Source organism: Dreissena polymorpha, chromosome 15 (genome assembly GCF_020536995.1).
Source record: "Dreissena polymorpha isolate Duluth1 chromosome 15, UMN_Dpol_1.0, whole genome shotgun sequence".
Taxonomy (NCBI): domain Eukaryota; kingdom Metazoa; phylum Mollusca; class Bivalvia; order Myida; family Dreissenidae; genus Dreissena; species Dreissena polymorpha.
This window is the reverse complement of record NC_068369.1, coordinates 37,614,588-37,746,601: the sequence shown is the minus strand read 5'-3', so window position 1 is coordinate 37,746,601 and position 132,014 is coordinate 37,614,588. Positions and strand designations below refer to the sequence as shown.

The following is a 132,014-nucleotide window of genomic DNA, read 5'->3' as shown; positions in this document are numbered from 1 at the left end:
TTAAACACAACTATATGGTATTATAGTAACGTGTTTTTTGTCTGTGAAAAAAATGTTTATGGTATGGAGGTTAGCTAATGCGTGATCAATATAAACTGTTTTATACGAACGTAATTCACGTGCGTCCTTGCGACCGAAATAATAATGTAAGTTGTTGCGTCAAGCTTCCAACTCACATAAAAAAGTTGTGTTTCAGTTTTATGTAAACATAATAAATAATTGAATCTACAAATATGTGATTGAGACAAAATTGAACTGCAGCAAACGGTTGGGAATCATTCGCATAACTGAAACATAATTATTTACAATTATCATCTATTGTGCCTGTATGTGCGAACACAAATGCAATTTCTGTTGAATCTTTTGGGGATAACTCATGTCGCACCCAGCCACTGGGCACTGAAATGGGTTATTTCCCGTGTGGAGTCTCTCGTGAACTGCGCACGTGTACTTGCTGATAAATTTCTTGGAGCAGTAGCCGCACTTGAAACTACCGTCGTCCCTGTGGCAGCGTTAGTGTTGTGTCAAGGAAGACCTCTTAGAGAACTTTTGATCGAACATTGTGCACGAGAATGGCGTCGCTCCCATATGGACATTCATGTGATCTTTCAGGCGGCTGTTGGTGGAGAGCTCCTTCCGGCAGACGTCACAAATATTGCCGTCGTGGAAACGCTGGTGTATGATGAAGAAACATTGAGACACCGCCTTGTCACAGAGACTGCAGTGGATCATCTCGTTCAAGCGAACGTGGCGCGAGACGAAGTCATGCGCGACGAGCAGCGACTTCCGGAGATTGCATGTGTCGCCTTTCACACAGTGTAAAGTGTGGTGGTTCTTAGCGTCGATATCGTCCAATCAGAAGGCGTTGACACCAGAACACATCACCTACCGGAAGTTCCATCCGGCTACTCTAAGAACCGCTGTATTTAATTCAGGATATGGGGAGAGCGCACTGGTCACCACTGTGTGACGGGAATATCCGGATGGACTCGGCTTGGTATCTCGCGATATGGTGTCGATGGAAAACGGAAGAAATCGACTTGCGGTTTCTGCATTACGTTTGATGCAAAAACCGTCCTCAATAATAGAAGAGTTGTCACTGTTGTCAGAAACATGTCGCTTCATCAGCGTCTGAAGCATCAAGCGTCTCGCTCCGGAGATCTTCCGACTGAACGAAGCGCTCGCACGTGTGGCTCTCGTACTTGCTGAGGCTAAGATTTAGTGGAGAGTCGCCTCTAGGTAGCCTCAGTTTATAGCTGGCGCTCAACAAAAGATGTGACATTAACGCTTCCATCTGAAGATTAAAAATATGCATCAATGAACTAAAATTATACGCAGCGTAAGACGTCGGAATTTTATTATTTTGTAATCACGGAAATTTATTGCGACTAAACATCTGAAGATTCGTGCTCGCATAACTTTTGAATATTTAAATCTTGATTGATAATCTGATTTTTTTTTTCATGAAACTTGAATTTGCAATTGTGTTTATGCTCATTTGACTATAGCACTTTTAATTACTATAAAATTCAAAAACAAATATTAACGAAATGAAATAACGTATCTACCTTGATTGTAGGTCTCTTTTGCTAGATGACTTAAAATGATATAGATTAAACTAATATTTAAGAATAAGTATAATTGTTATTTTTTCGCAAATACTTATTCAATTTGCCTGATTGTACTTATCCAATCACAAATGATGATTATCACAACGCAATTACGGGTATATATACCCTCGATTAGTAGCCCGAGAATGACTGGCGTTTGTGATCAAAACCAACTGAGTTGTTGCTTTCACTTTTAACGTGTGAAGCGCCTATAGAAGCTCGCTCCTCGTAAAGCTTTGATGGCGGTCGATGTTTGCACAAGGTGTGATACTGGATGCCAATTTTCGTAAACAGTTGTTGCAATTAATGATTATCATCGCCACCGCCATTATCACCGTTAACTTTTTATCAGCTATAGCAACATTGCTTTTTCTATTAAAATCAATAGTCATTTTATTCGTTTGAATAAAAGGTTTTCATTATATATAGAAATTTTAGCGATGTATTACTAAATAATATTGATGCTATCCATATATTGTAATATATGTTGCAGGAATACATCATTGCAATGTACTGTTGATTTCTTCTTTTAAATATCGTTGTTTTTTATCTGTTCTAATACCGAATCTTACCCTATTTCAGTACTGAGATTCCTAACTTTAACGCATTTTACATGACAAATATAATCGACATAGATGACACATATAACCGACATAGATGACACATATAATCGACATAGATGACACATATAACTGACGTATATTACACATATAACCGATATCAATGACACATATAACCGAGATATATGACACATATAATCGATATCGATGACATATATAACAGACATAAATGACACATATAACCGACGTATATGTCACATATAACCGACAAATATGACACATATAACCGACATAAATGAGACATATAACCAACATAGATGACACATTTAACCGACATAGATGACACATAACCGACATAGATAACATATATAACCGACATAGATGACACATATATCGACATAGATGACACATACAATTGACATATATGACACATTTAAACGACATAGATGATACATTTAAACGACATAGATGACATATAACCGACATAGATGACACATATAACCGACATAGATTACATATATTACAGACATAAATGACACATAAAACCGACATATATGACACATATAAACGACAGATATGACACATACAACCAACATAGATAACACATATAACCGACATAGATGACACATTGAACCGAAAAATCAATGTCAAGTTTTTTTTTTTTTTTGCAAACTGCTAATTTGCTAATATATCTTAAAATAATAAGTCACATTTATACAGTCATTTAAAATTGTATTATTTTCATATATTTTGAACAAACCCAATATAATATTTTGTAACCATTAATGTTTGAACCTCTATCAAAATGAATAGACACTCATTAAAGATGGTAGAATGATTCTCTTGTGGTGAGATATGGTAAAGATGGCGATGTGGTGAGATATGGTACAGGGTATACGGACAAAAACCAGATACAGATGGCGATGTTTATCTGTGTTTGGCCGGTTAAGAAGAATTTGTATTCAAACTGAAGGAAAAGATTAAAAAATAATTATGTTTCGTATTTTAATACACCATTCACACAATGACTCGTTTTGGTTTGTATTCGTTTACGTTAAGAAATCAACTTTTAGGCGCTAAATTACGTACGAAAACGATTATTGTATTATTATTTTATTAAATCAACTAAACGATTATGACATGGTTAATAAAGTAGTCATGGCGATATCGAAGATAATGATGGAAGTAAGATTGCTTAAGTTGGGGGAGGAAATTCCATAGTCTTACATGAGTAAGATGGCAATATAAATAATCATCATAATAACGTTAATAGCATTGTGATGACCAAATAAATATTAGCAGCAATACAATTTAACATATGATCTAATCACGATATGAACTGTTTAAGATATAAACTGTATAATATGTGATGTTGTTTTGATTAAAGTATTGAAAGTCACAATAATGCACTAAAAAGTGTACTTTGTTAAATTGATCTCATTGTATATGCTATATACGTGGGTGAAAAATAAAAGTTCAGTTCAAACACGATATAAAGAAAATTGTTTGTTACAATTCTTAAACACTTATAAAACATCTATTCATTTTAATGGGACTCAGATTTGACACCTTGCGCAAACATTGGCTGCCATGAAAGCTAAATACAGTGTAGGTTTCATTAAGCGCTTCACATCTTAAAAATGAATGCGACAACTCAGTTGGCTTTGATCACAAAAGCCAGTCATTTTAGGTTTAGTGATCGAAGTATATATACCCGTATTTGCATTGTGATTATCATCAATCGTAATTTGATAGCTGCAATCAGGCAAATTGACGTAATTGATACCACCAACAACAATTTAATTAATTTGAAAAATATTAATCATTGAAAGAGAGCCATAAAATTAAGGTAGATACGTAAACTTTATCTCGCATATACATCATGTTTTATAATTGTATTTTTATTATCCACGTCAATTATGATACAAAAGTATTAAGTGTTATGATATTAGAGTATCATGCAAACATACAACATCATATTGTTTTGGTGTACATGTAAGTTCCATATTGAGATATGAAAAGGTATTACTGATTACAAAATTGATTAAAGTATTCTGATTTCGTACGCTGCTTATGATGGCCGTTCTTTAATGCATATTGCTTATCTTCAGATGGAAGCGTTGATGTCACACCTGCTGTTGAGCGCCAGCTACAAACTGAGGCTACATAGAGGCGACTCTCCACTAAACATTAGCCCCAGAAATTACGAGTGCAACACGTGCAAGCGCTTCGTTCAGTCTGCAGATCTCCGGAGCGAGACGCTTGATGCTTCAGACGACGATGGGGCAACCGGTTGTGACAGCAGTGACATCATTGAGGACATTGTTTGCATCATACGTAACACGGAAACCACGCCTCGCTTGCAACCGTTTTCTATTGACACAATAATGCGAGTTACCAGGCCGAGTCCATCCGGATATTCACTACCCGCAGTAGTGACCAGTGCCTTCTACCCAAATCCGGAATTTACATATAGCGGTTCCCAACGTAGCCGGATGAAACTTCCGGCAGGTGATGTGTTCTGGTGTCATGTGTGCAACTCCTTCTGTATGGACGTCTCAACGCTTCTTCATCATCAAGCATAAGCGTCTCCACGACGGCCATATTGGTGACGTCTGCCGGGAAGAGTTCTCCACCATCAGCCGCCTGAATCATCACATGAATTTCCACCTTGGAGCGACGCCATTCTCGTGCACCATATGCGACCGGAAGTTCTCCAAGAGGTCCTCTCTGACACAACACAACCGCTACCACAGGGACCACGGTAGTTTCAAGTGCGGCTATTGCTCCAAGAAGTTCAACAGCAAGTACACATGCACCGTTCACGAGAGACTTCACACTGGAGACAACCCATTTCAGTGCCCAATGGCTGGGTGCAACAAGAGTTATCCCCAGAAGATCCAACTGAAACTGCATTTATTTTCGCACAGACTGGAAAAATAGATGATTATTTTTATAATTATGTTTCCATTATGCGAACCCTGATCTCAAATCTCAAATCTATTTGCTGCTGCTCAATTTGGTCTCAATAACACGTTGAAGATACAAGTATTAATGATGTTCAAATACAACTGAAACACAACTTTGTTTATGTTAGTTGGAAACTTAACGCAACAACTTACGTGATCATTTCGGTCGCACGAGCGCACGTGAAATACGTTGGTATAAAACAATTTCATATTGATCACGCATATACGTACCTCCATACCATAAACATCTTTTTGCCACAGATGAAAAACATGTAACTATTTTGCCATATAGATGTGGTTACTTAAAGTACAGATAACGTTACACATTTTTTAAAGTTAAACAGTAAAAGATAAATATATTTTGCAGGCGGAAACTATGATATATTAAGAGATAAGAGTTATTTCGATATACGATGTCTTATAAACCAATGTTTTTACGTTATGTCTGTGTGTAATTATCGTTCCTCGAAACCTAATACATACGCATGTTTTTCATATTTAAGTAGTAAATGTTGAAGTATTTCTCATTCTAAAATTAGGAAACAAAACACTAAGTAATACACATTGCATTAATTAAATGAAACCCACATGCGATGTTGAAACAAACATACGATTTAAATTCGACTTGCACACTGTGGCGATAGGTCGTGATAGGATTTTCTTGATATGTCAAACAATCTTTATGCGACAATATCGTAAAACACACACAATTTTCAACATCACTAATGTATTTAACAGCTTAAGATACATTAAATATGGAATGTTATCCTCGAGATTTCGTGCATGTTTTTGTTATACAAACGTCTTTGGATCACTTGCGCATCCATGCTAAGTGGTAGTATATTCTGAATATACAATATGCGAACAAGAATCAAGTGCCTTTCCGATATATTGTATACGTGTATTTTGCAAACCTGTATTTTATTTTTTGAAATCTTTGACAGATTTTCACACAGGGAGTGATATTCTTTCATTTATAATCACACATTTTATCTAAAAACCAACTCCTTTATATAAAATAATGTAAGGCTTAATTTGGAATTCGAACAGTTATTCTTTAAAGATAAGCAATTAGCAGCTTTGTTATGGCGAATGCAGAGCTCCAGATAAGGATTTAGTCTAAAGGGTATTTCACCCCCCTGATACTATTGTTAAAGCGTATTTTACCGCTTTGTTTCAGCCATAAAGGGTATTTATGAATATTTAGGGGTATTTTCCATTTCCATAGCAAACTGAAAAGTAAATGGCGTGTTTAATCTAGAAATATTATTATTTGTTGTTTATATTATTTAATGCAAACAGAATGGATTTAAAGTGACGATATGAACAGACTTTCTTTTAAATTATTCCCGCAGGAGCCACTGGTCACTTTTTTGATTCACAAACATGATGGGCCGCCATTTTCATTACAAGCTTATTTGATCGACTTACTTTTGATTCAAAGGTTAACTTACACAAAAAACTCAACTGGATTATTGGTAAAACCGGTTATGCACTTTAATCGATTTAAAATACGTACCAAGATTTGTATTGAGTTTTGTTACGTACTGGGCCGATTTTTAATGCGTTTTTTTTATTTGTTCAATGCGTAAATACGCAGATACGCCTCTTATCTGGAGCTCTGGGCGAATGAATAAGAATGTAATATAAAGAAGTGAAACTCCAGCTGCTGGAGCAGTATTGAATTTTCATTAAAAACAATTAGTTGGTCCTTTATTTAAGGCAAGTGACCGATTGCCCAAACAGTACAAAACAGCACAGTACAGCACAATACAAACCAACATAAACACAAAATATGAATAAAGCTGGGGTCACCGCCTTGGAACGGTCAATGCAAAGCATTGGGGGTTTAAACCTGGTTATAGAGCGCTCAACCTCACACTTGGCCCAGCAATATTCATAATACATTTAAGTGTAAATAAAATTTAACGTCATAGCATTGTAACTCAAATTAAACAATAATAAAAGGGAATTAAAACGCATTCAATTTAATTACTATTTAATTACTCAATTGCATTGAAGATACAAGAGTAACAGAATTACAACTTTTTGACGAACGATCAAATAAAACTATTAACAATTGTCAACTACATTCCTTCTTTATAGAAAAGATTTGAGAATATAGAATCATAGAGTTAATATCTCAAATAATCATCGCGCAAATACAGGAAGAAGCAGCAATAATGGGTGTAAAAATTCCATATTACATAGCTTGGTTAAGCACTAAATCAACTTTCAAGTTACGGATGCTTAAAAAGATGATACATATTTATTCAAACGGTCCAAGAATAAACTTGTTTCAAGAGAGAAATGCATTGTTTAGTAATCAGCAGACGAGTACCCAGGCGTATAAGGCGTCAACTCGTTCTTATTCCCTGTTTTATCAAACCTTAGTAAGCAAAGAAGCTTCAGACCGCACTGACAACGCAAGTAACATGCATACATACGTAAATGTAAACTAAAGCCTTGTGTGATAATTTTATTTCAAAAGCTATGTGGATTGGTTATACTTGCACCGGAATGCCTTAACCGAACATCGGTACCCTGGTCAAAATGCTTTCTGATTTTTATTATTTATTGCTCTATGTACATAAATGAAAAATACGAATGGCAGAGAAATACACAAAACAATTAGCAGAGAAGAAAAAAAATCGTAAACCGTTTCGGATCGACATTACTCACGAAATTATTGATAGTAACCTGACACTTAACGCACATGTATTTAGTCCAGTTTCCCAAAACGAGGTTCAAATTTGAAATTCTTAATTGACTGCAGTGGTGACCATCGGGCGTCGGCAGAGTCGTGTGCTGAAGTCCAAAAATCATCGGCTTCCGTTGAACGACTATGTTCTCAATCTGTAAATGTGTGTGACAGATGGCCTATAATGAAACTCAAACGACGAACAAAAATATAATCTACTTAGTATCTGAATTATTCGTATATAACAGAAGACAATGTTTATTTGTACATAAAGGTTACCAGCCGATTAGAACACATATTTTTTAAACTAACAAAATAGTTTTCATTCACAATAGCGCAAAATTAACAAACACAATTATGTTTACATAAATATAACAAATGTGTTACATTATCTTTTGTAATAAATTAATTGGTGTATTGAATAAGATTTTTAATGGAATATATTGTTTTTCATGACTGTCGGTTTTTATCGCAAAATTTACTTTAAAGCATCTGAAATTTAGCAATTGTTTAACAAAATAAAACTTTGAAAAATATTTAAACATATTTATATCTGTCTGGGCTAAGTAATTAATTGAAAAACCTATATCTTTTACCTCGACTCAGGGTCATTGCATGTAAAGTTTTCATACTGCACGTCAATCACGTGATCAACACACCCGCCAAACAATCGTTACCGTTATGTACAGCGAGAGCAGACCAACCCAATATCATTGAAAAGCGAAGAATTGTTATCCCATCCATGAATTTTTCTAGCTTGCATCACTACATAATAACGTCGAACGAGTATCCAACAATTGCAACCATTTCCACATAGCTTGCCCGTACTGTCGACACATCGTTGCCATTTAATGGATTTAATCCGCCAATCCCGTTAATGTATGAAAATAGAATAAGTCAAAACAAATACTCGCTGTTAGCTAACACATGAAAACACTCATACGCCAACTAATCGTAGATTTAATTAGCCCATATGAACGTGTTCTTGAGAGCAATGCCAGTAGTGCGTTCAGTTACAGCGAACGTTCGCCAATGATCGTTCGTTTCTGATTCGATCTTAGGTGGCACACTACAGTTTTTTTAGTCTCGGCCAGTCTCGTACACAAGCAGGAGCAAACCAATGTCTGAAAACTGGTCACCTCGCAAATCTGAAAATAAACCAAGCACATTTCCAGAATGGTTGAGGCTGTGCCTTCTGAAAAATCAGTAACATTCAAATCAAATGAGTTGGGGCAAAATGTTTTAGTATTGATTATCTCAAATCAAAACATCAGAATTCTGTGTGTTTCCGAGCCTTTTAAGCCAGTTTAAACAACAAACTGCCACTTTCCTGCAGAAGCAAGGTGCCTGGAAACCATGTTTTTACATTGGTAACTTACCAAGTACTAAACAGCAATGGAGAAAATTGGGGGTCAAAGGATTAGATTTTTTGTAATAGTTCAATGTCCGTACCCCCTTTCAAATTTCCAACAGAAATACTGGCCGGAGCCAGCATTACACCTGTTTTCGAATTGCATTAATTCTACTTCCTGTATGCAGCTATAGTTACAGTACCAATGTTTTGGTAACTTACAAACATCCAAGAAAAATCACCACAACTCAAACCTGACATTCATTATTATTTAGACACTCAAAATGGTGCTTACTTGAGCAGTGTTCTCTTTATTTAGAAATTTGACCGGGGCCAATTCGCATTGGTGGCTAAAAAGTGTGGTGTGCAGCCTTATTGAACGATAAGTTCGGCGCGAACTTTTCAAGATGGCGGCTCCCAGAAAATTGATTGCGATTTTGATGGCGAAAATCGCTAATAACACAGAAAGTACGTAACTAACAGATATTTCAAAAATAATAAAACCTATAATAATTTGATTATAATTATAAGTGGTGTGGATGCGATAGTGTTATTTTTCATTAGCGATCGAAATTTAGTGTAAGAGGTGCATTGAATCAGTTATAAAACAAAGCCCTAAAATAGCGCAATACATTACAATCTTCAAATGTAGTTGTAATTTTCTTTTAGATTGAATGAATTTTCGTTTCGTCTACATTTAATGAAAATATTAATAAATTTTAGCATTCAAATAGAAAAAAAAACACCTGCATATTTTGTTAAGAAATCAAATTTTAGGCGCTAAATTACGTACGAAAACGATTATTGTATTATTATTTTATTAAATCAACTAAACGATTATGACATGGTTAATAAAGTAGTCATGGCGATATCGAAGATGATGATGGAAGTAAGATTGCTTAAGTTGGGGGAGGAAATTCCATAGTCTTATATTAGGAGGATGGCAATATAAATAATCGTCATAATAACGTTAATAGCATTGTGATGACCAAATAAATATTAGCAGCAATACAATTTAACATATGATCTAATCACGATATGAACTGTTTAAGATATAAACTGTTTAATATGTGATGTTGTTTTCGTTAAATTATTGAAAGTCACAATATTGCACTAAAAATTGTACTTTGTTAAATTGATCTCATTGTATATGCTATATACGTGGGTGAAAAATAAAAGTTCTGTTCAAACACGATATTAAAAAAATTGTTTGTTACAATTATTAAACACTTATAAAACATCTATTCATTTTAATGGGACTCAGATTTGACACCTTGCGCAAACATTGGCTGCCATGAAAGCTCAATACAGTGTAGGTGTCATTAAGCGCTTCACACCTTAAAAATGAATGCGACAACTCAGTTGGCTTTGATCACAAAAGCCAGTCATTTTAGGTTTAGTGATCGAAGTATATATACCCGTATTTGCATTGTGATTATCATCAATCGTAATTTGATAGCTGCAATCAGGCAAATTGACGTAATTGATACCACCAACAACAATTTAATTAATTTGAAAAATATTAATCATTGAAAGAGAGCCATAAAATTAAGGTAGATACGTAAACTTTATCTCGCATATACATCATGTTTTATAATTGTATTTTTATTATCCACGTCAATTATGATACAAAAGTATTAAGTGTTATGATATTAGAGTATCATGCAAACATACAACATCATATTGTTTTGGTGTACATGTAAGTTCCATATTGAGATATGAAAAGGTATTACTGATTACAAAATTGATTAAAGTATTCTGTTAACGTACGCTGCTTATGATGGCCGTTCTTTAATGCATATTGTTTATCTTCAGATGGAAGCGTTGATGTCACACCTGCTGTTGACCGCCAGCTACAAACTGAGGCTACATAGAGGCGATTCTCCACTAAACATTAGCCTCAGAAATTACGAGAGAAACACGTGCAAGCGCTTCGTTCAGTCTGCAGATCTCCGGAGCGAGACGCTTGATGCTTCAGACGACGATGAGGCAACCGGTTGTGACAGCAGTGACATCATTGAGGACAGTGTTTGCATCATACGTAAGACGGAAACCACGCCTCGCTTGCAACCGTTTTCTATTGACACAATAATGCGAGATACCAGGCCGAGTCCATCCGGATATTCACTACCCGCAGTAGTGACCAATGCCTTCTACCCAAATCCGGAATTTACATAAAGCGGTTCCCAACGTAGCCGGATGAAACTTCCGGCAGGTGATGTGTTCTGGTGTCATGTGTGCAACTCCCTCTGTATGGACGATATGGACGCTAAGAATCACCAAACTTAACACTGTGCACAGAGTGACACGTGCAATCTCCGGAAGTCGCTGCTCGCCGCGCATGGCTGCGTCAAGCGTCACGTCCGCTTAAACGAGAAGATCCACTGCAGCCTCTGTGACAAGGCGATGTCTCAATGCTTCTTCATCAAGCATAAGCGTCTCCACGACGGCCATATTGGTGACGTCTGCCGGGAAGAGTTCTCCACCATCAGCCGCCTGAATGATCACATGAATTTCCACCTTGGAGCGACGCCATTCTCGTGCACCATATGCGACCGGAAGTTATCCAAGAGGTCCTCCCTGACACAACACTACCGCTACCACAGGGACCACGGTAATTTCAAGTGCGGCTATTGCTCCAAGAAGTTCAATAGCAAGTACACATGCACCGTTCACGAGTGACTTTACACTGGAGACAACCCATTTCAGTGCCCAGTTGCTGGGTGCAACAAGAGTTATCCCCAGAAGATCCAACTAAAACTGCATTAATTTTCGCACAGACTGCCAAAATAGATGATTATTTTTATAATTATGTTTCCATTATGCGAATCCTGATCTCACAACGATTTGCTGCTGCTCAATTTGGTCTCAATGACATGTTTGAAGATACAAATATTAATGATGTTCAAATACAACTTAAACACAACTTTGTTTATGTTAGTTGGAAACTGAACGCAACAACTTACGTTATCATTTCGGTCGCACGAGCGCACGTGAAATACGTTGGTTTAAAACAGTTTCATATTGATCACGCATGTACTTACCTTCATACCATAAACATCTTTTTGTCACAGATGAAAAACATGTAACTATTATGCCATATAGATGTGGTTACTTAACGTACAGATAACGTTACACATTTTTAAAAGTTAAACAGTAAAAGATAAATATATTTTGCAGGCGGAAACTATGATTTTTTAAGAGATAAGAGTTATTTCGATATACGATGTCTTATAAACCAATGTTTTTACGTTATGTCTGTGTGTAATTATCGTTCCTCGAAACCTAATACATACGCATGTTTTTCATATTTAAGTAGGAAATGTTGAAGTATTTCTCATTCTAAAATTAGGAAACAAAACACTAAGTAATACACATTGCATTAATTAAATGAAACCCACATGCGATGTTGAAACAAACATACGAATTAAATTCGACTTGCACACTGTGGCGATAGGTCGTGATAGGATTTTCTTGATATGTCAAACAATCTTTATACGACAATATCGTAAAACACACACAATTTTCAACATCACTAATGTATTTAACAGCTTACGATAAATTAAATATGGAATATTATCCTCGAGATTTCGTGCATTTTTTGTTATACAAACATCTTTGGATCACTTGCGCATCCATGCTAAGTGGTAGTATATTCTGAATATACAATATGCGAAAAAGAATCAAGTGCCTTTCCGATATATTGTATACGTGTATTTTGCAAACCTGTATGTATTTTATTTTTTGAAATCTTTGAAAAAAAAATTTCACACAGGGAGTGATATTCTTTCATTTATAATCACACATTTTATCTAAAAACCAACTCCTTTATATAAAATAATGTAAGGCTAAATTTGGAATTTGAACAGTTATTCTTTAAAAATAAGCAATTTGCAGCTTTGTTATGGCGAATGCAGAGCTCCAGATAAGGATTTAGTCTAAAGGGTATTTCACCCCCTGATACTATTGTTAAAGCGTATTTTACTCTTTTGTTTAAGCCATAAAGGGTATTTATGAATATTTAGGGGTAATTTCCATTTCCATAGCAAACTGAAAAGTAAATGTCGTGTTCAATCTAGAAATGTTATTATTTGTTATTTATATTATTAAATTCAAACAGAATGGATTTATAGTGACGATATGAACAGACTTTCTTTAAAAATATTCCCGCAGGAGCCACTGGTCACTTTTTTGATCCACAAACATGATTGGTCGCCATTTTCATTACAAGCTTATTTTGATCATTGTGTACACACCGGTCTTTCGTCACCATCTATGTATAGAATGTATTTTGATCGACTTACTTTTGATTCAAAGGTTAACTTACACAAAAAACTCAACTGGATTATTGGTAAAACCGGTTATGCACTTTAATCGATTTAAAATACGTACCAAGATTTGTATTGCGTTTTGTTACGTACTGGGCCGATTTTCAATGCGTAAATACGCAGATACGCCTCTTATCTGGAGCTCTGGGCGAATGAATAAGAATGTAAGCACTAAATCAACTTTCAAGTTACGGGTGCTAAAACAGATGATACATATTTATTCAAACGGTCCAAGAATAAACTTGTTTCAAGAGAGAAATGCATTGTTTAGAAATCAGCAGGCGAGTACCCAGGCGTATAAGGCGTCAACTCGTTCTTATTCCCTGTTTTATCAAACCTTATAATAGTAAGCAAAGAAGCTTCAGACCGCACTGACAACGCAAGTAACATGTATACATACGTAAATGTAAACTAAAGCCCTGTGTGATAATTTTATTTCAAAAGCTATGTGGATTGGTTATACTTGCACCGGAATGGCTTAACCGAACATCGGTACCCTGGTCAAAATGCATTCTGATTTTTGTTATTTATTGCTCTATGTACATAAATGAAAAATACGAATGGCAGAGAAATACTCAAAACAATCAGCAGAGAAGAGAAAATCGTAAACCGTTTCGGATCGACATTACTCACGAAATTATTGATAGTAACCTGACACTTAACGCACATGTATTTAGACCAGTTTCCCAGAACGAGGTTCAAATTTGAAATTCTTAATTGACTGCAGTGGTGACCATCGGGCGTCGGCAGAGTCGTGTGCTGAAGTCCAAAAATCATCGGCTTCCGTTGAACGACTATGTTCTCAATCTGTAAATGTGTGTGACAGATGGCCTGTAATGAAACTCAAACGACGAACAAAAATATAATCTATCTGAACTATTCGTATATAACAGAAGACAATCTTTATTTGTATATAAAGGTTACCAGCCGATTAGAACACATATTTTTTAAACTAACAAAATAGTTTTCATTCCCAATAACGCAAAATTAACATACACAATTATGTTTACATTAATATAACAAATGTGTTACATTATCTTTTGTAATAAATTAATTGGTGTATTGAGATTTTTAATGGAATATATTGTTTTTCACGACTGTCGGTTTTTATCGCAAAATTTACTTTAAAGCATCAGAAATTTAGTAATTGTTTAACAAAATAAAACTTTGAAAAATATTTAAACATATTTATATCTGTCTGGGCTAAGTAATTAATTGAAAAACCTATATCTTTTACCTCGATTCAGGGTCATTGCATGTAAAGTTTTCATACTGCACGTCAATCACGTGATCAACACACCCGCCAAACAATCGTTACCGTTATGTACAGCGACAGCAGACCAACCCAATATCATTGAAAAGCGAAGAATTGTTATCCCATCCATGAATTTTTCTAGCTTGCATCATTACATAATAACGTCGAACGAGTATCCAACAATTGCAACCATTTCCACATAGCTTGCCCGTACTGTCGACACATCGTTGCCATTTAATGGATTTAATCCGCCAATCCCGTTAATGTATGAAAATAGAATACGTCAATACAAATACTCGCTGTTAGCTAACACATGAAAACACTCATACGCCAACTAATCGTAGATTTAATTAGCCCGTATGAACGTGTTCTTGAGAGCAATGCCAGTATTGCGTTCAGTTACAGCGAACGTTCGCCAATGATCGTTCGTTTCCGATTCGATCGTAGGTGGCACACTACAGTTCTTTTCGTCTCGGCCAGTCTCGTACACAAGCAGGAGCAAACCAATGTCTGAAAACTGGTCACCTCGCAAATCTGAAAATAAACCAAGCACATTTCCAGAATGGTTGAGGCTGTGCCTTCTGAAAATTCAGTAACATTCAAATCAAATGAGTTGGGGCAAAATGTTTTAGTATTGATTATCTCAAATCAAAACATCAGAATTCTGTGTGTTTCCGAGCCTTTTAAGCCAGTTTAAACAACAAACAGCCGCCACTTTCCTGCAGAAGCAAGGTGCCTGGAAACCATGTTTTTACATTGGTAACTTACCAAGTACTAAACAGCAATGGAGAAAATTGGGGGTCAAAGGATTAGATTTTTTGTAATAGTTCAATGTCCGTACGCCCTTTCAAATTTCCAACAGAAATACTGACCGGAGCCAGCATTACACCTGTTTTCGAATTGCATTAATTCTACTTCCTGTATGCAGCTATAGTTACAGTAACAATGTTTTGGTAACTTACAAACATCCAATAAAAATCACCACAACTTAAACCCGACATTCATTATTATTTAGACACTCAAAATGGTGCTTACTTGAGCAATGTTCTCTTTATTTAGAAATTTGAAGCAATTCGCATTGGTGGCTAAAAAGTGTGGTGTGCAGCCTTATTGAACGATAAGTTCGGCGCGAACTTTTCAAGATGGCGGCTCCCAGAAAATTGATTGCGATTTTTTTTGGCGAAAATCGCTAATAACACAGAAAGTACGTAAATTACAAAATTATTTCAAAAATAATAAAACCTATAATAATTTGATTATAATTATAAGTGGGGTGGATGCGATAGTGTTATTTTTCATTAGCGATCGAATTTTAGTGTAAGAGGTGCATTGAATCAGTTATAAAACAAAGCCCTAAAATAGCGCAATACATTACAATCTTCAAATGTAGTTGTAATTTTCTTTTACATTGAATGAATTTTCGTTTCGTTTATATTTAATGAAAATATTAATAAATTTTAGCATTCAAATGGAAAAAAACATCTGCATATTTTGCGAATTGAACTGTCTTTGAATGCACCAGGTACGTGTATTAGCACGTGTATATTGAAAACTCTTTTGTAGTGATAATGAGCGGTACAAATCGGTCATTTTATTATACCATAAATTTATACATTTATTTTTCCCAAGTATTTTATATCCATATTTTTAAACGCGATTGCTTGTTTTCACGATAATGTGTCGAACACTGCAAAAACGCACGATCTTACACGTTATTATATCGGAGTTTGCATTTGGAGATACCCGTTAAATACGATAATTGTTTAGCAGTAAATTTCTACAATCTTTTTAATGTATTGTCATTATAAAACACTTAAGTGTTATGTTTAAACTGGCTAATATATATACTCCTGTTAATCCATTTCGGACAAATGTACGCCTATTTTTAGCATAGGTGCGTTTACGCACCTATGCTTATGGTATATACCACATTTCAAAAATCCACATCGAATGGTTACCCATTATGAAGCCTTACCTGATCAAAAATCAGACGAAATATCTATTTAATTTAGTATATGGTCATTCTTACAAAAAAAAATTGAAAACGTTTTTCTAACGTTTTCTTCCAAGAATATTGCTGACACCGTTTTTAGTGAATTTTTCTAAGACCGTTTAATGTCAAAAAATCTTCTTATAACCTAAAACAAATTTCGTTCGTAAAACAATTCTATCTGCACTATAAATCTCAATCTCCTACGCAGTGGCCTCCCTTATACTAGAAGTTACTGACCGGGCGAAGCAAGGGAAGTAACTGCTTTGAGGAGTTTCTATAAAAATCTGCATTCAGAAATCTGTATTCAGAACTCAATCTGTTGTGCACGTCTGCATCTAACGCTTACCACAAGTTTTACGACAAATTCTTGACGCAGACGAATAGGGTAGCGTCTATTTTCATTTGTGAAAAGATACAGATCTGTCCGTGCTTAAATTTTGAAAGGCTTGGGTAATTATTTTTCATAAGCGTTTCAAACACTGATGTAAATGGAAAGATTATCTATTTAAATAGTCGGTAATTGTTTGAAATTATTGATTTGAGAAATTCGCGGATGGCGATATCGAACTACATTATACCACGTGACGCCATTCTTCCCTGTATCTTGCACCTATGCTTTTAACGCCATCGGCGCTCTCGTTTAAATATGTTCAAATGTTTTATTAAAGCAACTGTTAAGTTTTTGGCTTAATATGCCAAGCGAATACACGGAGGTATCATAAATTGTGTTTAATGACCAGACACATGTTTTTAATGACCCCATACTGAGTCATACAAATATAGGTCCCTGGGTTTATGAGACCCTGTTTTCTTAGTAATTGTCTGGACAGTATCCGATCATATCGAGATTATCGGTTTGTGATGAACAAAGAGGCAATTAAACAATGGGTGGTTAAAAATGCTGAAATAAAGAGTGTCAAAATTGGTGTGAACAATTAACTAAAAACATTTACATGAGGATTTAGTTAATCTGTAACAAGGTAAGTTTTTACGGACATATTGGTTCAAATAGTTTCTTTATGTTTATTACATAAAATCATTCAATTTGTTGTTTGTTTTCGTCCTTACTTGTGTTCATTCATTGGGTTCTATTTAATCTGAAAGAATTTCAATTTCTGAGTATTTTGTTGTTCTTAAAAAGGGTCGCGAATATGATTGAAATCTTATTACGATGCGGATAATCAAACGCAAACAATAGCAGAATGGCCGCAGTGTTGACGGCCAAAATTTGAGGATGCTCAAACGTGACGTCATTATCGGAATCCCCAAAACCTCCTATACACTTTGTTTATTGTTCAATTCATTTTATGTACTACAAACAAGGGAAAAAAATTGAAATCACACTGAACAAATACAACATATTTATTTGTCCGCCATCTTGGTTTCACTAGCGAACTATAGTGAACTACCTCCCGAAAGGGTTCGCTTCGGTTCGCGAACGTTCGCGGCGAACCGAGCGTTCAATAGCGGACGATCGCGACCGTTCGCGAACTATAGCGAACGTTCGCTGTAACTGAACGCACTACCGATTAAACTCTCATTCGGCCTGGTTATGTAGATTCTGTCACCTGGATGCACCTCTTTCTCCATCTGTCCGTCTAAGATCCACTCACTTGGATTTTCTCAGAAGTCTTCTCAATACACAGCTCTTTCGCAAGGTCATGGAGTATACACAAATTTACGGAATTTTTATTTATGACATTCAATTGATACAATATTTTAGTAAGAGCGTGCTCTGATAAGATTAACGCTATATTGCAAATTATCGTGTTTTTCTGTTTGGTTTGTAGTTTAACTTCTTGTTGCATATTAGTATTAAAGATATGCGTGTGGGTTTTCGAGTACTTTGTACGTGGTAGTTTTCTGACATAGAAACAGTAACACCCCTGATAAAAGTATAAGCATTCTGATTTGTGACGGTAACACCCTCCCCAACATTCAAGTAAATATACTTTGACCTGGTAACGGTTATACAACTGTTTTGTAGAGTTGTGTTACGCAGGGCCGGATTAAGCAGGGCCGTTTAGTTCGCTTTGATTTACTATGCTATCAATTTTTGTTCTGTGTTGTATATCCATTCAGAACAATTACTTGTTCTGTTTATTATACGACTTGCACGTATGGTCATGACAACATCTTGACCGTTTAGTTCGCTTTGATTTACTATGCTATCAATTTTTGTTCTGTGGTGTATATCCATTCAGAACAATTACTTTCTCTGTTTATTATACGACTTGCACGTATGGTCATGACATCTTGACCGTTTAGTTCGCTTTGATTTACTATGCTATCTGGATGCACCAGTAGATGCCTCTAAAGATATGTAACACAACATTGCTTTTCTGTGTTATCGGGCCTCTGATGTATACTGTGAAACCATTTATTTTCGTCAGCACAAAATTTCGTCTTTAAAAAAAAAAAGACTATTTTGTCAGCACTTAAATTCGTCCATTTCTGGTTTTGAAAAAAAGCATCGGGTTTTGTTTGTAATGTTTGTAATACATGTAATACGCGGCTGCGAAAAAAATCGCGCTGGGGAAAGAGGGGTGACACTTGGTAGTCACTTGCAGGAGGTGTGCCTTGTTTAGCATATGCCAATTAACAAGTCTGTTATTTCAGGTGATAGCAACTGTCCCTTATTATTTTATGGCATTGACACGTTCTTTGTTATGATTAGCGGATAAGTGGGACTGAATAACCGTTAATGAGTGTTTTAAACAACGAAGCTAATTGCCAATTAGTCTTTTTCCATTAGAATCACGGACAACCAAACACAAATCAATATGTTCTTTATTTATTTGTAATAAAAGTAATTAACTACGTACTTCGTGTGGATTATAAAATGTCCCGTCGGTACCAATATTAAGTAATCTCACCGAAGCAGTGCCTGAAGTACAAAAAGTAAGTACGTTTTACGTTTATATTATATTAAATGGCGATCGTGGTTACACATTAAAATCAAGAGGGCGACAATGCGATAGTGTGATAGTACGATGGCGACAATGCGATAATACGCTGGCGACAATGCGATAGTACGACGGCGACAATGCGCCAACGCGATAGTACGATGTTGATAGTACGATGGCGACAATGCGACAATGCGATAGTACGATGGCGACAATGCGGTAGTCATATCGTACTGTCGCCATCGTATCATCGCATTGTCGCCATCGTACTATCGCATTGTCGCCATCGTACTATCGCGTTGTCGTACTGTTGTCATCGTATTATCGCATTGTCGCCACCGTACTATCGCGCTCTCGCCATCGTATTGTCGAACTGTCGTCAACGTATTATCGCACTATCGCATTTTCTCCCTCTGGATTTTAATGTGTAACCACGATGGCACTAACGGTATTCCGTACCACCCCGACGTGTTACGTGTTATGTGTCATTGTTCAAATGTGATGACTTTACCATAAAACCCATACTATTGTGTCCATGTTTAACTATATTGTGTGTTGTTTATTAAAGTTTGCTTCAGAAGTATGAAGTTTTACAAAGTCACATGATATTGAACGCATTCACTAACAATATTGCAAACGATTATTAATGGTTATAGTAAAAACGTGAAATGTTACTATTGATGATTGATTAGGAAGATATCCATTGTATGTGTACAGATTTGATAAAGGGGCCTTTTCATGTTTTGGTTAATTGACAAAATTAAAAAAAATGTGTTTCAGATTTGCAAATTTTGGTTGTAGTTATGATATATGCGATGAAACAATTATACTGAAAATTTACCATGCTCAAAAATAGCCACAATATGCATATTTTGACGATTTAAAAAAAAATCGAAAATTATAAAGCTTTGCAACGCGAAACGATTTATTTATTGCCACGGAGGTGTGTACGGAATCCCAGCTCGTATACAAAACGGTATGACAAGATATCGAAAAGAAAACAGTTTTTGCGAAAACAGTAAAATTTTCCGAAAACAGTGTTTTAATATATGAAAACATTTTATAACACATAACACATACTAGTAACACATGGTTTATTGTAATGCAAGGCCTCTTGCCCAAAATACAATTGTTCAATAATCTTCCATTGTGGTGACAAAAGAGATATGTGAATTAGTAATATATAATTAACGAGCAGAACATGTAACACAAAGACATAAGCATACAATGCATATAGCATATAATATCATAACATTGACAAGTTAGTATTTCAAGTTAAATGTTTCATAATAAGAGTACTTATAACGTCATGAAACACTTTTATATTAAGCATCAATCAAAAACTATTTTCGAGTAGTAAACGCTTCGTGCATACATTTTGCAATAGCAATTACACTGTTTCTGTCAAATTCCGACATCATTTTATAAAACAGATTTAAAGTTATATAATGGTTTCCAATAATGTCCATTAACTATTAATGTATTATCTCATCATTTAATGGGCACACTAAAACAAAATGGAATTCGTCTTCAATTACATAAACAGTTCGTTTTAAACAGAAGTAACAATATCTATATTCTCTATCTTTATTCATATAAAGGCCCTTTTCAATTTGTAGTACGTGGCCTGAACAACGAACATTCGATACCGTCCTTTTTAAAGTATAAGGTAAATCCGTGTTTAGATATCTATCGGTATTCAGGAGAGTTTTTTAAATATTTATAATGTAGCACTTTGGGGGATGTATTGATAACATCCTGCAGCTTTTGGAGAACGCATTCTTTATATCTTCTTTTATAGAGTTCCGTGAAAGCATTGACGTTTCCAATATCACCGGCTATCCAAGCCAACCGGAAGCCATTTTCAAACAGAAGTTGTTTAACTCCGGTAGCCCACGTTGGCTTGCCGTCGTTGTCTAAGTTACGTAGCATCAAGTAACAATTTTTCGGATACCTTTGGTCTTCCATCCGAGTCAGCTTTGTCCAATACTTAACACAGAGCGACATATTCTTTACATTTAATGTATGCTGTCCACATTCACTCAGAGCGAGAGAGTTTCGTACATTTTGATTTAAACAAGCCACGTATTTACACAACCGGGTGTGTACACGCTCTATAGTTTCATTGAAACGGCACCCCATATCTCTGTGGAGTAGCATAAAATTGGCGTCACCATTGCGTCAAAAAGTTTAAAAGCATCCTTCGGTTGGAAGTAACCAAATCGTTTTTGAAATCTGTAAATGTTATCCACCTTCTTCGAAGCCTGTAGACTTAATATTTCTGGAGTTTTGGTCCATGATAAGGTTGGCATGAAATAGGCTCCCAGATATTTATAAATCTGCACAACTTCAATTTATTCACCGTTTTCTAACCACTTTTTATAGGACCTAAGCGGGCCTCCGTTGCGAAACACCATTATTTTTCCACATTTATTTTCATCCCGGTTAGGGAGCAGAATTGTTCAATACAGTTTATTTGTCTGTGTACGTTTTGTTTTGTATCGGCCATGCTGGCTATATCGTCAGCAAATAGAAAGGCATATATGTCATCTGTAATATCTTTAATAAAGACTCCATTTTCGCATTCAGCTTCAGAAAGTCTGCTAGAACATTGATAAACAGTAAAAAATCAGAGGCGAGCTGACAAAGCCCCGATACGTTCCGATCGAGCAATTAAAGAATCTGGTTAAGCCATTTTTTCCTTTAACACACGACCTTAAGTTGTTATTTAATAATAGTTTATGCTTAATTTGCTTTAGCCACCTCACACTCCCGGCACCACCAACCAGGCTGGTTATTCACTGATTGCCTTGCTGTACACGTATTTCGACTTTTTGAACCCGCAGTTTTGAATATCGTGATAAAGTCATTCAGCTTTTCAATGGTATTCGATGTGTTGACTGTATTGATGAACGCTTCATATAATCTCTCAAAATTATTTACAAATCCATCTTTACCCTACTGACGCCATGTATATTTTAATTTAAACCGGAATATTGATAAATTTTGTAAATAAACTTTTTTTCTGATGGATTAAAACCACAGCTTAAACACAATATTGCTCATGATCACACGTAAACTTCTTTCTTAAAGCGAATGGAAATTAGGTAACAAACTGAGCCCGTAAGGGCGGGCGCAATTGAAATACCGCAGAAATAGCGATACCGAGAGAATACAGATGCCGACTATAATGTTTTCCAAATCCTTTTTACAAGCGTTTACTGATTATGAGGATAATAATAACAATAAGATCACAAATAGATTGAAGCAAATAAATTCGAAAGAAATCAGGATTCATGCAATACATTTTGGCGGGTTATATTTACGAAAATTGTGTTTGGAAAAAGTCATACCCATATGCGGTAAACCAGTCTGGGAATTTAACTTATTCCCTACAGGCCGAGAAACAGAAAACAGGACGCATAACAGACTAGTGCACAAAATCGTTTTTGGCGGTGAAAACATATTAAATGCATGAACAAAGAGAACAAATCGCCACAAAACAATGACTTTTCTGTCGTATTTTTCTTGAGATATGCATGTACGCGTGATATAGCATTTGTCGAAGTGTCTATGTTGCTCAAGCAAGTGGTCTAGGATTTTGAATCGCGAAAATAGATGACTCGGGCATATACAAATTGAGTTTTATAGGTATGTCTATATGTATGTCAAAAAAGTGATAAGCGTCGGCCTTTTGCCGGTAAAAGTAATGGTAGAAGATAGAAGTTGGACGTAGTGTTATGAACTGGTTAACATGGCAAGATATAATGGAAAAATATTTATCTTATATTGCAACTGAACATCTAATATTAACTTATTTACTTACAAGACATACGATTAGAAGAATTTGATGTAGGGGGAGGAACATATTGATACTGATTTTTCGAAAACGAAATTAATTTACGCATATTATCCCCTCAGCAAATTTAAAATGTATAAAGTTGCATCATGATATTATATGTGCTTTTCAAGATAATTCTTTTTTTGTAGATGTATAGTCGGACAGATGCGTGAACAACGGAATGGGATTTTAGAGACACACGTCCTCATATAACTTAATGATTACATTATACCATATTTCTAATCATATCTTGTGTAGTTTTTAAGTAATACTATATAAAGTGCTATTGTGTTTTCATTATTAGTAACAGATACTTACCTTTCACCTTTTGTGATTTTTATTTTATTTACAGATACCTGACATTTTAGATGTTGAGAAAACCGAACGATCAATCATGTTTCCAACATAGTTTTGTCCAAGAATCCTCAGGACTGTCGGAAAAATTGCAGGATTAGGTTTTTCTCTATATATCTCACTTTATGCGGACAGAGAGTCAGACACGTGAATCAACAAATACCTGGATGTGTTCATAAATTTTCATTATAATATGTTATGTTATGTCGAGTTATTATAATATTTTGGTTCATGAGGACAATTAGACAGACGGACGGATGAACACAGGAAGTAAATAGCAGACAGACATACCTGGATGTGTATATCAAGTTTTATGATAATATACGCGTACATTTTGTATGTTATGTATTTTTAAGCTTTAACAATAAGTTTTTGCTCATAGATGCGGCAGAAAGACCGATTCTTTAAGGTAAACTAAAAATACAACTTTGGAATTCCATACTTTTATGTATATCCACTACCAATGCCAAACATAGCACCATGCATTCAATAAATAATGCATTTCAAGGCATATGTAGCGTAAATCATGTCATAAAAAGCATAAACGTGTAAAAGATATAATGCGCTAATACAATAGCACCATGTCTATTTGTGCGAGCACAAATGAAGTTTCAGTTGGATCTTCTGTGGATAACTCTTGTCGCACTCTGCCACCGGGCACTGAAATGGGTTATCTCCCGTGTGGAGTCTCTCGTGAACTGCGCGTGCGTACTTGCTGTTAAACTTCTTGGAGCAGTAGCCGCACTTAAAACTTCTATGATCCCTGTGGTAGCGGTTGTGTTGTGTCAGGGAAGATCTCTTGGCGAACTTCCGGTCGCACATGGTGCATGAAAACGGCATCGCTCCCATGTGGACGTTCATGTGATCCTTCAAGCGGCTGTTGGTGGAGAACTCCTTCCGGCAGACGTCACATATATGGCCGTCGTGGAGACGCTGGTGTTTGATGAAGAAGCATTGAGACACCGCCTTGTCACAGAGGCTGCAGTGGATCTTCTCCTCGTTCAAGCGAGTGTGGCGCGAGACGAAGCCATGCGCGACGAGCAGCGACTTCCGGAGATTGCATGTGTCGCCTTGCACACAGTGTAAAGTATGGTGGTTCTTAGCGTCGATATCGTCCAAACAGAAGGCGTTGCACACATGACACCAGAACACATTACCCTCCGAAAGTTCCATCCGGCTTCTCTGAGAACCGCTGTATGTAATTTCAGGATATGGGGAGAGCGCACTGGTCACCACTGCGTGACGGGAATATCCGGTTGAACTCGGCTTGGTATCTCGCAATATGGCGTCAATTGAAAATGGAAGCAAGCGAGGCGATGTCTCTGCATTACGTGTGATGCAAATACCGTCCTCATTGATAGAAGAGTTGGCACTGTTGTCAGAACATGTCGCCCCATCGGCGTCTGAAGCATCAAACGTCTCGCTCCGGAGATCTTCAGACTGAACAAAGCGCTCGCACGTGTGGCTCTCGTACTTGCTGAGGCTAAGATTTAGTGGAGAGTCGCCATACGGCAGCCCCAGTTTGTAGCTGGCGCTCAACAGAAGGTGTGAAATCAACGCTTCCATCTGAAGATTACAAATATGCCTTAATAAACTAAACTGATAAGGCAGCGTAAGACGACAAAATTGAATTATTTTGTAATCAATGAAATCGTTTGTGAGAAAAAAATCTGAAGATTCGTTCAACTATTGCATGTTTCAAATCTTGATTGATAATCTAAATATTGTTTACATAACACTTGAATTTTCAATTACACTTATACTAATTAGCCTATAGCAATTTTAATTACTATACAATTAAAAAACAAATATTAACAGAAATTAAATAACGTACCTACCTTGATTTAAGGTCTCTCTTTGCTAGATGACGTCGAACGATATAGATTAAACTAATATTGAAGAAGTCAAATAATAATTATTTTTTCGCAAATTTTTCTTCAATTTGCCTGATCTTACTTATCAAATCACAAAGGATGATTATCACAACGCATTTACGGCTAAATATACTCTCGATTAGTAGCCCGAGAATGGCTGGCTTTTGTGATCAAAGCCAACTGAGTTGCTGCTTTCACTTTCAAAGTGTGAAAGGCTTATAGAAGCTCGCTCTTCGTTAAGCTTTGTTGGCGGTCGATGTTTGCGCAAGGTGTGATACTGAATGCCAATTTTCGTAAATAGTTGTTGCAATTAATTTTTATCATCGCCACCGCAATTATCACCGTTATCTTTATATCAACTGTAGCAACATAGCTTTTTCTATTAAATTCAATAGTAATTTTATTCGTTTTGTATCAATAATGGATTTTCATTATATATAGGAATTTTAGCGACATATTACTGAATTATATTTATGCTATTGATATGTTGTAATATATGTTACGGGAATACACCATTGTAATGTATTGCTTATTTCTTCTTGTAAAAGTCGTTGTTTATTATCTGTTACTAATACGGAATCGTACCTCATTTCAGTACTGAGATTCCTTACTTTAACGCATTTTAGATGAACAATATAACCGACATAGATGACACATATAACCGACATAGGTTACACATATAAACGACATAGATGACACATATAACCTACATAAATGAAACCTATAACCGACATATATGACACATATAACTGACGTATATTACACATATAACCGATATCTATGAAACATATAACCGACATCGTTGACAAATATAACCGACATAGATGATACATATAACCGACATAAATGAAACCTATAACCGACATAGATGACACATATAACTGACGTATTATACACATATAACCGATATCTATGACACATATAACCGACATCGTTGACAAATAGAACCAACATAGATGACACATATAACCAACATAGATGACACATATAACAGGCATAGATGACACATACAACCAACATAGATGACAAATATAACCGACTTAGATGACAAATATAACCGATATAGGTGGCACATATAACTGACATAGATGACAGATATAACCGACATATATGACATATACAACCGTCATAAATGGCACAAATAATCGACATATATGACACATATAAACGACATAGGTAACACTTTGAACCGAAAAATCAATGTCAAGTGGGTTTATTTTTTTGTCAACTGCCAATTTACTAATGTTCAAATAATAAGTCACATACATACAATGAGCTAAAATTATATTATTTTCATATATTTAAAACAAAACCAATATTATATAGTGTAACAATCAATGTTTGAATTTCAATCAAAATGAATAGGCACACATTAAAGGTGGTAGAATGATTCTCTTGTGGTGAGATATGGTACAGATTATACGGAAAAAACCTGATACATATGGCAATGTTCCTCTGTGATTTTTCCAGATTTTTTTATTTAAACTGGAAAAAAATAATAATTATGTTTCGTATTTGTATACACCATTTACACAATGACTCGTTTTTGTTTATATTCGTTTACGTAAAGAAATAAACTTTTTGGCGCTAAACTACATGTACGTACGAAAGCGATTATTGTGTTACTAATTTATTAAATCAACTCAACGATGATGACATGGTTAATAAAGTAGTCATGGCGATACCGAAGATGATGATGGAAGTAAAATGCTTAAGTTGGGGGAGGATATGCCATAGTCATACACGAGTAGGATGGCAGCAAAAATAATGATCATCATAACATTAATAACATTAAGATAACGAATTAAATATAAGTAGCAATATTATTAAATATATGATCTAATCACGATATTTACTGTATAAGATATAAACTGAATAATATGTTTTGTTGCTGTTAAATTATCGGAAGTCACAATATTGCACTTATAATTGTACTTTGTTACATTGCCCTTACTGTATATGTAATTTATCTGGGTTAAAATAAAAATTCTGTTCTGTTTGAAACACGATATTAAGCAAACCTTTGTTTGTAACATATATAAAACACTTATAAAACATCTATTCACTTTAATGGGACTCGGATTTCACACTTTGCGCAAACATTGACCGCCATCAAAGCTAAATACAGTGTATGTTTCAATAAGCGCTTCACACCTTAAAAGTGAAAGTGAGAACTCAGTTGGCTTTGATCACAAAAGCCAGTCGTTCTCGGGTACTGATCGAGGTATATATACCCGTAATTGCGTTGTGATAATCATCAATCGTAATTGGATAGCTGCAGTAAGACAAATTGACGTATTTGATACCACCAACAACAATTATAATAATTAAAAAAAAAACAATCTTTGAAAGAGAGCCGTACAATTAAGGTAGATACGTTAACTTTATCTCGCATATACATCATGTTTTATAGGATTTATTTCCAAATACATCGGGGCAGAAATGCCCATGAGTACACAAAAGTATACAAAAGATGTTCTACACATATCAAAGTCAAGGTCATAATAAAAACATGCATATTGTTACACAATGTTATGAAGTACAATATATTCTCTATGAAAATACAAAGGCATATGAACAAGTGAAATGTTTTACAATCCAATAATAAAACATTTGTTATATAATACGTAGTACAGAATAATACATGTACTGAGGAAAATATAACATAATGTAGATGTTTATTCAGGAAAAGAGGCAATATGCCTCATGTAACACATGTTTTATAATTCTTTCTTTAATATCCGTATCAATTATGATACACAAGTGTTATGATTTTAGAGTATCATACAAACATACAACATTGTTTGTTGTTTTGGTGTACATTAAGTTCCATATTGAGAAATGAAAAGGTATTACTGTTTACAAAATTGTAAAGTATTCTGTTAACGTACGCTGCTTATGATCATAATGGTTGTTCTTTAATGCATATTTTTTATCTTCAGATGGAAGCTTTGATGTCACACCTTCTGTTGAGCGCCAGCTACAAACTGAGGCTGCCTCATGGCGACTCTCCACTAAATCTTAGCCTCAGCAAGTACGAGAGCCACACGTGCGAGCGCTTCGTTCAGTCTGAAGATCTCCGCAGCGAGACACTAGATGCTTTGGACGCCGATGAGGCGACAGGTTCTGACAGCGGTGACATCTCTCCTCTCATTGAGGACCGTATTTACGCTAAGCGTAATGCAGAAACCGCGCGTCGCTTGCTTCCGTTTACCATTGACGCCATATTGCGAGATACCAAGCCGAGTCCAAACGGATATTCCCGTCATGCAGTGGTGACTAGTGCGCTCTCTCCAAATTTTGAACTTGCATACAGCGGTTGTCAGAATAGCCGGATGGCACTTCCGGTAGGTGATGTGTTCTGGTGTCATGTGTGCAATGCCTTCTGTTTGGACGATATCGACGCTAAGAACCACCATACTTTACACTGTGTGAAGGGCGACACGTGCAATCTCCGGAAGTCGCTGTTCGCCATTCACGGCTGCGTCTCGCGTCACGCTCGCTTGCACGAGGAGAAGATCCACTGCAGTCTATGTGACAAAGCGGTGTCTCAATGCTTCTTCATCAAACATCAGCGTCTCCACGACGGCCATATTTGTGACGTCTGCCGAAAGGAGTTCTCCACCAAGAGCCGCCTGAATGATCACATGAACGTCCACTTGGGAGCGATGTCGTTCTCGTGCACCATATGCGACCGAAAGTTCTCCAAGAGGTCTTCTCTGACACAACACTACCGCTACCATAGGGATCATAGAAGTTTTAAGTGCGGCTATTGCTCCAAGAAGTTTAACAGCAAGTACGCATGCGCAGTTCACGAGAGACTCCACACGGGAGATAACCCATTTCAGTGCCCGGTGGCAGGGTGCGACAAGAGTTATCCCCAGAAAGTCCAACTGAAACTTCATTTGTGCTCGCATTAATAGATATGGTCTTATTGTTGAGCGGCATTGTATCATATACATAGTTCAGCTATTTATAACATCCTTTTTGTTTGATCTTTATGCTTTACGCTACATATGCTTTGAAATGCATTGTTTGTTTGAATATATTATTTTAATTTAAGCTTTGCTAGTGGATACCTATAAAAGTAGGAAATTCTTAAGTTTTTTTTTAATTTGACCTTAAAGAATCGGTCATTGTGCTGCATTTATGGGCATTATTTAAACTAAAAAGTACATTAACTACGTGTATATTGTCATAATACTTAATATACACATTCAGCCATAGGGTCACTGTATGTCTGTCTGTCAATCACTTCATCTGTTCATCCGTCCGTCCGTCTGTTTGTCCATAACGAAATATTCTAATAACCCGAAATACGTAACATATTATAATGAAAATGTATATACGCATGCAGAAATGTGTTGGTTCATAGTCCGACTTTGTACATGTATACTTATAAAAAGCAATGTGGGAATTATGCAAGCTCTATCGGTTTTCACCAGATGTCAAAGTATCTGTAAATAAAATATATATAATTTAGCACAGTTCAATGGTCAGATATCTGTAAATAAAAATAGATAAAAAAAGATACGATAATAACTCAATAACTTCATGATATATTACAACTAAGATATTATAGACAATTTATTATAGCCGTTTATCTGTCTTTCCTTCCCATCCTCAACCCTATCGCCCATTTGGCCGTCTATCCTTTAGGAATAAAGAAATATCTTATCAAACACACCTAATACGATAATGAAGTTTGTATACAAATTTAAAATGTTGAGAAGGTATACACATAATCCTTAATGTCTGCACATTTCAAATGTCAAGTGATTGTATTTCAAAATAGCTTTACCCACAACAAATGCAATTTTCTAAATGTTCATTAGATATCATCATCAAACTTGTTATTCGCGTAGAAATCGATGTGCATACACATGTGTAGGAATGTAATGTTAATAAGTGTTCCTAAGCGATGGTTACTTTATATTGTAATTTAATTCAATATGATCGGCGTCAAATATTCGCTTACGATTTCAGAATGTAGATGGTTTTAGCAATAAAATCAATGGGTCACTTGGACTTTGATTTGAGTATACATCGTCAAAGACTGATGTATCTCCCGCTTATGAAGTACGGATTTCAAAGATATTTGAAAACGTTTCGATAGGGATTCATGGTTTGTTATTTTTTCAAACTTTCTCATGATTCATTTAAATTAATTTCATTTATTCAGAAAAAATGTGTTAATACTCCGTTAAATGGCTCTATCTTATCTTAACTCATACTCATAAAAGCATGTTGAGGCAGGTTTTGGTAAACAAAGAATTGCGTTAGCGCGGTTTATGACAACGGATTTTGGGCGGGGAATAAAATAAGGGTACAGTCTAAATTAACCGGGTACGTTTAAGTATATTTTCCATAACCGGTGTACATTTAAATATACTTAAGCGTACCCCGGGTAAATTTAAGTAGTACCCGAGCCGACAATTACCAATCGAGCGGTATAAAGGTACTTGAAATGAATCTTATCAAGGTGCATGTCTTTTTAACTTTGAACGTTGACCTTTTGATCCTTATATAGAAAGCCTTTTTCTTATACAGCTCGATTGGTCATTGTCGGCTTGGATACTACTTACATGTACCCCAATGCTCTTAAGTATACTTACATGTACCCCGGGTACGGTAAATATACTTAAGCGTACCCGGTCGATATTAGACTGTACCCGAGTTGTTTTCCAGACCAAAATCCGATGTCGTAAAACGCGCTACCGATTACCGTAAAACGATATTGTTTATCGTTAACAAACTTTTCTTTATAAAAAAAAACTGCATCAACATGCTTTTTGAGTATGAGTTTCGATAATATAGAGGCCATTTAACAGAAAATTTGACATACATGTGAACATAATTAATTAAAAAAATAGCCGACAGCAACCGATTTAGCGTTAAAATTCACGGGTGCGTTTTAGTACATGTATATTTACCGTACCCTGGGTACATGTAAGTATACTTAAGAGTACCCGGGGTACATGTAAGTAGTACCCGAGCCGACAATGACCAATCGAGCCATTATGCATGTATGTTACCATCTACCAAGATCATACGTTAGAGCGAATCCTAAATATCGCGTTAAGTCTATGGAACAACCATTCTACCGACCGACGGTTTTATATATGTATCTCGGAAAAGCAACCATTGGAAAAACCCACTTATCCGCTAGTACAAATTAAAACTGACCCAGTTTTTGTAATCCTTTCAAAATCGCACATCGTGTCAACCGTTATTGTTTTATATTAAGCTATAATTAGTTAATAAAATGGGCCAACGTTGTTTGTACCGAGGGTTTCGTGGGTTTTTCTAAACTCGTGCGAATTCCGGGATCTGTCTATAGGTAAGATAGTTTAGTGTAACCGCTGTACACAATGGTTTAGTTTTTAATTGGGAGAGAGACTGGTTCCCCATTCAGCTGCGATCGCCATTTTGATCGCTGTGATAGGTTACAATACACTAAATACTTTTGGTGTTCAATGCTATACCCTCTAAAAACAAAATCTTCATTTATTTGAAAACACAATTCTCTGTACGGGCACTTGCCATGACTTTATTTTTGAATATTTCTGTGTTCATGTGGTAGGGAAAACATTGTTGTATACTACAAATTCCCTGTTTTGCTTTTAGGTTGGAGACTACATAAGACTTTGACAGTTGGCGGGAAACCATCATCAACTGGAGAGATGCCGGTAAAAAGATGGCCATAAAACAGTGACCGCTGATTCGCATTGAGTTCTTTCTTACATATTGGATGACCTATGTTTTTTATTGCTTAAATCATTGCGGCTTGGAATGCTCTTTAAGAAAAGGTATGGTTATGGGGGTGTCTACGCGCAAAAGTTTGACTTTATTTTTTGTTAAAGTTATTGCTTTTACATTGAATTTGTGCAGGAAATCTTTTGGTATGTTGTGACCTAAACTAACTTATGATAAAAATGAAATATCATCTGCAAGTGCAAAATATGACTGGGAAAGCTGATTTTTGGTCATCTCTTAGCAAAAGGGAAGAAAATAAGTGCATTAAATGCATGAATTCAGATTATTTGACCTGGAATAGTTGTTTTTCAAGTTGACCCCCCACCCTTATATAGTGGAATAAGGGCTAAATTGCTTTCCGACTTAAATTCAACCGCATATTGGTTGACCGTGTCGCGTAAATGTGTTACATGAAGTTAGAATTCAACGCCAGGGACTCCGTGATCGAGTAACGCAACTAAAGCTTTTGCGAAAAGCATGAACATTCAAACAGAGCCCCATTTCACCGACATGGAATGGCGGGCATTTTTACAGTATTGACAGTGCAGCAGATGCTTAACTGAGCCAGCCTTCATATTTAGTACAATCATGAATTTAGCAAGCTTTATCACTTCATATAATTCATAAAAGTACACTTAAAATACATAAATGCATGTTTTTGTTTCATTTTTTTATCTTTTTCTATTGGGTATTTTGACTTTTTCAGGTAGAGGAATGTCTGCGACTAAGTCAAGGGCCACTGGATAAGGGTTGTTGATGGCAAAACAGGTAATAATATCATTTTGTTATCATGTACACAAGCAAATAAGCATATGTATGATGCTTTAGGTGTGAAAGACTGTCATAATCAGGTTTGTGGTCACTCACACCCTTGCCGTCATGTAATTCTCCTCGCAGTTTGTATTGATAGTTCCGCGTCCTGACATGTAAAGCTCGTGCTTTGTTGGCAGCTGAAGTTGGCACTTAACAGGTTTATCCTTGTTTCTGAGCATGTATGCAGTACAGCTGAGTTGATTTGCTACTTGTAACCCTACAATTAGCTTGTTTTTGGTATTGTTTTCTCACAATATGCTTATATTCATGGTTCCGGCTTAAAAGGGTGTCGCGCCTTACTTAAACATAGGATTGTTATAGCATGTGTCCCCTTCATCATTTACCTTAGAGGGACTTTTTTGACAAAATTTGGCACTTTCAGCAACATGTTTTAATTTTTATTTGGTACATGCTTCTCTCATTCAGTGATTTAATGACAGTATTGTCCATATTCCTTTTTCTTTGCATAGAAAGGTGACATGAATCATTGATATTTGTTGTGTTGAGAATTCTGCAGGAAGCTGTGTCCCCAAAAGAAGTTCTAGAAACCCCTTTCAGGACACTGCCTTGATCTGAACTGCCTTTCTACCCCTGTTACTACATGGAACATCATTGCTAAGCTTATAATGCTTGCCTACATATGTGTATTTTGTTCAATTTAACTTTTCCTCCCCCCCCCCCCCCGACAAATGAGCATTGTATTCTTTCCCTTGGTTACAAACCCCCATTTGGACCAGATTGCCACCATAAAAATAGCCTAAAGTACTCATTTTGTGTCAAAAATATGAAAATTTGTATTGTCTTGAACCTCTAAATGAGAGCTGGCAATGCATATTGACCATCTGCTGCAGTTAAAAGGCACCCATGACATAATATGCTAGAATATTTCATTGGCGGCTGGTAAATAAATGGGCACCGATCGACAAGGCGCTTTCAAAATTTTACACTTTTATTGGTGTGAAATAACAAGTTATTGGGAGCATATTGATTTCTACACTTGAAAGTATCTTTGATCTCTCATTTTGAGTAATAAGTTTATTGTCTTGGATGAAATTGGATTGTTTTTGCTTTGAAATTGGCATTTTTGGGATGATTAAAAAAAAACACACAAATAAGACATTATCAAAATTGCTTAGAGTGAAAATATCTAACAAATTCATTCTTTCCCCACCACACATTAGCCCCACTTGCATGTCTATTTGGTTTGTTTTGGTATTTTATTGCAGATATTGAACACAACAGCTTTAAATCTTTAAGGGGCAGTTAAGCTTTAACAGGCCTAATATCGCCTTCTTCGGACTGAAAACACCCGCGTGTGAAAATATGATACAGAATGGCCAAATGGACAGCTAATCCAGCCAAACTTAATATATTGGTGCAATATGGATGGGAAGATAATAATATGAAAGAAAAACACATTTCAGTCAAAATAAATTTCTCTTATAGGTTACAATACACTAAATACTTTTGGTGTTCAATGCTATACCCTCTAAAAACAAAATCTTCATTTATTTGAAAACACAATTCTCTGTACGGGCACTTGCCATGACTTTATTTTTGAATATTTCTGTGTTCATGTGGTAGGGAAAACATTGTTGTATACTACAAATTCCCTGTTTTGCTTTTAGGTTGGAGACTACATAAGACTTTGACAGTTGGCGGGAAACCATCATCAACTGGAGAGATGCCGGTAAAAAGATGGCCATAAAACAGTGACCGCTGATTCGCATTGAGTTCTTTCTTACATATTGGATGACCTATGTTTTTTATTGCTTAAATCATTGCGGCTTGGAATGCTCTTTAAGAAAAGGTATGGTTATGGGGGTGTCTACGCGCAAAAGTTTGACTTTATTTTTTGTTAAAGTTATTGCTTTTACATTGAATTTGTGCAGGAAATCTTTTGGTATGTTGTGACCTGATACGCATCTTCTGGCCAGACTTATCGTCAAGTTTTTTTAAGTAAGTTACTCATGCAATTCACATAGGCCTAAGGTAATTTAATTTGTCAATTCTTGATATATCATATCTGGAGAAATTTCCAAATTCAAAACGAATGCACGCACGTTCATCATCTGATAACGCCTTCGGTATGACTAAAATACGAAAACAGTACATTTTACCGTTTTCGTGTATCAAAAAAAGAAAATGAATATGGATTTTTTAAATATAAATTTTATTAAAAAGTTTTAACATATATGTTGAAATATCTTTAAACTACTATTCTTTTTTAAACCACGCATAGGAAAAGCGATGTTTTAGTCTTAATATTCACTGTTTTCATATAATAATACACTGTTTTCGGGCGTACATTTAAGTCATTTTACTGTTTTCGTATATCAAAAAAAGAAAATGAATGTGGATTTTTTTAATTAAAATCATAGTTTAACGCCACTATCACGATGTAAAGGTGGGAAATCTAACTGTTTTCGGTACATGTTACTGTTTTCGGTATTATGTCCTCGTATTATATAATTCTTTCATTTAAAACAGTAATAACATGCTTGTCATAGAAAAGTAATAATTAATATAAAGCATCATTTTGCGTACTGTTGTAAGCATTCATCAAAATCATAGTTTAACGCAAAATCATAGTTTAACGCCACTATCACGCTGTAAAGTTGGGAATTCTAACTGTTTTCGGTACATTTTACTGTTTTCGCGAAAACAGTACTGTTTTCTTATTTAAGTCATACCCTAACGCCTTTGCTTTTCCTGCATTATTCGTGCTTTGCCTTTAATTTATATAGACTAGTAAACACAGGGGCATGTATTCATTTAGAAAGGTGCCACAGAGCAATTTAATAACGGTCTGAGTTTATTGAGTGCATTAGAAACAAAACTGTGAATTGAAAGATACCAGTGAATGACTATTATAAATTAAATAGATTGCAATTAAAGTATTCATTATATTCACAAAACCAGCATGTTTGTACTTGTAGTTGCAATAATTCAACTATCAGCTTTATAACCCAATGGGTTGCTGATAGTTGCAATGCGCTCTCTCTTGGCCATGGGTGCAAAATGTTATCAACAATGCAAGGGTTAAGGAACACTGAAACTGCAAGAACTTATACAACTTTACCTATCTAAACCACAAACTCATCCAACTGGTACCATTAAGGCATGAAATAATTGATTTTATTGACTTGACTTGAATTTTGTTTTGTACGCTGTATCCGCCATATTGGAAAATTTACCCAATATTGGTAAGGTTGCAGTACACCGATATTTTGCACATTGGGTTATGTGCTCCAGTCGATAACGATGTGGTATTCGATACAGAATACACTGTTTCAAATTTAAACATAAACATGTCAGCGAGAAAAGTGTGTTGAAACATCGTCGTGTTTTTATAGGGTGCATGCAAAGGATGACATCCGTAGGTTGCCATTCAGGTAAATTTAACATGTTTATGAAGTTTATTCATTATTTCTCCCAATTTGTCTCGAACGACGTCTGTTTAGTGAAGCGCACGGATTCGCTGCACTGAACTGCACCCATGTTTATGAAGGGTGCATATGGACTGCCAGAGCCGCCATAGCAAAAATTATCAAAGGCTCTGGGAGTCCGTTTATATGGACTAGCATGTTTGCAGAGGCTGTCAGACTATTCACCCCCTAGTCCATATAAACGGACTCCCAGAACCTTTGATAATTTTTGCTATGGCGGCTCTGGGAGTCCATATGCACTCCTTCATACACATCCGTGCGCTTCACTAAACAGAGTTACAGATGTCGTTCGAGGCAAATTGAGGAAAATAACCTGAATGGAAACCTACGGATGTTATCCTTTGCATGCATCCAATAAAAACATGACGATGTTTCAACACACATTTCTCGCTGACATTGTTATGTTTAAATTTGAAACACTGTATTCTGTATCGAATACCACATAATTATCGACTTTTTGGCTCCAACACATAACGCGACGTACAAAATATTTGTGTAATGCGACCTGACCTATGTTGGGTCAATTTTCCAATATGGCGGATACAGCATACAAAACAAAACCTTAGTCAATACAAATCAATTATTTCTTGCTTTAATGGTACCATTTGGATGAGTTTGTGGTTTAGATAGGTAAATTTTAATAAGCTCTTGCAGTTTCAGTGTTCATAAACCTTTGAATTGTTGATAACATTTTGCACCCATGGACAAGAGAGAGCGCATTGCAACTCTCAGCCCAAGCTGAGAGTTGAATTATTGCAACTAATTCACCCACAAGACAATTGGGTGGCAGACGTACCTCCCCCCAAGACGTTTCCTCCACAGACATTTACCCCCAAAATTATATGAAAATGTATAGAAGTAGTATTTCGTAATAATGCCGGGAAATGTGACAAAAAATGACTATCAATTAGTATTATTAAAATTTAGTGCATTTTATGTGTCTTAATAATTAATGATTAAAGAAAAAAATATTAGTTGAGTCCTGACTGATTAAAATCTATATTAATTAACAAATTTTACCAATTTAATAGATCTAGTTATAATTGTTTTTATAAGTGCCTGAATTTTTTCTTTCATTGATTGAGATCATTGAAAAAATGAGTAAAAGCACAGCTTTGATGTTCTTTGATGGTCATTTTAAGTGGAATAGTATGTTACAAATTGAACAATTTGTATTAATAAATTGAGTAGAAGCACACCTTTGATGTTCTTTGATAGTCATTTTAAATGGAATGGTATGCTACAAATTAATGAAAGAAAACTTTCAGGCACTTATAAAAACAATTATAATTAGATCTTATTGATGCTTTAAGGTTGATGTTTAAAGATTTATGGTTATTTGTACTTGACAACTTTATTTTCATTATTCTAAGAAATACCCAAACAATCAGTATTATGGAATACAAATTAAATTTCATTTCATATTCTTATAATTATAAAGTTAGAGGGAACTTGAAATGTTTGCTGAAAGGATCTAGCATGTTTTAGGCCAAATCTGTACACTTAATTGGGACATTTTCAAAATGGATGAAAATCTGAAGAAAAATAGCATAACTATTATATGTATTTCATTTGAGGTATTTTTGTGGCCCATTAGTATGTTTATATCTGATGGGATATCAGAGGCATAAGGAATCTACATAATGATGCAGTGTGTCATAGATCTGTATTTCCCATAAAAAACATATATTTCACAAATTGTAGATACATTTTACCTCAGTTTTCAATATATTTTACATAGTTGTATATATTTGACCTTGGTTTCATAATTTACCTTGTTTTATATAATAAAGATCTATTTGACATTTAGGCTTCATTATTTTTGAAATCACCCTAATTGTAATATGTTTAGTGATGCAGACTATTTACTATTACTATTTACCATCCCAATTTAAAAATTAATTTAATCTGTAGCCAAAATAAGTGACATCATTTTAATGTTTTCGCTAATATTATGTAACAACACTCACCTACCATTATACAATATATCAGGCACTTATGGTGCCATATGCAAGCGTTGATTAGATTAGCAATTGTATTACACAAGATAACAGCTATTTTATTAGGGGTACTTATGGTGGAATATACAGGCCCTTTAATCAGCATTCGTGACATTAGGTTACATCTTTAAAGGGGGATAAGATGAGATTAGCACAATATCATGCACAAAACATTTTTAATAGTTTATCACTGTATTAATTCAGTGATTCATTTTGAAATCTACATCAATGAGTCCCTGGGACTGGCATATTTTGAAACAATGGGTCCCAGATTGTTTCTTTGTAAATTTGTTACAAATAATCTACTTAACATGATACGCCTTAGCCACTGGGCTCTTTAATGCAATTTTACAGCTGAAAACAGAAATAGGTTTATAGCAAGTAAAATCTTTATTTGTTTTACTTTAAATAACAAACAGTGAAACATCTTAATTAAACAGAGAACTTACAACATCTTTAACAATTTGGACTGACTAGTGCTTTAATAAAGGCAGTGGCTAGTCGTACGGCCCCGTACAGCTAAACAAGAGGCTAGCCATACGGCCCCGTACGGCTAGACAATAGGCTAGCCGTACGGCTCTGTAGGTATAGCCTTTCCTATGGAGATTGTCTATCCGTATGGCTTATAAAGTATAGAATTGTCATTCAGTGCTGTTAATCAGTAATACTTTTGTTTAAGCTCATACAAGATTAAAGCGAGATTATACGATTTTTTATATGTGTTAAATTGTAATAAATTGATAAAATATGTTACAATAACACAAAATAGGCAAGACAAAGTATACATTGAAGCAGGGTTGGCATATTGACGGGTCAATTGAGTATTGACCGGGCCGGCGGTCAATACCTGGTTAAAACCGATCAATACTGGTCATTTTTGGTCAATATTGGTCATTATTGGTCAATACTGGTCGATTGAAAATTGTTGAATTTAAACATCACAAAGGAAGACTTTAAGCTATTCTATGTTAAATCAATCATTCTTCTGTATTTGATTAACTTCTTTGAGTTTTTTATATCTTATAAAGTATTATTACTATTGTAGTTACCCTTAGTATTTCACGGCTCTAGGAGAAGAACCCCCCCCCCCCCCAAGATTTTTCACTGGGCGGAGAACTGCCCCCTCACTGTTTTTTTATAGGGCAGAGAACTGACCCCCTGCTGATTAATAAGGGGCGGATAACTGCCCCCCTGTCAGAATTGATGACCCGGAGAAGTGCCCCCTAATTAAAGAAATTTCGCAGCGATATATAAAGCGAGTATTATAATGACAATAACGCCAGTAACTTTCTTGCTATTATGTCTGGAAATTGAGTGAAATTTCAAAAGTAATATAAAATTGTACAAGTAATAAAAGTTATAAAACGGCAAAAAAATACCTGCCTCGGCATGGATGTTGCCATCTTGATAATCACGTGATTTTCGTCTATGTGAACAAAGAAAAACAAATCACTTTTTGCTAATAAAAAGTTTTCGCGGCTGAATTATTTGATATTTTCCCCGTAATTAAAACAAACAATTAGCATGCAATTTAATCCATCCTTATGCAAGCTGAAAACAATAATTTATTTGTTTGTTTTCACCAATTACGGATTTCGACGATTCAATATAATAAACCCGTATGTGGCTTTATTCAAAGCTAACAAGTTCTTAACAATTAAGGTCGGTCCGGTCTACCAATTAAAAGATTAAAAGATCGCGGTGTTTATCATTAACGGTAACAAGTTCTCTGCCTGCCTAATTAGCTGCTAATTAAAGCCACTGTTACCGATTTTCTTTGTTTGGCATGTCGACATGATCTGCTCAAAATGCAAACTGTTGCCGTAATATGTATAAAATGCAATAGACTGTCGATTATCACTATAACTATTGCATAATTTATGGAGTTCATAAGAAGTCAGAGAGGCACTGCAAAGCTTTGTTATGAAGGGTTCACGTACACGAAGAAAAAGGAGACGAAGTCCACGATGCGATGGGAATGTTCCCAGCGTCGAAGCGAGAATTGCAAGGGAACCGCCACTACGGACAATCCAGTAAGTTAATTATTAATAATTATAAATAAATATTATTAGTATAAAATAATTTAATAACTTAATGAATCAGAAACGACCAATGTATTTATTAGAATATTAAAGAATATTAAATTTACTGCATTAAGGCATTTACTGAAATTTAACTCATTTAAGTCTGGTGACGGATTTAGTAGTACATTGCAAAACCAAGTATGTTTTATTTTCATTTGATGTTTTCTTTATAGCCAACACGGGTGATTACATCAACAGATCACGGCCACGTCAACGACAAATTCTACGTGGAGGCGTTGAAGGTGCGAGAAGAAATCACAGCCGCGGTGATCTCGAATTGGGGCCAGCCTCATAGGATCCTGGCTGACAAGCTGGTACATCATCCAGTGGAGGTAATTTGAATAAATGATACACAAGCGAGCTATACTGACATATCATTTTCATTTCTGTGTATAACATAATTATATAAATACTATGAGGAACACAAATATTCGTGCTGTTATTATTTTCTATTTTATTTCCAGGTCTTAGTAAAACATACTTAATATATTAACTATGACTAATTAATTTGCCGCCACAAGTGTAAATACACAAATATTCGTGCCGTTATTATTGTCTATTTTTTTCCAGGTCTGAGTAAAACAAACTTATATATTAACTATGAGGAATTAATTTGCCGCCACAAGTGTAAATACACAAATATTCGCGCGGTTATTATTGTCTATTTTTAACGGTAACGGTTATACAACTGTTTTGTAGAGTTGTGTTACGCAGGGCCGGATTAAGCAGGGCCGTTTAGTTCGCTTTGATTTACTATGCTATCAATTTTTGTTCTGTGTTGTATATCCATTCAGAACAATTACTTGTTCTGTTTATTATACGACTTGCACGTATGGTCATGACAACATCTTGACCGTTTAGTTCGCTTTGATTTACTATGCTATCAATTTTTGTTCTGTGGTGTATATCCATTCAGAACAATTACTTTCTCTGTTTATTATACGACTTGCACGTATGGTCATGACATCTTGACCGTTTAGTTCGCTTTGATTTACTATGCTATCTGGATGCACCAGTAGATGCCTCTAAAGATATGTAACACAACATTGCTTTTCTGTGTTATCGGGCCTCTGATGTATACTGTGAAACCATTTATTTTCGTCAGCACAAAATTTCGTCTTTAAAAAAAAAAAGACTATTTTGTCAGCACTTAAATTCGTCCATTTCTGGTTTTGAAAAAAAGCATCGGGTTTTGTTTGTAATGTTTGTAATACATGTAATACGCGGCTGCGAAAAAAATCGCGCTGGGGAAAGAGGGGTGACACTTGGTAGTCACTTGCAGGAGGTGTGCCTTGTTTAGCATATGCCAATTAACAAGTCTGTTATTTCAGGTGATAGCAACTGTCCCTTATTATTTTATGGCATTGACACGTTCTTTGTTATGATTAGCGGATAAGTGGGACTGAATAACCGTTAATGAGTGTTTTAAACAACGAAGCTAATTGCCAATTAGTCTTTTTCCATTAGAATCACGGACAACCAAACACAAATCAATATGTTCTTTATTTATTTGTAATAAAAGTAATTAACTACGTACTTCGTGTGGATTATAAAATGTCCCGTCGGTACCAATATTAAGTAATCTCACCGAAGCAGTGCCTGAAGTACAAAAAGTAAGTACGTTTTACGTTTATATTATATTAAATGGCGATCGTGGTTACACATTAAAATCAAGAGGGCGACAATGCGATAGTGTGATAGTACGATGGCGACAATGCGATAATACGCTGGCGACAATGCGATAGTACGACGGCGACAATGCGCCAACGCGATAGTACGATGTTGATAGTACGATGGCGACAATGCGACAATGCGATAGTACGATGGCGACAATGCGGTAGTCATATCGTACTGTCGCCATCGTATCATCGCATTGTCGCCATCGTACTATCGCATTGTCGCCATCGTACTATCGCGTTGTCGTACTGTTGTCATCGTATTATCGCATTGTCGCCACCGTACTATCGCGCTCTCGCCATCGTATTGTCGAACTGTCGTCAACGTATTATCGCACTATCGCATTTTCTCCCTCTGGATTTTAATGTGTAACCACGATGGCACTAACGGTATTCCGTACCACCCCGACGTGTTACGTGTTATGTGTCATTGTTCAAATGTGATGACTTTACCATAAAACCCATACTATTGTGTCCATGTTTAACTATATTGTGTGTTGTTTATTAAAGTTTGCTTCAGAAGTATGAAGTTTTACAAAGTCACATGATATTGAACGCATTCACTAACAATATTGCAAACGATTATTAATGGTTATAGTAAAAACGTGAAATGTTACTATTGATGATTGATTAGGAAGATATCCATTGTATGTGTACAGATTTGATAAAGGGGCCTTTTCATGTTTTGGTTAATTGACAAAATTAAAAAAAATGTGTTTCAGATTTGCAAATTTTGGTTGTAGTTATGATATATGCGATGAAACAATTATACTGAAAATTTACCATGCTCAAAAATAGCCACAATATGCATATTTTGACGATTTAAAAAAAAATCGAAAATTATAAAGCTTTGCAACGCGAAACGATTTATTTATTGCCACGGAGGTGTGTACGGAATCCCAGCTCGTATACAAAACGGTATGACAAGATATCGAAAAGAAAACAGTTTTTGCGAAAACAGTAAAATTTTCCGAAAACAGTGTTTTAATATATGAAAACATTTTATAACACATAACACATACTAGTAACACATGGTTTATTGTAATGCAAGGCCTCTTGCCCAAAATACAATTGTTCAATAATCTTCCATTGTGGTGACAAAAGAGATATGTGAATTAGTAATATATAATTAACGAGCAGAACATGTAACACAAAGACATAAGCATACAATGCATATAGCATATAATATCATAACATTGACAAGTTAGTATTTCAAGTTAAATGTTTCATAATAAGAGTACTTATAACGTCATGAAACACTTTTATATTAAGCATCAATCAAAAACTATTTTCGAGTAGTAAACGCTTCGTGCATACATTTTGCAATAGCAATTACACTGTTTCTGTCAAATTCCGACATCATTTTATAAAACAGATTTAAAGTTATATAATGGTTTCCAATAATGTCCATTAACTATTAATGTATTATCTCATCATTTAATGGGCACACTAAAACAAAATGGAATTCGTCTTCAATTACATAAACAGTTCGTTTTAAACAGAAGTAACAATATCTATATTCTCTATCTTTATTCATATAAAGGCCCTTTTCAATTTGTAGTACGTGGCCTGAACAACGAACATTCGATACCGTCCTTTTTAAAGTATAAGGTAAATCCGTGTTTAGATATCTATCGGTATTCAGGAGAGTTTTTTAAATATTTATAATGTAGCACTTTGGGGGATGTATTGATAACATCCTGCAGCTTTTGGAGAACGCATTCTTTATATCTTCTTTTATAGAGTTCCGTGAAAGCATTGACGTTTCCAATATCACCGGCTATCCAAGCCAACCGGAAGCCATTTTCAAACAGAAGTTGTTTAACTCCGGTAGCCCACGTTGGCTTGCCGTCGTTGTCTAAGTTACGTAGCATCAAGTAACAATTTTTCGGATACCTTTGGTCTTCCATCCGAGTCAGCTTTGTCCAATACTTAACACAGAGCGACATATTCTTTACATTTAATGTATGCTGTCCACATTCACTCAGAGCGAGAGAGTTTCGTACATTTTGATTTAAACAAGCCACGTATTTACACAACCGGGTGTGTACACGCTCTATAGTTTCATTGAAACGGCACCCCATATCTCTGTGGAGTAGCATAAAATTGGCGTCACCATTGCGTCAAAAAGTTTAAAAGCATCCTTCGGTTGGAAGTAACCAAATCGTTTTTGAAATCTGTAAATGTTATCCACCTTCTTCGAAGCCTGTAGACTTAATATTTCTGGAGTTTTGGTCCATGATAAGGTTGGCATGAAATAGGCTCCCAGATATTTATAAATCTGCACAACTTCAATTTATTCACCGTTTTCTAACCACTTTTTATAGGACCTAAGCGGGCCTCCGTTGCGAAACACCATTATTTTTCCACATTTATTTTCATCCCGGTTAGGGAGCAGAATTGTTCAATACAGTTTATTTGTCTGTGTACGTTTTGTTTTGTATCGGCCATGCTGGCTATATCGTCAGCAAATAGAAAGGCATATATGTCATCTGTAATATCTTTAATAAAGACTCCATTTTCGCATTCAGCTTCAGAAAGTCTGCTAGAACATTGATAAACAGTAAAAAATCAGAGGCGAGCTGACAAAGCCCCGATACGTTCCGATCGAGCAATTAAAGAATCTGGTTAAGCCATTTTTTCCTTTAACACACGACCTTAAGTTGTTATTTAATAATAGTTTATGCTTAATTTGCTTTAGCCACCTCACACTCCCGGCACCACCAACCAGGCTGGTTATTCACTGATTGCCTTGCTGTACACGTATTTCGACTTTTTGAACCCGCAGTTTTGAATATCGTGATAAAGTCATTCAGCTTTTCAATGGTATTCGATGTGTTGACTGTATTGATGAACGCTTCATATAATCTCTCAAAATTATTTACAAATCCATCTTTACCCTACTGACGCCATGTATATTTTAATTTAAACCGGAATATTGATAAATTTTGTAAATAAACTTTTTTTCTGATGGATTAAAACCACAGCTTAAACACAATATTGCTCATGATCACACGTAAACTCCTTTCTTAAAGCGAATGGAAATTAGGTAACAAACTGAGCCCGTAAGGGCGGGCGCAATTGAAATACCGCAGAAATAGCGATACCGAGAGAATACAGATGCCGACTATAATGTTTTCCAAATCCTTTTTACAAGCGTTTACTGATTATGAGGATAATAATAACAATAAGATCACAAATAGATTGAAGCAAATAAATTCGAAAGAAATCAGGATTCATGCAATACATTTTGGCGGGTTATATTTACGAAAATTGTGTTTGGAAAAAGTCATACCCATATGCGGTAAACCAGTCTGGGAATTTAACTTATTCCCTACAGGCCGAGAAACAGAAAACAGGACGCATAACAGACTAGTGCACAAAATCGTTTTTGGCGGTGAAAACATATTAAATGCATGAACAAAGAGAACAAATCGCCACAAAACAATGACTTTTCTGTCGTATTTTTCTTGAGATATGCATGTACGCGTGATATAGCATTTGTCGAAGTGTCTATGTTGCTCAAGCAAGTGGTCTAGGATTTTGAATCGCGAAAATAGATGACTCGGGCATATACAAATTGAGTTTTATAGGTATGTCTATATGTATGTCAAAAAAGTGATAAGCGTCGGCCTTTTGCCGGTAAAAGTAATGGTAGAAGATAGAAGTTGGACGTAGTGTTATGAACTGGTTAACATGGCAAGATATAATGGAAAAATATTTATCTTATATTGCAACTGAACATCTAATATTAACTTATTTACTTACAAGACATACGATTAGAAGAATTTGATGTAGGGGGAGGAACATATTGATACTGATTTTTCGAAAACGAAATTAATTTACGCATATTATCCCCTCAGCAAATTTAAAATGTATAAAGTTGCATCATGATATTATATGTGCTTTTCAAGATAATTCTTTTTTTGTAGATGTATAGTCGGACAGATGCGTGAACAACGGAATGGGATTTTAGAGACACACGTCCTCATATAACTTAATGATTACATTATACCATATTTCTAATCATATCTTGTGTAGTTTTTAAGTAATACTATATAAAGTGCTATTGTGTTTTCATTATTAGTAACAGATACTTACCTTTCACCTTTTGTGATTTTTATTTTATTTACAGATACCTGACATTTTAGATGTTGAGAAAACCGAACGATCAATCATGTTTCCAACATAGTTTTGTCCAAGAATCCTCAGGACTGTCGGAAAAATTGCAGGATTAGGTTTTTCTCTATATATCTCACTTTATGCGGACAGAGAGTCAGACACGTGAATCAACAAATACCTGGATGTGTTCATAAATTTTCATTATAATATGTTATGTTATGTCGAGTTATTATAATATTTTGGTTCATGAGGACAATTAGACAGACGGACGGATGAACACAGGAAGTAAATAGCAGACAGACATACCTGGATGTGTATATCAAGTTTTATGATAATATACGCGTACATTTTGTATGTTATGTATTTTTAAGCTTTAACAATAAGTTTTTGCTCATAGATGCGGCAGAAAGACCGATTCTTTAAGGTAAACTAAAAATACAACTTTGGAATTCCATACTTTTATGTATATCCACTACCAATGCCAAACATAGCACCATGCATTCAATAAATAATGCATTTCAAGGCATATGTAGCGTAAATCATGTCATAAAAAGCATAAACGTGTAAAAGATATAATGCGCTAATACAATAGCACCATGTCTATTTGTGCGAGCACAAATGAAGTTTCAGTTGGATCTTCTGTGGATAACTCTTGTCGCACTCTGCCACCGGGCACTGAAATGGGTTATCTCCCGTGTGGAGTCTCTCGTGAACTGCGCGTGCGTACTTGCTGTTAAACTTCTTGGAGCAGTAGCCGCACTTAAAACTTCTATGATCCCTGTGGTAGCGGTTGTGTTGTGTCAGGGAAGATCTCTTGGCGAACTTCCGGTCGCACATGGTGCATGAAAACGGCATCGCTCCCATGTGGACGTTCATGTGATCCTTCAAGCGGCTGTTGGTGGAGAACTCCTTCCGGCAGACGTCACATATATGGCCGTCGTGGAGACGCTGGTGTTTGATGAAGAAGCATTGAGACACCGCCTTGTCACAGAGGCTGCAGTGGATCTTCTCCTCGTTCAAGCGAGTGTGGCGCGAGACGAAGCCATGCGCGACGAGCAGCGACTTCCGGAGATTGCATGTGTCGCCTTGCACACAGTGTAAAGTATGGTGGTTCTTAGCGTCGATATCGTCCAAACAGAAGGCGTTGCACACATGACACCAGAACACATTACCCTCCGAAAGTTCCATCCGGCTTCTCTGAGAACCGCTGTATGTAATTTCAGGATATGGGGAGAGCGCACTGGTCACCACTGCGTGACGGGAATATCCGGTTGAACTCGGCTTGGTATCTCGCAATATGGCGTCAATTGAAAATGGAAGCAAGCGAGGCGATGTCTCTGCATTACGTGTGATGCAAATACCGTCCTCATTGATAGAAGAGTTGGCACTGTTGTCAGAACATGTCGCCCCATCGGCGTCTGAAGCATCAAACGTCTCGCTCCGGAGATCTTCAGACTGAACAAAGCGCTCGCACGTGTGGCTCTCGTACTTGCTGAGGCTAAGATTTAGTGGAGAGTCGCCATACGGCAGCCCCAGTTTGTAGCTGGCGCTCAACAGAAGGTGTGAAATCAACGCTTCCATCTGAAGATTACAAATATGCCTTAATAAACTAAACTGATAAGGCAGCGTAAGACGACAAAATTGAATTATTTTGTAATCAATGAAATCGTTTGTGAGAAAAAAATCTGAAGATTCGTTCAACTATTGCATGTTTCAAATCTTGATTGATAATCTAAATATTGTTTACATAACACTTGAATTTTCAATTACACTTATACTAATTAGCCTATAGCAATTTTAATTACTATACAATTAAAAAACAAATATTAACAGAAATTAAATAACGTACCTACCTTGATTTAAGGTCTCTCTTTGCTAGATGACGTCGAACGATATAGATTAAACTAATATTGAAGAAGTCAAATAATAATTATTTTTTCGCAAATTTTTCTTCAATTTGCCTGATCTTACTTATCAAATCACAAAGGATGATTATCACAACGCATTTACGGCTAAATATACTCTCGATTAGTAGCCCGAGAATGGCTGGCTTTTGTGATCAAAGCCAACTGAGTTGCTGCTTTCACTTTCAAAGTGTGAAAGGCTTATAGAAGCTCGCTCTTCGTTAAGCTTTGTTGGCGGTCGATGTTTGCGCAAGGTGTGATACTGAATGCCAATTTTCGTAAATAGTTGTTGCAATTAATTTTTATCATCGCCACCGCAATTATCACCGTTATCTTTATATCAACTGTAGCAACATAGCTTTTTCTATTAAATTCAATAGTAATTTTATTCGTTTTGTATCAATAATGGATTTTCATTATATATAGGAATTTTAGCGACATATTACTGAATTATATTTATGCTATTGATATGTTGTAATATATGTTACGGGAATACACCATTGTAATGTATTGCTTATTTCTTCTTGTAAAAGTCGTTGTTTATTATCTGTTACTAATACGGAATCGTACCTCATTTCAGTACTGAGATTCCTTACTTTAACGCATTTTAGATGAACAATATAACCGACATAGATGACACATATAACCGACATAGGTTACACATATAAACGACATAGATGACACATATAACCTACATAAATGAAACCTATAACCGACATATATGACACATATAACTGACGTATATTACACATATAACCGATATCTATGAAACATATAACCGACATCGTTGACAAATATAACCGACATAGATGATACATATAACCGACATAAATGAAACCTATAACCGACATAGATGACACATATAACTGACGTATTATACACATATAACCGATATCTATGACACATATAACCGACATCGTTGACAAATAGAACCAACATAGATGACACATATAACCAACATAGATGACACATATAACAGGCATAGATGACACATACAACCAACATAGATGACAAATATAACCGACTTAGATGACAAATATAACCGATATAGGTGGCACATATAACTGACATAGATGACAGATATAACCGACATATATGACATATACAACCGTCATAAATGGCACAAATAATCGACATATATGACACATATAAACGACATAGGTAACACTTTGAACCGAAAAATCAATGTCAAGTGGGTTTATTTTTTTGTCAACTGCCAATTTACTAATGTTCAAATAATAAGTCACATACATACAATGAGCTAAAATTATATTATTTTCATATATTTAAAACAAAACCAATATTATATAGTGTAACAATCAATGTTTGAATTTCAATCAAAATGAATAGGCACACATTAAAGGTGGTAGAATGATTCTCTTGTGGTGAGATATGGTACAGATTATACGGAAAAAACCTGATACATATGGCAATGTTCCTCTGTGATTTTTCCAGATTTTTTTATTTAAACTGGAAAAAAATAATAATTATGTTTCGTATTTGTATACACCATTTACACAATGACTCGTTTTTGTTTATATTCGTTTACGTAAAGAAATAAACTTTTTGGCGCTAAACTACATGTACGTACGAAAGCGATTATTGTGTTACTAATTTATTAAATCAACTCAACGATGATGACATGGTTAATAAAGTAGTCATGGCGATACCGAAGATGATGACACTAGATGCTTTGGACGCCGATGAGGCGACAGGTTCTGACAGCGGTGACATCTCTCCTCTCATTGAGGACCGTATTTACGCTAAGCGTAATGCAGAAACCGCGCGTCGCTTGCTTCCGTTTACCATTGACGCCATATTGCGAGATACCAAGCCGAGTCCAAACGGATATTCCCGTCATGCAGTGGTGACTAGTGCGCTCTCTCCAAATTTTGAACTTGCATACAGCGGTTGTCAGAATAGCCGGATGGCACTTCCGGTAGGTGATGTGTTCTGGTGTCATGTGTGCAATGCCTTCTGTTTGGACGATATCGACGCTAAGAACCACCATACTTTACACTGTGTGAAGGGCGACACGTGCAATCTCCGGAAGTCGCTGTTCGCCATTCACGGCTGCGTCTCGCGTCACGCTCGCTTGCACGAGGAGAAGATCCACTGCAGTCTATGTGACAAAGCGGTGTCTCAATGCTTCTTCATCAAACATCAGCGTCTCCACGACGGCCATATTTGTGACGTCTGCCGAAAGGAGTTCTCCACCAAGAGCCGCCTGAATGATCACATGAACGTCCACTTGGGAGCGATGTCGTTCTCGTGCACCATATGCGACCGAAAGTTCTCCAAGAGGTCTTCTCTGACACAACACTACCGCTACCATAGGGATCATAGAAGTTTTAAGTGCGGCTATTGCTCCAAGAAGTTTAACAGCAAGTACGCATGCGCAGTTCACGAGAGACTCCACACGGGAGATAACCCATTTCAGTGCCCGGTGGCAGGGTGCGACAAGAGTTATCCCCAGAAAGTCCAACTGAAACTTCATTTGTGCTCGCATTAATAGATATGGTCTTATTGTTGAGCGGCATTGTATCATATACATAGTTCAGCTATTTATAACATCCTTTTTGTTTGATCTTTATGCTTTACGCTACATATGCTTTGAAATGCATTGTTTGTTTGAATATATTATTTTAATTTAAGCTTTGCTAGTGGATACCTATAAAAGTAGGAAATTCTTAAGTTTTTTTTTAATTTGACCTTAAAGAATCGGTCATTGTGCTGCATTTATGGGCATTATTTAAACTAAAAAGTACATTAACTACGTGTATATTGTCATAATACTTAATATACACATTCAGCCATAGGGTCACTGTATGTCTGTCTGTCAATCACTTCATCTGTTCATCCGTCCGTCCGTCTGTTTGTCCATAACGAAATATTCTAATAACCCGAAATACGTAACATATTATAATGAAAATGTATATACGCATGCAGAAATGTGTTGGTTCATAGTCCGACTTTGTACATGTATACTTATAAAAAGCAATGTGGGAATTATGCAAGCTCTATCGGTTTTCACCAGATGTCAAAGTATCTGTAAATAAAATATATATAATTTAGCACAGTTCAATGGTCAGATATCTGTAAATAAAAATAGATAAAAAAAGATACGATAATAACTCAATAACTTCATGATATATTACAACTAAGATATTATAGACAATTTATTATAGCCGTTTATCTGTCTTTCCTTCCCATCCTCAACCCTATCGCCCATTTGGCCGTCTATCCTTTAGGAATAAAGAAATATCTTATCAAACACACCTAATACGATAATGAAGTTTGTATACAAATTTAAAATGTTGAGAAGGTATACACATAATCCTTAATGTCTGCACATTTCAAATGTCAAGTGATTGTATTTCAAAATAGCTTTACCCACAACAAATGCAATTTTCTAAATGTTCATTAGATATCATCATCAAACTTGTTATTCGCGTAGAAATCGATGTGCATACACATGTGTAGGAATGTAATGTTAATAAGTGTTCCTAAGCGATGGTTACTTTATATTGTAATTTAATTCAATATGATCGGCGTCAAATATTCGCTTACGATTTCAGAATGTAGATGGTTTTAGCAATAAAATCAATGGGTCACTTGGACTTTGATTTGAGTATACATCGTCAAAGACTGATGTATCTCCCGCTTATGAAGTACGGATTTCAAAGATATTTGAAAACGTTTCGATAGGGATTCATGGTTTGTTATTTTTTCAAACTTTCTCATGATTCATTTAAATTAATTTCATTTATTCAGAAAAAATGTGTTAATACTCCGTTAAATGGCTCTATCTTATCTTAACTCATACTCATAAAAGCATGTTGAGGCAGGTTTTGGTAAACAAAGAATTGCGTTAGCGCGGTTTATGACAACGGATTTTGGGCGGGGAATAAAATAAGGGTACAGTCTAAATTAACCGGGTACGTTTAAGTATATTTTCCATAACCGGTGTACATTTAAATATACTTAAGCGTACCCCGGGTAAATTTAAGTAGTACCCGAGCCGACAATTACCAATCGAGCGGTATAAAGGTACTTGAAATGAATCTTATCAAGGTGCATGTCTTTTTAACTTTGAACGTTGACCTTTTGATCCTTATATAGAAAGCCTTTTCTTATACAGCTCGATTGGTCATTGTCGGCTTGGATACTACTTACATGTACCCCAATGCTCTTAAGTATACTTACATGTACCCCGGGTACGGTAAATATACTTAAGCGTACCCGGTCGATATTAGACTGTACCCGAGTTGTTTTCCAGACCAAAATCCGATGTCGTAAAACGCGCTACCGATTACCGTAAAACGATATTGTTTATCGTTAACAAACTTTTCTTTATAAAAAAAAACTGCATCAACATGCTTTTTGAGTATGAGTTTCGATAATATAGAGGCCATTTAACAGAAAATTTGACATACATGTGAACATAATTAATTAAAAAAATAGCCGACAGCAACCGATTTAGCGTTAAAATTCACGGGTGCGTTTTAGTACATGTATATTTACCGTACCCTGGGTACATGTAAGTATACTTAAGAGTACCCGGGGTACATGTAAGTAGTACCCGAGCCGACAATGACCAATCGAGCCATTATGCATGTATGTTACCATCTACCAAGATCATACGTTAGAGCGAATCCTAAATATCGCGTTAAGTCTATGGAACAACCATTCTACCGACCGACGGTTTTATATATGTATCTCGGAAAAGCAACCATTGGAAAAACCCACTTATCCGCTAGTACAAATTAAAACTGACCCAGTTTTTGTAATCCTTTCAAAATCGCACATCGTGTCAACCGTTATTGTTTTATATTAAGCTATAATTAGTTAATAAAATGGGCCAACGTTGTTTGTACCGAGGGTTTCGTGGGTTTTTCTAAACTCGTGCGAATTCCGGGATCTGTCTATAGGTAAGATAGTTTAGTGTAACCGCTGTACACAATGGTTTAGTTTTTAATTGGGAGAGAGACTGGTTCCCCATTCAGCTGCGATCGCCATTTTGATCGCTGTGATACGCATCTTCTGGCCAGACTTATCGTCAAGTTTTTTTAAGTAAGTTACTCATGCAATTCACATAGGCCTAAGGTAATTTAATTTGTCAATTCTTGATATATCATATCTGGAGAAATTTCCAAATTCAAAACGAATGCACGCACGTTCATCATCTGATAACGCCTTCGGTATGACTAAAATACGAAAACAGTACATTTTACCGTTTTCGTGTATCAAAAAAAGAAAATGAATATGGATTTTTTAAATATAAATTTTATTAAAAAGTTTTAACATATATGTTGAAATATCTTTAAACTACTATTCTTTTTTAAACCACGCATAGGAAAAGCGATGTTTTAGTCTTAATATTCACTGTTTTCATATAATAATACACTGTTTTCGGGCGTACATTTAAGTCATTTTACTGTTTTCGTATATCAAAAAAAGAAAATGAATGTGGATTTTTTTAATTAAAATCATAGTTTAACGCCACTATCACGATGTAAAGGTGGGAAATCTAACTGTTTTCGGTACATGTTACTGTTTTCGGTATTATGTCCTCGTATTATATAATTCTTTCATTTAAAACAGTAATAACATGCTTGTCATAGAAAAGTAATAATTAATATAAAGCATCATTTTGCGTACTGTTGTAAGCATTCATCAAAATCATAGTTTAACGCAAAATCATAGTTTAACGCCACTATCACGCTGTAAAGTTGGGAATTCTAACTGTTTTCGGTACATTTTACTGTTTTCGCGAAAACAGTACTGTTTTCTTATTTAAGTCATACCCTAACGCCTTTGCTTTTCCTGCATTATTCGTGCTTTGCCTTTAATTTATATAGACTAGTAAACACAGGGGCATGTATTCATTTAGAAAGGTGCCACAGAGCAATTTAATAACGGTCTGAGTTTATTGAGTGCATTAGAAACAAAACTGTGAATTGAAAGATACCAGTGAATGACTATTATAAATTAAATAGATTGCAATTAAAGTATTCATTATATTCACAAAACCAGCATGTTTGTACTTGTAGTTGCAATAATTCAACTATCAGCTTTATAACCCAATGGGTTGCTGATAGTTGCAATGCGCTCTCTCTTGGCCATGGGTGCAAAATGTTATCAACAATGCAAGGGTTAAGGAACACTGAAACTGCAAGAACTTATACAACTTTACCTATCTAAACCACAAACTCATCCAACTGGTACCATTAAGGCATGAAATAATTGATTTTATTGACTTGACTTGAATTTTGTTTTGTACGCTGTATCCGCCATATTGGAAAATTTACCCAATATTGGTAAGGTTGCAGTACACCGATATTTTGCACATTGGGTTATGTGCTCCAGTCGATAACGATGTGGTATTCGATACAGAATACACTGTTTCAAATTTAAACATAAACATGTCAGCGAGAAAAGTGTGTTGAAACATCGTCGTGTTTTTATAGGGTGCATGCAAAGGATGACATCCGTAGGTTGCCATTCAGGTAAATTTAACATGTTTATGAAGTTTATTCATTATTTCTCCCAATTTGTCTCGAACGACGTCTGTTTAGTGAAGCGCACGGATTCGCTGCACTGAACTGCACCCATGTTTATGAAGGGTGCATATGGACTGCCAGAGCCGCCATAGCAAAAATTATCAAAGGCTCTGGGAGTCCGTTTATATGGACTAGCATGTTTGCAGAGGCTGTCAGACTATTCACCCCCTAGTCCATATAAACGGACTCCCAGAACCTTTGATAATTTTTGCTATGGCGGCTCTGGGAGTCCATATGCACTCCTTCATACACATCCGTGCGCTTCACTAAACAGAGTTACAGATGTCGTTCGAGGCAAATTGAGGAAAATAACCTGAATGGAAACCTACGGATGTTATCCTTTGCATGCATCCAATAAAAACATGACGATGTTTCAACACACATTTCTCGCTGACATTGTTATGTTTAAATTTGAAACACTGTATTCTGTATCGAATACCACATAATTATCGACTTTTTGGCTCCAACACATAACGCGACGTACAAAATATTTGTGTAATGCGACCTGACCTATGTTGGGTCAATTTTCCAATATGGCGGATACAGCATACAAAACAAAACCTTAGTCAATACAAATCAATTATTTCTTGCTTTAATGGTACCATTTGGATGAGTTTGTGGTTTAGATAGGTAAATTTTAATAAGCTCTTGCAGTTTCAGTGTTCATAAACCTTTGAATTGTTGATAACATTTTGCACCCATGGACAAGAGAGAGCGCATTGCAACTCTCAGCCCAAGCTGAGAGTTGAATTATTGCAACTAATTCACCCACAAGACAATTGGGTGGCAGACGTACCTCCCCCCCAAGACGTTTCCTCCACAGACATTTACCCCCAAAATTATATGAAAATGTATAGAAGTAGTATTTCGTAATAATGCCGGGAAATGTGACAAAAAATGACTATCAATTAGTATTATTAAAATTTAGTGCATTTTATGTGTCTTAATAATTAATGATTAAAGAAAAAAATATTAGTTGAGTCCTGACTGATTAAAATCTATATTAATTAACAAATTTTACCAATTTAATAGATCTAGTTATAATTGTTTTTATAAGTGCCTGAATTTTTTCTTTCATTGATTGAGATCATTGAAAAAATGAGTAAAAGCACAGCTTTGATGTTCTTTGATGGTCATTTTAAGTGGAATAGTATGTTACAAATTGAACAATTTGTATTAATAAATTGAGTAGAAGCACACCTTTGATGTTCTTTGATAGTCATTTTAAATGGAATGGTATGCTACAAATTAATGAAAGAAAACTTTCAGGCACTTATAAAAACAATTATAATTAGATCTTATTGATGCTTTAAGGTTGATGTTTAAAGATTTATGGTTATTTGTACTTGACAACTTTATTTTCATTATTCTAAGAAATACCCAAACAATCAGTATTATGGAATACAAATTAAATTTCATTTCATATTCTTATAATTATAAAGTTAGAGGGAACTTGAAATGTTTGCTGAAAGGATCTAGCATGTTTTAGGCCAAATCTGTACACTTAATTGGGACATTTTCAAAATGGATGAAAATCTGAAGAAAAATAGCATAACTATTATATGTATTTCATTTGAGGTATTTTTGTGGCCCATTAGTATGTTTATATCTGATGGGATATCAGAGGCATAAGGAATCTACATAATGATGCAGTGTGTCATAGATCTGTATTTCCCATAAAAAACATATATTTCACAAATTGTAGATACATTTTACCTCAGTTTTCAATATATTTTACATAGTTGTATATATTTGACCTTGGTTTCATAATTTACCTTGTTTTATATAATAAAGATCTATTTGACATTTAGGCTTCATTATTTTTGAAATCACCCTAATTGTAATATGTTTAGTGATGCAGACTATTTACTATTACTATTTACCATCCCAATTTAAAAATTAATTTAATCTGTAGCCAAAATAAGTGACATCATTTTAATGTTTTCGCTAATATTATGTAACAACACTCACCTACCATTATACAATATATCAGGCACTTATGGTGCCATATGCAAGCGTTGATTAGATTAGCAATTGTATTACACAAGATAACAGCTATTTTATTAGGGGTACTTATGGTGGAATATACAGGCCCTTTAATCAGCATTCGTGACATTAGGTTACATCTTTAAAGGGGGATAAGATGAGATTAGCACAATATCATGCACAAAACATTTTTAATAGTTTATCACTGTATTAATTCAGTGATTCATTTTGAAATCTACATCAATGAGTCCCTGGGACTGGCATATTTTGAAACAATGGGTCCCAGATTGTTTCTTTGTAAATTTGTTACAAATAATCTACTTAACATGATACGCCTTAGCCACTGGGCTCTTTAATGCAATTTTACAGCTGAAAACAGAAATAGGTTTATAGCAAGTAAAATCTTTATTTGTTTTACTTTAAATAACAAACAGTGAAACATCTTAATTAAACAGAGAACTTACAACATCTTTAACAATTTGGACTGACTAGTGCTTTAATAAAGGCAGTGGCTAGTCGTACGGCCCCGTACAGCTAAACAAGAGGCTAGCCATACGGCCCCGTACGGCTAGACAATAGGCTAGCCGTACGGCTCTGTAGGTATAGCCTTTCCTATGGAGATTGTCTATCCGTATGGCTTATAAAGTATAGAATTGTCATTCAGTGCTGTTAATCAGTAATACTTTTGTTTAAGCTCATACAAGATTAAAGCGAGATTATACGATTTTTTATATGTGTTAAATTGTAATAAATTGATAAAATATGTTACAATAACACAAAATAGGCAAGACAAAGTATACATTGAAGCAGGGTTGGCATATTGACGGGTCAATTGAGTATTGACCGGGCCGGCGGTCAATACCTGGTTAAAACCGATCAATACTGGTCATTTTTGGTCAATATTGGTCATTATTGGTCAATACTGGTCGATTGAAAATTGTTGAATTTAAACATCACAAAGGAAGACTTTAAGCTATTCTATGTTAAATCAATCATTCTTCTGTATTTGATTAACTTCTTTGAGTTTTTTATATCTTATAAAGTATTATTACTATTGTAGTTACCCTTAGTATTTCACGGCTCTAGGAGAAGAACCCCCCCCCCCCCAAGATTTTTCACTGGGCGGAGAACTGCCCCCTCACTGTTTTTTTATAGGGCAGAGAACTGACCCCCTGCTGATTAATAAGGGGCGGATAACTGCCCCCCTGTCAGAATTGATGACCCGGAGAAGTGCCCCCTAATTAAAGAAATTTCGCAGCGATATATAAAGCGAGTATTATAATGACAATAACGCCAGTAACTTTCTTGCTATTATGTCTGGAAATTGAGTGAAATTTCAAAAGTAATATAAAATTGTACAAGTAATAAAAGTTATAAAACGGCAAAAAAATACCTGCCTCGGCATGGATGTTGCCATCTTGATAATCACGTGATTTTCGTCTATGTGAACAAAGAAAAACAAATCACTTTTTGCTAATAAAAAGTTTTCGCGGCTGAATTATTTGATATTTTCCCCGTAATTAAAACAAACAATTAGCATGCAATTTAATCCATCCTTATGCAAGCTGAAAACAATAATTTATTTGTTTGTTTTCACCAATTACGGATTTCGACGATTCAATATAATAAACCCGTATGTGGCTTTATTCAAAGCTAACAAGTTCTTAACAATTAAGGTCGGTCCGGTCTACCAATTAAAAGATTAAAAGATCGCGGTGTTTATCATTAACGGTAACAAGTTCTCTGCCTGCCTAATTAGCTGCTAATTAAAGCCACTGTTACCGATTTTCTTTGTTTGGCATGTCGACATGATCTGCTCAAAATGCAAACTGTTGCCGTAATATGTATAAAATGCAATAGACTGTCGATTATCACTATAACTATTGCATAATTTATGGAGTTCATAAGAAGTCAGAGAGGCACTGCAAAGCTTTGTTATGAAGGGTTCACGTACACGAAGAAAAAGGAGACGAAGTCCACGATGCGATGGGAATGTTCCCAGCGTCGAAGCGAGAATTGCAAGGGAACCGCCACTACGGACAATCCAGTAAGTTAATTATTAATAATTATAAATAAATATTATTAGTATAAAATAATTTAATAACTTAATGAATCAGAAACGACCAATGTATTTATTAGAATATTAAAGAATATTAAATTTACTGCATTAAGGCATTTACTGAAATTTAACTCATTTAAGTCTGGTGACGGATTTAGTAGTACATTGCAAAACCAAGTATGTTTTATTTTCATTTGATGTTTTCTTTATAGCCAACACGGGTGATTACATCAACAGATCACGGCCACGTCAACGACAAATTCTACGTGGAGGCGTTGAAGGTGCGAGAAGAAATCACAGCCGCGGTGATCTCGAATTGGGGCCAGCCTCATAGGATCCTGGCTGACAAGCTGGTACATCATCCAGTGGAGGTAATTTGAATAAATGATACACAAGCGAGCTATACTGACATATCATTTTCATTTCTGTGTATAACATAATTATATAAATACTATGAGGAACACAAATATTCGTGCTGTTATTATTTTCTATTTTATTTCCAGGTCTTAGTAAAACATACTTAATATATTAACTATGACTAATTAATTTGCCGCCACAAGTGTAAATACACAAATATTCGTGCCGTTATTATTGTCTATTTTTTTCCAGGTCTGAGTAAAACAAACTTATATATTAACTATGAGGAATTAATTTGCCGCCACAAGTGTAAATACACAAATATTCGCGCGGTTATTATTGTCTATTTTTTTTCAAGGTCTGAGTAAAACATACTTATAAAATACATTTCTACTTTATTTCCAGGTCCGAGTAGCAGCGGGTATTACAGAGAACATCAAAAGAAATATGCGTGCTAAGAAGGCAGGGCAGACACCGAAGAACCCTGAGCAACTCGAGGACATACCAATTCCATTCCCGGAGGCCTACTGGACCAAACTGATCTACGATAACGAGTCCACGCCTAGTAGGATGCTGGTGTTTGCCTCTTAGGCTGGGTTGGGACTTTTTGAGTCGGCGACAACGTGGTTCATGGACGGAACATTCTCTACCGGTAAATACTGTGTAAAATGCAAGCATGATTTGGTCTCACGTACAGACTTTCAACAAAACACATTTTTTAAAGCCTGCTTTAATTCGTACGATTATGTTTAATCTAAAACAATATAACACCTTCTCCGAATATACGTTCTCAGTATTACATTTTTCTTTCTCATTTCAGCTCCACATGTGTTCGACCAAGTTTTCAGCTTGCGTGTGCCCTTGGAGAGACGTCGGGGACAGTAACATATGCCTTGCTGCCATCCAAGGAGCAAGCTATGTACGAGGAGTGCTTGACAGCTGTACTGGATGCTTGTCTGACTAGAGACATCCGTCCAACTCCGTCCAAGGTCGTGTGCGACTTCTAGGTGGCCATCCACAATGCAGTTCGTCAGGTTATGGCACACGATATACAGATACAGGTAAGCTTCATTAAGATGCATTAAAAATAATTAAGTAAACGCGTAAATGTAAATACCAGAAAAGAAAACTAACGACAAAAGAAATGTAATTTTTACAATAATCAAACAGATTTTACGTACAATTGACCTTATTTGTAAATGTGTTTTTGTTTATTTTCAGGGCTGCTTCTACCATCTTACGCAGAGTACCTGGTGTCGTATACAGGGGGACGGCCTGCAGGTCCTATACAGGGAGGACGACTAGATAAGACAGTTCTGCAGAAGACTCGACGGTCTGGCGTTGCTACCGACGGAGAAGGTGCTAGAAAGCATGGCCATCTTAAAGGACACGGCACCTGCAGCGCTGACTGGGATCGTCGACTACTTCGACACTACCTATGTGAGCGGCGAATTTCGGTAAGATAATGTCTTCTAATAGCTATAGCGGTATATTTAAAGCCTTACACAAATTGAAAAACACAACTCAGTTTCTATATATTTTCCCTCCTTATTTTGTTCGATGCATTGGCAATAACTTACTATGTACTTAATTTTAACTTGTATGTTGTTTGTGTTCTATGCAGGTCGCTAAGTGTGAAATTACTGATATGCAAACGCAATGGCAATAACTTACTATGTACTTAATTTTAACTTATATGTTGTTTGTGTTCTATGCAGGTCGCTAAGTGTGAAATTACTGATATACAAACGCAATGGCAATAACTTACTACGTACTTTATTTTAACTTATATGTTGTTTTTGTTATATGCAGGTCCGTGAGAACAGCTGACGGCATGATGCGCTTCAGAAGAACACCACCCCATTTCCAGCTAGATATCTGGAACGCACACGCTGCAACAGTCAGTGGAGAAGCAAGGACCAACAACCTGTGCGAGGCTTGGAACAATGCGTTCCAAGTTTTGGTTGGGCACCAGCATCCTTCTCTGTGGACTGTAGTTGGCTGCTTCATGAAAGACGCCGCTATGGTGGAGACTGAGGTGTATCGAGTGCGCAACGGTGAGCCTTCAATTAAGCCAAAGAATAAGTCAACAGAGCGATACCAGCGGCGTCTGAAGACTTTGTGCGAGCAGGTGGCGAGTGGTGAGAAGAGTGTGAGTCAGTTTTTGAACGTTGTCGGCGGAATTGTGCGATTGAAGTAGTGTTTGAGTGTCTTGTTTATGTAAGAATGCATATATGTTTGAATGTATGTATGATTGTAACTGTGAATGTATATATGTATGAATGTATGTATGTATGAATGTATGTATGTATGTATGAATGTATGTTTTGAACCGGAACGTTTATGTAAGCATGTATATATTTTTTAATGTATGTCTGAATGTATGTATGTATGATTGTAACTGTGAATGTATGTATGCATGTAATGTGTGTATTTATGTATGTTATTTTGTATGTCACATGAATTAACTAAACAACATAAATAAATTGATTATAAATTTGACTTCACTTCACTTTTTTCTTCAAGTCAGCTAAATTATTGCCTTTGCTTTGCCTATTAATTTTAATACTTTTTTATACGTAAACTTTTCCATGGGTCAATACTATCTTTATAATGTAAATTAATTCCGATCAGAGCTACAGATAAGCTTTTTGGGATATTGGGTAATACCCTTCAAAATAGGAATGAATTGGGTAATGGAAAACGTGATTGGGTATGCAAAAGTATGATGCCCGCTCATATAAAAATAATTGGGTATTTTTACCAAAACAAACAAGTGAATTGGGTATTTGCAATAAAACGTGAATATAGCTTCTCAAAACCGTACCTACATAAAGTCACTGGTCACTGTTATGTATGCAATCGCAGTATAGGTTGTTCCATCTTTCTGCTATCAGATTCAACAATCTGAAGACAAGGGAATTTCTCAACCCACTCATCGAATGTGTTTCTACTTGTTTTTGTTCCAATAATATGGGCCAGTTCTTTTGTTTTAGAAACCCAACACACCCCATATATGGGGGTTGGAACGGTAGTGTGGTAGTATAATATAGTGTATTTTGACTGAAAATGCCCCAAACAAAATTCATTAAAGTCATCAACTATGCCCTTTGCAATTGTTTCATATTTAGATTGATTTACCAGGACAAAGGAATCTAAATGTTTTTGTAATTTTTTGCGCAACTTTTCGTCTGCCTCGAGACGCCATTTTGTTTGACTCGCATTTGTTATCATATAAACGATTGGTAAATACGTTACCAGATAAAAACAAGCGCTTGTCGATTTAGACTCGATTCGAAACGGCCAAAACAAAACGAAATTTTAAATTACGCATATAAGGCGGCTCGAATTGGGGATCGGCGATTTGTTGTGCGTACCGGTACGCACAGATTTTGAAAAAAATTGCGTATCTACCTATTTTGTATTGCGTATTTACGCAAATACGCAGCTTATCTGTAGCTCTGATTCCGATGTAACTTTTCCTCCATAAGTACTGAGTTGCACGTCTATATTTAGTTGCCACACATGGCCAGTATTAACACGCACGCGTTTCCTGTGTGAATCTCGACTATGTTTCGCGCTCTTATTAAAACACGACTTTTACATGGCATTCATGTATAGTGAGTAGTGCAGATGCGTACCAAGGGCCTTAAATAGTATTATCACATGCCTCTAGACAATTTGTGTTATTCAAGTTGATATATGGTAATATTCTTGTACTGAAATTAAATTGTTACCGGATAAAATGTGTATGGCGATAACGTCAAATTACCCGTAAGTATTGTTTTCACTACGTAACTAATAACTAATATGACACTGGGGGGGCAGTTCTCCGCCTATACAGATTTGAGGGGGGGGCCAGATATCCGCCTACTAAATTCTGACAAGGGGGCAGTTCTCCGCCCCTACCGATTTGATGGGGGGGCACCTCTCCGCCACCTTTTAAATAAGGGGGCAGTTCTCCGGGGGGCAGTTCTCCGGGGGGCGCTTCTCCGGATACTGTCTTTCACTGATCTATTGTTATATCTATTTGATAAAAAAGATGGACAAACTGAACTGCTGTGTTTTCTAGGGTCATAAATCTTGCCCCTAAGCCTTAATTGGTAATAAAATGTATGCAGTGTTATGTCTCTGATATTGACAATGAAGCAAATCTGCCCTTAGGCTATTTCATTTCACTCACACAAAAGGAGATAACCAGGTTTTTTTATCTGATTTTGGGGAAAGGGCCTGGCCTTTTTTGAGAGGAAAAAAATCGCGCGAAATGTCGGATTTGGGGGAAAAAATACCCGAAACGCCAGATTTGGGGGAAAATAAGGAAAGTTTTAAATAATCAATTTAACATATTTTGCTGTTTTTAAAACAAATTCAAGGTAACAGATAATGTAATTATGCAATGTGTTATATTTTCTACACTGGACTGGATCAGGTTAACTTATGTATTTAAAGTTTTTTTAGGGGAAAAAATGAAGTCTGGGGGAAAATTTACCTGCTGAGGGAAACAAAAATCAGAGGGGAAAGGGCCGTTTTTCGAAGGGTCCCAAAGAAGGAAAAAAATCCCTGATAACTTGCTATTAATTTAATAGTTACTTCTAACTTGTCTCCTTTCTGTATTAAGAGGGTTTTTTCCTTTTATATTTTAAAGTTCAATTGGTCTTCAAATGAATAAGCAATAAAAGTTCTTGATTTTGCCAACAAATAATGTTTTCCAATTGTGGGTCTACTCTAGACTCTTCGTTTCAATTATTTTTTTCTTTTAATAATTATTTCTTATAATGTTTTTTTATTTTTATATCAATGGAAAATAACATATTTTTTCATTATTTTGTTAAAGATATCTAGGCAAGAATTCATGACAAGTAAGGTTTGTGTAAAAAATGTGCCATTTAAGGCCCTATTATCAGTTTTGGATGCCTCAACCTGTATAGGTGAGAAGACATGCAGTGAGAAGACTGTGGGGACAGTGGGCATGAGGAACAACTTATACACAGTAATTGACAGGTTCTTGTTGAATCAAGCACAAAATTATCTAACATTCATAATTCATTAGAATTGAAAAAAGTTCAATCGACTAGAAAAATACAATTGACCAACTTTTACTAACTTGCAAAATTTTGAGAGATTTGCCTACAAATTGCATGAACAGGTATAACATAGTTGGGTATTAATAGCTTAAGACATTATTGGCAACTTGTCTGTTTAATTTATATTATCAATATTGTTTAATTAAGCATGGAATAATAATCGAAATTGGGGGTAAAGTTCAACGAACCAGTATTGACTAGTAATGACCACTTTGGGAGTATTGACCGGGGCGGTTTTAACCGATAAAAAACGCTGGTTAAAACCGGGGGCAGTCGATTGGTGCCAACCCTGTATGAAGACGAATTTCATAATATGCAGCAAAGACAAATTGACGCCCCGATCTGTTTGTGTCGAAGATATTTCGTACATATTTTCCAACAATAACTGAAGCATTCGTCTTTTTAGTAAGTGTTCGTGTGCCATATGAATAGATATCGTTGAGAGAATTTAAAATGAACTGTTAAACTAAATTTAGATTCACAGCGTACATGCATGATTTACATGCTGGCGAATTTGACTGTACAGACATTTTCAATTTCAGAATTAAATATCTGGCTTATTTCGCATATTTCGACACATATATTGTTTTGCACATGTCGGTCCGTCGGTCGGTCCGTCCACCAGATGGTTTCCGAATAATAATTCAAGAACGCTAAGGCCCAGGATCATGAAACTTCATAGGTACATTGATCATGACTGGCAGATGACCAATATTCATTTTCAGGTCACTAGGTCAAAGGCCAAGGTCACAGTGACTTGAAATAGTAAAATGGTTTCCGGATGATAACTCAAGAATGCTTAGGCCTAGGATCATGAAACTTCATAGGTACATTGATCATGACTGGCAGATGACCCCTATTGATTTTCAGGTCACTAGGTCAAAGGTCAAGGTCACAGTGACTCGAAATAATAAAATGGTTTCCGGATGATAACTCAAGAATGCTTAGGCCTAGGATCATGAAACTTCATAGGTACATTGATCATTACTGGTAGATGACCCCTATTGATTTTCAGGTCACTAGGTCACAGGTCAAGGTCACAGTGGCTCGAAACAGTATAAAAATGGTTTCCGGATGATAACCCAAGAATGCTTATGCCTAGGATCATGAAACTTCATAGGAACAATGATCATGACTGGCAGATGACCCCTATTGATTTTCAGGTCAAAGGTCAAGGTCACAGTGACTCCAAACAGTAAAATGGTTTCCGAATGATAACTCAAGAATGCTTACGTCTAGGATCAGGAAACTTCATAGGTACATAGGCTTCCTGAAAAGGCCGGGCCGCCAGTCTTGTCCGGCAAAATTCTTTATGGTCAGGCAAAGTTTTTAATATCGCCGGCCAAAAAAAAATATTACCAAAAAGTCTAATACTTGTCAAAGGAACGAAAACACCCCATTAGAATTACTCTTTTCGTGAATTTTGAGCCTTATTGTCATTAAAAACACTAACACGTTACTAGTTCTTAAGAGTGCTCTCTCTTTGTTGTTTTTCCAAAAGTGTCAATATCATTGGTCCCACATATTACATGTACCATCTATCCAATTACAAAGGTTGTAACAAAACACTACACATGAAAAACACGTCATTGCTAAAGTTCTCCCATGCACATCGCCAGCCAGGGCCCTCAATCTGTCAAATTCACAGCCAAAATTCGACCGCATTCTCCCACCAGAAAAGTATACTTATTTCCCCTTTTTGGGGGAAAAATTCCCCCTAAATTTTTTTTATTTTTTTTTACTAGATAGATGTGTCTCATGATTATTATATCTCAATTCTATTTAAATTTAATTTTTTCAAACCTACTTAATTATGAAAAAAGCAATGATTATAGTGCAAACATGTAAAAATGTAATAATTAGAGAGTAAGTAAAAAATCCCCCAAAAAGGGAAACGCCGCGAAAATTCCCCCTGCTATGGGTAGCGACCCGCTTCCCCTAAAATGGATTGAGGCCAGCTTTTGTGGTCATCAAATCAGATAGTGAATCGGAATCAAATATTGTCGAGTCTTTGTCTGAGAATGCAACCATGCAGCAGTCTCATTTTACCATGGACAATGACATTGCAAAACTGTGTGACGAAGACTCTGATTGTGAATCTGATGATGGCCTTTTTTTTCAGGATTCAGAAGGCAACACCAATCCTGTTATGTTATTTTATTTTGAGTCTGACTAGAATTTAAAGCTGTTGTCAATCATACACTGTAATCACTAGAACACGCAAGTGTTTTGTTTTTCTTTACCAAGTGTTCTTATACACAGGCCACGCATTGCAATAAATATGAGTTAAAGTTAACTTTATTCTTAAGTTATAAACTGATGCTGTTCGGTCAGTTGAATTTTTGTCTGGACAGGCTAACTTTTCCATCAGCCTGTCCGGTTGACAGGCACTTTTTGGGACTTTTCAGGAAGCTTGGGTACATTGATCATGACTGGCAGATGACCCCTATTCATTTTCAGGTCACTAAGTAAAAGGTCAAGGTCACAGTGACTCGAAACAGTAAAATGGTTTCCGGATGATAACTCAAGAATAATTAGGCCTAGGATCATGAAACTTCATAGGTACATTGATCATGACTGGCAGATGACCCCTATTGATTTTCAGGTCACTAGGTCAAAGGTCACAGTGACAAAAAAACATATTCACACAATGGCTGCCACTACAACTGACAGCCCATATTGGGGGCATGCATGTTTTACAAACAGCCCTTGTATTTAAAAATGTTTTCACAATGAATACAACTAATTTCAGTGTGTAAATTAAGATAAAATAAAATTTGTCTAAAGGGCATAGCGGGGGGCCGAGCAATTTAGCTTTGGCACTGCACCATGATATCATTATCTTGAAAAGTCTTTGACCGAAGATTATGCAGCTTAATCTTTGGTATGAGGGTAATTTGGGATGAGATGTGTCAGTCATTTTCAATATCACAAGGAAGTAACAAGAAGTTAAACTAATCTGTTTGAGTACCATTTGTACCCTTAATAAGAATCTGTGAAGAATACGTTCACTCATTATTAAACAATATCTGAATATTGGACACTTATTGGATATATAATAATATTACAATGTACCCACAGAGAATGCTTGCAAGCATTTAAACCTTTCCCACTTAGATTTTTTACACATTTGTAGTCCCTCAGGAAGATGAATTTAATTAAAGACCTTTCTTACTAGATTCAAGTTTTAAAGGCTTCATTTCAAATCCTAAGATACTGATGAGCAGCAAACAGCATAAAACCTGAACAGACTGCAAGTTACTAGCAGGCTGTTGTGATTTTAAGCTGTTTTCACATACAACATGTCGCCATTTTCATTTTGCTTCTGAGAGGGAAAGGGTTAATCCTGTCTCTAGCCAGTAAGGTTAACCACATTATGACGATACTTCTCTAGCCAGTAAGGTTAACCACATAATTACGATACTTCTCTAGCCTGTAAGGTTAACCACATTATGACGATACTTCTCTAGCCAGTAAGGTTAACCACATAATGACAATACTTCTCTAGCCAGTAAGGTTAACCACATGATGACGATACTTCTTTAGCCAGTAAGGTTAACCACATAATGACTAGCCAGTAAGGTTAACCACATAATGACTAGCCAGTAGGGTTAACCACATAATGACGAGCCAATAAGGTTAACCACATAATGACTAGCCAGTTATGTTAACCACGTAATGACTAGCCAGTAAGGTTAACCACATAATGATGAGCCAGTAAGGTTAACCACGTAATGACTAGCCAGTAAGGTTAACCACATAATGACGATACTTTCCGAATTAAGGAAATTATTGCTGCATATTGGCGTCCAAAAACTAAATCACTAAATGAAGGGCATATGGTGCTTTGCCAATTTAAAAATAGAGAATATTACGTGAGTGTCTGATAGAGATCAAAGTTTATCATGCGAGGCTGAGAAACATGTAGTGCGAGGCTTGCCGAGGCTTGATTTCTATCTTACACTCACATAATATTCTATTTATCCCATTATTGTGTGGTTGTTTATCATTTAAAAAGTGTAAAATACTTAAAAATTCAAAGAAACAGCGTTGGTTTCCCAAGTTGACTGCGAAGTGTTTGTGTACTTCAAACATCATCATATGCTATGACATCAAATTGAAACATAAATTGTTCTAAAAATAGAGATAGGAAAACTATGGTCTTAAAATATCAATGGGTTAAATACGTATCTAAGTGGTAAAGGGCTAAATACGTATCTAAGTGGTAAAGGGTTAAATACGTACATGTGTATCTAAGTGGTAAAGGGTTAAATATGTATCTAAGTGGTAAAGGGTTAAATATTTATCTGAGTGGTGAAGGGTTAAAACAAATGAGCCACAATAGTAAGTACATTTTAATACTACATAAAGAAAATCAAGCGGTTATAAGCCTCATAAATGCCTGTCATTGCCAAAGTTTGGCTTCATGAAAACTAAAACTTTGAGACTGTTATGTAGTTTTTGTCATCATACATGTACCTAGGCTACTGAGGAGTCCTGCAATCAAAACTATATTTTGTTCACACATAACTTTTACAGTTGCAGTATAATTACATGGTCGTATGATAATGACAATTGTATTAGAACAAAAAGTAAATAGTGCATGCCTACCATACCTACCCTATTAATCACTCCCGCAGGCCTTTCTATATCCTTATGGCCTGAATTTTGCTGGGTTAAAATGTGAAAAAAACCTTGTTATAATTTTATTGTGGAGCTCATTATGCACACATTTGATATATAATTATGCCCCCCTTCAAAGAATAGGGGGTATATTGCTTTGCTCATGTCGGTCTGTCGGTCGGTCTGTCGGTCGGTCCGTCCACCAGGTGGTTGTCAGACGATAACTCAAGAACGCTTGGGCCTAGGATCATGAAACTTCATAGGTACATTGATCATGACTCGCAGATGACCCCTATTGATTTTGAGGTCACTAGGTCAAAGGTCAAGGTCACGGTGACCCGAAATAGTGAAATGGTTTTTGAATGATAACTCAAGAACGCATACGCCTAGGATCATGAAACTTAATGGGTAGATTGATCATGACTTGCAGATGACCCCTATTGATTTTGAGGTCACTAGGTCAAAGGTCAAGGTCACGGTGACCCGAAATAGTAAAATGGTTTCCGGATGATAACTCAAGAATGCATACGCCTAGGATCATGAAACTTCATGGGTAGATTGATCATAACTCGCAGATGACCCCTATTGATTTTGAGGTCACTAGGTCAAAGGTCAAGGTCACGGTGACCAAAAATAGTAAAATGGTTTTCGGATGATAACTCGAGAACGCATACGCCTAGGATCATGAAACTTTATAGGTAGATTGATCATGACTTGCAGATGACCCCTATTGATTTTGAGGTCACAAGGTCAAGGTCACGGTGACCCGAAATAGTAAAATGATTTTTGGATGATAACTCAAGAACGCTTTTGCCTAGGATCATGACACTTCATAGGTACATTGATCATGACTCGCAGATGACCCCTATAGATTTTAAGGTCACTAGGTCAAAGGTCAAGGTCACAGTGACAAAAATCGTATTCACACAATGGCTGCCACTACAACGGACAGCCCATATGGGGGGCATGCATGTTTTACAAACAGCCCTTGTTGTATTGAGCATATGAGCAAAATAAAGCATAAATTATTAAATAATTGGGCATGCATTGTTCGACACTAACTTATCTGAGCAAGGAGTCCTTTGGACTCCTAACTTCTAAAATTTAGGAGTCCGAACTAACTTCTGGGAGTCCAAAAATAACAATAGTCTCAGATTGTTGCAGAAACTAACAAAACTGCAACTTTGTTCATACATGCAGCACAATGAACAAGTCATGGTCATTTTTCGTCATTGTAATCTAACCATTTATGTTGGTCTTCCAGAACATTTGAAAAGATCGTTCTCGCTTACTTTCATAAGCCTTTTTTTGTCAGACAAATCGGCGCTGTCGCTTACCTTTTTCTTTCTTTCTGGAGGCGTATAGCCCACCAGAAAACGATCCATATTTGTTGTTGATGTAAACAATTATTGACAAAACCTTGAGTATATCTTACGGCCCTAATACATTTTGTAAGCACTGTATCGTGAGTTCTTAGTATTACGAGAATTTTGGCGAAAGCTTGTTTACTGTAGCAGAAATATCCGAGAGAAAAACGGCAACGATCGGGTTGATTCGTTGCATGTTCTAGAAGTTCCCCTACTACTACATGCACAAAATGCGACAGGGAACCAAATACATTATTTCAGATTGTTTTGATTTGTCGACGAGTTCGAGACGAATAATAAGTCTCATACATATTTTTCGGATACGCAACAGTTCGGACATTCTTATTTCATGAAACAACTAATTAAATCGAGGTATTTTTAACCAGGTTTTCCGAAGGAAAAAACTGGTTATTAGATTGGCGAATGCGGGCGGGCTGGCTGGCTGGCTGGCTGGCGGGCTGGCTGGCTGGCGGGCTGGCGGAATAAGCTTGTCCGGGCAATAACTATGTCGTTCATTGTCAGATTTTAAAATCATTTGGCACATTTGTTCACCATCATTGGACGGTGTGTCGCGCGAAATAATTACGTCGATATCTCCAAGGTCAGTGCCTTCCCCAGGAATTTGTTCAGGCGCCCCGGGGCCGACCGGGGGTGGGTTCTGGAGGGGTATCCCCTCCCGACGTTGATTTTTTTTTTATTTAACGTGTCAATTCACGTTCTGTGGTGCGTTATAACTCAAAGAAAAACAGCGTCAAAGGACGTCATTTGGTGCGCTATGACTCTTCAAAAAAATCCCCCAGTCATTTAAAAATATATTTTTTTATATTGTTTAATTGTTTTAAAACTTTTCCGCACAGATAGTAAAATCCCGACTCGAACGATTCCCCAATACATACGTTTCAACCCGACTCTATTACTGAATACTTACTATTTTTCAAGTTTCTATTTATTTCCCGATAATCCCGTTTATTCCGTTTTTATCAATCTCTTTCTGGTAAATATTTACGATAAAAGCTTTCAGTTATTTCTTTAACACAAACCTTGCCATTTTTTAAGTGACTTTTTATAGATTTGATGAAATATTGCCTCTGAATATGCGTCAATCCCCTGACCTGTTGTGTGCTTGTTAAAACGCTCAATACACGCCATTTGTATGCAATAGACGCGACGTTGTACATGCTGCATAATTTTCGCGCTCTTTTTAATTGAGAAAAAGATTCGACACAAAATAAATTTGCACTGCTAATTTGAAGCAAAAATATTTAACGTTGCGGTAAAATTTACATTCGGAAGTGTGTTTCGGATTAAAAACGCGTTAACATCGACTTACGGTAATGGGTTTCGGATTTCAAATTTAATTATTCCCATTTGAGATTTCAACAAATATTAACCGTTGCGTTATAAATTCAACGATAATTTGTTTACACACTTTACGAGTCGAATAGATGTTTTGACGGAATTATGCATGAAATTCACGTTGTCCACGAGGATCACGGCCGGTTGCCATCATCAGTCTTCTAACTATCGATTATCGGACGAAACATTTACAAGTGTGCGTAATTAATTCAACGAAAATTTGTTTAAGCGCATTACGTGTCGAATAAATGTCAGAAAAACGAGGTGAATCAGTTCTATAAATGGACATGTTGAAATATACATGTACTGGAATTAAATAATTTGTTACCACATAATTGTAACCGGGAGTCATTTGCACAACTTACTCGCTATAATAATTAATTGTTTACCACTTGCAATTAATTTCTCGTATTAATTATGAGTCATAGGTAACACTTGTTTACAGTAAAAAGGTGTGCTGATGATGCCCGAAACCGTCTTTAATGTTCTGTACTGTATTAATTACCGGTTTTATATTACTCAAATGGTACAACTTCTTGCTAATCAAGCTGCGATAAACTCTTACTTACGTCAATCAAAAATAATGGTCGATAATTAACCCCGCCCTCATAAGCATTCGCGTAACCGATTGGACGATGAACTTCACAGTTTGACGACTGGAAAGTTACCAGATACATCCTTGTCAGCATTTAAATGACCGTGTAATGTGGCTAGAATAGTCGATACGCGCGTCATGCTATTCTCTTATCAGTGGATTATCCATTACCCCATGTGGTGTTTATGGCGATTACTTGTGAAAGTAGGTATCGAGTGCTCTTTTAAAACAGGGAATATTGATACACTGATAGGGAAACCTTGATTTTTTTGGACAATCTCCACTTTCTTTTACTGAAGAATACACTGATCGGAAAATTTCAAGCGCCCCGGGGACTCCGATTTCGAAATTCAAGCGCCCCGGCAAGGGGCGCTTAAATGGCCCGGGGAAGACCCTGAAGGTCAAGGTCACACTTTGAGTTCAAAGGTCAAAAATGGCCATAAATGAGCTTGTCCGAGCCATAACTATGTCGTTCATCGTCAGATTTTAAAATCATTTGGCACATTTGTTCACCATCATTGGACGGTGTGTCGCGCGAAATAATTACGTCGATATCTCCAAGGTCAAGGTCACACTTTGAGTTCAAAGGTCAAAAATGGCCATAAATGAGCTTGTCCTGGCCATAACTATGTCATTCATTGTGAGATTTTAAAATCATTTGGCACATTTGTTCACCATCATGGGACGGTGTGTCCCACGAAAGAATCGCGTCAATATCTCCAATGTCAAGGTCGCCACGACTAAAAATAGATTAAAAAAAAAAAATTACAAAGGGGGTTAATTTTTTTTGGTCATTTCAAAAGTTCAGTTTGAGTTTTCTCCCTTTATCAGATTTTTTTTTCACAATGAAAACCTGGTTTTGTGACAATTTTGTCCCTTGTTTATAATGCAAACATGATTTTGAAGGAGTCCGACGGACTACCTTGACTCAAAAACAAGGAGTCCCACCCTTATTTTTAGGAGTCTCGGACTCCCGTTAGTGTCGAACACTGGGCATGGATATTTAAACTTTGTGTAACATTTTCGAAAATGGGGTGAAGGCATTATAAGGGTGTGGGAATTAATTGGGTAGTATAACACAGTTACTGGCCACATTGACATCTACGTGTATTTACAAGAATACCTGCTAAAAATTGAATGTACAGTCAATCTTGTGCTTGCGACCACTTGAATCAAGAGACTTTTGTCTTATGCGACCACATTAAATCCCGCCCGAGCGTTTTTACTATATTTTCATATTGTATTAAGCGACTTTTGTCTTACGCGACCAGCGACCGCCGATTTAAGTGTATTTTGATGCCCGAGTCTTGAATTAAGCAACCGCTTTAAGGAAAAAGTGGTAAATCTGTTGACCGTTCAGGGACAAATCAGTGTTGATTGTTTATCTACATGTAAGCTGATAACATGAACGATTACGTCTTTGTCTTGATTTCACACCAGCCATTTCCTTTGTCTCGATGACCGATTCTGACAGGTGTTAATGCTGACTGCGTATCAATTATTGGTGTCGAATAATACAGTGAGGTATTGCCAACAGTCTACGGGTTAAAGAGTTTACTATATGGGACGTTAAGTGACAAATTTGATCGCCGATTTTAATGCAGAAACAATGCACCGATGCTACAAACATTTTCACAGTGTTCTCGAGAGGTGTAAAAAATTAACTATTAATCAGTAACATGTAGCGAAATCTGTTAAAAATGTAATTGTTATTATGCTAATTAGTTTGTGTTAGCAAATTTCAGGCGTGTTTATTTAGTTTTAAATCAAGGCGTTTTATTTATTTCACTATGTACCATAATCGAGTCAGATATATATAAGCTTACATGCAGAAATTAAAATGTCAAAACGGAAAGTATTAACGTTAAATGAGAACATTTGGGTATTGGAAGTGTCGAAGAGTAAAAGTGCACGTACATTTAATCGCGAATGAGTTTGGAGTTTGAAAAACCCATTCTTCGTGCAAACCGTTAACGTTGTATTTAGAATAAGAAAGAACAAATACAACTGAATTTAAGTAAAAAATTGTTTTATTCATTTTATTAGCTCATCTATTTTTTGAAAAAAAATTATGAGCTATTGTCATCACCTTGGCGTCGGCGTCGGCGTCGGCGTCGGCGTTGGCGTTGGCGTTGGCGTTGGCGTCGGCGTCCGGTTAAGTTTTGCGTTTAGGTCCACTTTTCTCAGAAAGTATCAATGCTATTGCATTCAAACTTGGTACACTTACTTACTATCATGAGGGGACTAGGCAGGCAAAGTTAGTTAACTCTGGCGTGCATTTTGACAGAATTATGTGCCCTTTTTATACTTAAAAAATTGAAAATTTTGGTTAAGTTTTGCGTTTAGTTCCACTTTTCTCAGTAAGTATCAATGCTATTGCATTCAAACTTGGTACACTTACTTACTATCATGAGGGGACTGGGCAGGCAAAGTTAGATAACTCTGGCATGCATTTTGACAGAATTATGTGCCCTTTTTATACTTAGAAAATTGACAATTTTGGTTAAGTTTTGTGTTTAGGTCCATTTTATTCCTTAAGCATCAAAGCTATTGCTTTCATACTTGCAACACTTACTAACTATCATAAGGGGACTGTGCAGGCAAAGTAATGTAACTCTGACTGGCATTTTGACAGAATTATGTGCCCTTTTTATACTTAGAAAATTGAAAATTTGATTAAGTTTTGTGTTTAGGTCCACTTTATTCCTACAGTATCAAAGCTATTGCTTTCATACTTGCAAGATTTATGAACTATCATAAGGGGACGGTGCAGGCAAAGTTATGTAACTCTGACTGGCATTTGGACGGAATTATGGGCCCTTTATACTTAGAAAATTGAAAATTTGGTTAAGATTTATGTTTTGGTCACTTTACCCCTAAAGTATCATAGATATTGCTTTCATACTTGGAACACTCACAAACTATCATAAGGGTACAGTAAAAGGACAAGTTGCATAACTCTGGTTGTCATTGTTACGGAATTATGGCCTTTTTTTGACTTAGTAACTTTTAATATATGGTTAAATTTTGTGTTTCGATCCACTCGAAGTATCAAGGCTATTGCTTTCAAACTTCAAATACTTACATGCTATCATGAGGTTACTGTACCTGGCAACTTGAATTTTACTTTGACCTTTGAATGACCTTGACTCTCAAGGTCAAATTATTAAATTTTGCTAAAATTGCCATAACTTCTTTATTTATGATTAGATTTGATTGATACTTTGATGAAACTACTCTTACCTGACATACCACAATAGACTTCACCCAAACCATCCCCCGTGCCCTCCCCCCCCTCCCCCCCTCCCCCCCCCCCCTAATTTTTTTTTTTTTTTTTTTTATAAGATCATCTCACAAATGACCACCACACCCTCACACTATACCCCCCCCCCCACCCCCCACCCCCCCCCCACCCCAAATTTTTTTTTTGATTTTTTTTTTTTTTTTTTTTTTTTTTTTAAGATCATCTCACAAATTATCACCACACCCTCACACTATACCCCCCCCCCCCCGATTTTTTTATTATTTTTTTTTTTTTCGCTTTTTTGGAAGATAATGTAATAAATGTCCACAACCCCACACTATACACCCCTCTTCACTCCACTCCTCCCTCCTTTGTGATTGAAAATGAGAGTCCCTTCACCTTTAAAAAGAAAATAGATGAGCGGTCTGCACCCGCAAGGCGGTGCTCTTGTTTATATTTAGATTCATTTGATTACAAAGGCAGAGATCGCTGTGTCAAAAGGAGATAATCCGATATCTGGATTTAAAATCAAAGGTCCCCATTCATCACAAATGGCCTTTTTTTTAAATTTAAAGGCCATTTTATTAAGAGACCACTTTTGTTTACTCCCTTTAGTGGTCTCTAAATACAAGATTGACTGTATATTGTTCTTCAATTTCAGCGTTACCCTGACCCAACCCATATCAGTATCCAGAGAGACAAGTTTACCTGCATCAGGTACAACAGGGGTGACTGGCAACAGTTCTGTAAGTGATGCTGAGATGGATGAAATACTGCAAAAACTTGGACAAAAGGTTCTGCCTGCTGTCAAGGAAGGAACCTTTGCCATCAGGACAAATGGAGATACTGTGATACTAACAGATTGTCCAAGTTTGGTCATGAGTGGATCCCTGGGTGTTGCAACTGTGATGAAATCACAACGTGGGGTAACTAAAGTTCAGTCGTCATCATCAGAGGGAACCAATGAAACAGGGGACAGGAAAACAGATATTGTGTTTGTGAAAGAAAACAATTATGAGAGTGCTATTAAAGAAATGGGACTTCCTATGGACAATTATGAGAGTTTTAAATCTGAGCAAATTTCAGAGTTTAGTCCTCAAGAAAATGCTTATCAAAATAATAGTGCAAACAGCAGTGAAAGTGAAAGAAACAGTCATGGTCAAAATAGTGCTCTGATATGTTGTGAGAATGACAGCCCAAGGAAAAGTCAGTATGAATGTCAAAATTATACTGATAAGGATGATGTAATTGGCCAAATAGTTGAAAGTAAACGTGAACCTGAAAGTGAATGTAATGATTCAAAGTGCAATACCAAAAAAACATCAACCAGCACTAGAAAAATAAGTCATGCAGATAAAAATACTAAAACGCATTGTGAGTGTGAAAAAGGCAACCAATCGGTGCATAAGTGTTTTTATACGTGCGGAACTTGCATGAAACGGTTTGGCACGATTTGCAAGCTTCATGTCCATTTGGCGAGCCACTCTTTAGGGAGCTCCTACCGCTTTGACCACGTCAATTTGACAGGTTATCCAAAATTCGAAACCTTCAACAGCTTTGCCCAGACCGGTCCTGAACTTCTTGCCGATTACTCTTTCAGCGTTGAGTTCACTGCTGTTGAATGTCAGACTGATTTAACGATGGTTGATGGACGCCCTGATGAAGTCGTAGAAATAATGGAAGTGAATGAAGACAAAGTTAGTGAGAGACTTGAACAAATACATAGAAAGGGCAAAGAGGTTAATGGTTTAGAGAATGAAAGTGGCAGAAAGAGTGAGGAGTGTTCCAGCTTTGTAAAGGTGCTGATGTTTGGAAAAGAAGGGCCAGAAAATGTGAAACTAAAGCGGAAACGAAAGCAACCGAACCTTTGTACAAGTATAAATGGTTGCCAGCCTTCCGAAATAAAAGTTGAATTAACACGTGTCAACAGTGATCCAATGGCAGCTGAAGCAAGCATGGTGATTGATCCAACAGTCAATGAAGATACCGGTTACAAAGAAATGGATAACAATGTGGAGGAGGACATTGAAATTGATGCTAAAAAATCTGAAGCCAAGGAGTATGGACTTGTTACTGATTCAAACCCAGAAGGCTTTTGCTATTTGGGAGGGTTTGATAAAAAGTTTGTCATGCATAAACCTAATCTAGGTAATTCTTGCAAAAACACTGGGATAAAGAGAAAACATCGGACAAAAGAACAGAAAGAGTCAAAAGAGAACTCGAGGAAGAGACATTTATGTAAAAATAAGGTAAAAAAGACAAATGCAGAAATTATAATGCCGGTATTAAGTAAAGAGCCAATCAAACGAGTGTTTTGTAAAATTTGCAATAAAAACATCTGGGAGACGAAAATGGCCAGGCATCAACTTCAACATCAAGGTATGGGTTCAAAATTTAATAGTTCTATTTCTATCATAGCGACATTACACTGGTTTGAATGAATGAATGTTTGCTTCAGCAAGGGAAACTGTCTTCCAAAGTCTGATTATATCAAATACAATTTGCATGTACATTAAAAGGAAAATTATTGAGATACAGAACTCTAGTACATACAGATGCAGCGTATTAAATTAGAGGGTATTTCATACTGATCTTATTAAAAAAATTAGTTACTCTGGAAACTCCACTGGATGCAAGCACTTAATTGTTTGTCTATTGTTACGTTAAGCGCCAGCAGTAGACGTGATGTGTGAGAAGTGTGGAAAGACGTGCACCAGTCGCCAGCAACTGAACAAGCACCTGCTGACACACCGAGACACCAAACAATACAAATGCTCCTTCTGCCCCGCTCAGTTCAGTGCAAAGAAGGATTACACAGTGCATATTGCCAACCATAAAGGTGTGGTGATAATTTTGATTTCTTTGTTATTGCCCTGTTATATTAACTGTCTGAAGACCTATTAAAAATAGCAATGGTGTCAGTGATTGTTTATGCCCCAGGTAGGGTGGCATATAGCAGTTGATTCTGTTGAACTGTCAGTCCGTCTGTCAGTCTGTGCGTCCGTCCGAAAACTTTAACATTAACTTTTGCAATATTAAAGATAGCAACTTGATATTTTTGCATTCATGTGTACATGTATCTCATGGAGTTGCACAATTTGAGTGGTGAAAGGTCAAGGTCATTCTTCAAGGTCAAAGGTCAAAAACAAAATCCAAGGGAAGTAACAAGCTTTAAAGGGAGATTATTTTCTATTTTATATCATTTGGCAGGTACATATCATTTTCACAAGGGAAGTAATACTTTTTAAAGGGATGTTATAATTTTTTATTTTTTTTTAATTCAAAGCGGCGCAGTAGGGGGCATTGTGTTTCTGACAAACACATCTCTTGTTTTGCCCAATATTACAGCCTCTTACAGACTGTTTCTCAATTGCAAAAAGTAAAAACATGCTGTTTCCCAATGGCAAACAGTAATTTTTTTTCCCCAAATCTAACCGAAATTTCAGAAAAATTATGCTAATATTTTCCAACGAACTCAATAATTGGTTGATTGAGTTTATTATACTGCAATGTAATTCCCAAGCACTTTAAATATACATTTTAGAAAGCAGTTAAACATGCACTTATAAACAATTGGTATGCTGTTATTAGTCCCCTACTGGTGAAACTTGAGGGGACTTATGGTTTTTCGCTCAGTGTGTCAGTCTGTCACACTTTTCTGGATCCTGCGATAACTTTAAAAGTTCTTCATATTTTTTCATGAAACTTGAAACATGGGCAGATGGCAATATGGAGATTATGCAGTTCTTTTCATTTTGTTCCTACGTCAAGAGTTCTGGTTGCTATGGCAACAAATAGACTAGAAAAAGCAACAAATAGACTAGAAATATTGCTGCAAATGGATGAATCCTGCGATAACTTAAAAAGTTCTTCATATTTTTTCATTAAACTTGACACATGGATAGATGGCAATATGGAGATTTTGTTTCTATGTCAAGATTTCTGGTTGCTATGGCAACAAATAGACTAGAAATATTGCTGAAAATGGTGGAGTTTCACCGTTAGGGGACTTTTATTGCTTGGCAATAGTCTTGTTTATAATCATATTAATAATGTTTAATTTTTCAAAATTTCATGGTCTGTCAAACTTTTTTCCCAATCAGAAAGGCATAAAATATGAAGGGAAAAATCACTGGGTGTGCATGAATGTTTTTTCCACTGGAATAGGAAAAGAATATTTTAAAATTTACAAAACTGTAGTTTTCATTTATAAAGCTCATCTCAGCACCAAGTGCTCATGGTGAGTTATTGTGGTCAGTCTGTGTCAAGAGTCCGTTGTACATGTACATGTATGTTGCCAGTTGTATGTCATAACCTTTTAGCTTGTTACCACTCTAGACACCCTATTTTTCATCCAATCTTCATAAAACTTGGTAAGAATGTTTTTCTTGGCTATATTTAGGCCGAGTTATTGACTTTATTTAGGCCGAGTTAAAATCTTGGTCACATGAATTCAAAAACTAGGTACAGTGTACATGTAACCAGGTAAAATCTTGGGCAAACTTTGATACCTCTCTAGAAGCCACATTGATGACTGAAGAAACTTCGTCAGAATGTTGATTTTGGTAATATTTGCATGAGTTAGAATGTGGGTCACATGCGTCAATAAAATATTTATTTTTAAATGTTTATCACACCTCTACGTCCTCGATTTAAAAGAAATAATAAAAAAAAAATACTAAAAAACTGCAGCTTTAGCGGGAAAGAATATGACTTTTGTCTTTTGACATGTTAATAATGACGTTGTGAGAAAGCACTTTTAATATTTGTAAAAAAGTTTTTTTGTGCCCCCGGATCGAAAGATCGGGGGCATATTGTTTTTGGCCTGTCTCGGCTGTCTGTCATGCATTCATTGTGTGTGTCCCAAAACTTTAACCTTGGTTAAAGTTTGGTCATAACTTTTTGAATATTGAAGATAGCAACTTGATATTTGGCATGCATGTGTATCTCATGAAGCTGCACATTTCGAGTGGTGAAAGGTCAAGGTCATCCTTCAAGGTCAAAAGTAAAAAAATACAATCCAAGGGAAGTAATAAGCTTTTAAATTGAGATAATTTCTAAACCTGCCAAATGAAATATTGAAATTTTATTTCAAAGCAGTTCAATAGGGGGCATTGTGCTTCTGACAAACACATCTCTTGTTGCTTTTTGTGTTGCATTTTGTGTTTAAAATATATTACATCTTGGTATCAAATTGTTTGTTTTGCTGAATCTGATTCGGTTTTACTAAGAATGGTTACTTTATAGTTGATTCCCAGTAATATGACCATCCTCCACACATGACTGATATAAGAGTCTGCCGCGCTTGACAGCTATATTTCAGCATTGCAGAAATAAAGGAAAATATATTCCACAGTGGTTTATTTCGACAATGCACGTCTGATGATGGGATAAAAAGAGTTGTTCTCTTGCAAAAAGACTACGAACATAAATAATTTTAGTCCGAATAACTATGCACTCTTCCTGGGAAATTACACTTATGGTAAAGGTGAAGACTGATGATGAATGTTCATGGGTGGTCTTTAATGTATTTCAAACTTTTATAGGCGATCGTCCGCATGTCTGCAACGTCTGTGACAAGCGGTTCCTGACCAACAAGTCTCTGCTGCAGCATCAGGAGAATATTCACATGGGTCTCACTAAGTTCCAGTGTGAGCACTGCGAGCGCAGGTTCTTCAAGGTACAAATACACAACTGTTCTCTTCAATATTATGTGTCAACTTATGTATCATATTGGCATCTTTTTATGCCTCCGGTAGGGTGAAAAATATTATTTGTCCGTCCGCCTATCTTACCGACATTTCGATTAATAATGTTTTTCCCAAAACACTTACGGATATTTATCTGATTTTTTGTGTTTGAGGCTGCCTGAATGACTTGCAGATCAAGTTTGAGTGTTGTTCCGGTATATTGCTTTTGGCCAAAAACACGGGCCTTGGAATTTTCTCTAAAAAAAATATATACGTATTTTGACGCATTTGTGAAAGTAAAATTTAATTAAAGACCTTTCTTAATAGATTCAAGTTTTAAAGGCTTCATTTCCAAGCCTTAGATACAATAACATATGAGAAGACAACAGCATAAAACCTTAACAGACTGCCAGTTACTCACAGGCTGTTATAGTTGTATGCTGTTTGCACATAGCCATTTTACTTTGCTTCCGAGTAGGACAGGGTTATCATGAGTGTATATAGACAGTTCAGTATCAGGCCAAGTTGTTTTGTCTCCATGTCCTTAGGTTCTGTCTTGGGCAATATTATCACAGGGTCCTTGACAATATGTTACCAAATCTCATGAGAGAAATTTGTAAATTTACATATATTTATTAGCTCACCTGAGCCCAACGTGCTCATGGTTAGCTTTTGCGATTGCCTTTTGTCCGCCGTCAACATTTGCCATGTGAACACTCTAGAGGCCACATTTATTGTCCGATCTTCATGAAACTTGGTCAGAACATGATAATATTGCCCATAACATGTGTTTTCTGGATATGACGGTTGAATTCGAAAATGTGTCGGATCGGTAAAAAAGCATGGCCGCTGTGGTGGGCATTTTTTCTTATATGGCTTTATATGGCTTTAGTAAAACCTTGTTAACACTCTAGAGGCCACATTTATTTTCCAATCTTCATGAAATTTGGTCAGAAGATTGGCCTCAATGATATCTTGGATGAGTTTGAAAATAATGATGTTTGCTTGAAAAACATGGCTTCCAAGGGGCGGGGCATTTTTCCTTATACGACTTTGGTAAAATCTTGTTAACACTCTAGAGGCCACATTGACTGTCTGATCTTCATGAAACTTGGTCAGAAGATTCATCCCGATAATATCTTGGAAGTGTTAAAAAAATGATGTCGGTTGGTTGAAAAACATAGCTGCCAGGGGGCGGGGCATTTTACCTTATATGGCTATAGTAAAACCTTGTTAACACTTTAGAGGTTTATTTTCTGATCTTCATGAAACTTGGTCAGAAGATTTGTCGCAATAATAACTTGTTATCTTAGGTGGGCGACTTTGGGCCTTTCAGGCCCTCTTGTTTTGAGTATAAAATGCTTTCTAATCCTGCGTAGTAGATCGTAGTCCAGTAAAGTTCTTATTTTTGAATGCTGAAGTATTTGTCTGAATTATAATTTAAATTGACAATGTTGCTATGCCATTTACCTATATTTCTAAATCTTTTTGTGAAAGAAAACAAATTGTATTCACTTTTGATGTTTTACAATGAAATAATCATTTTCATTTTGTCAAGGGAGATAACTGACAGATTTTTTATAATAGTGGGACTTTTTTGTCTTTCTTACATTGATATTTGGTGTTTTATGTAGTGAATGAAAAATGAAACGTCAAAAAAGTTAACTGGTGTGTAATCCATGGTCCTTACAATATCAGACTATACAATATATAAAACACAGCATTTGAAAAAGAAAAGAGGTCATCACCTTTGAACAATCAATGGAAAGCGCTATGCGCTAAAAATAAATGTTATGGATTATCATACATGTACGTGTATTATCATACATGTACATGTACCTGACAGAGAACTAATCACAAAATGCCTAAGAGTTAAAAAATATTTACCAGATGGCCATAGCCATGGCAATTCAAATTTAATTTATATTACAGTTTACTAAAGAATAACAACTAATAGTTTAGTAATCACTGAAGCAACGCAATTGCAACTTTCTGAAATAGAACTAAATAAAAGTACAATAGAGTTTTGAGTTGCGTTTTAGAAAACTGGGCTTACTGCATGTGGGTAAAGTTTTGTTCCAGATTTGCTTGCACAGTCAACACAGGTTAGTCAGGGACGACACTTAACGCTTTTATGAACCTTGTTTAATGAAAGTCTCTCTGCAACAAAAATCCAGATTAGGCTCTACTATTAGCTCATGCTAATCTTAGACAACACTTTAAGCATCTGCATAAAGCCCAGTTTTAGCAGAGCACAGCACTATTTACTCCATATCTGAACTGCTTCAGCGTTTCACAGCAACGTGATGTGTCAGTTAAGTACACTGTATAATGTGCACCCTTTTGTGTCAAACCTAGATTTATCTTGATTAAAAAACAGACTAAGTATGTAAGCGTAGATTACGTTGGATTTTAATGTCTCATGCCTACGGTAATTCAGTCTTTATTTCGTTGAAACATTGGACATTATTATTCATTATACTTTAAGTTCGTCACTTAATGAAATAGACGAAAATAAATGCCTGACAAATAATAATGTTTTCACAGTATCTCTTATTAGTATTTTCAATTAAACAGTTTCTTGTACAATTTCAGCATTCCGGCTGTAAAAATGGCTATGTGCAAACAGCATAAAATCAGAACAGCCTGCAAGTAACTAGCAGTCTGGTCAGGTTTTATGCTGTTTGCTGCTCATGAGGATCTAAGGGTTGGAAATAATGCCTTTTAAACTTTTATACAGTAAGAATGGTCTTTAATTAAATGCATATTTCTAAGGGACAACAAATTATCAAAATACATATCTACATGTAAGTGATAAAGGGTTAAACAGTTTCTTGTACAATTTTAGCATTCTGGCCTGCAGGCCCACTTGGCAACACACTTTGATGCCTCCCACCCCTGCAACTACTGCGATCGCAAGTTCAGAGACAAAACATCGCTGAGAAGGCATGAGCGCATTCACACGGGCATCAAGATGTACCAGTGTCACATCTGTGCGCACGCCTTCAACCAGTGCACGCCGTTCTTCATACACATGGAGAAGAAACATGGCATGAGTAGGGCCATTGTTAAAGAGCAGCTCAAAGTTTTACACGAGGCCAACAGACGTCTGGGTATTAAGCAGCCCACATTGATACTTCCCAGAGACGTTGAAAGATTGAAGGAGGAACTCGATAAGGGAGGGACGGGAGAAATGGAAATACTCAGAACGGAACAGTTTGTCCAAAACGTCTCTCAGCATCACAGCGGTAGTGGTGCAGCAGTAAAACACGTGTTGAGAAAGAGAAAAGAACAGGTCCAACGTAAACATGTGGTGAATAAAAACGCTGCGACGGAAATGATTCAGTACGCGAATACTAACTGTACTAGTTCGCCCGATGAGATTGTTATGGAAATGGAGCACTCTAACTCGGGGACGATTTTTCTTGTACCAGAGAGTCCAAATGGTCTAGAATCAATTTCGGCAGTAAATTCCGTGTACGACCTTCACATACCTGAACAAAGCAGCGTGTTCAGTTACAGCACTTCACAGACGGGTATTGAGGAACCAAACAGAATCATACAAACTAAGGACAAAAGAATTATCTTAAAACACTTTAATCAGGAGATTGATAATTATGCAACGTCATCCATTCAAGACAGCACTGCGGGCACATACACCCAATCAGGTTACATTGAAAGTGTCTCAGTGCCTTTGGTCTCTCAAAATGCCCTCTCAACAGGCACCAAGAATAATGGTCCCACCTCCATTTCTGTGCCATTTTACGCGAAACAGTATTTGAACTATACCAACCTAAGTAATTTATCGAATGAAGCCAATTTGGCGGCTTCTACTATTTATCAAGGGGAATTATAATATTCAGTAGATGTTTTTACACTTTGAGTATGTGAAAGAAATGCAAAGAAAAGACTATTTTGAAAATGGGAAACCTGTTTTTATGCCCCCTTTCGAAGAAACGGTGTACATAGTTTTTGCAATGTCCTTCAGTCTGTAACACTTGTCCGCTCTCTAATTCAAATACTTTTCATCCGATCTTTACCAAACTTGGTCAGTAGTTGTATCTAGACAATATCTAGGTCATGTTTGAAAATGGGTCATGCCGGGTTAAAAACTAGGACATGGGGTCACTTAGTGCATTTCAAGGATTTAGCATGGTGTCCGCTCTCTAATTGAAGTACTTTTCATCTGATCTTTGCCAAACTTGGTCAAAAGTTGTATCAAGACAATATCTAGGTCAAGTTCGAATATGGGTCATGCCTGATCAAAAACTAGGTCACGGGGTCACTTAGTGCATTTCAATAACTTCTATCAAAGCGTTTATTGGGGGCATATGTCATCCTATGTAGACAGCTCTTGTTTTATATTATACATGTAGCAATTTTCTTTAAACATATGAATTTTTATTTGTGATAAGAAAACATAGTTTCTTGGCTACTTTTATGGATACGGTTATATTCATCACATTAAATAATTTTTGTTAAAATGTCCAACTTATGATAAAATAGATTACCTCTGCTAATAATAATGATAATGAAAACACTTTGCTCGAAGCTTGTCTTTGCTTACCTGAAACGCTTGTGTGACCTTTTTATGGTCATTTGTTGTTTATTGATCTCATTCCTTTTTGTCTTATTAAAAATCCGCCAAATTTTGATTTGTTGAATAAAGTAGATACAACAGAAGGGGCCTGTTCTGATATGGCTATAGGGAAGAATCTGTTTGACACAACATTTTTCTGCAAGAATCTTTGCTTAAATCCTGTACAATATCATAAATATTTCACAAATATATTGGAGGTTTGAATTCAAATACCAAGCTAGATTTATTTAATCAATTATGATATTTGTTAAAGTAGCCATAAAATGGAGTAGATTTCCATTTGAAGCTTGTTTAAAAAATTCAAAGTATTTTGTAAAAATATGACTGCACTTGAAAAATTATTCTACAAGAATGAGTCACCTAGGCTATTACATTTCATTTAACTCAGATGAGCGAATTTAGGGATTAAGGGGTCATTTTGTGCTGATGTTTTTCCTTTTTAGCTCACCTGAGCTGTGCTCATGGTGAGCTTTTGTGATCGCCTTTTGTCCGTCGTGTGTAGTGCATAGTGCGCCGTCAACATTTGACTTGTGAACACTCCAGAGGCCACATTTTTTGTCCGATCTTCATGAAACTTTATCGAACATTTGTCCCATTGATACCTCGACTGAGTTCGAAACTGGCTCATGTTGGGTCAATAACTAGGTCACTAGGTCAAAAAAAAGAAAAACCTTGTGAACACTCTGGAAGTCACATTTGATGCCCAATCTTCATGTTACTTTGTCAAAATGTTTGTCTAAATGATATGTTGGTTGAGTTCAAAAATGGTTCCGGTCCGTTGAAAAACATGGCCACCAGGGGGCGGGGCAGTATTCCTTATATAGCTATAGAGAAACCTTGTGAACACTCTAGAAGTCACAATTTTTGTCCAAACATCATGAAACTTGGTTATAACATTGGTTTCATAGATGTCTCAGACGAGTTCGAAAATGGTCGAGATCGGTAAAAAAACATGGCCGCCAGGGGGAGGGGCAGTTTTCTTTATATGTTTATAGTGAAAACATGTAATCACTCTAGAAGTCACATTTTTGGTCATGAAATTTGGTCAGAACATGTGTTTTTAGCTCACCTGAGCACGTTGTGCTCATGGTGAGCTTTTGTGATCGACTTTTGTCCGTTGTCCATCGTGCGTTGTCAACATTTTGCCTTGTGAACACTCTAGAGGCCACATTTATTGTCTGATATTCATGAAATTTGGTCAGAACATTGCTCCCATTGATACCTCGACTGAGTTCGAAACTGGGTCATGCTGGGTCAAAAACTAGGTCACTAGGTCAAAAAAAAGGAAAACCTTGTGAACACTGTAGAAGTCACATTTGATGCCAAATCTTCATGTTACTTTGTCAAAATGTTTGTCTAAATGATATGTTGGTTGAGTTCAAAAATGGTTCCGGTCTGTTAAAAAACATTGCCGCCAGGGGGCGGGGCAGTTTTCCTTATATGGCTATAGAGAAACCTTGTGAACACTGTAGAAGTCACAATTTTTGCCCAATCATCGTGAAACTTGGTCAAACATTGATTTTATTGATATCTAGAACAAGTTCGAAAATGGTCCAGATCAGTGAAAAAACATGGCCGCCAGGGGGCGGGGCAGTTTTTCTTATATGGCTATAGTAAAACCTTGTTAACACTCTAGAGGCCACATTTATTGTCAAATCTACATGAAATTTTCTCAGAAGATTTGTGCCACTGATATCTTGGATGAGTTCAAAAATGGTAACCTTTGCTTGAAAAACATGGCTGTTAAGGGGTGGGGCATTTTTCCTTATATGGCTATATATATGGCTATAGTATAATCTTGTTAACACTCTATAAAGGCCACATTTATTGTCCTATCTTCATGAAACTTGGTCAGAACATTCATCCCAATAATATCTTGGACAAGTTCGAAAATGATGCCGGTTGGTTGAAAAACATGGCCTCCAAGGGGCGGGCAGTTTTCCTAATATGGCTATAGTAAAACCTTGTTAACACTCTAGAGGCCACATTTATTGTCCAATCTTTATGAAATTTTCTCAGAAGATTTGTGCCACTGATATCTTGGATGAGCTAAAAAATGGTAACCTTTGCTTGAAAAACATGGCTGTTAAGGGGCGGGGGCATTTTTCCTTATATGGCTATATATATGGCTATAGTAAAACCTTGTTAACACTCTTGAGGCCACATTTATTTTCCGATCTTTATGAAACTTGCTCAGAAGATTTGTCCCACTGATATCTTGGATGAGTTCAAAAATAGTAACCTTTGCTTGAAAAACATGGCTGCCAAGGGGTTGCGGCATTTTTCCTTATATGGCAATAAACGGCTATAGTAAAATCTTGTTAACACTCTAGAGGCCACATTTAATGTCCTATCTTCATGAAACTTGGTCAGAAGATTCATACCAATAATATCTTGGACGAGTTCAAAAATGATGCCGGTTGGTTGAAAAACATGGCCACCACGGGGGCGGGGCTATTTTCCTTATGTGGCTATAGTAAAACCTTGTTAACACTCTAGAGGTCACATTTATTTTCTGATCATCATGAAACTTGGTCAGAAGATTTGTCTCGATGATATCATGGATGAGTTTGAAAATGGTTTTGGTTGCTTTAAAAACATGGCCACCAGGGGCGGGGCATTTTTCCTTATATGGCTTTATATGGCTATAGTAAAAACCTTGTTAACACTCTAGAGGCCACATTTATTGTCCAATCTTCATGAAATTTGGTCAGAAGATTGGTCTTAATGATATCTTGGATGAGTTTGAAAATAATTATGTTTGCTTGAAAAAAATGGCTTCCAAGGGGGGGCGGGCAGTTTTCCTAATATGGCTATAGTAAAATCTTGTTAACACTCTAGAGGCCACATTTACTGTCCAATCTTCATGAAACTTGGTCAGAAGATTCATCCCGATAATATCTTGGAAGAGTTTAATTTATTTTATTTTGTATGTTTGTTACACCAAGATATTTAAAAAGAAAATAAATGAATTTTAAAAAAGCTAAAAAGTTGAACACAAAATAAGTAAATAAATTATTAAATACAACAAAAAATGAATGAATGAATAAATGACTGGCTGGCTGCATGGATGGATAGATGGATGGATGGATGGAAGGGAGGGAGGGAGGGAGGAAGGATGGTTCGATCGATCGAGGGAGGGAGTGACGGAGGCAGGGAGGGAGGGAGGGAGGAAGGATGGTTCGATCGATGGAGGGAGGGACGGAGGCAGGGAGGGAGGAAGGTTCGATCGATGGATCGATGGATGGATGGATGAATGGATGGAAGAACGAACGAACGAACTCATGAACAAACACACGAACGCACAAAGTAACGAAAAAACAAACGGACGGACGAAGGGATGGAAAGATTTATGAATGAATGAACGAATAAATAATTAAATACAAAAAAAGCATAAAACATAAATACATAAATGTATGAATAAATGAATGAACGAACGAACGAATGAATGATCGAACGAACGAAAAAAAGAATTAACCAAAGAACAAACCAAAAAAATGAACGAAATAACAAAAGAACAAACAAACAAACGAACGAGCAGAGGAACGAACCAAAGAACGAACGAACGAACCAACCAACAAACAATAAACAAACGCACAAACGAACAAACAAACGGATGGGCGGACGGACGGACGGATGGATGGAACGATAAATGAATGAATTAATTAATAATTAGATAACTAGATCGGTAAATAATTAAAAAAAAATTAAATGAAATTACGGTCACACTTCTTGTTTGTTATTATTTTTGCTATTGCATACTTAAATATAATTTAACTACATGTATCAACAAATGAATAGTGTTTTTCAATATTATGAATCTATTGTACTTTTCACAGGTATTACAAATAAACCACGCGGTAACAAGATTCACTTTTTTAGTATTTATTATATTCAATCTTAAAATGTTCTAAATTGATTGAATTAAATATAAATTTAAAACCAATATTTCCATTCTTTATTGGTTTAAGACCTAAAAGGGCGTTTTTCTTTCATAATTTTTAATACATAATCGAGAAGATCGAGATACCGCAGCCTAATCCCTTTTCCTTCGTTATCTATAAATAGACTATTTATTTATAGATCTTTGAGCCAGGTTATCTAGAGGCTAACCCCATACCAAATGGTATGATTGGTAATACCATTGCCTGTCCATACAGCCCAACTCCGTTAACCTAAGGCCTGTTGAACAGACTAACTCGAGTCGTATCGGGTGATGTACATAATATGACGTACCCTTTGGGCCAAAAGTACATATACGCCAACAGCTAAAAATAGAAATCACCGCGGTGACAAAATTGTCACCGCGGTGACAATTTTGTCACTGCGGTCATAAATTTATCACTGCGGCGATATATTTGTAACTGCGGTGAAACTTTGGACAAAAGGACACAAGCATATGAAAAACATATGAATAAACTTATAAACTATCCTTATTCTTCCGTTTTGATTTTATTTTAAACTATTGTTAAATATTTAATTATTTTCTTGAAAAAATCTCGGTTTGTTACGAGGAAAATGGCTGGAAATTGCCCCAATCAACTAAATATAACAGCAGGTATGAAAATATACCAACAGTTATAATTTGTCACCGCTGTGACAAAATTGTTACCGCAGTGACAAAATAGATATCACTGCGGTGACAAAATTGTTACCGCAGTGACAAAATTGTCACTGCGGTAACAATTTTGTCACCGTGGTGACATCTATTTTTAGCTGTTGGCGTATTTGTACTTTTGACCCAAATGGTGCGGCATAGATGTATGCAGCAGAGAAAGCACAGGCTATAAAACGGTCAGGTAGAATCATAATCTGAGGCTATGAAGAGATTAGGTAGATCAAATTCGCAGCGAGGGTTGTACGGTTGGCGTAGTGATCGGTACAGCGCTTTGATTTCTGAACATGTTGATACGACCCACTTTGATTTCTCTACTTATCGTCCCATCGATCCAATTCTGTGTTAGAAAGAGCTTTGCCACAAAACATTTTGTTAAGACGCAAGCTGTAAGTAAAATACTCATTGTTAATATATTACGACTATAATTGATGGAATAATTTACCGTATAAAAGGAGCACAACAGCGTCGAGCAGAGCCATACTAATAGGATTAAAACAACATGTATCAAAACATACTCGTTCTGTAAAATAAATCCTGTATGCTGATGACGTCATCTCTGTATTTATCCGTCATAATTACAACGGCGGCAAGTTAATCTTCTGTCACCGTTTCTGTAAAGGTTAGGCGGTTAATCGGTTTATCAGAACCAAGTGCACAAAGGTGGTTTAATGCTTGCGGGTAAAGTGTCGTCCCAAATAAGCTTGTGCCTAAACTTCATTTTTTGCTAAGAAGAGACTTTCTTTAAACAAAAAAAACAACAACATAAAAACAGAAAGAGTCGTCCCTGATTAGCACTGGCTAATCTAGTACGACACTTTACGCACATGCACCAAACCCCCTTTTCACAGAGCGCGGTCCATATTATAGCCAGTATTTACGCACATGCACCAAACCCCCTTTTCACAGAGCGCGGTCCATATTATAGCCAGTATTTTCGCACATGCACCAAACCCCCTTTTCACAGAGCGCGGTCAATATTATAGCCAGTATTTACGCACATGCACCAAACCACCTTTTCACAGAGCGCGGTCCATATTATAGCCAGTATTTACGCACATGCACCAAACCCCCTTTTCACAGAGCGCGGTCCATATTATAGGCAGTATTTACGCACATGCACCAAACCCCCTTTTCACAGAGCGCGGTCAATATTATAGCCAGTATTTACGCACATGCACCAAACCCCCTTTTCACAGAGCGCGGTCCATATTATAGCCAGTATTTTCGCACATGCACCAAACCCCCTTTTCACAGAGCGCGGTCCATATTATAGCCAGTATTTACGCACATGCACCAAACCCCCTTTTCACAGAGCGCGGTCCATATTATAGCCAGTATTTACGCACATGCACCAAACCCCCTTTTCACAGAGCGCGGTCCATATATAGCCAGTATTTACACAAGCCCGACTCGGGTGAAAACTTACAATTTTTGGGCTAGAAGTCAAGTTCTTTACCAACTAAGTTTTATTTTAACAATCCGATCAGTGGTTCATGACTCTAGTTAAATTGTAAGTAGATTTGTATTAATATTTGTAATTAATGGATTATGGAGTTATAACATTGGACAAAAAATGTATTGTTCCACAACCAGTTATACCATTCTGTCAGGATTTATAAATGTACGTCTTTACTTAACAGATAGCAGACCAACCAACAGCAGCCAATATATTCAGCCTATTAAAACAAATTAATGTGGTTTTACCTTCTTTATTTTACCTTGACATTTGTTCGCACTTGATGTAGTCTCATTTACCGTATGCTGCCGTACCCACTTGTTGTTTTTAAACAGTGAATCTATTTGGGTGACATTTCCTATTCAGAAGCGATTTTCGATGAGCGAAATAAATGTCAAAATGTTTAAGTTTTAATCATGCAGTTTCCAAGTAAATGGAAAATCAGGACAACTAAATGGAAAATCAGAACAACTAAATGGAAAATCAGAACATCTAAATGGAAAAGCAAAACAACTAATGGAAAATCAAGACAACTAAATGGAAAATAAGTATAACTTAATGAAAAATCAGAACAACTAAATGAAAACTGGAAAATCAGGACAACTAAATGGAAAATGACTTTTTCGTTTAAGAAATAATACGACTTCACAATATGAAATGTACCCTCACGTGAAAAGCATGGCAAAATATGTGGTAAACTACAACTCATTTTTAATCGGATGAGGTGAACATTGGACAATAGGGCGCTTGTTTTTCTTAAATCTAGTTAAATATTCTTAAAATAGGCCAATCCTCCGAGCAGCTAACAATTTCTCTCTTTTTTATTGTATATTTTTTTTATAAATAACTAACATCATTTTAGGCGCTGTGCAAGTATTACACGTATTTCGTTATTTCAAATGCTCGCTGGAATGCGTTACAGACTCCTGATTATTCTTCCGATCTCGAAATAACGTTTCCATAGCAGGTTATCGACGTGAATAAAATCTGGCAAAATACGACGCAAAATAAGGGATTGGTAATCCTGTTATATTAATCGTAAACAAGTATTGTCAATCTCCAATATTTTAACTGTGAATATGTGTTTTCTTTGTTTTAAAACACCATTCGTAACTGTAATCTTCTCTTAATTATTTATTGCAAAACCACACGTTTATAGAAGAACAAATGTGTAAAATATGTTTTTTCCAATCTGAAGAACAGGCAAGCGTTGAATTTAGTAATTCCAACTGTGAATATATGCCATTATTGTTGTTATTCACAACCTTTAGACATCTAGAAAGTCATATCATCTGACGTAAAAATGTTTGGTATTAATCGCATTTCTATAAACTTCGTTTTTTACCGGACTACGTTATCGACACAAAGCAAAACAGTGATTTCTCAGCATGCGAATTGAGAAAAAAACGGCTTACTAAGTAATCACATTTGATTGCACTGTCATGTCAAAGTGCACTAATCAAAGAAAAAAATACGTATTTTTTTTTAACAGGCTACATGTTTGTCTGTGGTTTATACACAATTCCTCTCTTGTTCCATCCTGTTTTTTTAGAAAACATAAATCTTTTGCAAAGGGACATTAGCTCGTATTTTATTTGTGTAATGTAGTTTTTTGTTTACGTTTGTAATACATTTTGTTGTTTTGAAATCTTATGCGAATTCCAATATTTCTCCACATGACAGAAGCGGGAGGGTAACCAAATGTGTATTTGACATATTTTAAATGTTAAGGTCTAGGTTCTCCGTGGGTCAGGCATATTTGTGTTAATGTCTTATTGAAAGATGCTGTCATATAATGTCATTCTAATGACCTTAATCCGTGTATTGTCTCGGAACCTTATCCGGGCAATAAAATGCCAGCATTTCTTAAATAGCTTTCAGTTTTTAATCCCTGGCATTCTCGGAAATCCATGTACATTACGTTAGTCAAAAATCTTCATTCATGCATAATTTGCAACACAAAAAGAAATTACCGCATGTTTTGCGATGTTGACTGAGTGTTTGCGGAAGTCAACGTTCCTCAGTATTTTGATTACCAGATTTCAAAATTCTTGACATACTTGTAAGTTCATTTGCAATGAAGAATCAATGGCTCACTTGTAACTTTTTCGGCAATGAAGAACTAGCAATCAATGACTTGTAACTTTATCGGCAATGAAGAACTAGACATCAATGATTTACGGGTTACTGTATCGGCAATGAAGAACTAACAATCGATGACAAGTGTATTCACCAGCACATTGTTACACCTACGAATATTCAATTAGCCTCGCTCTGTGGAAAGGGCATTTCATGCATGTGTGGAAAGTGTCGTCCCAGATTAGTCTGTGCAGTCCACACAGGCTAATCAGGGACGACACTTTCCGCCTCAGCTTGATTTTTGCTAAGAAGAGAATTTCTTAAAACAAAAAATATCATATAAGCGTAAAGTGTCGTCCCTGATTAGCCTGTGCGGACTGCACAGGCTAATCTGGGACGACACTTTACGCATATGCATTTAACCCCTTTTTGACAGAGCACGGCCCAATATAAACAAGGAGTGAGGCTTGGGATTTTATTTGATAAAACCATCATAAATTTTAGCACACAAGTGTTTCTGTTATATGTTTGATTGTTTTGATACACGTTAACAAGTCAGTGTTTCTTTAATCTCCATAAATTTATTAACAAAAAGTTCAGTTTGTCGTAAATATGTACGCATATATTAATAATGTAACGTTTTGATTGTTTCTATATATTATTAATGATATCAAAGTAATTGTCCTTCCTTTATAGTTTATTCACTGCTTTCTTATTGGAATACCCGTGTCAATTTATTCAGAAACCTGATCAAAAGTTAAATCAAAGCAGCCATAGAATGCATCACAAATAGCCGTTTAAACCAATTCGACGATGAATAGAAAATATATAAAAAGCCCGCTTCCTGTAATCAAAAGGTACACGTCTTCTTCTTAAAATCTGAAATTAGTTGTTTAAATTAAATGTTTAAATTTCCAACATAATGCGTTTTATTTCTTTATGAAATAATTTTCGAGCTGAGGCCCGCCTTCGAATCTTTCCGCGTCTCCTCTTTTATTCCAAAAGCCTCTTTTCACCGGTGTATTCATCCGCGTTTCGTGAGTGCCCAAGTAGTGCGGTTGAACCGCGTGGGCAACGCGCGGGAAATAGTATCGCGACATTAGCCACGCCGTGTTGGTCCCCCGTTTATCCCAGAATCCGCGTTTATCCCAAAATCCCCGCTTGTCGTTCGTGTGTTTCAGGAATATATCTTCCCTCGCACGATCTATTTCTTCTGGGCTTAAAACAGACTGTTCGAACTCTGCAAGAGCAAGCGGATCTTCTAGCTTTTCACCCGTGAGTTCTCGTAAGGTGTCCGCGATACAAAAGGGCGTCAGGCACGCTAAAAACAAACATGTTGCGAAGATACTGCATTTTGTGGTGGCTGACGACATCCCCAGTATGTCTAAATTCCTGAAATGAATGTAAACAGCAATTTTCAAACGCTTTATTTCAATAAATTGTGGTGAAAATCCATTGAGACAATTGAATCCGTTTTATTTGTTCGAGAACAAATTAGCGTGACTAATTAAAAAGATGCCCAACCCGACTTAAGATCAAAATCATGTAGCTCTACTCGGAGTAAATCTATTGACGTGAACTTAACAAGTTTTTATGGTGGAGTTGAATTAAAATGTAGTTTTTTTTATCTCAAAAAGGTATATTATAAATAACTTATGTGTTCTGGTTTATTGCACGAGGTGATTGTGTGACGTTGTTTCCAACCGACCAGCGGGCTCGTAAAATACAACGTCACACGATGAAGTCGTGCGATACAACCTTGCGGATGACGACGGTGATGAAATAGTCCTAACATAAATTAAAATACATGTAGATGCTATTTAAGTCCATCCTTATGAGAGTGGATCTAGTAACTACTCTTTCTTTTTGTCAGAAAGAGGGAAGAGTCTATAAAAAAAGTTCAGCAGAATAAGAAAAACAATTATTATGATATGCTCTTTTATTATTATTTCATTAACTAAGAATGAGTTTTTTTTTGCAACCAAACACGGTAATACAACTTACGAAAAAATAAAAAAAAAATAAATGTAAAAAAGTAATATTGTTTCATACAAATTAAGTACATATTAATTGCATAAACATATATTGAAAAATGTATACACATGATTAGCTTATGTTGGGAAGAGGCATAAATATTAAGAAATATTGAACGCCGAGATATGACAATATGTAATTAAAGCTGATATTACATATCAGAAATAAGCCTCATTAATATAAGCTACTATCGTGACGACATTAACGGTCTTAAATTAGTTTTAGGCCTCGAAAAAGGACGCAAGATATATAAAACCAAAAAAATGCACTGCTATAGATAGTGCCGTCGTATTAAACGTGGTCGCTACTAATAGACGCATAGACAAAACGAACTAAAGAACGAGGTCGACGTGGCTTAATGCATATCGGAGAGGTCACGGGTTCGATTCCTACTCAGGGAGCGTTCTTTAGCCCCCCCCCCCCAACGACACCAATTACTGGTTCAAGTCCCAGGAAACGGACTCAACAGCGTTTCAATAAGCCTGAGGCTTTCGATGTAATCGAGCTAAATAAATAGGTTAAAACAATAAAAAAAGAACTATGAGTTGAGCATGAGTATATTTATAACAGTTTATTCCTATACATATAAACAACTTTTGAGATCAAAATTATTGATTTCAATTTTAAAGCACGATGCACGGCCATTGTTACGTCTATAAATTCCGTCTATAGCCAATCAAACAACACTTTGTTCATAAATTAACGTCGAAAACATGATAGTCATTGTTTAAACGAATTATAAGACGATAAGTTTGCCTATTTACATGCAATATTTAAACATACAGGAAGGACCTTTTCACTGATTTTGGCAGATGTTGAATTTTGTCAGGAAATGCTTTATATTGATAAATGTAAACATTGGATCTAGAAACCTCCAGTAAAACAGAAGTTTAAAATTAACCTTCAACTGGGCTCGAACCACTGACCCCTGGAGTAAAAAAGTCTAACGCTTAGACCACTCGGCTATCCGTACTCATGCAATGAGTTGTGCATTTTATACTTTATATAAGCAATCCTCGTAGTTTCACCAAATATAACGAAAACTAAAGAACTATCCAAATTATTCAATCGTTTCGCGTTGCAACGCTTCATAATTTTTAGGTTTTAAAATCTCAAAGATTGCATGGTAAATATTCAGTATTACTGAATATCATTACTTTAACGAAAATTTGCGAATCTGAAACAATTTTTCTTTGAATTTTATAAATTTACCAAAACGTGAAAGGCTCCCTTTAAACGTACAGTTTTAATATATCACCAGCCCGATTGTTTTCAAATCTATTGCGAAAAATGTAAACTGCATACGTAATTCATTAAAGCAAACTTTTGAGTTCGTAGATTGACTGTTTTGCTCTGGACTTAGTATCCCTAAAAGCAGACTTTGCAATGAAAACACATTGGCATTGTGTGAAGATTGTCTTATAAAATAAGTAATTTTATTCATTTTTTAAACGTGATACTAAATTGCTCACTAATAATAATAATAATAATAATAATGATAATAATAATCGTAATAATCATAATAATAATAATTGTTATTATCATTTTTAGTATTTTATTATTATTGCTATTACTGTTTTTTAAACTTCTACAACAAATGACAATATATTTCTTTTATCTTAATAAGTTTCTCTTCGTTACTTTATGTCCAGCTAATAAAAAATACATTAAGGTTTACATACCTTTTAGATTTACGTTTTCCGCTTTACGTTTTCTATGTTGTGTATTCTTTGATTTTCAACGCTTCTTCCTCACAGAGGTCTTATTGCCTGAGTTTGTATTTATAACAACAAAGTTGATCGATATGCAAATGAGTCAGGTGGGCTGGATGGACTTAAGTCGTGTATAATGCCTGTTTGATAGCATTATGCTATCTATTATCTATGTGAACAATGGGTGGTAGTATTTGGTTGAAGAGACAGGAGCGAGCGGAGATTATTTAATACCGTTTTTTTATATGTCGGGATATTAATTATATTAAGATAACTTTTGGTAAGCACGGATTGTTTTGCGAAGTTAGTATGCTACCATAGTATGTTGTTTACTGAAGCAAATGGAGATGGTATTAGATGAGTGTTAGGCCGATATTTAATTATACGGAACACTACTAACTATAAAATATATTCAATGTTGACCTTAAATTGTGGACAATATGGCCTAAAGCCCAAACACGTAAAATTGTCGTACTTACAATTTATGGTTTAACAAATGATTGCAAACTAGCATTTTCAGTTTTGAAAAACCAAAACCAACAATAAACGCGCCACATTCAAAGAATCTTCATAACAGTTCATGGTATCTTGCTTATTGTTAGGTATGTATTAAATATTTACTTTTCTTACAGTTAATTATGAACATACATTTGGACCGTGCTCTGTGAAAAGGAGATTTAATGCATGTCCGTAACGGAAAGTGTCGTCCCTGGTCCGCACAGGCTCATCTGGATCGAAACTTTACGCACATGCATTAAGCCCCCTTTTCTCAGAGCACGGCTCATTTATAGTTTGGGCATGCTTCAATTTGCCCGCATGACGTTCTTGCTCTGAAGTGTTTGTTTATTTCATTGATCATTGAAGTGTGATGCATAATAGACAGAGGAATACACTTTAAAGGGACCTTTTCGCAGATTCTGGCAGATATTGAAGTTTGCAATTTAATGCTTTATATTTATAAATGTAAACATTGGATCTAAAAAGCTCCAGTTAAAAACACACAAGAATACAATTAAAGAAAGAAAAAAAATGTAACCCTCAACTGGGCTCGAACCCATGACCCCTGGAGTTAAAGTCTAACACTTAGACAACTCGGCAATCCGTGCTCATACAATGAGTGATGTATCTTTATATATACTATATATAAGCAATCCTCGTAGTGTCACAAAATATAACCACAAGAACAGAACTCTCCAAAATATAAGAACATGGTTTATGTTCAGTATTACTGTTTCCTCACAGATATCATAATTACAACGAAAATTTTAGAATCTGAAACACTTTTTTTTTAATGTTGTCAACTTACCAAAATGTGGAAAGGTCCTTAAAATGTAACGCAAAAATGAAGCCCAAAAAAGTATACAACTTATTCAGTCATATGTTGGGTATATTTTAGGATATGCATCTGAAGTTGGCATAATACCGAAGAAAAGGAGAGAATTTAACACACTCTAAAAATTAAAACAAATAGTTCTTTGGTTGGTGTCAATTGAGAAATAATATTTTTCTATATAAGGTTTTTGTATGTCAAGATTTATAAAAATTACTAACAACACTAAAAGGAAAGCAATTCGTTGGTTTCTATGTTGTCAATATTAACTTAATTCACGTTATTGCATGACAATTATTAATAAACTGGCTATTTGGTTATATTAATCGTTATTAAAAATTATTGGTTGTATTCATTTAACTCAAAATAAGTAAACATATATTTCCGAAAATATACCAAAATTAATAAAGAAAACTAATATTCCCGCTGTTCACATTCACTACAAGAAAATTGCGATTTCCTGTTCATTAATATTCTATAGACACCAACATGGTAGTCTCACAATTATGTAGAACATTTTCGAGGCTTAATGATGAAATTAGATTTTGATTAAGTCATTTTCCGGGAATTACCCGGAAATCTTTCCTTCATAAGCGCTATCGACATTTTTTCCTGGACACCGGCGTTGTTCTAGCGCTCTAAGACAAGACTACCTAATTGTAGTCCGGAATTAGAAATGTTGTAGGAATGCTAATTATTCCAACTCCAACTTTATTTCCATGACGCCTCCTAAGATTAACCAGGATACAATAAAATGTTACCATTAAGGGCATTATATATTATAATCAGCTTTTATGTCGTTTTAAATTAAGAAAAGATCCAAAATAACAATACGTTTACAACAATATTTTTTTCTGGTAATTGCTATGAAAAACGCAGAATGAAATTTGTACGAAATATCATAAAGACAAAATATTTGTACAGAATTTTACGTTGTACTAATGGAGCTTAATATAGAAAACAATTGCATTAAAATCAACGTGGGAATTTGTATTATATATAATGCACGCATTAATCCATTTGCTACACATTTTAGATACTGTGTTATATCAATTTACTAACAAATCAAATACAACGTTTCAGCTGCGACGTACAATATACGCATCTCATTAATATATAGGCCGTGCTCTGTGAAAAAGGGTCTTAACGCATGTGCGTTAAGTGTCGTCCCAGATTAACCTGTGCGGACTGCTTTTTATGATATTTTCCGTTTAAATAAAGTCTTTCATTAGCAAAAATCCATTTAAGGCGAAAAGTGTCGTCCCAGATTAGCCTGTGCGGATTGCTTTTATGATATTTTTCGTTTAAAGAAAGTTTCTCCTTAGCAAAAATCGAGTTAAGGCGTAAAGTGTCGTCCCTGATTATCCTTTGCGGACTTCACAGGCTAATATGGGACGACACTTCACGCACATGCATTAAACCCCCTTTTCACAGAGCACGGCCCATATATATTGCAATTGCTGGTGATCTGTTTAAACAAAGGATAAATAGAAGTATGAGTAATTTTGAAATAACGTAGGTAAATTCAGTGCCGCTCCTCTCCTCGAAAGATTGATGTAGCGTTTATATGAAATGTGTATATGAAATGTAATTTAAACTTAGTATTGCTTCAGCAATTGGCTTTGACAAATGACTTCTCTGAGGCTAAATCTTCTAAGCAAAAATGGGCTTGGCTTGGTTGCCTCCGAGCAGTATCTACTTCAATCACGCGTGAAATTTACCAGACTTACAAGTATTTTCATGTGTGTTTTTAATTTTATCAAATGAAAATCATGGCATTTTTTACGTAAAATGTTTTATTTTAAATATATCATTATCAATTTCAAAACAAACGTTTAATATATCATAATCAATTTCAGAACAAACACACACATAAAACGATTAGTTTAAAACATATATAACTAACATAATGTTTGCATCGATCTTCGTCACGTGGTTTCAAATCATACAAATCATATAAATCATGCAATCTCTTGCACGACGGTTACATTACATTAACCTCTGTGTTGGGCTCAGAACGGACTATTGTTATGAAAGCGTCTCATTTATGTCATGATCATTCCAAGCGTTCATCATTGAGGTTACAGAATACTAAACAATCTCTTGCACGACGGTTACATTGCATTCACTGCATTAAAGAAAACCATCTCATACCATGATATCTTATATCAGTCTTAATTCATTATTATAAAATTGATATGTTTGTTTTATGTTAAGAAACCAACATACATACACACGTAAAAGCAATTCCTAACGTCACTCAAAAAAATATGTTCAATTGTTAACATTTGTGAAGTGCGTGGAATGATTCCATCTGCGTAAATGGGCAATAAATTAGTTCCAAAGAGTTGCATTAAAACTCGCCAGTTTTTGCACGATTTATCGTACATTTAAAAGTCATATTTCTTAATTTAATGCATGCGATCTTAAATATGCAATCAAATATACGTTGAATGCGTTTGTTCGGTTTTATCTATTTTATAGACAAAATGGAGGGCTGAGCCTTTCGCAGAGTTGTATGTGAGAGCAAGGAACGACAACTCTGCGTGGAGATTGAATGTAATGTAACCGTCGTGCAAGAGATTGACTTATCCGTACGTTTTTATAAACATTCAATGCAGAGTAATCGCCCTTGGTAAAATCGGGGGTCACAATGGGGAAAACAAAGATATCCTAAATAGTTCCGGTAAAACTATGGAAATTATATTTAACTTTCACTGATTTTTTATTGTTTGAAACAGTGAAATATCCGTTTTAATTCACTGATATTTCTCCACAAACCACCGGAAAGCATAAAATACAATTCGATACCAGGATTTGCCGCCTTTCAATTGTTTCGTATCTGGTACACGATGCGGAATTATGAGCTATATACTAATAGGAATGTAAGGTTCCAACAGTGCTGGTAAACACATGATATTTTTGGTCAGTATTATTAAACCCGAGTAAGACAAATCTCTCGTGTCTGGTGAATTAGGCACACGGTCTGCACCGAAGATGTTTTAAACATAGGGCTTTTGAAAGGCTATTTATGTGTTAGTGTATGATGTCGGTAAGTTGTTTATAATATTGAATAGCTTCAAATGTGTTTTGTATTGATCAAACCTCAAGTCAATGCCGTGGAACGGAAGACATCCTGGATATATAACGTCTTATAGTATAGTACGGTATCGACCTTTGAATTTGTGCAGTGTAATGGATCTTTGTAAATTAATTTGAATACGTTTGGGGCCCATACCAACCATACATTGAAGTAATATAACAATGTATCAAATCATTTAACACTGTAGTTTTCGGAAATAATATACACACAATAGTGTTAATGATCCATATTTGTTGGGCCATTCTACATAACAGAAGGTCGGTGGATAATTCGTTTTACTAGTATAGAATAAAAGCAAAGAGGAAATCATAATACAAATAAAATGCAGCCATCAATCTGAAAAAGGTAAAAAAAACACCTTCACAGCGAATATATATGATCTTACTATTTATTTTGTTTCCAAAAACAAAGGATTAAACGTTGTCGAATAAAATAGAATACAAGTTTACAAAAAGAGATACCAGTAAATCACTGAAACTACTTTAATGCAATTGCAAATAATGTTCATCTTTACAGTCGACAACTAACACTTATACGAACGACTTGTTCACAGTGGAGAAATCCCCATACCGGCAGATCCTCTATTCTAGACAAGACTTCTTCATAGTGGAGAAATCCCCATACCGGCAGACCCTCTATTCTAGAAAAGACTTGTTCATAGTGGAGAAATCCCCAGACCAATCTCTCGTGTCTAGGCAAGACTTGTTCATAGTGGAGAAATCCCCGACCCCCTATTCTAGACAAGACTTGTTCATAGTAGAGAAATCCCCCGACCCTCTATCTAGACAAGACTTGTTCATAGTGGAGAAATCCCCCGACCCTCTATTCTAGACAAGACTTGTTCATAAAGGAGAAATCCCCCGACCCCCTATTCTAGACAAGACTTGTTCATATAGGAGAAATCACCGACCCCTTATTCTAGACAAGCAGATATTCATGCGACGCGTATAGACACATTTTTATTCTGCAACAAATAAAAGTGAACTTGTCGGTATCGGCGTTAACTTGGTCGTAATGAATTTTATTAACGTGAAAAACATTTATACCTGGTCCAATTGGTCCTATTAAATGTATGTTATATGTTTTATTTTACATTCCTCGTTGCTATGTTTTGGGTTTAAGATGGTGAATACATAATGATGACACAAATTCGTACATATCACTGTCAGCGAAGGACCATTCTGTACTTGCATACTATTCAGTACTGTCAGCGAAGGACCATTCTGTACTTGCATACTATTCAGTACTGTCAGCGAAGGACCATTCTGTACTTGCATACTATTCAGTACTGTCAGCGAAGGACCATTCTGTACTTGCATACTATTCAGTACTGTCAGCGAAGGACCATTCTGTACTTGCATATCACTGTCAGCGAAGGACCATTCTGTACTTGCATACTATTCAGTAACATATCAGGGTACAGGACCAATGGGTTTCACAGGGATTTACACACGGGCTTGACAGAATGTAAACTCACGGTTTAGATTTTTTTCCAAATATATCAAGTTATTGAAATACATTTGCAAAAATCTTAATCGCATAAAAGATAGTATTTCTTGCGGTTTGTGCCGATATCTTAAGATTTCATAATAAATCATTGAATACGTCTGAATTCGGTGCCGAGTTCTAACGTTACATGCAGCACAATCGTTTTAATGAATGATGTACACATCGATTTTTTTCCCAAGAACACAGGCTTTTAAAATGTAGTAATTTTGATGTATTGCATATTGCCATAAGCAGCATACCAAACTGTCTGTTGTTCATTAGTTGAAATTCTTAAAAAGAATTGTTTAAAAAAGTTATTTGAAAAAAAAAGAGCTCCACTTGCCGGTTTACATCAACTAACGTTTAACAGTGAACCCCGAACAGTCACGGGACCCTGATCCCTGTTATTGTTAGGCTCGAGAGCATACAGATACGTAATATACAAGTAAGTAATGTATGCGAGTGAAACGCAGTTCAGACGCCAAACACATACTTAATACTTATCAATGTATACATGAACAAAATGTATTTTTACCATAATAGTCTTAAAAAATAATACGTATATAATACGTCTGTGGATGCAGATACTTTGAAACGAAATTAATACTGTATGATACGTTCAGTTCGTTAGTGTTCAGCATATTGTGCTCTAATAATTAAGCATGATTGGTAAGTCTAGATCAATAAAATATATATATTATGTACATTTGCTTTCCAATACGCTTGTTCGCAGAGAAGACACGAATTTAATGATTAATAACAAACAATTCTGTATTGATTATTCAGCCATAGTTTGAAATACAAGTTATATTCTATTGTGTCAGTTGCTTTTTGTGCTGTTAATATAAATTATAGGCTTTATGAAACACCACAACCATTAATATGCTTTTGTTTGTAAATTCTTAAGCCTTTTTAAAATATGTAGCTTTAGCAAATTATTGTATTGATTCAATTTTATTATTTTGAAAGTAATTGTGTAAAACTATGCATTTTGTTTCGTTCACATTTAATTTCAATTGAATACTCTAATATTATATTTTAAATATGAACAAGAGAGCTTCACTTTCACAGGTTAATAAGACTAAATGCATTTTAATAGACCCGGACCAGGATAAAACTCTTGTTACCATCCAATCTTTTATTGAAGGAATGTGGCAAATTGTTTGTGCAACACCGCTCATGTTAACACTTGAAAACTGGATGTCTGTGCCTCATGGGCTATGATTTCGAAGGCTTTGCTTACTTAGATGGAAGGTTACACAGGGCGCAAAACTAGTTAAAAATCTGTCCGATTTGAAATAAAATAAACATTCTTGATTTGTTTAAGGTCAATCCTATATTTGTATAAGTATTCATATACAATTTAATCCAGAATAGATGACAATTCCTAAGTTTTTCTTCCTTAGCATGATCTAACCTACATGACTTTAATTTTGGATGCCCTGACACTGACGTTTGGGAAGCCTACGTCTGCTGCACAAGACAATGCAAACTACGCATAATTGTACAATGACAAAAGCTTTTGTAACTTCAATGAATTGAAATCGTAAATCATTTAGATGTTCGTTGCAGTGACAGTACAACTTCCGCGCAGAGATTTGATTGGAACCAGCATAGCTGCATGTGAGAGCAAAGAACGACAACTCTGCGTGGAGATTGGTGACAGTAGCTGTCTGTCCTAGTCTAGATTAGTTGTTAAGCCTATAGCTCTGGGCTTTTGACGTGTTTGTTTTACCGAAGTTTCGTATGAGATATGATTTTAAGTTAACTTCTTGAAGAAGACAAGAAAGCAGGCATTACAAACGCGACGATTCATTCGAATAAACTGTCTGTTTTTATTTCATGTTTGATTTGTTAACAAATACGGAAATATGGAATGATCTTAGGTTGACAGAAAATCATTTTCAAATTAATATGTGAACGTTTTGAACTAAGCTCGTACAATGAAGCGGAATTATTCATTTGACATGTCTGTGAATGTCTATTTTGAAGACAGGTCATAACCAATATGTAAAACTGCATATTGCTGAGAATGAACATCGCTTGCACTTAGTTAGTTTTATTTAGGTTTACACAACAAATTCCAATATTTTTTTAATTAGAGGCATCCATATCCTTAAAAACAAAAAAAAAGGTGAATACATGTAGATTTTCTTTATATCTGCGTTTTACTTGTTCTCACCTTAATTTTGTCCGGTTTTCTTTCATGTCCCATTAATCTCCCGCATACGTGAGCGTAAAATTTTTAAATTCTAACGCTATTTTCTGAAAAAAAAATGTTTAAAATACTAAACATTCTTATTAGTTTCACACGTTTAGTTGTATTGATTGTTTTCAATCGCAAACTTAATCAGAACAATATTTCTTTTCAAGATGTATGTTATTATTTTTTTACAAAGAGTCTCAATATATACTTGATATGGACTCTATTTGCGGAGTCAGTTATAATGCGCGGCTACACAACACTGATCTGTTTCCTTGTCTCGATGTTTTCGATGTCCATTCCATCCCTACACAGGTTGGATGCGTGGCAGACGTACTCGCCCTCGTCCGCCTTCGTCACAACATCAATGACAAGATTGCGCCTTTGCCAGCTTATCCCCTAAATCATACTTCAAATTACATCAAACATTACATGACAACATGATATAAGCGATACACTCGATTCGACGAAGATGACACTGTTAGTTATTTACTAATCCAATAAATAATCATTCACTTCTCACTTTTAACCTTTGTCGATAAAGTGTTATGATGATAGTGCTTTGCATATGTAATGTATAACTAATATGCATTGTCATTGATATCGAATGGATGTAATGATTCGAGAATACCAGTGAACCTGGTCATGCCACATGTTTAGCTGGGATTTATTTTTATTATTGTAACAAAATAACAATACACAACGATGCAGAAAATAAAGCTCTCCCATGAACTTTAATAACTAGAGACATATTGTAATAGTACGATGTTACATACCATTCAACCCTTGTACGCTCAAGAAAATAGTACTAATGTCATAAATATGTTCTGATAATATAATGAGCATTACATACAAATTACGTTTGTTGAATATTTAAAACATCCAGGATAAGATTTTAATAAATAAAAGTAACACAATTTACAAAAACTCAACGACATTCGTACACAAACTGAAATATTTTTACAATTAAACTAATTGCCAAATTTGACACTGAAAACATAATATCTATACGGATGTAATTTGAATTCGATACATTTTAGTAGCTCCTTATTTTAAACCAAGCTCAACGCCCCTCTTTAAAAGGTCATCACAATGATTCCTACTTGCGGTGTGCTCCATATTACGTGCGGTGTTGGGTCACCATCGGCGATACATTGTAATGTAACCTTGCCTCCAAGCGGTAGTTGGCTGCTTGCTATTATTCGCACATTTTCTGCCTCTAAAAATGCGAGATAACAAATGTATCGCATATGTAACTTCCTTTATTGGTTTTTGGAAATCACCGCATATGAAATATGTACCGATCTGGAAGGATTACGTTCATGTAAGTTCTTATAATCAATGATATGCAGCGCGAGTTTGTACATTACTTGAGGAACTAATATATCATTTGCATGCAATATGAAAAGCGGATATTGTTTAATGACTAACCCAAACCACGGATTAAGAAGAATCATTTTAGTCCATAATAATGGTTGCTTTTTACGACATGGATTATTAAATCTTTGCGCGAAACAAGTAAGCTATCTCCGAGAAGCCCGACAATTATTGAGGGGAATTGATGATTATGTATTATAATGAAAAATCGCTTTTCAGCCTAACAGAGTTATACATACTTTGACACTGCTTCCCCGTTTCGCCATAACAGAAACTTCGACCTGAGACTTCTTCTTGGACATCGCCGTCATAACAACCGATCACAGGCTGATCAGTTGGGTTGTAACACGTCCTCCAACGAGACTTAGTCCCTTGTATATTATTCTGTATTTCCAGGCAAATGTGGGGTCCCCACTCCCCCCATCCAAGAGCTATGAATATAAAACTTGGTTTTTAAAAACCCTATTATATGTCTGCATGGCCAATTTTTTTTTCATTGCAACCCGGTAATGGGTAGTTGCTGTTGTTTAATGCCCAATAAATTGAATCAACGATCAATGTTTTTTAATTTGTCTTTTCAAAACATGTGTATATTAAGTAACCACATTTCCTGCGTCGGGTTTGAACTAGTTTAGTGTATTGTTCTCAACACATTTTGTTTAAATACTACCTCAGGCAGAGAAACTCTATTTGAAGTATTTCTGTTGTTTCAATGAGTTTCTTATACCGGGTATATTATGTATTATGAAGTTCAGAAAATAAATAAAAATTTGGAAATTAAACCACGGTCTATTTATAAACAGAACCGGTCATCGGCATATATTATACTGTTTAAGTAAAATTCGAAAGACGAACTAGAAGAAAGAAAAGTCCTTCAACTTTATAATTTTCGACATATTTAACATGACCAGCGGACAAGAAGTCACCATGTCACCAGCGGACAAAAAGTTATCATATCATGACCAGCGGACAAGAAGTCACCATATCATGGCCAGCGGACAAGAAGTCACCATGTCATCATGCGTTAGTATCAGCTACATGATTGTGTACTAAACATTTATTTGAACACATGTTTACTTACGAAGCGGAGGATTTGTCGTGGTCGTTGTTTGAGGCTGGGTTGGGGCTGTCGTAGACGTTGTTGGTGGGTGGGTGAGGGCTGTCGTAGACGTTGTTTGATGATGGGTTAGGGCTGTCGTAGACGTTGTTTGCGGACGGTTTGAGGACTGTGTGGGTTGTTGTGTCTGATGACCGGTATCAGTTTTGTTGTAGGAGTCACACAGGTTGGTGTCGCAACACTTCGGATACATGGAGTTGGCGAACGGTACAGGATTGCAACTCTGTAATGCAAAATAAAGCATGAAAGCACTATCGATGTAAGTATGTTCTGCATATACAAATAGGCCGTGCTTTTCTTTTAAAGACAGTCTCTTCTTAGCAAAACACTCAGTTAAGGCGGAAAGGATCACCCATAATCTTGGACGACACTTTACGCACATGAATAAAATCCCCTTTTCACAGAGCACAACTCAAACGTAGTGTAGGCAACAACAAAACATAGTTTCATAACAATAGAACGAGAATAAAAAATAATTACTTGATTAAATAAAGGGTATTGTAAATTATGTTTGTAAACATTAAAGCGTTTGTTTGAAGTGGTTTTCCGTAACAATTTACATGTATGCCGATACGGCAAGATAGTTATTTTAAGGAATATACTTTCAATATTCAAATGTCCAGTGCTGTTTGTATTGACTTTATTAATACGTTGTCAATGCATTTTTTTTCTAACTCACACCTATAACATCACTCACTACGACAGTAACTATTGAATCCGTCAGTCCATGATGCTAGGCATGACTCAACATGAAGAATAAATAAAATTCGACATGCCAAGTTGTAATATGTTAAACATGTAGTATGTATTTATTTTTTCAACTATGTTATTTTATTAAATGGTATATAATTACAATGGATTTATATTAAAATCGCATTGTAACAGACTACAGCGTGCAGAATAAGCACAGTGCTTTACCTTTGAATCAGTACAAGAAGTTTTGTAAAGTTCTCGGCCGTTTTGGGTTATTTTCATCAGACCACAAACCTGAAACAAAGCGTGTACAATGTTCAATTAGTTGATTTTATTGTATGTAAATTGTTCTACTCAATAAAATGGCTGCTTATTTAACTGTCCCATTACAAAGTGTGTATTCTTAAACTGAGAGTTTGTCCGTGTGTTGACAATACGAACTTAAACGTTTGAAATGCATTTTTATTTCATAGAAAAGAATGATGCAGGCGACATATCATACTGAGTAATATCTTGTCGAAGCCCATCGGTAGTCGCCATGTGCGACACATCATACGGAGTAATATCTTGTCGAAGCCCTTCAGTTGTCGCCATGTGCAGCAAACAGTAAATTACGCTTATTTTACCAGGACATATTTATCTGAAGAAACATTTCTTTAAATAAAACTTGTGTTACTTCCAGTCACATGGATTTAAAATGCTACTTCTTTAAATTAAAGATTATATGGTAACATGAGTTTCTCTCCTGGTCCAGAACTATCAAAATGCTTTGGCCTAATTAAATAATAAAACTGAAATCCGCTTGTTCATATTGCAACACATTTTCAATTCAGTAGTAGTGTACGATTGTTTTTAATAGAAATTAAATGTGAACTTAACACAACGCGTACTATTTTACAAATCACCTTTAAAATAATAAAATGAATAAATAAAAAAAGTGACCAAAGCTACCTATTTTAACAAGGCTAATGAATTTACCAAAAAAGAAACATGTTCAAAATCAACCTTAAAGTCCCTTTTTATAAACCTACTCAACAATAAAATAGCAAACCCTAGACACATGTATGACTGATGTTGTTGGCATGGGTGATTTTGAAAACTCGGCTAATAAAGTTATATTTGTATTTCACATATACTCATTCAGAACAAATAATCAGCTTAAAAATTAATGCAGTATATAATTGATATATCACTTAAACGCAAAACGCAAAGTTTGATTTGTTTCATATATCGCAAATAGGAATCCGGCAGTGACGTCACGTACACTGTCTATTTTGTTTGCGTGACCTTATTCATATGTTCCTCCTAAAGAGTATTTAAAAGTAATATTAACATTAACTGTGAATATGCATATTTATTTGCCAACCGGTTCCGATATCTTCAGAGCAAATAATAAATCTACAATGTGATGTTGCTTATAGGGCATCTATCTGATTGTAGAATCTCTCATTTGTTGTTCATGGACTGCTTTCTGTAACGTAATATTTCTATGTGTGTTCAATTTATTTATAACACCATATGACACCAGTTAAAAAAAAGCCATTTTGGTAAAATATATTATTTTTTAGATTTGAATTACGAACCTTCCACTCTATAATCGTATAAACCACATGGAGGGTCTCGGCATTACGATATATATACTTTTTGGATGGGGATGGGACTTATAATGTATTTAATTAATATTTAATGATAATACATTATAGGTAAGGAAGATTTCTTTCACTTGTTATGATGTTTATCGATTGCTTTACATCTTTTATTTTGAAATCGGTATTTTGAATTAATGGTTACAGTTTACAAATACTTTTTCATTTATAGGCTTTTGTTAAGAGATGAAACACTCAGTTTGCCTGTTTTTGGGAGTCCTGTAATTTGTTATGTCATTTTTATAACTTCCATCTGATAATTTTGTTAAGATTTGCTGAAAGATCATTTCAACGAATAGTAAAAACATTGATATTTGTAAAGTAGCATTAATACTCGAAATCAACGAATATTGTGTACGATATTTCGAAAAATTAGAGTTAAAACATAACACATCAATGCTCCTTATGACAATAGCAAAAAAATTAACGCTAGATATGGTCACAGGAGGGAATCCCGTATTTGTTTATTTTATTTATTTATTTATTTATTTATTTATTTTTTAATTTATTTATATTTATATATGTTTTTCTATAAAAAAACATATATATATAAGATATAATAAAAAAAAATTACGGGATTCCCTCCTGTGGATATGGTATGGTATTTTATGAGCTTTCAATAATTATACGCAATTATACAACAACTAGACTTTGAAAGTCTCACCTCTTAGTATAAACGCTTCGACCAAACATTTTGCAATGTTTTTTGAGCTTAAGAACATGAGTACAAGTTATCATTGACATTTATTTACTTATGATGTACGGGTAATATTTTTTTATACGTAAATCTCTATATAATGGACAACATAATAAAATGTGATACCCGGATTCACAAACATTATGGTTACATAGTTTATATAACATTAGGCCACTTGCAAGAATATGTTAACAACTTGCCTCGTTGTCTTTGCAAACGTTGATCTTGCTGCAACTTTCTTTTGACGGCGCGATTTGCTCATCACATGCGAAACACACCAGTTTAGCAAGGTCTGAAACAGCAACAACACAAGGAGAAAACTCTGAACGAGACAAGTTCACGCGGCCAATATCTCAGAGAATGTGGAACATTTTAAACCACATTAAAAAAATACATCGACATGATAGAAGCGGTAAGCTTTTGTCTCCTACTGTAAAAGCTTAAGTTTCTCTTGGCTTTTATGCTTAATTATCAATGGCAATCATTTGATGTTTCAGCCTAGTTAATTGAGGGCGTCAAATCATATATGGCGACGACAGCATATCGCATAAATAATACCATGCAATTTGTTTTTAACAAAAGGTTCGTAACGTTGTATCACTTGGTAAAGCATGTCATGAAAATAAAAGTTTACAACGGAAAATCGAACATAATAATTGGAATAATTGGATTTCATTCGTAACAGTACAACAAACATGAATACAACTCCCAAACATTGTATAAGCCAACAGTCTCACTGATGTTAAAAAAAGTGCACATTACTGAAACAAAATAAGATTAAAAATGAAATTGAAATAACAGTATGTTTTTAATTTAATGCTTACAATTTTCATTCAGCTATATATACATTTGCAGCATTTCTGTTTCACGAATTATAAGAATCATGACGGCTCCACTATTTTATTTTATTTTTCATAGAATACTCGCCGTACCTACTCTACGCGTATGCCTTCAATCGCTTTTTAAAGATATTCATTCTTGTTCGTTTGTATATTGATTTAATATTTGTTTCAGATAAATTCCTTTCCATAGCATTAGAAAATGATCAAATGATAATATAATATATGAAAATTTCATCTGCGTTGATAAAATAAAATCATCGCTGAACACGAACCCCGAAACATGCGTTGTATTAGAATCGCATAATCGTTGTTGCACATCAATATATATCAGAAACAACATGCTACGCTTTAATTTGCACTTATTTTGTCTTTAATTTCTGCTTCATAATTGGACATGCTATAACCTTTGCTAAGTTTACATATTTCAACAAAGACATGCGTTTGAAAATTATTTGAACTCTTACGTTCGTTTCCGCAAAGTTCGTAGTTACAAAGGTCTTTGTTTTCGCAACATTGAGAGCATATGATGTTTTCTCCTGCATTTTCTATGAAGCGTTTCCCACCTGCCAAACAAAGCTGAAATGAGCGAAACAATGGATTCATTCATTTAATATCGAAAACCACAACACACGTATTTATTCCATAAATATTAAATACCGCAATAAATGGGGTACTTCTTTAACTAGAAATACCCATTACTTGCTTTTAACGTGCTGACAAGATAAACAACTGACATTATGAGATAAAATGCCTAATAAAAGAAAAGTACAAGAGCAACAACAAAAAACAACAACACAAAATCCGCGTCAGAGTCTATTCAAAGTTCCTTTGATTTGGAACAGAAAGCAGTTTTTCTAAACGATTCGAATTCCAACATCTCTTTATTTGGTTAAGTTACTTAACATGTAAATATTGAGATTTTGATTTTCCTCTTCACTAATGATATGATAATTAAGACACAGGATTTATTGCAATATTCTTTAATGAATTGCATTAAATGTATTTACTTACACAACTTATTTGTCCCCTACCGCTTTCAACGGAGGGGACTTATGGTTTGCACTATGTGCGTCTGTCTGTGAGTCTGTCTGTCTGTTTGTCTGTCTGTCTGTCTGTCACACTTTTCTGGATCCTGCGATAACTTTAAAAGCTCTATATTTTTTTTTGATGAAACTTGAACATGGTCAGATGGCAATATGGAGATTATGCACGTATTTTCATTTTGTTCCTATGTCTATAATTACTTCTGGTTGGTATGGCAACAAATAAAAAAAAAACTGACAATGGTGAAGCCGGTAGGGGACATATTGCTTGGCAATAGTCTTGTCCATTCTTGAATATATTTAATCATTATTTTATCAAGGAAACGTTAATAAAAATATATAACTGTTATTAAAATCTGTGGCCACTGGTAGTAAAATCATGCTCTCTACTTTTCACCTGGATAAGGGATATAAATAAAAGTCGTATTATAAACTTATGATTTTTTCAAAATATTGATTAAAACGTTACATTCAATTAATATGTTATCTATTCTGATTGATGTTTTTCCATTAAAGAATAGTTATTTAAAAATGTTTTTGTAATCACGGGTCAGTTTGTTTGTTTCTGTGCTGATATATAATGGAATATAAACGATATATACATACAAATAACGTCATAAGAAGATGCTGGTTTGCATCATTAATTCTTCGTCGAAGTTGAACGCTGCCACACACACTAACATACGGTGGCATAGAGGTGACATTCATTCCTCTTTTTGTCTTTTTAAACTTGCACCACTTATTTTTGTATCGAGTTGCGACGACATATTTACTTGAGGGAATCAATAACTTACTCGTGGGACCGAGTAAGCTATGTCGTGGGAACGACTTACTAACTCTAGGGAACGATATAGAAAAAAGAGTGCAAACTTAATAAAAAAATGGAGTGAAATGAAAACCAGCGGTGCAGTAAATAAAGGGGGGGGGGTGAATTAAACAAAAGAGGGGAGAACGAGTTAGCTTTGTCGTCGGAATGACTTATTAAGTCGAGGGAACGAGAAAGAAAAAAGAAGAATGCAAAACTAACATGTCTGAGTGGTCGCCGCATTAGTAGGGTTAACGAGTTAGTTAGTCGTTCCCTCGAGTTAGTTTGTCGTAGGAACAAGATAGAAAAAAATAGAAGCGAATGTTACCTCTATGCCATCGTAATTACATGTACGTATAAATCGCATTTTTTAAGCACTAGGCACTAGTATCCGAGGTAAACACATCGTACATGTACATTCACCCTTTGAGATTTATGAATAAGGGACTCTCACCCTCTTATCCCGGCACCCAGTTGCGTAGAGGATATTTCCTCCCATCTGGTATTGGTCTGTGTAACACGACTGGAACATATACACTAATTATGAAGATAATATCATGAGATATTCTCCAGCCCTTGAACGAAAGTCATATACATGTAATATATGTAACACTTATTAATAAATCATAATATAAATAATATCAAGAGATATTCTCCAGCATTTGAACGAAAGTCAAATACAGTTAATATATTCGACAAAAATTAATATTGTTGTTGTTGTTGTTATTATTCTATTCCATTCATTATACCACAACATTCTACGAAATAACCATGTCTTATAAAAATTAAGGCAATCCTGCTAAAATGTCAATATGTTTGTTTTTAACATCTCTTTATATTCAATATTGCTGTTTAGCTTTTCTGATCATAAAAGCTCTGATATTTTTATACCATTTATATTAATATAGGAAAATTACCAGTGATAATAGAGTTATCAATTGCAATAAATATTTTTTTCTGCAAAAGCATATCTGAAAATCCACTTCATTCTATTTATTTTTACTCAAATAACTTGATCCAGATAACTTTCGGTAGTTATACCACTATTGATCCAGATACCTATCGGTAGTTATACTACTCTTGATCCAGATAACTATCGGTAGTTATTCCACTCTTGATCCTGACAACTATTGGTAGTTATACCACTCTTGGTCCAGATAAATATCGGTAGTTATACCACAATTGATCCAGATAACTATCGGTAGTTATACCACACGTATTAAACAATGAAAGCTATGACGTCACTGTGATATGGCATGAAATGCAGCGACGTCAAAATGTGTTCAACTCTTTTGTGTTTTATTTTGAAAACAACCACACCATACACCATAACTTTAACAGGCAAAATAACTAGAATACAGGTTACTGATCAGCATATTCTGACTAATTATTTGCATTGTAAGAATAAAAAAAATACAACACGCACGGAGTGTTCTCCACATTGCTCCACGTGTTGACATGTAGACGGAGAAATCGAGGCGTCACAACGTAAACAGAACGTTGCTGTGGATAAAAAGTACGTTAACAAAGACGGTATGCTTGTACACATGTACTTATCACAAAATAAAACACAATTACTATATTAACAATATTATTGTTTGAGGATAATAACTATATAAGTTAAACATTGTAAGACTTTAACAAAATTGATATGAAAATACAACAGTTAACTCGTTTCAAAACATTAACATATTTACGTGTATGTATAAGCAATTAAGCATAATACTGTTTAAACTCAAACTCAAACACGTTTTATGTAAGTAAATAAAGTCCAATCGTTCAAGTTAGTGCAAACCATCGGGCCAGTAATACACACTGAATAAGTATCCAAATATTTAGTAAAATATACCTTAGTTTCTTCTCAAACAATAGTATATTTATGAAGTTTAATACATAGTACACAATCGATGTTACTTCGTAAATAATGTCTTCGTTTTTTTGTCCCCTTATGGGGAATTGTTGTAGAGTGTCAAAATGACAAATTTCCTATTTAAAACAGATTGAAACAATAAAACAACACTGTTGTTCAGAGAGTCATATACAAATTATTACGATGACAGTTACTGACTATTCATCTTCGTTAAAAGCTAAATATTCAAAATTGCTAAAATTATAAAGTAGTTTTAACGCGAAACGAATGAATAATGTGGCCTATTACTGTTGCTTTGTAATTGTCCTTCATAATACATGGATCGCTGATATAAAATGATATCATGTATAAAATGCATGGCATAATACAACAAATCGGATGGACGCAAGGTTAAGGCGATAGCTTTTTAAAAATTCATTTTTATGCTTTTAAAATCGTAATTTAGAGGAAACAAAAGCAGGTTAATGTTTGAATGGTATATGTTATAGTTTTAATATCGTTATGTATTGAACAATGTTATAACAATTGTTACCGTGACGGTTTGCTATGTCACGGCGCTAGTTTTGAATACAAAATTCAATTATTCGTTCACGAAATATCTCCGTAACAACAATCCTGACTTATTCATGTATACCACAAACCATAAATACGTATTATTTACTTTTGAATACAACAGTTCCTTCCAGAATCACCTCCTATTTTTTACCTTTAACATCTTATAGCATTATTTAGCGTTTCAATGATCTGGCATAGTTAATAATGTTCACCAATATTTACAAAAATCTACAAATGATATAACACAAAGAAGTTTTATTACGTATACATGCATATAGAATGGATGTCTTCACACATGAATCATTTTTCGACATGTATTGTTTCAATTGTTTTAATATATTCGGAACCTTCAACTTTGTGATCATTACATTATCGTAGGGTTAACACAATTCTTCTTTAGTTGAACAATATATATATATATATATAACTAGTTGTAACATTAAACTATGCAAAAATATACTTTTGAGCACGAGAACTAAACAATGTATGTGATGCGCTCCAACACAATTTCAGGGTAAACATTAATAGCGTGTTATTTGTAATCGATGCCACTTTCCATCTTTCCAGTTCTAATACTAAACTAATTTATAATATTGGATTGTTGTTATTTGTGGGCTGTCTTTGAAATACTAGCTGCATCATCGGCGAAAACAATACAAGAATTATATGTCGTGACTTTCATTAATTACAAACATCAATGGGTCAAAACGTTCGCGCAGATTTTATTGTTTTTTGATAAACATTAGATAATGGAAACTTACTGTTTGCACAGTCTCTGTCGGCGCACGAATAATCATAGTCTACATCCGTCCCCGAGCACGCTTTCCCGTTCTGGTTTAGGCAGGCCCTTTTGCGAGTTCGAACCCCTCTCCATCCACAAGTAGCAGTGCATGCTGTCCAGCTCTGCCAGGTCCCCCATGGATCATAATCTAAGATATACAAGGAAATATCCCACGTATGGACTTAAAACTGACAATGAAACCCTTTTTGTTACTTTCAAAATTGATAATTCAACGACATGACAGGAATAGACAAACGATAACAACTGATTTCGGCTTGCAATGGTTTATTTTCTATATTCTTCTGTACAATACAGATATAAAATGCCTACATACATATAAATGCTTGATAACATGTTATATATACGCAAAATGTAACACATTACAGCGACCAAAAAAAAGACAATATTAGCTTTAATTTTGAACAAGTGACATAATTTTCCAACAATCTGGGCCTCTACACGTTTGCAAGGAAGAATACATAATAATAATATTTCGTTCAAAGTAACTTTTTTTCGCAGGCATTTGCGGTATGTTCTTGTTCCTTTAATGTACATAAAGCATTTTTTTTAAACAACACTTTAAAGTCACTATCACGCTCACCAATACATACGGCTACTGTATTATGCTATATAAAAAACATTCGACAACAAGTAGTACCATACGATGGTTAATTACAATAGGAAGACCCTGAAAACAAGTAACATTGATGTAAAAACGTTATATTACAAGCATTCGGCAAGTTTTAAGCATCTAAATATCTAAATATCGTTCCACGATGTAATCTACTTTCGCTTTCGAGTCAGGATCGGATTCTTTCGGGTTGCGTTCATTTGCAAAATTTATACAAGCCATTTTCTCATTCGCTAAGTTCCAGTTACCCAGAATTCATTTTGATTTCACAGAATGATTATTCATGAGAGCTACGTCATGCTTCCGACGCTTACCGTATCCAATCTCGTGTTCGCCCGTAAATGTTCGGATATTTCACGGGAGATATAAATGGAAATATTTGTAGCCACAAAAAATAAAAACGAGCATTTTGTATCTCGTTAAATCCATTCTACCAGACAACATCTAACGTTAAAATTTTGCATTTTGCTAAAAGGATCATTGATTTATTTTTTTATGGGTTAGCTTTATTTAACGAAATATTCGATATTTTTGAGCGTGATTGTTACTTTAACATTTACTTTATTGTTCATGTTTATTCCACAAGCTTTCGAATATTTTTTTTATCTGAATATCGCTCATTTTACTCGTGTATGACATTTTCCATACGTCTTGGTTCCATGTTGCTTATCACCAAGATCACTATTTAACACGTTTAATCAATCTATTTAGAGTAATTCCTTAAGTAAGAAAAAATTATTATGCACGTTTAAAAAATGAATACAAAATGCAACGCTTTTTTAAAGCACATTTTCCTGCGGGCATTTCCGCGATGTTTTTCCCCAATTAAATGTACATGGTACTTTTTTTTATCTGAATTGCACTTTAAGACGTGTTTTTGATATTGTAAGTTTATTCCACAAGTTTTGATTAATTTTTGTTTCGAATGTCGGAATGTCACGTATTCACACACTTAACTCGTTAATTAAAGTCTCCATTGGTAATCATAGCATGTTACTTATTTTAATGAGTCATTTCTTCTCATTTTTTAATTATGTTCACCAACTTTATGTTCTAGATGTTGATTTGTAATGTACATTCACAGCACGTTCCATTATGATTTTAGTTATTGAGTACACGTTGTATAATAAATAATAAGTGCTCCATTTCCGTGAGTTATGTTTCATTTGCATGATTTCCAATATTTAGAGACATTCTCTCAAAAGTAAAACGCTTTAAACTCCGATCAGTGTGTTGTCCAAAGAAACATGCAATGCCATAATGGCAAAGGAGTCATACATTTCCTTCGCTAGCTTTGTTATAATCAGTTGTTGTACCAAAGTAAGTCACGATCATTCGACAGGTCGCTGAGGTTCGTTCATCACTATCTATTTGGAACATTAGTTGTTCATAAACTGTTATCAATTATTTGACGTCATGCTGATTAGCACCAAGCAAAGCTAGTTTATGGTGAGGTTTGAACCAATCAGAGGTAGTCATTATTGTGTCGAGTTGAAAAATTGAGCGCATTCAAAATACACAAAAATATGTTTATAAACCCGATGAAAAATCTGATGTATCGATAAGAAAGTTTCAAAATAAAGTGTGTTGCCTTGTAACATTACATTTGATTAAATCAGCTGTTGACAATAAAGATTCTTTTTATGCCAACCGTTTAGAACGAGGAATACCTTCTTGAAAACTTATATAACGTATTATATTTACAAAATCTTTCAGAATGTGGCAGTATATTCCCCTACTTACTGTGATATATTTTCGTTATTTGTATTCATTTTTATCGATTTCATAAATTGGGCTTACGTTTTAAAATGTAGTGATGGATGGTAACAAAACCGTTTAAACCAATATACAATTTATACTACCATGTTCTTGAGCGATCGAAGCTTACATTATCAAAGATTATCCAATCATGTTTTGGAAGTAAGAATAGAACATAAATGCTGACAAAGTCTATCACTACAATAAAATGGTGACAACAATTAAATTACCGAAGTAAATGATATAAATTCAGTACAACGTAAAAAAGGATCAATTACAATGAACCAAGTACTGGTTCTAGTCACAGGAAACGGACTCGAGAGCGTCAAATAAGGCTAAGGCTTTATATGCAATCAAGCTAAAATAAATAGGTTAAAACTTAACTAATCGTGAATGAATACATTAATGAAAGCGTGTTTGTTGCTTAAATTAGTTTTGGTCAAACTGTGCTTATGAACGTTTATAATAAAATGTCGCTACCCAGACCTTATACAGTGACCTTGAACGCTATTTGTATGCGGGAGCTACCCAGACCTTATACAGTGACCTTGAACGTTATTTGTATAAGGGAGCTATTTGTATGGGGGAGCTTACAACAACCCAGACCTAATACAGTGACCTTGAACGCTATTTGTATGGGGGAGCTACCCAGACCTTATACAATGACCTTGAACGCTATTTGTATGGGGGAGTTATTTGTATGCGGGAGCTTACAACTACCCAGACCTTATACAGTGACATTGAACGCTATTTGTATGGGGGAGCTATTTGTATGCGGGAGCTTACAACTACCCAGACCTTATACAGTGACATTGAACGCTATTTGTATGTGGGAGCTACCCAGATCTTATACAGTGATTTTGAACGCTATTTGTATGGGGGAGCTATTTGTATGCGGGAGCTTACAACTACCCAGACCTTATACAGTGACATTGAAAGCTATTTGTATGTGGGAGCTACCCAGATCTTATACAGTGATTTTGAACGCTATTTGTATGGGGGAGCTATTTGTATGCGGGAGCTTACAACTACCCAGACCTTATACAGTGACATTGAACGCTATTTGTATGTGGGAGCTACCCAGATCTTATACAGTGATTTTGAACGCTATTTGTATGGGGGAGCTATTTGTATGCGGGAGCTTACAACTACCCAGACCTTATACAGTGATTTTGAACGCTATTTGTATGGGGGAGCTATTTGTATGCGGGAGCTTACAAATGGTGCAGTATCCTCATAATTCAACTAAAAATTTAAACAGTTGTTTCCACGTCGAATCCAGAACATGACTTTCCATATGTTATAAACGTCAATTTAAGGATATATCCTTTATGTTTTAATTTAGGTTCGAAACGGTTCGAAATGGGACAAACTTTTATAAAGTATTTACTGAATTAATTATTCGATACAATCAGAATAAAAGACGAAGTATCTTAAACAGTGTTTTATGTCTTGCATGATGCGATATTCAAAGTCTCAATAGTCGTATGTAACAATATTTAAGTAGAACACAATAGTTAGGTACAATCCATGTTAGGCTGGTAATAACCCATATATGTGATGTGTGCTTTCAGTCATTCCAGTATGTGCTGGGAGAATCTTCGTTCCAGTGAACGGAAGAGAAAACTGAACGTGCGGACAAAACAACGGAAAGGCGGAAGGACAATGCGACGACTGTATCAGAGGATTCAAATTATACATGGTGCAGGACCACGTGACTTTGTGTGGATCCACATTAAACGTAAATGGATGTTAACACAACGTAAGTGGTGCTTTTTATCAAATAACTTTTTAAAAACATTTTTTTCTGAAGAATTTCAACTAGTGCATGAACGACATATGTTTATGCTGCTTTAACAATCTCAAATACATCGGAATTACTTTGTTTAATTAGTATGTGTTCTTGTACAAAAATGCGATAAATACTACACGGTTATGCATCACGAAACGTGAAAACAGACACATTCAAGAATGTATTCTTCTACTTTTAGATATAGGCAGAGACTGCAAGAGAAACTGTCTTGTATGCACTAAAGAATTATGCAAATGTATTTCAATAACTTATATATTTGCAAAAATAAAGTTCCTAGCGGTTTGTTTACATTCTGCATAGCCCGTGTGTAAACCCGTGAAAACCCCGTTGATTCTGCACCATGTATACTACTGTGCTAATATGTAGTCTCTTTAACTTTAAAGATTGGTATACGTGTACAACAATTAAATGTTTTGATCACCACACACACAGTTAGGATCTCTTAACTTCGGTCAGGTTAAAGTCAATACAATAGGGTGAAAATGGTTAATGATTAAAACAAATGACGATTCTTAGAATGATGGTTTAATTTCGCTTTATAATTATGACGATATTATTTAATTATTGATTATAATTTTGTTAGTTAAATATTGTCAACTTTGTGTCAATCATTCCTTATTCTTTATGAAACATAACTGAGAATGTTTAGGATATAGCAGATGTGGGTGAAACATTATTATCAATTTAACTAGGTGGATTTTGGGATACAGCATAAAGCAATACCCTTAATGGGGCCTTTTTCACTGATTTCGGCATGTATTGAAGTGTGTCAGTAAATGCTTTATATTGATAAATGTAAACATTGGATCTAAAAAGCTCCAGTAAAAATAAAAATAAAATTACAGAAAGAAAAAAGATACTCTCAACTGGGCTCGAACCACTGACCCCTATAGTAAAAGTCAAACGCTAAGACCACTCGGCCATCCGCGCTCATACAATTAGTGATATATTTTATTCTTTATATAAGCAATCCTCGTAGTATCACAAACTAAAACGACAACAGCAGAACTCTCCAAATTATTCAATCGTTTCGCGTTGCAACGCTTTATAATTTTCAGGTTTTTAAATCGTCAAAAGATGTATAATATGGATATTTTAGAGCATGATAAATGTTCAGGTATTACTGTTTCCTCACAAATATCATAACTACAACGGACATTTGCGATTCTGAAACATCTTTTTAAATCAATTTACCAACACGTGAAAAGGTCCCTTTTAAATATTTCATATTTACTACAGAAATCCGTTCGACAGCACCGTCTTGTTGTTTGGGGCACATCTTCCGAATCATCGGGACCATTATCGTCGGTGGCATTTGGTTGTTGCATAGTACGTCGTCCGATAAGGGCATTAGTTTCAATAAACATGTGGTCTGCTGCGCATTTCTATAAAGCAAGATACATTACGGTAAACACAGCCTTCTAGTTTACGCCAACAGTGTAAGGCTTCCTAAATCGGTATAGTTATGTATTATAAATTAATGGCAATGTCGCTTGACGTATTGAGAACGTTTGTGTGTCATTTATGGACGTTAAACAAATAAATAAATGAATTGCATAACTATTTTTTCACGGAGCATGACTAAATGAGTTGGAATCGCTAGAATGTGATCATAATTGGTGCTTACAAATGGTAGACTTTTTTTGCAATTTATAAAGACGAAGCATGTGTTTTCAAGCAAAGACTATTCTATTTATATGTGAACCCCTCAAATAATGTTTTTCAGTGAACTATAACCATGCAGTTTGGAACAGCACACTGAACCTTGCCGGTGAATACAGTGCCATTCTAAGATTTATTTAGAAGCCAAGCCAGGGTGCAGACTCAACGGGGTTTTCATGGGTTTTCACACTGACTGGACAGAATGTAATCACACCTTTAAGAACTTAAGAAGTTATTGAAATACATTTTCAAAAATCATTAGTGCATAAAAGACAGTTTTTCTTTCAGTTTGTGTCGATGTCTTAAGGTATAAGAATAAATCCATGAATACGTCTGAAATCGGTGACAAAATGTTTACGTTGCGTGAAGCAAAACCGTGTTGTACAAATCGAATTTTAAACAAGACCACATGCTTATTAAATAAAATAATTCTGAAGTATTTCACATTGTCATAAGCAGCATAAAATCTGTATTTTATACCATTCTTAAGGAAAACTGTTTTAAAAAGTGAAATAAAGCACCATTTACCGTCGTGTTTAAATCCATTAAAGTGAAAAGGGTGATCCCCACAAAGTCACGTGACCCTGCAACCTCAAGCAAATGTTCACTGACATACGAAAATCGTTCAAATATTTGTTTTCGTAGTGACTTACACGAAGCCCATAACATCCAGTATGAAATACTGCCTGTCCAGCGATGCTCAAATCCTCAATGAAGCAAGCCTCGTCTTGCCCGCACACTTGTATTCTGGGACATGTCGATTGTCCTTGCTGTTGTGGGCATGCGTAGCAAAGAGGACCACGTTGTGTTGAGTAGCCTGTACAAACGAATAGATGTATAAATTCAGCAGAGTAAAATCGCAGCAAATCAAGTCAAGAAATTATGACGCTTTCTGCATTTGCAGTAATTGTTACTGTCACAAATCATCGTTATATGCTATGTTAATAATTTAAATTGCAAACCAGCTGTATCCGACGGGAGGTCAATATCATAAAACGTGTATATGTGTTTATATAAAACAAATGTATAACGTAAAATCCCATTCAATCTAAAACAATTGTATTAAAAACATTACATTATTAAAACCCCGCTGCCTAAATCAATGTAGTGTGTATATTTCTTTACGATTGTGACACAAGGTCTAAAGCATTAGAGACATGTTCAGTCACTTAGAACCTGAACGCAAGTATACGACGAATTACCTTTGCTCCCACACAGATGACGCATACAATGAATTACCGTTGCTTTCACAGAGATGAAGAATACAACGAATTTCTTTTGCTTCCACACAGATGAAGCATGAAAAGAATTAACTTTGCTTGCACGCAGATGAAGCATACATCGAATTACCTTTGCTTCCACACAGATGTACATTGCACACGTCGCCAGTAGGGCAACACTGGCTGCAGACTATAAGATCTCGCTTGTGATTAAAACGTGTGTTACTCATAACACCATCATTAGCATTATCTATTTCTTCCGTCCAATGTTTCGCGGTGTCATTATGCCCTTCTGACGATAAATCGGAAAGGTGTCTTTTGTGAACTGTACATTGCTACAAAATGAATGAATGTTTATAGTTATGAAAATAACATTCTACATAAAGAAATCATTAACGTACTATCGTTAGAGATTATGTTCTTCAAAAACTGTTTTCAAATCAGGGCAGTGACAAAAATATGTATTAAGCTGAGGACAAAACACACGAAAATATATAAAGATTGTTCATAGTTTGCAGAAACCAAGCTAAAAGGGTTTCGTTACTTCATGGAATTAACATGCATTACATGTCTTCGTCGGTGTACATATTTTCAACGAAATACTTGTATACTTTTAATGCATATAATGCGTGTCGTTTCAAATAAATCCGCACTTATATTTAACTCCGATAACAGTGTGAAGTCTACAAGTACATAAAGGTTACGGCATATGATATTTGATATTTCAGTTATGCATTATCTTAGCATAAGACATCGTAGACGAAAGTATTTTTTAAGTCTGATCCTTTGCCAATCTTTACGCATACCCATTTAGCGCATCCCTCTTATTTAGAGCGCGCTTATTGCTGAAAAAGTTATCATGTAACTTGGCAAAAACTTGTTTACCCTTTGGTCCCGGCATCCAAGTGAGAAAAGCATATGTCCACTAGGCGTCACATGGACGTCGGTAAAGCACTCCTTTAAATTAAAAAGCACAATGAATTTAAAAAAGCAGCTCACGCTTTTGTTGAAATAATAAATCGCCTGATAAGTGCTTAGATATTTTAACATTGTATTAATATAATTTTTATTTCAATCCTCATGTAAACTTTAATTAAATAAGACGCATTCAATTTTCTTTGACACTCATACAATAATCATATTAAATGATTTCTAACCATATTATAATGCCCATCATTGTAACGTTATCACACGTGACTTTGTTATGGTCCATAAATTTGTTTTTTATTGTAAACGAAGAATAGTTGACGTGAAAATAATAAATAATAAAATACATAATGGCATTATAGCGCCTCTATTTGGAAAATGTCAGCTTATCGACAGCCCTGGCAGCTTTTATTCGCTTAATGAAGGGAGGCAACTCCGACAGAAATCGATATTGGGAATGTGAAAAACCCTTGTACACACACGACCTTATCATCTAGTGAAATGGGAAAATAATCCAGCACCAAACTATGAAACTGTGACTTAAAATGTGATCTGGATATTTTTTTCTAAACGGATACAATACGCCTATGAGAAAATGTGCTCGCGAGATAACATAATATATTTAAGAAAACACACAAACAAGTATTTGTTCAAGCAGTAGCTATAGTAACTAAGGCTCGATTGGTCAATGTCGGTTCGGGTACTACTTAAATTTACCCCGGGTACTCTTAAGTATACTTAGATATACTAAAACGTACCCGACCAATTAAGACTGTACCCGAGTTTACTGTCGTAAAACGCGCTAAGTAAAACGAAACACTATTCTCTTTGAACAAAATTTGCCTCAAAAATTTTTTGTGTAGGAGTTTCAATAACATAAAGGGCATTTTACAGAACATTGACATTAATATAAACATAACTTTTTTTAATTCCGACAACGACCGATTTAGCGTAAGAATTGCCGGGTTCGTTTTAGTATATTTTATGTACCCGGGATACATTTAAGTAGTACTGAGTCGACAATGACTTATCGAGCGTAAATAAGAAAACAAAACAGCTGAGGAAACTATGACAAAAATTTGACCAGACAGACAGCCCCACAAATTGAGTATTAACTTAAGACGAAAGCTGCGGTCCATTTACAGTTTATGAATTCCTGGCTGGTTGCTGTAATGCCATTGGGCCTGAAGTTGACATTCGTGATACATCGACTATCTCCGTAATTCTCCGTAAGATAGGCAGATTTAAGCAATAAATCTTCTGCTAATCCATTGTGCGAAGTTGTTATTTTGTTTTATATATTGTACCAAACATATTCATCAAGTGTATCAACGAGTGTGTAATTAAATATTTAAGAGTACTGTAACACATTGACAAACTTTGTACATCCCCAAAATAAATAATACAGAATATATTTAGATTTTTTTTCATATGAACGTAAAATACTCATAGGAATTTCACATATTTTTTATAATATTGATTGCAGTAATGTTTCAATTGTAAATAATCAACAGCGTCCACAGAAATGTAATTGAACGCTACCGCACAATGAAACTTATGCTCGATCGGTCGTTGTCTGCTGAGGTACTACTCAAACGTACCCCGGATATTATTAAGTACACTACAAAATACCAGGAGTTCGGAAGAAAAAAACAACACTGATAATGGCCGGTTGCATTTACGCGTATTTTTCGTACGCGGTGTACTTAAGATTACCCGGGTTACTTTTAAATTGTACATGAGCCGACAACGACCAATTGATCGCAATATAGCTGTGTGAAGTCATTTGTCAATATTTTGCACGCGCGGCCCATTTTGAGCACGCGCTGTCTATTTCAGAAAAAGTGGTTGTTCCCTACACGTTTGCTTGCCTTTATTGTAATTTAAATTAAAATAAATTAAAATTCCGGTAGGCACGATAATGCGTCGCTATGGCGATGACAGTATATTTATCCTAAATCCCGCTAATTGCCTAACTTTAAGAAACTTTAATTGACCAAAGACAGTCACTTTGTGTCAAAATTATGATAAGTGCAAATCGCGTCGGCAATTAAAACACCGACCCGCCCTTGATTTAATGACTCGAATTAAAATTAAAATGATCAAAGACTATTTGAGTAAAGGAAAAGCAAACTTGGTGTAAAAAACAACAAATAAAAACTAATGCAAAAGATTTTCGATTTACATAAATCGCGTTCGCCGATCGAAATTGTTTTTTTTTGCTCTAATTAAATTGATTTAATGTGTATCGTAGCGTTACAATCATGTTGTCCAATCAAACAAGCTTTTATAAAATAATTTACTCAACCTCTTATTTATTTATATGAACGTTTTGAAATTGTTGACGTTATTAACACTTAACGCTGGACGTGACTGTCACCGTTCAATGCCCGCAAGAATGAACACACCTACCGTCCAACTCGCCGATTCCCATACCCATCTCCCTTTCAATGAAGAAAAAGTCCGTTTTTTTGTTCGATCAAGCTTTTAAACAAATATTCACGAATATTTGATCAACATCTAATAAAAAATAATCAACAAAATCAACTTCGAATTAGCGACGGCAACGCTGTGTCAATATTTAGTCACTTCCGGTGAACTTCCGGTAAAAACGAAAGTAGAATTCATGATTTTTTATAGTTTTTCTCAACAGATGTTGACCGAATGTCCGAACATTTGTTCGGAAGGATAACCGAATATTCGAATACCCAAATCGGTATTCGTTGCCATCCCTAATTTTAATGGACATATACCGGTACCATAAATAAATAAGGACAAACTATTGTCATGTACAATATATTCAGTGTGAATGTTTTTCCGAAAGGAATACAAAAATGTGCCAACCTCGTGCTGACCGCATTCGGATATGGAATTGCAATCATTGGGTTGAGGTATATCATAGCAAGACAGACATTTCAGGCCATCTGTTGAATAGAAAACACAAGGTATAGGGTGAGAAAGCATATTTTACGTAAAAAAAATAAAAAAATATCAGTTTATGTCTTGAGCATTTCTGTTTAGCAGTAAAAAATAATGATTTTAGCATTGCCAAGTTTGTTACCAAAGAATTGTTTATACCAATATGAAATACATCCAAACCAATCTGTAAAATATCACATACGTTCATTATCGTCTTCAAAACCGTTCTCGTCGCGAAATGAGCATGCACTTGGTCATTATGTTTACAATTTTACAGAACAAGAAAGTCTAGATTTGTTATATTAAGTTCAATTGGGAAACATCGAATTACAACATGATCATTATTTTTATCCAAGCCATCAAATACATAAGATAGATAATTTACAAGACTCTAAGAGAACTATACATTACAGTAGTACAGTTGATAGACATTAGAGTAAATATAGTAAACTGTTTGAAACAGTAGGAATCAAATTAACACATGCAGAATAATATGCTTACGTGATGATGTAAACGTCGCAAGTAGAACGCCGGCAACATAGAACATAACTAAATAAAATGATAGAAGGACATGATTATTCGATTATAGAAGCTCAGTGAGAAGTCAATTTGACTTATTATGATAAAGGAATGTAATTTAATATATATCGATATGTAGTAGAATCATTATGTTAAATGCATATTGCTTATTTTATTACAAAAGCTCAGCTAACATATCGCAATGTCTTATTTGAGTACATCAAAACATGTTTAGTTACCGTTCATCTTCATGAGTCCACCATAAATTTATCTACTATTGTCGCCTTATTGCAATATTTCTTTCATGACCTTATCTATGTCGATAATAGAAGGATGTAACTGATAAGAAGAATAGCGTGACCTTAGTTCAAGAAGATATTCAGAGCTTGTATTGTACGCTGGATAGTTAGTGATACTAATATCTTTGTAAATAATAACAACAGTTGAATTAAACAAATAAACCAATTATTACAGATGTCGAAGTATCTCAAACTTTTTTTAGGAGTGGCTGAACGAATCTACAATAGCTGGGAGGTAACCTTTGCGAGGAGAAGGTTTAACGATACTGATATGTGTCCTTGCCTCAATGTCTGTCACATCTGTGTCGAGCTAACTCACGTTCGAGGCGATGCAGATAGCCTGGTCTGCCTTTGTGACAATATCGATGACATGACGATATCATGCTAGGTATGATGACGTCATAAAATAACAAAACCCGATATAGCAGAAGTTTTCAACATAAATAAATTCATAAAATAAGCAACATGAAATGCAAAGACGTTAGGATGTAAATGCTATTTACTGCTAGTTCAATGGCTTTAAGACGAAACCATTTTTTACAGTTATGTTCTACTCAAAATTTGCTAAGAATCATTTTTTATTTTCAAATTATCTTCAATTTTGGATAACGTTCAATTTAAATTGTTATTTTGCAGGTTTTGATATTAAAATGTGTGTTTTTTATTTTATTTTTATGTATTTATTTATCATTGATGCGTGACGCTGGCTGAATGTAGCTAGGGGTGAACTTCAAATTGCACAAACTATAAAAAGTGATCGTTAGCAAATTTTGAGTAGTAAGATCTCTAGAAGATATCGAAAGACAACATAACATAATTAGAAATTTGCAGCAACAATGTGTTGACAACCCCAAGTCTAATGATAATACAGTAGAAAATAAGCGTGTGTTGCACCAGTTTAAAAAACATTACAATAAAATGTAAATGCCATGCATGTTTATTTATTAGCCATCCATTAGAATGGTTCGTAAAATAAACGTTTCCTTATCGAAATTGAGTTCGAGTGTAGCAAATTTATTTTGTGAAAACTCCCGTGTGATCAATACGTATTCATAAAATATTCGCGCGATTAAAGTCAAATACAGCGGTATCAACATTAAAAGCTAAATTAAGCTTAATCATTGCACACGTTTCACTTTAAAAAAATATGCAAGGAAATGATGATGCTTCGAACATGCAACTAACTATTTATATAAATGGTTGATCAAAATGGTGAGTCGCTAGATAAAATAAACACGGTAATGATACAAGTGGTAGTGTGTGCGTAAATCAAATATCAGTAAAAACACCAACAATAATATAAGGACTAGGATAGTATGATGTTATAATAAATTGTGTATTTTCACTTTCAGAGTGACTGAGAATCTGTTGTTATTTGTGTTAAAATTACATTAAAGCCCGAAGCTGATTCGTATTCATTGAAATACCATCTAGTATTTAACCACTATAAATAAAACATCAAAAAAACTTTCCATGTTCTGTTTATATTCTATACTTATTATTACTTCTACGTAGATTTTATATGCACAAAATGTTTAAGTGTTCTTAAACAGTTGCTTCATATAAATACTAGATGGTAAACAGTGGCTTCATATAAATACTAGATGGTAAACAGTTGCCCAATATAAATACTAGACGGTAAACAGTTGCTTCATATAAATACTAGATGGTAAACAGTTACCCGATATAAATACTAGATGGTAAACAGTTGCTTCATATAAATACTAGATGGTAAACAGTTGCTTCATATAAATACTAGATGGTAAAACGGACATCCTGTTTTCTCATGGTTGATATTTACCTCCAAATCTGCACCGTCATTAATTGCTGAATAAAGAACACTGTGCATATTGTTAGCAAATGTTTGTAACATACATTATAAGATAGTACACACACAAACAGCGTTTCCATATACATGAACTTCATTAACCCATTTAAGCCTAGTGGACTCTCTCTTCCTTCTAAAATGGAACAATTTATTTCCAAAATTAGGGATGTCTAGTATATTTAACTCTAAATTTAGAATATTTCTTACAGAAATTTCTTTAAGCAAACAGCGCAGACCCTGATGAGACGCCGCATCATGCCAAGGCCTTTTTTCTAGACGCTAGGCATAAAATGTTTAATTACGACAACTGTTATTCAAAACAATTAATGTACTCATATACCGATTCATGTATACCGAATGTAGGTTGAATCGCAATAAATTTATTTTCCACAGGGTCCCAGTATAAATCCGAAAACTTTCAAAGCATATTTTTGGTATTTTCTATGCATAATGTTTTGCAAGACCGGTGTCATTTTAAAGATAAATATGTCCCCTTTTAATAAATATTCAGAAATGTATGGTCTCACAACTTCTAAGAAGTTGAAATTCGCCCAAAATCAATCACCACCGGAAAACAGTGTTTCCGAAGTAAACTTTCGACAAAAGCCTCGTACTTCAATAAACGCACCCCCAAACGTTCACCTTTCAACGCAATCCCAAATGAAATGCACCATATTGTTGCAGACACACATAGGCTTCGGGAAATAATCACAAAAAGCGTGGGTGCGATCGCTTAATCTCTTTTAAACCCGAAGCGAAAAGGAACTCTTTAGAAAAAGGCACTACTTTCGAAAGTGTTTCGGAAGGATACAACATGATTTAGTGTAATGTAATGTAGCTTGTATACAAGTAAAGCAAAACCGTTATCCCTGTTTATTATTAATAGAAATGTTAACATTCTCTAAATATCTTAAATGAC

General features: G+C 35.5%; 7 protein-coding genes and 1 long non-coding RNA gene across 15 annotated transcripts; 5 read left to right on the top strand and 3 right to left on the bottom strand.

Annotated features, from left to right (window-relative positions):
• The first annotated feature begins 10,053 nt into the window (after positions 1-10,053).
• Positions 10,054-11,873, top strand: LOC127859693 (zinc finger protein Xfin-like). Its single transcript, XM_052397199.1, has 3 exons — positions 10,054-10,080; positions 11,007-11,219; positions 11,493-11,873. The coding sequence occupies exons 1-3, from the start codon at positions 10,054-10,056 to the stop codon at positions 11,871-11,873; spliced, it is 621 nt and encodes a 206-aa protein (XP_052253159.1).
• Positions 11,874-24,453: 12,580 nt separating this feature from the next.
• On the bottom strand, positions 24,454-25,434 carry LOC127859692 (zinc finger protein 62-like). Its single transcript, XM_052397198.1, has one exon. The coding sequence runs from the start codon at positions 25,432-25,434 to the stop codon at positions 24,454-24,456; it is 981 nt and encodes a 326-aa protein (XP_052253158.1).
• A 3,250-nt stretch (positions 25,435-28,684) lies between these two features.
• On the top strand, positions 28,685-29,662 carry LOC127859691 (zinc finger protein 3-like). Its single transcript, XM_052397197.1, has one exon. The coding sequence runs from the start codon at positions 28,685-28,687 to the stop codon at positions 29,660-29,662; it is 978 nt and encodes a 325-aa protein (XP_052253157.1).
• A 2,608-nt stretch (positions 29,663-32,270) lies between these two features.
• Positions 32,271-35,227, top strand: LOC127860082 (uncharacterized). Its single transcript, XR_008039595.1, has 3 exons — positions 32,271-32,431; positions 33,205-33,266; positions 34,940-35,227. It is a non-coding gene; the product is annotated as an uncharacterized LOC127860082 (long non-coding RNA).
• A 5-nt stretch (positions 35,228-35,232) lies between these two features.
• LOC127860080 (uncharacterized) lies at positions 35,233-61,983 on the top strand. Of its 7 annotated transcripts, none has more exons than XM_052397874.1 (7): positions 35,233-35,303; positions 40,647-40,793; positions 59,367-59,525; positions 59,917-60,163; positions 60,332-60,572; positions 60,733-60,968; positions 61,324-61,983. In XM_052397874.1, exons 2-4 carry the CDS (start codon positions 40,728-40,730, stop codon positions 60,100-60,102), a joined length of 411 nt encoding a protein of 136 aa, XP_052253834.1. In that variant the 5' UTR covers positions 35,233-35,303; positions 40,647-40,727; the 3' UTR covers positions 60,103-60,163; positions 60,332-60,572; positions 60,733-60,968; positions 61,324-61,983. The 7 variants fall into 7 exon arrangements, with proteins under 7 accessions (XP_052253834.1, XP_052253836.1, XP_052253830.1 ...); XM_052397876.1 differs by having other exon boundaries at positions 35,234-35,303; positions 40,655-40,793; XM_052397873.1 differs by lacking the exons at positions 35,233-35,303; positions 40,647-40,793 and adding exons at positions 53,532-53,619; positions 59,039-59,142.
• Positions 35,234-86,153, top strand: LOC127860079 (RE1-silencing transcription factor A-like). Its single transcript, XM_052397868.1, has 5 exons — positions 35,234-35,270; positions 76,442-78,159; positions 78,449-78,619; positions 81,327-81,460; positions 84,319-86,153. The coding sequence occupies exons 2-5, from the start codon at positions 76,542-76,544 to the stop codon at positions 85,324-85,326; spliced, it is 2,931 nt and encodes a 976-aa protein (XP_052253828.1). The 5' UTR covers positions 35,234-35,270; positions 76,442-76,541; the 3' UTR covers positions 85,327-86,153.
• On the bottom strand, positions 47,243-48,223 carry LOC127859690 (zinc finger protein 62-like). The gene has a single exon (XM_052397195.1). It carries the CDS (start codon positions 48,221-48,223, stop codon positions 47,243-47,245), a length of 981 nt encoding a protein of 326 aa, XP_052253155.1.
• Positions 86,154-105,701: 19,548 nt separating the features above from the next.
• On the bottom strand, positions 105,702-129,300 carry LOC127860604 (uncharacterized). Of its 2 annotated transcripts, XM_052398798.1 has the most exons (18): positions 129,208-129,300; positions 128,951-128,998; positions 128,375-128,454; positions 125,489-125,560; positions 124,734-124,938; positions 124,037-124,200; positions 122,956-123,106; positions 117,500-117,667; positions 115,740-115,816; positions 114,768-114,836; positions 112,930-113,041; positions 111,824-111,915; positions 109,506-109,574; positions 108,552-108,810; positions 107,710-107,901; positions 107,197-107,312; positions 106,305-106,492; positions 105,702-106,155 (listed from the first exon to the last, which is right to left on the bottom strand). In XM_052398798.1, the coding sequence occupies exons 1-17, from the start codon at positions 129,218-129,220 to the stop codon at positions 106,346-106,348; spliced, it is 2,034 nt and encodes a 677-aa protein (XP_052254758.1). In that variant the 5' UTR covers positions 129,221-129,300; the 3' UTR covers positions 105,702-106,155; positions 106,305-106,345. The 2 variants fall into 2 exon arrangements, with proteins under 2 accessions (XP_052254758.1, XP_052254759.1); XM_052398799.1 differs by lacking the exon at positions 105,702-106,155 and having other exon boundaries at positions 106,252-106,492; positions 129,208-129,240.
• Between the last annotated feature and the right edge of the window lie 2,714 nt (positions 129,301-132,014).

What these genes read in the sequence shown, in the direction of transcription:
- LOC127860080 (XM_052397870.1), top strand. Translation starts at nt 40,641, where the DNA reads ATGGAGTTCATAAGAAGTCAGAGAGGCACTGCAAAGCTTTGTTATGAA. An exon ending in CCGCCACTACGGACAATCCA is followed by an intron (nt 40,794 to 41,017) that starts GTAAGTTAATTA and finishes TTTTCTTTATAG; the next exon opens with CCAACACGGGTGATTACATC. An exon ending in TGGTACATCATCCAGTGGAG is followed by an intron (nt 41,177 to 59,916) that starts GTAATTTGAATA and finishes CTTTATTTCCAG; the next exon opens with GTCCGAGTAGCAGCGGGTAT.
- LOC127859692 (XM_052397198.1), bottom strand. Translation starts at nt 25,434, where the DNA reads ATGGAAGCGTTGATTTCACACCTTCTGTTGAGCGCCAGCTACAAACTG.
- LOC127859691 (XM_052397197.1), top strand. Translation starts at nt 28,685, where the DNA reads ATGGAAGCTTTGATGTCACACCTTCTGTTGAGCGCCAGCTACAAACTG.
- LOC127860079 (XM_052397868.1), top strand. Translation starts at nt 76,542, where the DNA reads ATGGATGAAATACTGCAAAAACTTGGACAAAAGGTTCTGCCTGCTGTC. An exon ending in GCATATTGCCAACCATAAAG is followed by an intron (nt 78,620 to 81,326) that starts GTGTGGTGATAA and finishes AAACTTTTATAG; the next exon opens with GCGATCGTCCGCATGTCTGC. An exon ending in GCGAGCGCAGGTTCTTCAAG is followed by an intron (nt 81,461 to 84,318) that starts GTACAAATACAC and finishes GTACAATTTTAG; the next exon opens with CATTCTGGCCTGCAGGCCCA.
- LOC127859693 (XM_052397199.1), top strand. Translation starts at nt 10,054, where the DNA reads ATGGCGATATCGAAGATGATGATGGAA. An exon ending in TATCGAAGATGATGATGGAA is followed by an intron (nt 10,081 to 11,006) that starts GTAAGATTGCTT and finishes GTTTATCTTCAG; the next exon opens with ATGGAAGCGTTGATGTCACA. An exon ending in GTGACATCATTGAGGACAGT is followed by an intron (nt 11,220 to 11,492) that starts GTTTGCATCATA and finishes CACTGTGCACAG; the next exon opens with AGTGACACGTGCAATCTCCG.
- LOC127859690 (XM_052397195.1), bottom strand. Translation starts at nt 48,223, where the DNA reads ATGGAAGCGTTGATTTCACACCTTCTGTTGAGCGCCAGCTACAAACTG.
- LOC127860604 (XM_052398798.1), bottom strand. An exon ending in TTGGATGCCGGGACCAAAGG is followed by an intron (nt 124,939 to 125,488) that starts GTAAACAAGTTT and finishes TTCATTTTGTAG; the next exon opens with CAATGTACAGTTCACAAAAG. An exon ending in CTGGATGTTATGGGCTTCGT is followed by an intron (nt 123,107 to 124,036) that starts GTAAGTCACTAC and finishes CTTGCTTTATAG; the next exon opens with AAATGCGCAGCAGACCACAT.